This window comes from Dipodomys spectabilis, unplaced genomic scaffold (assembly GCF_019054845.1).
Source record: "Dipodomys spectabilis isolate Male_0828 unplaced genomic scaffold, ASM1905484v1 ptg000118l, whole genome shotgun sequence".
Classification (NCBI taxonomy): Eukaryota; Metazoa; Chordata; class Mammalia; order Rodentia; family Heteromyidae; genus Dipodomys; species Dipodomys spectabilis.
The window spans coordinates 5,400,203-5,539,372 of NW_024870795.1; the positions used below are offsets into that span (position 1 = coordinate 5,400,203).

At 49.7% G+C, this 139,170-nt stretch overlaps 6 protein-coding genes and 1 non-coding gene across 12 annotated transcripts; 3 read left to right on the forward strand and 4 right to left on the reverse strand.

The window, feature by feature from the left end:
* The first annotated feature begins 1,980 nt into the window (after nt 1-1,980).
* Cep85 (centrosomal protein 85) lies at nt 1,981-43,250 on the forward strand. 2 transcript variants are annotated; one of them, XM_042688513.1, is made up of 14 exons: nt 1,981-2,094; nt 9,725-9,797; nt 12,007-12,159; nt 17,425-18,116; nt 18,786-18,919; nt 20,217-20,334; nt 21,704-21,889; nt 30,618-30,770; nt 31,079-31,233; nt 32,491-32,584; nt 33,705-33,755; nt 39,051-39,158; nt 40,333-40,558; nt 41,666-43,250. In XM_042688513.1, the coding sequence occupies exons 2-14, from the start codon at nt 9,743-9,745 to the stop codon at nt 41,824-41,826; spliced, it is 2,286 nt and encodes a 761-aa protein (XP_042544447.1). In that variant the 5' UTR covers nt 1,981-2,094; nt 9,725-9,742; the 3' UTR covers nt 41,827-43,250. The 2 variants fall into 2 exon arrangements, with proteins under 2 accessions (XP_042544447.1, XP_042544448.1); XM_042688514.1 differs by lacking the exon at nt 12,007-12,159.
* Nucleotides 43,251-44,481: 1,231 nt separating this feature from the next.
* Nucleotides 44,482-45,798, forward strand: Sh3bgrl3 (SH3 domain binding glutamate rich protein like 3). The gene is made up of 3 exons (XM_042688521.1): nt 44,482-44,635; nt 45,074-45,241; nt 45,357-45,798. The coding sequence occupies exons 1-3, from the start codon at nt 44,588-44,590 to the stop codon at nt 45,420-45,422; spliced, it is 282 nt and encodes a 93-aa protein (XP_042544455.1). The 5' UTR covers nt 44,482-44,587; the 3' UTR covers nt 45,423-45,798.
* Nucleotides 45,799-46,438: 640 nt separating this feature from the next.
* Ubxn11 (UBX domain protein 11) lies at nt 46,439-72,161 on the reverse strand. Of its 5 annotated transcripts, none has more exons than XM_042688517.1 (15): nt 72,121-72,161; nt 65,731-65,830; nt 64,731-64,756; nt 64,112-64,210; nt 60,804-60,904; nt 60,290-60,344; nt 59,619-59,695; nt 56,388-56,514; nt 49,938-50,152; nt 49,624-49,701; nt 48,629-48,749; nt 48,384-48,487; nt 46,940-47,013; nt 46,726-46,866; nt 46,439-46,632 (listed from the first exon to the last, which is right to left on the reverse strand). In XM_042688517.1, exons 2-15 carry the CDS (start codon nt 65,799-65,801, stop codon nt 46,458-46,460), a joined length of 1,464 nt encoding a protein of 487 aa, XP_042544451.1. In that variant the 5' UTR covers nt 65,802-65,830; nt 72,121-72,161; the 3' UTR covers nt 46,439-46,457. The 5 variants fall into 5 exon arrangements, with proteins under 5 accessions (XP_042544451.1, XP_042544452.1, XP_042544453.1 ...); XM_042688518.1 differs by having other exon boundaries at nt 64,121-64,210; nt 64,731-64,759; XM_042688519.1 differs by having other exon boundaries at nt 46,940-46,983; nt 64,731-64,759.
* On the reverse strand, nt 68,137-68,243 carry LOC122115355. Its single transcript, XR_006148756.1, has one exon. It is a non-coding gene; the product is annotated as a U6 spliceosomal RNA (small nuclear RNA).
* An 8,352-nt stretch (nt 72,162-80,513) lies between the features above and the next one.
* Cd52 (CD52 molecule) lies at nt 80,514-82,415 on the forward strand. The gene is made up of 2 exons (XM_042688635.1): nt 80,514-80,663; nt 81,976-82,415. The coding sequence occupies exons 1-2, from the start codon at nt 80,610-80,612 to the stop codon at nt 82,183-82,185; spliced, it is 264 nt and encodes an 87-aa protein (XP_042544569.1). The 5' UTR covers nt 80,514-80,609; the 3' UTR covers nt 82,186-82,415.
* A 1,437-nt stretch (nt 82,416-83,852) lies between these two features.
* Nucleotides 83,853-112,025, reverse strand: Crybg2 (crystallin beta-gamma domain containing 2). Its single transcript, XM_042688408.1, has 20 exons — nt 111,631-112,025; nt 102,333-104,817; nt 101,582-101,629; nt 101,382-101,494; nt 101,079-101,202; nt 98,402-98,541; nt 96,550-96,676; nt 96,045-96,080; nt 95,567-95,703; nt 95,283-95,409; nt 94,958-95,097; nt 94,725-94,851; nt 94,373-94,405; nt 94,139-94,251; nt 91,484-91,613; nt 89,538-89,677; nt 88,827-88,950; nt 86,299-86,457; nt 84,066-84,225; nt 83,853-83,965 (listed from the first exon to the last, which is right to left on the reverse strand). The coding sequence occupies exons 1-20, from the start codon at nt 111,915-111,917 to the stop codon at nt 83,877-83,879; spliced, it is 4,839 nt and encodes a 1,612-aa protein (XP_042544342.1). The 5' UTR covers nt 111,918-112,025; the 3' UTR covers nt 83,853-83,876.
* A 7,527-nt stretch (nt 112,026-119,552) lies between these two features.
* Nucleotides 119,553-129,248, reverse strand: Znf683 (zinc finger protein 683). Its single transcript, XM_042688409.1, is given in 7 exon segments — nt 119,553-119,711; nt 119,714-119,855; nt 121,067-121,195; nt 124,570-125,261; nt 126,753-126,837; nt 128,205-128,342; nt 129,178-129,248. Coding segments are annotated over 6 exon segments (1,293 nt in total). The 5' UTR covers nt 128,292-128,342; nt 129,178-129,248; the 3' UTR covers nt 119,553.
* Between the last annotated feature and the right edge of the window lie 9,922 nt (nt 129,249-139,170).

Here is a 139,170-nt window from a genome sequence, read left to right on the forward strand (position 1 = left end):
AAGATAAAGGTCAGGCCAACAAGGACGCCAAGGCCAGGTATCTGTATACTGACAATCTGACAATAAAATTTTTTTTTGTGTTGGAATCAACTATGTTTTGATTGGTGGATTCCCAACTCCTTGGGATGCTTGCAGTGGATCTGATGGAAAAGATAGATAAATCTGGCATGAGCTGGGTGCCAGTGGCTCACGCCCGTAATCCTGGCTACTCAGGAGGCTGAGATCTGAGGATCATGGTTCAAAGACAGCCCGGCAGGAAAGTCGTTGAGACTCATCTACAATTAACCACCAGAAAACCGGAAGTAGCACTGTAGCTCAAGTTGTAGAGTGCTAGCCTTGAGCTGAAGAGCTGAGGGACAGTGCCTAGGCCCAGAGTTCAAGCCCCATGACCAACCCCCCCCCCCCTCAAAAAAAATCTGGCATGATGGTATAAGCCTGAAATACCAGTACCTTGGAGGGGGAGGCAGGAAGATTGTGAGTTTGAGGACAATCTGGGCTTCATAGTGAGTTACAGACCAGCCTAGGTTACAGAACCTATGTTATAATGTAGATTACATAACTTTCTCAAAAAAAAAAAAAAAAAGCCTAGTGCTGGTGGCCTATAAGCATAGCTACTCAGGAGGCTGAGATCTGAGGATCATAATTCACTGATCAAATCCAGCATGGGCCTCCGATTAACCACCAGAAAACTGGAAGTGGAGCTGTGGCTTGAAGTGGTAGAACACTGGATTTCAGCAAAAAAGCTCAGGGACAGCTCCCAGGCCTTGAGTTCAAGCTCCACAAAAGCAAAACAAAAGAAGCCTCTTAATTTGATTAGAGAATCAAAGGCTACCTTCAAGGCCTTCTAGAAAAGAGAAGTAATATCCCTAAAAATTTGACATAATAGAAAATATAATTTCTACCGTTAAGGTCCTGAGACTGAGATATTAAGGGACTTTAGGGTACTTAAAGCTGATATCTTCAGATCATGGTTTATAGCCAGCTGGGAAAGGAAGGTCTGTAAGACTCTTAACTCCATCTAACCAGCAAAAGGCCAGAAGTGGAACTGCGGCTCAAGTGGTAGAGCACCAACCTTCAATTAGAAAAGCTAAGCAAGGGGCTGGGAAGGTGGCTCAGTGGTAGAGTGCTTGCCTCGCATGCATGAGGCCCTGGGTTCAATTCCTCAGCACCACATAAACAGAAAAAGCTGGAAGTGGCGCCGTGGCTCAAGTGGTAGAGCGCCAGCCTTGAGCTGAAGAGCTGAGGGACAGCTCTTCAAAGTTGAGGCCCCACGACTGACAAAAAAAGCAAAAGCTAAGCAAGTGCTACCGACTCGAGTTCAAGCCCCAGTTCCGGTACAAAACAGTAACAAAAACAGTCTGAAAACTTATCAGACTTAAGGTTCATGTTAACAAAAGTCCTCTACCTATCATCTACCTATCATACCCAGGTTTATTATCCAGTAAATCAGGCCAAGACTCCAAACTAGCCAGTGACCCCGGCCACACCCGCCTCCTGTGTGGGTCATTTGACCCCTTTCTTCGGGGGCGGGAACCGACAGTTGGGTAGTGGAGTGGAAGGAAGGTGAGGCCGGTTGAGTGGATTCCCACAAGCCCAGGCCATCAGCTTCCTACTGACCCAGGCTCAGTAGGCCGCTCTAGGACTCGGTGAGCTCTACTCCACCTACTGGCCGAACTGAGTAAAAGCCAGAGGACACGACTCCGAGGCGCGGCACAACGCCGCAGATCTCGGCTGAGTCATGCGCAGTACGACCCACCGCCCCCGCCCGGCACCCCCGCCCTCGGGCCTCCTCCCCCTCCCCCCCCCTCGCGCGGAGGGCAGCGAGCACAGGGTGGGACATCGATGCAGCTCGACTCTCGATTGGTCTGGAGTGGGAACATAGGGGAGAGAAACTCACGCGGCTGGACGCCCTATTGGTTGGGATCCATAAAGGGGCGGAGCCTGAGGGCGCGCGCTCCGGGGCGTGCGGCCTGGCGGGCGTGTAACGGCCGTTATAGGAGCTGAGGGACGGACGGAGTTGCCGCTTGTGGTGAACGTGGTAGCCGCACTTGGTGTCCCCGAGTGAGGGACTTTGTCGCCCGCTTTCAGGCCTGTGTAAGTTCTCTCTGGGAGCTCCGGTCGGAGCGGCCGACCCTGCTCCTCCTCCTTCCGTAGCCTGCGGGTATACTTCGGATACACCTTCGTCGGTGTGGCGGGGGGGGGGGGGGGGGGGGGGGCGATGGGGGTGAAATCCTGGAACTGCGGAGCGCATGCGCTCCGTGACTAAGCCGTCACCTCAGCTCCCACCACCTTGAGTCTCACAGCCTCAGTCACATTACCCGCCCCCCCCCTTTGCCTGTTTCTCTTTGTCAGTCAATGCAGCGGGAGTGTGCCAAGGCTCGTGCCAGTGGTCAGGGAGAGAGCGGGCAGTGGACAAGGCTAGGTGAAACGAGTTTGAGTCCTCAGAAAGTGTAGGGTGGAGAACTTAGAAAGACCCAGAAACGCAAAGCGCTGATCTAGTTGGAGAGGTCAGGTAGCTGCTCCCTGGGAAAGGGAAGTTTGAAGACGCATAGAGAGATCACCCTGGGGTGGGATGGGGGGGGGCGGACAGAGAGCACTTGGACAGAGTCCCCTAGACCAGTGCTTGTGAGCTGGGGGCGATTTTGCTTTTGGGGATATCTGATAATGTCTGGAGACAGCCTTGGAGTCAAAACTGGGGGATTACTACTGGCATCTAATGTGAAGAAAGCAAGAGTGTGGGCAGCCTCCCGCCCCTCCCGCAACAGGTAAGGTGTCAGGAATGGCGAAGAAGTTAAGGAGCTCTATGACACCAGGAGGGGCTGGTGTTTTGGATGGACTGGAAGTTTAAGTCTGTTTGTTTGTCTAATAGCATATTCACCACTTCTTCCTCTGTTTTGTAACTGCATCTAGATAAGTAGTTCATCCTCACCTCGAATTCAGGATCTTATTTCAGCCTCCCAGGTGCTGGGGTTACAGGTGTGTACTACCGATGTTTTCCCCTTACTACACCAATATATTTTGAGAAGGTGGCACAGAATTAGGCAAGTTAGATGCTCACTAAATTTTGGTAGAATAGTTTACCAGGTGAGGAAGAGTGGTGATATACTGATCACGTGAGATACCTGGACCCTATTACTTTAGGGATTATCTTTTATTAGAATTTATATATTCTAATAAATATATAGGATATAAATAAACATTTATATAATTTATGTTTATATTTAACATATAAATACATACATATATATCATAAAACATACATTTATTAGAATATATCCTTTTTGTTTTGTTTTTGTTTTTTTGGGTCCGGTTGTGGGGCCTGAACTCTGGGCCTGGGCACTGTCCCTCAGCTTTTCAGCTCAAGGCTACCACTCTACCACTTGAGCCACAGCGCCACTTCCGGCTTTTTTTCTTTTTGCTTATGTGGTGCTGGGGAATCGAACTCAGGGCCTCATGCATGCAAGGCAAGTGCTCTACCACTGAGCCACCTTCCCAGCCCAATATATCCTTATATATATAATAGAACCAGGTGCTAGTGGCTCACACCTGTAATCCTAGTTACTCAGGAGGCTGAGATCTGAGGATTATGGTTCAAAGCTAGCCCTGGCAGGAAAGTCTCTGAGACTTCAGTAAACAACCAGAAAACCAGAAGTGGTGCTGTGGCTCAAGTGGTAGAGCTCTGGCTTTGAGCTGAGCTGAGGGACAGGGGCCAGACCCCTCAGAGTGCAAGCTCATGCGCACACACACACACACACACACACACACATCAGGACTTGTATGTTGGGAGAGGGGGTGGGGGCGGGGGCGGGTGGGGGTGCGCGTATGCACGTGTGCTCACATGCTGATCCTGTTGCTTAAACTTAGGCTCTAGGCACTGTCTCCTAGCTTTTTCACTCAAGGTTAGTGCCTTTGAAAGTGCTACTTGAGTCACAACTCCACTTCCTGCTTTTGTGTTTTTTTTTGGTAATTGTAGGTAAGAGTCTCATGGACTTTCCTGCCTGGACTGGCATTGAACAATGATCTTCAGATCTCAGGCTCTGAGTAGGATTATAGGCATGAGCTACTAGCACCTGACTGGAACTTATTAAATTTTAAATTAGCATATGTTGTTATACGAGGGGGGTTTTATTGTGATATTACCACATATATATACAATTTGTCTGGACCAGCATCACCGCTATCACTCTCTGTGCTACTTCCTCTTAATTCCAACAGGTTTCATTCTTTTTTCATATGTGCAAATAAACAATTTTCATCCTCATTCATTCTCTTCATTAGCGTTCCCCATTCCTGCTAATTCCCACTCAGGACTAGTTTTTTTTTTTTTTTCCTTGGTGCCAGTCCTGGGCTTGAACTCAGGCCTGCGCACTGTCCCTGAGCTTTCTACTCAAGGCTAATGCTTTGCCACTTAAGCACTACTTCTGGCTTTTTGTGGTTCATCGGAGATGAGAGTCCCATGGACTTTCCTGCTTAAGCTGGCTTCAAACCATGATCCTCAGATCTCAGCCTCCTGAGTAGCTAGGATTACAGGCATGAGCCACCAGTGCCTAGCTTCCTGAGCTTTTTGGCTCAAGTGCTCTACTACTTGAGCTGCAGCTCCACTTTTGGCCTTTTGTTGCTTAATAGGAAATAAGAATCTCACAGACTTTCTTACTCAGCCTGGCTTTGAACTGCAATCCTCAAGTCTCAGCCTCCTGAGTAGCTAGGATTATAGGCATGAGCCACCAACACCTGGCTTTATTTTTTGTTTTTGAGATGGGGTCTTTGTTGCCCAAACTGACTTTAACCTTGTGGGCTAAAATGACTCCTTCCACTTTGGCCTACAGGTGTACCACTATACATTTTCTATAGAGATTATTTAAATGCATGAGAGGATGTGCATAGATACTACGTGCAAACACTACATTATTCCATATTAGAGTCTTGAACATCTGTGGATTTTAGTATCCAGAGTTTCCTAAAACCACTCTCTTAAAGATACAGAAGGACCACTTAAGAATGGAATTGTGTAGTCTTAGGGGTAACACTGTTTAAGGGGGAGCTTTAATTGTTATTCTGAATTTGGAAGTCTGATCCACTGGGCCTACCATTATGCTATTTTAAATGAGTTTTTAATTTTGATTACTAACATTCAATAGTTGTGTCCTTTACTCTTCCTCTTTTTTTTTTTTTTTGGTCCAGTTGTGGGGCCTGAACTCTGGGCCTGGGCACTGTCCCTCAGCTTTTCAGCTCAAAGCTAGTGCTCTACCACTTGAGCCACAGCACCACTTCCAGCTTTTTTCTTTTTGCTTATGTGGTGCTGAGGAATCGAACCTAGGGCCTCAGACATGCAAGGCAAGAGCTCTACCACTGAGCCACCTTCCCAGCCCCTTTATTCTTCCTTTAAGACAATTTTTTTCCCCATTGTGGGGCTTGAACTCAGAGCACTATCCCTGAATTTTTGTGTTCAAGGCTAGTGCTCTATCACTTTGAGCCACAGCTCCACTTCTGATTTTTTGGTGGTTAAAATTGGAGATAAGAGTCTCACGCAGCCGGACATCGGTGGCTCACAACTGTAATCCTAGTTACTCAGGAGCCTGAGATCTGAGGATCACAGTTCAAAGGCAGCCTGGGCAGGAGGTGAAGAGGAGTTGGACAGCTCCTATGCCCAGCGTTCAATCCCTACAACTGACCAAAAAGTCTCTCATGGACCTTCCTGCCTGGGGCTGGCTTTGAACTGTGATCCTTAGATCTCAGCTTCCTGAGTAGCTAGGATTATAGCCATGAGCCACCAGTGCCTTGCATTCCTAAGACAATCTTAACAAGTTCACTATTCTATTTTCATACATACAATCTACTTTGAACATATTTATTTTTATTCACTTTCCATGTTAACTCAAATTCTTTGTTTTGTGTTTCTGAGAGTCTTGCTTTGTAACCCAGATTAAGCCTCACACTTGAAATCCTCTAGTTCTAGCCTCCACCTGTTCTAGTCCTGTGCTTGGATTATTTGCATGTGTCATCTCTCCTGACCTGGTTTTGTTATCCTTTAGGGAAAAGGATAATGGCCCTGTGTGTAGTGACACATGCCTGTAACCTTAGACTTGGGAGATTAAGGCAGAAAGATAAAAAATTTAGTGCCAAGTCAGAAGCTGGTGGCTCATGTCTAATCCTAGCTACTCAGATGGCTAAGATCTGGAGGAACACAGTTTAAGATCAAGTCCAAGAGACTCCATCTCCAAAGTAACCAGCATAAAGTTTGGCTGAAGACATGACTCAAGTGATAGAGCATCGGCTGAGCAAAGAAGCTGAGTAAGTGCAAGGCCCTTGGTTCAAACCCCAGCATCAACCAAAAAAAGGGGGAAGAGGTTCAGTGCCAGTCTGAATTTGCTATATATGGGAAGACCCTGGTTTGGTTTTTTGTTTTGTTTCTTGTTTTTAAAAGGTGGGCTCATGTCTGTAATCCTAGCTACTTAGGAGGTTGAGATCTGAGGATCATGGTTCAAAGCCACCCCCAAGCAGGAAACCCTATGAGACTCTTTTTTTTTTTTTTTGGTTGGTCATGGGGCTTGAACTCTGGGCCTGGGCGCTATCCCTCAGCTCTTCAGCTCAAGGCGAGCGCTCTACCACTTGAGCTACAGCGCCACTTCCGGTTTTCTGGTGGTTTATTGGAGATAGGAGTCTCACGGTCTCTCCTGCCCGGGCTGGCTTTGAACCGCGATTCTCAGATCTCAGCCTCCTGAGTAGCTAGGATTACAGGCGTGAGCCACCAGTGCCTGGCTCCCTATGAGACTCTTATTTCCAGTTAACCACCAAAATACCAGCGTGGAGCTGTGGCTCAAGTGGTAGAGTGCTAGCCTTGAGCAAAAAATGCTGAGGGACAGTGCTTAGGACTGAGAGACTAGCAGATGCACAAAAAATGTAGAGGTGCTTCAATGGAATTTTGATATTTTTATATTGATAGGTAATTTATTGCTAGTGACTAGTATCACCATAAATTCACTACCTATAAATTGAATAGCTGCCTATAAATTGGTACTACCCGTAAATGATACAGGCCATAGTTGAAGCGGGGTCATGGTCTCTGTGTAGCCCAGGCTTGCCTGTAATTCTTCATCCTTCCACTTCTGCCTTCTGAGTGCTGAAGTTGAAGGTTTACGTTTCATTACTGAGCCAAGCTTCTCTAACCCAGTATGTGAAGAGGTAAGATCTGGAGGGTGGTACCATTTGGTTTTATATGCAGTAAATTAGTGACCACTTCAGTTGTTACTCAAGAGAAAACTGTTGAGTTCAGTAAAGTATATTAGAGAATTGCTACCATTTCAAAATTGAATTTCATCTAAAAATTTTGTCCTATGAATTGTCTCAAGTTATTTTGGGGCTGTTATAAGTCCAAAGTTTCTAAATACATAATTTACCCTTCCTTTTTTTTTCCTTTAGAGTTTTGGTCTCAAATTCAGTCTTGCTGAGTGTTACAATTACATTTTTTGTGCCAACTACTGTACCTAGTTTATAATTTTTATATGAAGAAACGGAGGCACAGATATATTGGGAAATTTTCCCAAGGATAACACAGCTAATAAGTTGTTAACTTGAACTTGGTTTTGTTCAGGTTTATTTATTCAGGTCTCAAAGAGAAAAGCATTTTAAAATTTTATAGTAGGGCACTTATAATCCTAGCTACTCAGGAGGCTGACATCTAAGGATGTGAGTTCAAAGCCAGCCAGGCAGAAAATCCTTGAATCGCCAATTAATCAACAGAAAACTGGAAGTGGCACTGTTGATCAAAGTGATAGAACTCTAGCCTTGAGCAAAAGAGCTCAGGGACAGTGCCCAGGCCCCAAGTTCAAACCCCATAACTGACCCAAAACAAATAAATAATTGTAGTTCAAAGCCAGCCTGGGCAGAAAAGTTTTTGAGACTCTGACCTCCAGTTAACCACCAAAGAGCTGGAAGTGGAGCTATGGATCAAATGGTAAGAGTGCCAGCCTTCAATGAAATAAGCTAAGGGAGAGTATCCTGGCCCTCAGTTCAAGCTCCAGGACCAGCACCATTTTTTTTTCTTAACAATTAGTAGGATTCTAGGACCATATGGGATTCATAGTGGGAGTCTGTTTGCTTCTGTTTTCTGTACTTGCTTTGGGGCTGGTTTCGAGCTATGATCCTCAGATCCCAGCCTCCTGAACAGCTAAGATTACCAATGGCATGAGCCATTGGTACCCATCAGCTTACTTTTAGAGGAGAAATGGAGTATTTGTAGAGGATTGGGAGTTGGTTTGCTTGTATGTGTGTGTATGTGTGTGTGTGTGCAGTAGTACTTGCTAGTTCTGGGGCTTGAACTCAGGGCTTGGGCACTGTCTCTAAGATTTTTTGCTCAAGGCTAGCACACTCTGCCACTTGAACTTACAGCATTTTGGTGGTTAATTGAGGATAAGAGTCTCACAGACTTTCCTGTTCTGGCTGGCTTTGAACTCAGGTCTCAGCCTGCTGAGTAGCTAGGATTATAAGTGTGAGCCACTATTGCCAGGCTTATTTATTTATTTTTAACTTTATTCATGCCAGTACTAGCTTTGAACTCAGGGCCTCATGCCCTTGAATTTGCTGTGGGAATGTGGGCATCATCCTTTTGCTTGGCTTTTTTACTAAATGCTTATGTTCTACCACTTGAGACATACCTCCACCTCCACTTCAGGCATTGTTTTTGCTGATCAGTTGAAGAAAAGAGCCTCATGGTTGGGCTAGCTTCAAACTGGTATCCTATGGTCTCACCCTCTTGAGTTGCTAGGATTACAGGGTGAGCCACTAGTGCCTGACTTTTTTTTTTTTTTTAATCGATAAGTAGGGTGGTCTCTTGCTTTGTTGCCTAGCTCTTTCATAGTGGAACGTGATCTTCCCTGTCAGCCTCCTGTGTGGCTAGGACTACCTATGTGTGCCACTGTGCCCTGTAGTTTGTTTCCTTAAATGTTCTTTGAAGTCTCAACCCTCAAATCCTGCCTTGGTCTTGGTCTTGGTCTTGACCTCCTTCCTGGAAGGGGAGTAGCTGAATTTTAAGTTGGCCAGTATTTTATTGTTGCTGTTGTTATTGATTTTGTGGTAAGGGGACTTGAACTTAGAGCCTTGCACTTGCTAGGCAATTGCTCTACCACGTTGAGACATGTGCCTAGCTCATAACAGTGATACTACCAGAAATTGCTGGGATTTTTTTTCCCCATGTTAGGGGTTGATAAGTTGGCCAATGATTTAATTTGTTTTGCTTAAGTAATGCAGCATCCATACAAAAAAAAGACAGGATTGAAAAAAAAATACACACACACACACACACACATACACATACATATATATTTTTGGAAAGAGGCACACCCAAGAAGTACCTCTTTCCACATGCCTTGTCCTGAGCATCTCTTAATATGAATCCTTTCATAATAAACCAATACATGGGGCTGGGAAGGTGGCTCAGTGGTAGAGCGCTTGCCTTGCATGCATGAGGTCCTGGGTTCGATTCCTCAGCACCACATAAGCAAAAAGAAAAAAGCCAGAAGTGGTGCTGTGGCTCTGGTAGAGCACTAGCCTTGAGCACAAAGAGACTCAGGGACAGTGCCCAGGTCCTTAGTTCAAACCCTAGTACCAGCAAAAGAAAAAAAAAAGTACAGCATGAGGTCCTGAATTCAATTTCTAGTACTACAAAATAGAAAAAAACTACTGTACTGGAAAGATCTGACTGCTTATTTATTCCTTTATTCTACAGTTGTCTCAGATAACTATAATGGCCATGCAAGAAAAATACCCAAGTGAACGGTCCTCTCATCCCAGTTCACCAGGTGAGTAGTTTTCTGAGGTAAATCCTAACTTTTGCTGTTATTTCATATTCTTTAAGAGAAACACTGAGCCCACAAGCATTTACTAAAATGCTCATACTAAAAGAATAGCTAAGTGACTGCAGAAGAGAATGGTTCAGATCAAAGGACAAATACAAAGTGGAAAGGCTGATGCCCAGCTTTTATCCTCCTTTTAATTAATATTGGGCCCAACAGAAGCAACTTCTAGGTTATATATTAAAATTTCATAAAAGCTTATTGAATATTCCTTCCTTCTTTCTCCTTTTCTTTCTTTCTCTTATTTCTGTCTTCTCTTTTTCTTTCTTTTTCCCTCCCTCCTTTCTTTCCCCCCTTCCCTCCCTTCTTCCCTCCCTCCCTCCCTCCCCCCCCCCCCCCCCCTTTCATCACAGCAGAATCAAGATCTCATTCTCATCTAAGGGGAATAACCGAACCAGGTCACTGCTGTGCCTGCTTGTTGGATTCATAGTATCTTGTCTGATTTGCAAGATCTTTGTGAGCTGTAGGATATCTGGCTACTCTTGATTTTGCCTTTTACATCTTCTTAGTGCAGATTGTTCATTTGGGGAGTTACTCTGTGTGTGTGTGTGTGTGTGTGTGTGTGTGTGTGTGTGTGTGTGTGTGTGTGTGTGTGTGTGTGTGTGTGTGTGTGTATTTTTAACTTCAGTGTGTGTGTGTGTGTGTGTGTGTGTGTGTTTGTGTGCATGTACTTTTTTTTTAACCTCAGTCCTGTGGCTTGAACTTAGGGCCTGGGCTCTGTCCTTGAGCCTCTCTGTGCTCAAGGCTATCACTCTATCACTTGAGCCACAGTGCCACCTCCTGCCTTTTCTGTTTATGTGGTATTGAGGAATGGAATCCAGGGCTTCATGCACTCTAGGCAAGCACTCTATCACTAAGCCATCAGCCGCTCATATTTTTTGACTGACCTAAAAAGTTCTTACTGAATGTTCTATTTACCTACTCTGTTGCTCTTTTCTTTTCTTTTTTTTGGGTCCGGTCGTGGGGCTTGAACTCTGGGCCTGGGCACTGTCCCTCAGCTCTTCAGCTCAAGGCTAGCACTCTACCACTTGAGCCATAGCACCACTTCCGGCTTTTTTCTTTTTGCTTATGTGGTGCTGAGGAATCGAACCCAGGGCCTCATGTGTACAAGGCAAGCGCTCTACCACTTAGCTACCTTCCCAGCCCAATCTGTTGCTCTTTTCTTTATAGTTCTGAACCACATAGTACATCAACCTGAGTCACCAGACAGCCTAGTTTGGTTATAGATAGAGGCAGCCCATGCTGTTCTCAACAGTGTAGGCCCTCACTTTTCACTACCAGGGATCAGTCAGCAAAGGCCTTTATACTAGAGTGATTGAAGGTGGTCACCTTGATCTAGGGCATTCAAACAAAGGTGTTTCTCAAAAATAAAACAAAATAGGATTTGAATATGTCTTTTATTACTAAGTCATGTATTTGTTGAACACTTCCTACCTACTGACTGTCATACAGCAAGCTTTAAAGTCAATCTTAGTCTTTATTGTCTTAACCTATTTAGAAATTTTAATAATTTCTTTGCATTGCCATCAAAGTAAGTGATTTCTTTGCATTGCCATCAAGGTAAAACCTTAAAAATTCTTTGGATTGGTCTGGGAATGTGGCTCAGTGGTAGAGTTCTTGCATAGAGAGGTTAGAGTATATTTATAAAGTATTGTTGCTTCTAGGTTTCCGTAAGTAGTATTTGGTATTAAATATGATATTTGTGTATATGTGTTCCACTACTCAGGGTAGGCCTTATTTCTGTTCCTGGATATTCTTACACCTCATGATATTTTCACATAAAGTTAAGTGGCTCAGAGTTGCTGAAATGAACATAGGAAAGAGAAAAAGGTATGATGTTATATTCTCTCATAGTTTAAATGATCTTCTCAAAACAGTCTCATTAGCTATATACCAGTGGCTCCCACCTATAATCCTAGCTACTTGGCAGGCTGAGATCTGAGGATTATAGTAGCCAGACAAGTTAGAAAATTCCATGAGACTTTATCTGCAGTTAGCCAGAAAAAAGCTGAACTAGCAACATGGCCCAAGTGGTCGAGCACCTAGTCATGAGTGAAAAAGCTGAGCAAGAGCTCAAGCCCTGGTAACAGCATCAAAAAAAAAAAGATCTCATTGAACTGCATCATATACATGTAGATAATTCCTCTTGTTTCAGGTTCCAGTGTGATTCAGAAGGGCAGTTCTGTGGGGACTGAATGGCAGACCCCAGTTATCTCAGAAGCCTTTCGGAACCGCTTCAGCCGCTGTTCAAGTATAGCTGACAGTGGGGACACGGCCATTGGGACATCATGCTCAGATATTGCAGAAGGTAAGTTTGGATTAATGATTTGATTACCAATATATTTTTGTTTTTGCATTGAATTTTTTTTTTTTTTGGTCGGTTGTGGAGCCTGAACTCTGGGCCTGGACGCTGTCCCTCAGCTCTTCAGCTCAAGGCTAGCGCTCTACCACTTGAGCCACAGCGCCACTTCCAGATTTTTCTTCTTATGTGGTGCTGAGGAATCGAACCCAGGGCCTCATGCATGCAAGGCAAGCGCTCTACCACTGAGCCATCTTCCCAGCCCTTTTGGATTGAATTCTAAGTGTATTGTCATTTACAGAACATTCTTAAGGTCAGTCTCTTCACTCATGGAGTCTGATTCTTCTCACTGCATTCTTTTTCATTTCTGGTTCTTCTATTTATCCTACCTGAAATGGCTTTCTTTCTTTTTTTTTTTTGTCGGTTATGGGGCTTGAACTCTGGGCTTGGGCGCTCTCCCTGTACTCTACAGTTCAAGGAGAGCACTCTACTGCTTGAGCCACAGCTCCACTTCCAGTGGTTTATTGGAGATAAGAGTTTCACGGACTTCCCTGCCTGGGCTGGCTTTGAACTGTGATCCTCAGATCTCAGCCTCCTGAGTAGCTAGGATTACAAGTGTGAGCCCCCAGACCCCAGCTTTCTTTTCTTTTATTGTAAAGGTGAGATATAGAGGGATTATAGTTACATAAGTCAGGTAGTGGCTTTCTGATAGACTGCTTGGCCTAAAGTATTTCCTTCTACCAAATTAATCCTGCCTGTTCAATATCAGTTTTAGTCTTTTTTTTTTTGCCAGTCCTGGGGCTTGAACTCTGGGCCTAGGCTCTGTCTGTGAGCTTCTTTTGCTGAAGGCTAGCACTCTACCACTTGAGTCACAGTGCCACTTCTGGCTTTGTCTGTGTATATAGTACTGAGGAATTGAACCTTGGGCTTCATGCTAGGCAAGCACTCTACGACTAAACCACATTCCCAGCCCTTTCCTCTTGGAAGATAACTTTCAGAGGTTTCAGCTCCTTTTTTTTTTTTCGCCAGTCCTGGGACTTGAACTCTCCCTGAGCTTTTTTGCTCAAAGCTAGCACTCTACCATTTGAGCCTCAGCTCCATTCCTTTTTTTCTTGATGATTCGTTGGAGGTAAGAGTCTCATGGGTTTTCTTGCCCAGGTTTTGAATTGCAGTTCTCAGACCTCAACCTCCTGAATAGCTAGGATTACCCGTGTGAGCCACTTGCACCATGGTCTTCTACTTGTTTTTACACTTAAGTATTAAATGTCAGGTCATACTTCACCAGGATATTTTGTACTTAGAGAGCAGTGGATCTGATTATATTAGTTATTGCTTATTGTGTTCTTTGTTAAGTTTTTCTGTGTTACATCATTAACACTCTTAACTTCATGAAATATTATTTTCATGTTACAGTCACAAAAACGAGTCACTTTGGCACTTTTATCAGGTGTCATTTAAAAGCATATACTCCATAGCAATTAGAATGAGTGTAATTAAAAATAACAATTCATAGCTGGGAGCCGGTGGCTCACGCTTATAATCCTAGTTACACAGGTGGCTGAGATCTGAGGATCTTGGTACAAAGCCGCTGGCCCACACGACCTCCCCCCCACCCCCCCCACTGTCCCCCCATGCAGGAAAGTCCATTAGACTCTTATCTCCAATTAACCACCAGAAAACAAAGTAGCAGTGAGCAGAAGATCTCAGGGACAGTGTTCAAGCCCTGAGTTCAGGCCTCATGGTGGACAAAAAAAAATCTTGGTGAGAATTTAGAGACACTAGAACCTTTATATATATTTTAATAGGATATAAAATGTAGTTACTTTGGAAAAATTTGGCAGTTCCTGAAAAAGGTTAAATTGAAGATACTTTGTAAATCAATAATTATACTCTTTTTTTTTTTTGCCACTTTATGGGGCTTGAACTCTGAGCCTGGGCGCTGTCCCTGAGCTCTTCAGCTCAAGGCTTGCACTCTACCACTTGAGCTGTAGTGCCACTTCTGGTTCTGTGGTGGGTCATTGGAGATAAGAGTCTCATGGACTTTTCTGCTCAGGCTGGCTTTGAACCATGGTCCTCAGATCTCAGTCTCCTGAGTAGCTAGGATTATAGGTGTGAGCCACTGGTGCCCTGCTAATAATTTTATGGGTTTTTTTTTTTTTTGCATTAACATTTTTTTTATTGTGAAAATACCATACAGAGGGGTTACAATTACATGAGCAAGGTAATGAGTACATTTCTTATCGAGCATTGTTGCCTCCTCCTTTGTTTCCCTTTACTATTACTTCCCATCTCCACACCCTTCTTCCCCACCAATAATTATATTCCGAAAGAAGGATAAACATCACTGGGCGCCCAGGCCCAGAGTTTAAGCTCCATGACCAGGAAAAAAAAAGAGAGAGAGAAAGAAAAAAGAAAAGAAAAGAAAACGTCAACACAAATGATTGTACATGAATGTTCATAGCAGCCTTAGGTTGAAACAATCTAAATGTTTACAACTGATGCTTTGGCAGTAAAATAAGTCAGATATTAAAATATGCTTTCAATTGGATGAAAATTAAAAATATCTTAAAAAATCTTAAAAATATTGTGTTATGTAAAAAAGAAAAAGCCAGATAAAAGGATACATACTACATAGCTATTTACACTTCTAATATAACTAGAATGACAACTGCATGCCATTACACTCTGCTTTTTATTAGTTGAGATCAGAGTCTCATAAACCTTTTGTCCAGGCTGGCCTTGAACCTTGATCTTTCTGATCTCAGCATCTTGAGTGGTTAGAATTACAGACTTGAGTTACTATGCCCAGCTATCCGTGTTCTTAAGTAGCTGCTTAGTAAAAGGATGGTAAACACTCTATACTTATATAATTCCAGAAAAGGCTTCTGTTTTCATTGAGTGGGCTCTGTCTGAGGTGGTAGGGAGAAAAAAGATAAATTTGTAATACCCCTTCCTATGGTCAGTGTGCTTGATTTGGAAAAGTGCTAGGCATAATTGAAAAGAAAGGACTCAGGACATTTTGGGGGGGGGGGGGGCGGTCAATCATGGGGCTTCTACCTGGGCCTAGGTACTGTCCCTGAGCTCTTTTGCTCAAGGCTAGCACTTTACCACTTAGAGCCACAGTGCCACTTCTGGTTTTCTGGTGGTTAATTGGAGATCAGGGTCTTGGACTTTCCTCCCTGGGTTGGCTTTGAACCATGATTCTGAGATCTCAGTCTCCTGAGTTGCCTAGGATTACAGGTATGAGCCACAGGTGCCAGGCATACTTTTTTATTTTTTTTATTTTTTTTTTATTTTTTGCCTGTTAAAAATAATAGGTAGGCCAGGTGCTGGGGTTCACGCCTATAATCCTAGCTACTCAGGAGGCTGAAACCTGAGGATCATGGTTTGAAAACAGCCCAGGCAGAAAAGTCCCTGTGAGACTCTATCTTCAATTAACCACTTAAAAATCAGAAATGATGCTGTGGCTCAGATGGTAGTGCACTAGCCTTGAGCACAAAGAGGCTCAGTGACAGTGCCCAGGCCCTGATTTCAAGCCCTATAACCAACAACAATAACCAAAAATAGGAGTCAGGGAAGGGGTGACATTGTCCAAAAATGTACTCTATACCTGACTTATATAACTGTAACCCCTTTGTATATATTACCTTTGTAATAACAATAAGAAAACTAAAAATAAAAAATTAGGGGTTGGGAAAGTGGCTCAGTGATAGAGCATTTGCCTTGCATGCATGAGGCCCTGGGTTTGATTCCTCAGCACCATATAAGCAAAAAGAAAAAAGCCAGAAGTGGCGCTGTGACTCAAGTGGTAGAGCGCTAGCCTTGAGCTGAAGAGCTGAGGGACAGCGTCCAGGCCCAGAGTTCAGGCCCACAACTGGACAAAAAAAAAAAAAGCTAGCCAGGCACTGGTGGCTCATGCCTGTAATCTTAGCTACTCAGGAGGCTGAGATCTGAGGAAAGTCCCTGAGACTCTTACTTTTCAGTTAACCAGCAAAAAAGCCAGAAGTGAAGCCATAGCTTATGTGGTAGAGTGTTAGCCTTCAGCAAAAGAGCTAAGGGACAATTCCCAGGCTCTGAATTTAAGCCCTAAGACTGGCACAAAAAATTAAAAAAGGGGCTGGGAAGTTGGCTCAGTGGTAGAGTGCTTGCCTTGCATGCATGAGGCCCTGGGTTCGATTCCTCAGCACCACATAAGCAGAAAAAAAAAAAAAAACAGAAGTGGCACTGTGGCTCAAGTGGTAGAGCGCTGGCCTTGAGCTGAAGAGCTGAGGGACAGCCCAGGCCAACAGTTCAGGCCCCACAACCAGACCAAAAAAAAAATTAAAAAATTAAAAAAGATTTAAAACCCAGGTATGTGACCTGACATTTCCATCTTGCTTGCTAGTAGTCCACTTAAATGTCATATTAGTTCTGTGACCTTGTAATCCTCCTCCTAGTAGTATTTGAAAATTGGAAATAAAGATAGGGACCTTTGCAGCAAGGCTAATCAGAGAGTTGTTTCCAAGGCCACACAGGAGCCAAAGGAATATAAATCTAGTCTGAAAGAAAAGTTAAAATCACAGTTGTGCAAGGGGGAAATGAAAGGGAAAACATGGAATAGAAGTTTTAGTGTGCACCCACGTCAGCCTGCTCACTGTGTTGGAGTGAAACTTGAGAGTTACTAAGAATAACTTCCTATATCGAGGCAGTCAGGTCTAGGGTGTGGGAGAGAACAATCCTGACTCAGATGCTGTGCTCCCTGTCCTGGATACTGAGCAGGACTGACTAGCTCTCCTTGTTCTTCAGAGAGTGAGATTCTTAGCTCCTTTTCACTGGGTAGCTTTTGGAAGTCACAGGATTTGGCACCCCTTGGAAAGAATGTTTTTATTAGATTATGTTATAGTTTAGACTTGCCCAACTTCCAGAAGAGTAGGACCTAGTCTGTTTCCCTTAAAGTAAGTGATTTTTGTTTTTTAGGTTCCATTTTTTGTTGTTGTTATTGTTTGTTTGATTTTTCTAAAGTTCAGCTTTGCTTCTTGACTGGCAAGATGTTTCTTTTCAAATTGAAATACACAGGACATAGTATAAATTAAAGGTGAAGCCATTGTTGCCTTTTGTTGTTGTGACTTGTGACATTTGAGATCTTGGAAGACACATCTTTCAGGTTGCTATGTCCTGCCTGATACTTGTAATGTCAGCATCTTCTCTACCCAGTCTGAGACTGGGCAGAGAACAGTGTGTGGCACAACAACAATACTGTTCTACTTTGACTTATGGAAACTATTCTCTCCACAGATTTTTGCAGTTCAAGTGGCAGCACTTCTTTCCAGCCTATCAAGAGCCACATAACCATCCCAACAGCCCATGTGATGCCTTCTACTTTGGGAACCTCTCCTGCGAAGCCCAATTCTACACCTGCTGCACTGTCTTCTAAACTCCCTTTGTCAGGGTTGGCTGAAAGTGTGGGGATGACAAGAAATGGAGACTTTGGTGCAGTGAAACATTCTCCAGGCCTATCAAGAGATCTCATGTATCTCTGTGGTGCTACTGGAGAAAATGGCATTGAACAATCCTGGTTTCCAGCAGTTGGCCATGAAAGAGAGGAAGAGATGAGGAAGTTTGATATTCCTAACATGGAATCTACCCTCAATCAGTCAGCTGTGGTCGAATCACTTTATTCAGATCCTCACTATCGAGTCCACTTCCACAACTCAAGATCTGACACAAACAAAGAATTATACAAAGTATTGCCTGAGGCCAAGAAGGCACCAGGCAGCGGAGCAGTATTTGATCGACATGGACCACAGTCTAGCAGCAGTGGGATGCTCCCTTTGGGAATCCAGCCAGCTCCTGGGCTCTCCAAGCCTCTGTCCTCTCCAGTGTGGCAACCAAATCCTGATCCTTGGCATCCTCGAGAACAATCTTGTGAACTCAGTACTTGTCGACAACAGCTGGAATTGATACGTTTACAGATGGAGCAAATGCAGGTAGAGACCCTCATATAGCCTTTGTCTTAAAAGTTGGAATTTATAAAGAAAACACTTGTGAAGAAGAGATTTGTAGACAGGAAATGAAGATTTATGTACTTGTGGCTATTGAATCTACTGGTAGTTTAACACTGGTTGCCTGCACTATTATCCAGGCACTAGACTAGATAGTGTTACATGCAGAATTTAATTCTTAGCACCTGATAAGGTTAATAGAGTAACTTACCAAGTTCTTAGACTAAAATTTATGGAGTCACAAAGCTGGCAAGGCTAAGGTTTAAAATCATCTTTCAACTTCTTTTCACTACACCACTTTTGTTTTCTTTAAGTCCTTGTGCTGCTAAAGACTGGGAAGGAAGGGAGCAGGGCACATTCTCCTTCACTGATTGGTAAGGACATCTTAGCTCTTGATTTGCCCCTGTTGCAAGATAATAAATGATAACTGACCTTAGAAACTAGAGCCTTTCTGAGCAGAGTGTTTAGTTGGCAGAAATCTCCCTGCCCAAGTTCTTTCCAGTCATGCATCAGAGCTAAAATTACTTCATAAGCATTGGCTTTATCAGGCTGAACCAAAGTCAGCCTTGACGCTAGACCTAGCTGTATATTGCTCAGGTGTTTTTAGGTGCTTGTGGGTCAAGATCAAATCCCTCCTTCCTATTTGTTTTCTAGCTTCAGAATGGAGCCATCTGCCACCATCCTACTGCTTTTGCTCCTTTACTGCCCACTTTGGAGCCAGCACAATGGATTAGCATCTTGAATAGCAATGAGCACCTTCTAAAGGAAAAGGAACTCCTCATTGACAAGTAAGGTGGCTAGTGGGACTGCAAGGCCAGACTTCACTAAGGGCACTCAATGAATCTTCCAAAGGGCAGTCTAATAACCTCTCTCCTTGCTCCCCTCTGTCATTTAGGCCCATGCCTTGCTTTGTGGTAGGGTTAGGTTGATTTTGACTCTCTGCAAGGGTGGGGAACCTTTTTGCTCTCAAAAGTCATTTGGATATTTATAACATCATTTGTGGGCTATATACATTCTGAATATGGGAAAATGGGTTGAGGGCAGCTAACAAGAAGCTTGTCTTCCCATCATGAATCAAGTGATTTGAAGATTTTTATAGAGCCAGCAGGCAAATGCTCTTCCCCACTGAACAAGTGTTGATAAAGATAAGTATTGCTTCTCACTTACTTTCTTCCTTTTTATTTACTTATTTATTTTTCCAGTCCTGGGGCTTGAACTCAGGGCTTGGGCACTGTCCCTGAGTTTTTTTTTGTTGTTGTTTTTTTTTGGTCGGTCGTGGGGCTTGAACTCTGGGCTTGGGTGCTGTCCCTGCACTCTGCAGCTCAAGGCGAGTACTCTACCGCTTGAGCTACAGCACCACTTCCGTTTTTCTAGTGGTTTATTGGAGGAAAGAGTCTCATGGATTTTCCTGCCTGGGCTGGCTTTAAACTGCGATCCTCAGATCTCAGCCTCCTGAGTAGCTAGGATTACAGGCGTGAGCCACTGGTGCCTGGCTCCCTTTTGCTCAGGGCTAGTATTCTACCACTTGAGCCACAGTTCCACTTACAGCTTTTTCCATTTTTGTGGTACTGAGGAATCAAACTCCAGGTTTCATGCATGCTAGGCAAACACTCTACCACTAAGCTACATTCCCAGCTCCAGCTTCTCACTTTCTTTTGTTTTTGTTGCTGCTCCAGTCCTTGGGTTTGACCTCGGGGGCTGGATGCTGTCCTTGAGCTTTTTTGCTCAAGGCTAGCATTTTACCACTTGAGCCACAGCTCCACATCTGGATTTTTGGTGGCTAATTAGAGATGAGTCTCATAGACTTTCCTGCCCTGGCTTGGAACTAGGATCTCAGCTTGGAACTAGGATCTCAGCTTGCTGAGTAGCTAGGATTACAGGCATGAGCCACCAGTGCCCAGCTTGCTCCTGGTTTTTCCTCAGTTTTCTTATTTGTTCTTCCTCCTCCAGCAATACATGAAGTTCAAAATTAAGTTTTTTTTCTTTTATAGACAGGATTGTTACCCATCTGTCTAAGGAAAGGGGCTAATGTTGTGAAGGGGTTAGTGTCGGGACTTCAGTTCTGATTCTCACTGGCTTTTGCAGACAGAGGAAACATATCTCTCAGCTGGAACAGAAAGTACGAGAGAGTGAACTTCAAGTCCACAGTGCCCTTTTAGGCCGCCCTGCCCCCTTTGGAGATGTCTGTTTGCTGAGACTACAGGTAAACATTGGCAGCCAAGACAGCAACCTACTTGTCAAATCCCAGGGTTTCCTTGTCCACTGTTAAATATCCAAGCGACACAAAAGAAATTCAAGTGCCAGTGGCTCACACATGCAATCTTAGCTACTCAGGAGGCTGAGATCTGAGGATCACGATTCAAAGCCAGCCCAGGCAGGAAATTCTGTGAAACTCTTTTTTTTGTTTTTTGGCCCAGTTATGGGCCTGAACTCTGGGCCTGGGCGCTGTTCCTCAGCTCTTCAGCTCAAGGCTAGTGCTCTACCACTTGAGCCACAGTGCCACTTCCAGCTTTTTTTCTTTTTGCTTATGTGGTGCTGAAGAATTAAACCCAGGGCCTCATGCATGCAAGGCAAGCGCTTTACCACTGAGCCACCTTCCCAGCCCCCGTCTGTGAAACTCATCTCCAACAAACCACCAGAAAACTGAAAGTGGCGCTGTGGCTCAAGTGGTAGAGCACTAACCTTGAGCTGAAGAGTTGAGGGAGAGCGTCCAGGCCTAGAGTTCAAGCCCCTAACCGACCCCCCACCCAAAAAAAAAAAAAAAAATCCAGTGATTCCCTGAGAATAAATTCTTGCTAGACACAGGTGGCTTATATCTGTAATCCTAGATGTTCAGGAGGCTGAGATCTGAAGATCAGAGCTCAAATCTAACCAGGCAGGGTCTATGAGACTCTTGCCTCCAATTAATCACCAAAAAGTCAGAAGTATAGCTGTGGCTCAACTGGTAGAATGCTAGCCTTAAGCAAAAAGTCTTAGGTACAGTGAACAGGCCCTGAATTCAAGCCCCAGAACTGCCCCCTCCAAAAAAACAAAAACAAAAACTAAATATCTTCTTTATAAAAAACTCATTGCTGTGTCCTTGTGAGGGGGCTTGAGGGAAGAACCAGGCAAAAGTCCACATGCCTTAGTGTCAGGATATATTTTAAAAGAAAGGTAGATAGTAAGGTCCTAGTATTAGGTTTGTGTGTGTGTGCATGCACACACCAGCACTGGGGCTTGAACTTAGGTCCTAGTAAGGCTGGTGCTCTACCATTTGAGCCACAGTTTCATTTCCAACTTTCTGTTGGTTACTAGAAGATAAGGGTCTCACAAACTTTCCTGCCCAGGCTGGCTCCATCCCCGGAATTTCTGATTCAGTAGTCTTATACTAAGCTCCCAAAATTGGCATTTTCAAATTCTAGCAAAGAGTGATATTCATGCTAGTTGTCCTAGGACCCGTCTTGAGAAGTACTGCTTGAGGATATTACTAGAGAAAGATTTTACTTGATTATGAAGCATTCTGGGAAATATATAAAATGAATAGGACCATATGAGTAGGGAACAATTTTATTTATTAAGTATCTTTTTGGCAGGAATTGCAGCGAGAGAACACTTTCTTACGTGCACAATTTGCACAGAAGACAGAAGCCTTGAACAAAGAAAAGATGGAGCTTGAAAAGAAACTGTCTTCTTCAGAAGTTGAAATACAGCTCATCAGGGAGTCTCTTAAAGTGACACTGCAGAAGCATTCAGAGGAGGGGAAGAAACAGGAAGAAAGGGTGAGCTGTGGAGCTGATGGCTCTCTAAACCACAAAGGAGTTGGCAGTCAGCCCTCTCTGCCAACAACCTAGACTCTTTCTGGCCCTGTGTCTGGAACCAGGAGAAGCCAGTTCGGTGAGACCCTTCATTGACTTCTCACTCAGGATCTATCTACTAGAATGAGAATTGCTTTATCTCCACACAGCTACCAGTCAGAAAAGTTGTATAAGCCCTCAATTTCCCAGCTGACAGGTGGTAAACCAGCTTGGACAGTCATATCAGATGGCAGTGTTGTAAGATGTTTATGAATTTATTCCATTCAATCTGTTTTCTTCTCATTCTACCTGAAAAGTAAGAGATTCTATGCATACAACTAGTTAGAATTGTCTTAGGGCAAGATTGGTATTACTGGAAAAGCTAGTGAAAATCTTTTGGTTCTATTCCTCCAAGTTACAGTTATCTCTAAAAACGTGTTATCGTTGTCCTCCCCCCCTCCCCTGGTCATGGGTCTTGAACTCTGGGCCTGGGCACTATCCCTGATCTCTTCAGCTCAGGTTAGTGCTCTACCACATTGAGCCACAGTGCCACTTCTGGTTTTTTTGGTGGCTAATTGGAGACAAGAGTCTCATGGACTTAAATGCCAGGGCTGGCTTTGAACCGAGGTCCTCAGATCTTAGCCTCCTGAGTAGCTAGGAATACAGGCATGGGCCACCAGCACCTGGCATTAGAACACATCTTCTTAAAGAACTAGTTTAGTAATGTTTATTCCTTACATCCAAATCAACTAAAGCTTCTATTGTGCGCGTGCGGGCGTGTGTGCGCGCGCGCACATGGGTCTTGAGCTCAGGGCTTGAGTATTGTTCCTGAGCTTTTTTTACTCAAGACTAGCATTCTACCACTTGAGACACAGCTCTACTTCTGGCTTTTTGATGGTGAGTTGGAGATAAGAGTCTCATACGCTCTCCTGTCTAGTCTGGCTTTGAACCTTGAGCCTCAGATCTCAGACTTCTAAGTAGTAGCTAGGACTACAGGCGTGAGTCACTGGTGCCTTGCTAGAACTTTTTTTTTTAAGACAGGGTCTTGCTATATTACCCAGATTGGCTTCAAATTATTGGATTTAGTGGTTTTCCTGCCTCAGCCACTTGTGAAGCTGATAAGTACCAGTGTGCATGACTACACTTAATTACTTTTTTTTTTTTGCTGGTACTGGGGCTTAAACCAGGGCCTAGGCTATGTGCTTGAGCGTCTTTGTACTCAAGGCTAGCACTCTACCACTTGAGCCACAATGCCACTTCTAGCTTTTTCTAAGTAGTTTATTGGAGATACAAGTTTCATGGAGACTTTCCTACCCAGGCTGGCTTCAAACTACAACCCTCAGATCTCAGTCTCCTGAGTTACTAGAATTACAGGCGTTAGCCACTGGCGCCGGCTAATCAATTACTTTTAAGAATTTAGATCAAGCTTTAATAGTTCTAGGAGAAGGCAAGCACCTGAAAGATTGAATTCCTAACAATGTCCCAGGTGTTACTGGTATCATTGGCATAGCAAGGAGTTAATATCCTTTAAAAGGAAATTAAGGCCAGGTACCCATGGCTCATGCCTGAAATCCTAGATACTTAGAAGGCTGAGATCTGAGGATTATGATTTGAAGCTAGTCTGGGCATAAAAGTCTGTAAGACTCTTAACCTCCAATTAACTACTAAAAACCTGGAAGTAGGGCTGAAGTGGTGGATCACTAGCCTTGAGCACAAAAACTCAGGACAGTGCCAAGGCCCTGAGTTCAAGCGCTAGAACCAGCACCAAGGGGGGAAAAAAGCATTGTAATTAACTACCAACTTATTTATAATAAAACTATAATTCTGTGCCCCATCTCATTCCACATAGGTATCCTTCTTTAACTTTTTTCTGTTTTTTGTTTTGTTTTGTTTTGTCTTTGTCAGTCATGGGGCTCAAACTCTTGGCCTGGGTGCTATCTCTGAGCTTTTCAGCTCAAGGCTAGCAGCTCTAGCACTTGAGCCACAGTACCACTTCTGGTTTCCGGGTGGTTAATTGGAGATAAGAGTCTTATGGACTTTCCTGCCCAGGCTGGCTTTGAACCTGGATCCTCAGATCTTAGTCTCCTGAGTAGCTAGGGTTGTAAGCGTAAGCCACCAGTACCTGGCACCTCTGTATTTTTTAATGATGTGTCTCCTTATACTTTTTTTTTGATATGTGCATGTTGGTACCAGGGTTTGAACTCTATTGTTTAGCTTTCTTGCTCATGGCTGGTGCTCTCCCACTTGAACCACAGCACTAGTCTGGCTTTTTGCTGGGTAGTTGTAAATGGAGTCTCATAGTCTTCTACTCAGGCTGGTTTTTGAACCTTAACTCTCCAAATCTCAGCTTCCTAAATAGCTAGGATTACAGGCATTGGATACTGGTCGCCTGACTTTTTGCATTCTTATGCGTGTGTCTGTGTGTCTATATGTCTCTGTCCATGTCTGTCTGTTGGTCCTGGGGCTTGAACTTAGAGCCTAGGCACTGTCCCTGAGCTTTTGTACTCAAAGCTAGCACTCTACTATACTCAAGCCACAGTCCCACATCTGGCTTTTGTATAGTTACTTAGAGATAAGAATCTCAGACTTTTCTGCCCATACTAGGTTCAAACTGAGACACTCATATTTCAGCCTCCTGAGTAGATGGGATTATAAAGTGTGAGCCTTGGGTACCTGGCTTCCTTCCTCCCCCCTCCCCTCCCCCCCTTCCCCCCGCAGTGCTAGGGCTCGAACTTAGGGCTTGGCACTGTCCCTGAGTTTCTTTTTGCTCAAGGCTAGCATTCGACCACTTCAGCCACAGCACCACTTCCTGCTTTTTCTGTTTATTTGGTACTGAGGAATCGAACCCAGGGCTTCATGCATGCTAGGCAAGCAGTCTACCACTAGGCCACATTCCTAGCCTGGTTTTCTTATACTTAATAAATTATAGACATCCTTTGGTTTCATAGGTGTTCTTTGTGATGTCTGTATTTGCTTATACATATATACATTTATTCTTGTTTTGGTGTCCTTCATTTTTAGGCTTGGCAAACCTTGAATGAATGGCACTTATATTTTAAGGATGAAGCATTGAAAAGCTGGATGAAAGGCTGGGAAGGTGGCTCAGTGGTAAAGTGCTTGTCTTGTATGCATAAGGCCCTGGGTTTGATTCCTCAGTACCACATAAGCAGAAAAGGCTGGAAGTGGCACTGTGCCTCAAAAGGTAGAGTGCTAGCCTTGAGTTGAATTGCTGAGGGACAGTGCCCAATTCTAGAGTTCAAGCCCCACGACAGACAAAAGAAAAAAAGTAAAGCTGGATGAGCCAGGCATGGTGGCTCATACCTGTAATCCAAACTACTCGGGAGGTGGTGCAATCAAAGCCATTCTGAGAGAAAAGTTACATCTGCCAGCATCTGTTAGTCTAGCTATTTAGAAGTCAGAGACCAGGGGAATTGTGGTCTGAAGCCAGCCCCAGGCAAAATGTGTTAAGACTATCTAAAAAAAAAATGCTTAAAAGCTTTACAGGGTGGGAGTATAGCTCAAGTAGTAAGAGTGCTTACCTACTCAGAATATGCAGAACCCTAAGTTAAAAGCCCAGAACTACAAAAAAGAAAACAAAAAACAACAAAAGAAACAACTGGATGAAAGCTCTAGGTTCACTGGGACTCGCCTGGTGGACTTTACTACAAGATCATTAGACATAGACTGTTCTTTTCATGTGGGAACTCAATTGTCAGTTTCTGGATATCTTATTTCAGTCTCTCTAGAAGAGAGTGCATCTTCCTGCCTAGTGAGGAGGCTGCAAACAGAAAGCTATTTTTTTTTTTAACCAGTCCCGGGGCTTGAACTCAAAGCCAGGGAACTGTCCCTGAGCTTCTTTTTTCTTTTCTTTTCTTCTTTTTTTTTTTTGGGGGGGGGGGTCCAGTCGTGGGACCTGAACTCTGGGCCTGGGAGCTGTCCCTCAGCTCTTCAGCTCCAGGCTAGCGCTCTACCACTTGAGCCGCAGCGCCACTTCTGGCTTTTTTCTTTTTGCTTATGTGGTGCTGGGAATCGAACCCAAGGCCTCAGGCATGCAAGGCAAGCGCTCTACCACTGAGCCACCTTCCCAGCCCCTTTCTTTTCTTTTTTTTATTTCCTTTTTTTTTTTTTTTTTTGGGCCTGTCCCAGGGCTTGAACTCAGGGCCTGGGCACTACCCCTGAGCTTCTTTTGCTCAAGGCTAGCACTCTTATCATTTGAGCCACAGCGCCACTTCTGGGGGTACTAAGGAATTGAACCGGCTTCACGCATGCTAGGCATGTATTTTACCACTAAACCACATTCCCACACCTTTCTGAGCTTTGTATTTTGTTGTTGTTGTTGATTTATTATTTTTTGGGGGGGGAGGGTCGGGTCGTAGGGTCTGAACTCTGGGCCTGGGTACTGTCCCTCAGCTCTTCAGCTCAAGGCTAGCGCTCTACCACTTGAGCCACAGTTCCACTTCCGGTTTTTTCTGCTTATGTGGTGCTGAGGAATCGAACCCAGGGCCTTATGCATGTGAGGCAAGCACTCTACCACTGAGCCAACTTCCCAGTCCCTGTTGATTTATTCTTTATTTGTTTTTTACTCAAGTCTAGCACTCTACCACTTGAGCCACAATACCACTTCTGCACCACTTCTGGCTTTTTCTATTTATGTGGTTCTGAGGAATGGAACCCACTGCTTCATGCATACTAGGCAAGCACTCAACCACTAAGCCACATTCCCAGCCAGACAGGAAGTTTTGTTGTTGGTGGTGGTGGTGGTAGTCATGGGGCTTGAACTTTGGGCCTGGACACTGTCCCTCTGCTCTTTAGCTCAAGGTGAGTCCTCTACCACTTGAGCCACAACACCACTTTCGGTTTTCTGGTGGTTAATTGGAGATAAGAGTCTCACGGACTTTCCTGCCTGGACTGCCTTTGAACTGTGATCCTCAGATCTCAGCTTCCTGAGTAGCTAGGATTACAGGTGTGAGTCACCAGCACTCGGCTTAGACAAGAAGTTTTTATCCTTTGGATCCTTAGTACTGAGAGGAGATTGGGTTTAGGGAATCCCACCCAGAATTTTTTTTTTTGTCCCATCCTGGGGCTTGAACTCAGGGCCTGGGCACTGTCTCTGAGCTTCTTTTGCTTAAGGCTAGCTCTCTACCACTTGAGCCATAGCACCATTTCCAGCTATTTCTGTGTATGTGGTACTGAGGAATCGAACCCAGGACTTCATGCATGCTAGGTAAGCACTCTACTACTAAGCCACATTTCCAGCTCTCCCATCCAGAATTCTAAGCATAGATTGTATTTTTTTTTTTGAGCTAGGGTATTTTGGTATAGTCAAGGCTGGCTTCCAGCTCATGATCCCCTTTCTCAGCAATTCCCAAGTGCTCTAATAGGCACTTTGCCTGGCTATACATGGACCTTTACTTGTTTTCTGCTCAATACTTTTACCATCTTTCTCTGCTGTGACTCATATCCCTGAGTCTGGAATCTCAGTTGATTTCTCAGTTTATATAATCAATACCCCTGTTAGGCTAGTCCAGGGTAAAGGTGCTAGTCAGTTAACATGTAAATTTCCAATGAATTCCAGTTTTTGTTTTTGTTTTTGTTTTGTCGGTCGTGGGGCTTGAACTCTGGGCTTTGGGCGCTGTCCTGGCTCTCTTCAGCTCAAGGAGCGCTCTACCACTTGAGCCACAGCACCACTTCCAGTTTTCTAGTGGTTTATTGGAGATAAGAGTCTCACAGGCGTGAGCCACCAGCGCCCAGCTTGAATTCCAGTTTTTTTAGAGGAATACTTGAGACCTACCTCCAGAGGTACCTGGAACTCAAAGTACAGAGGTTGTAGGAGTTGTGAGGGGCCTGTTGTTCCCCATTGTTGTTTGTAACTCCCCAATGCCAACTATGTCTCCTCCAATTATTTATGCCTCTCTGTCAACTTTCATCTTTTGTAAATAGGTTAAAATTCCACATTTATCATCCTGTTATTTTTGTTTGTTTGTTTGTTGGTCCTGGGGCTTGAACTCCAGTCCTAGGCACTGTCCCTGAGCTCTTTGGCTCAAGGCTAGCTCTCTACCACTTTGAGCCACAGCCACTTCTGGTTTTGTAATGATTAATGAAGGTAAGAGTCTCACAGATTTTCCTGCTGGGGCTTTGAACTATGATCCTCAAATCTCATCCTCCTGAGTAGCTAGGATTATAGATGTGAGCCACCAGCACTGGCTCTTACTGTTCTTTAGGATGATAGTTAATTCCTTTCATCATTTTTTTAGATGTTTCAGAAGGGAATTAAACATCTGTGGTCAGTTTATTTTTTTGTTTTTTAATCTAAAATTAATCTATCAGCATTTTCAGTAATCTTCCAGGGAATTCTGATGCAAAGTGAAATGTAAGAATTACAGATTTAAAGTTTGGTGGTTATAGATTAGATCTGAGATGGTAAAGCTGCTGGCTGATTTTCAGAGATGGTTTTAGTACTATAAGTGGCCTATGTCTCATCTGTGATATCAGTTATCTGCCTTATATTTTTTTGTTTTCTCTTGTTCTCTCAGCTTCCTTATCCATAAGCCAAAGAAGAAGTCTCCAGTATTTTTATTATGTTGATTGCCTGCTCTGTGCCAAGCACTGTGTTGGACTTTAGTGAAATGATATGTAGCAAAATGGACATAGTCTTTTCTCAAAGAATTTATAGTCTCATTAGCCCTTTCAGATGATTGCACATGAATGTATTGTGGGTGGTGTTTGGGGAAGGAGGGAATTACCTTTCTTACCAGCCCAGACTTAATGATTGTGTCTGCAGGGAAGTTATGAATACTACTGCAATTCAGTTCTGAGGCATACCACCTGGAATTAACATCAGTCTCCACAGGTTTAAAGCTGGTGTCCCCAACAAAATATACTTGCTTTAGATGCCTGCTTCAAGTTCTAGGGTACCCAGACCACCCATACTTCCATCCAACTGGCTGATGACTTCCTCAAGTTCAGTAACTCTCTAGAATGACTCCCAAAAGTCCAGAAAACAACTGTAGGATATTTTTCTTTCCTTTTTTTCCTTTTCATCCCTTTCCTCTCTCTTCATTCCCAGGCCACCCATTCAACTGGCCACAAATCCATAGGTTCCAGTGATTACTTCAGTTTCAATCTCTAGAATGACTCCCAGGTGTCTAGAAAGCACTATATCTTCCCAGCCCTCAGTCTCTACTTCTTATAGAAAGTTAGATCTATTTCTGAGTCATCTATTAGTTAGCATAAATTCATTCTTGGTGGACTCTTTACCCTCTGTATAACAGACAGTCCTATACTAAGAAAAAGTTTTATTATAGAAATTCTTTATTTATAGTGTAAATTCTTAATTATAGTACAGAAGTGCTATAAGTTTATAAAAACTGCCTCAGGGCTGAGGATGTGAGTCAAGTAGTAGAGTGCCTACCTTCAAATGTCAAGGCCTTGGGGCTGGGAAGGTGGCTCAGTGGTAGAGCTCTTGCCTTGCATGCCTGAGGCCCTGGATTCAATTCCTCAGCACCACATAAGCAAAAAGAAAAAAGCCGGAAGTGGCGCTGTGCCTCAAGTGGTAGAGTGCTAGCCTTGGGCTGAAGAGCTGAGGGACAGCGCCCAGGCCCAGAGTTCAGGCCCCATGACTGGACCCAAAAAAAAAAAAAAAAAAGTCAAGGCCTCAGGAGCTCTTCATCTTTACCCTTTAGAAAGTTCAGACTACAATTTATATCCCAGTCCCATACAGCAAAAAAAAATTTTGTTCTAATATTGAGGCTTGAACTCAGGGCTTGGGCACTGTCCCTGAGCTTTATTGCTCAAAGCTAGCACTCTATCACTTGAGCCACAGTTCCACTTCCAGTTTTTTGGTGGTTAATTAGAGATAAGAGTCTTGTGGATTTCCTGCCCGGGCTGGCTTTGAACTGCAATCCTCAGAAATCAGCCTCCTAAGTAGCTAGGATTATAGGCATAAGCCACCAGTTACCACCTTTCAAAAGACAAAATTTGATTAGTTTCCTATTTTTATTTGCAGAATAGTATACATAGTCCTGAGGGGGAGAAAGTTTGAAAAAAAGTTCAGTTTGAAAAAAATTTAGCCAGGCACCGTTGGCTCACGCCTGTAATCCTTGCTACTCAGGAGGCTGAGATCTGAGGATCGCAGTTCAAAGCCAGCCCAGGCAGGAAAGTACATGAGACTTTTTTTTTTTTTTGGTCGGTCGTGGGGCTTGAACTCTGGGCCTGGGCGCTGTCCCTCAGCTCTTCAGCTCAAGGCGAGCGCTCTACCACTTGAGCTACAGCGCCACTTCCAGTTTTCTGGTGGTTTTATTGGAGATAGGAGTCTCGCGGTCTCTCCTGCCCAGGCTGGCTTTGAACCGCAATCCTCAGATCTCAGCCTCCTGAGTAGCTAGGATTACAGGCGTGAGCCACCAGCGCCGGCTACATGAGACTCTTATCTCCAATAAACCACTAGAAAACTGGAAGTAGCTCTGTGGCTCAAGTGGTATAGCATTTGTCTTGAGCTGAAGAGCTGAGGTTCAGCGTGCAGGCCCAGAGTTCAAGCCCCAGGATAAACAAAAAAAGAAAGAAAGAAAGAAAAAAGTGTGAATAATGACAGATTCTTTTTTTTTTTCTTTTTTGGAACTGGCGATCGAACCCAGGACATTGCACTTGCTATGTAAGTGCCTTGCCACTGAACTACATCCCAGCCCTAGAGATAGACTCTTGATATTTCTGTTCATAGGTCAAAGGTCGTGACAAACATATCAATAATTTGAAAAAAAAGTGTCAGAAGGAATCGGAGCAGAACCGTGAGAAACAGCAGCGTATTGAGACCTTGGAACGCTACCTGGCTGACTTGCCTACGCTGGAAGACCATCAGAAGCAGAGCCAGCAGGTAGAAGCAATCTTTTGGTCATATCTGGAACAGTCAGGGAGTGAACAGGCAGGGGAAACTTCCTAAGGCTTCCTGGGAAAAAAAAAACCCTAAAGGAATTAATGTCTGGATTTATATTTGGCAAACTTACAACTGGATTGCAAATTTTTTCTTCTCATGTGGGGACAGTATCAGTGTTGAATTCAGGGCCCTTGTTAGTCAAGCCCTCTATCCTAAGCCATACCTCTATCCCAAGACTGAAGATTTTCTCAGGTGTCCATTCAGTATTCCTTGACTTACTGACCTAAGCATGGGATCCTGTCTTACAGCTTAAGGATGCTGAGTTGAAGAACACAGAGCTGCAAGAGAGAGTGATTGAGCTAGAAAGTTTACTGAAGGAGACCCAGGGAAACTGTCGAGAGAAGGAGGTTCAGCTGGAAAACCTGAGGCAGAGGGAAGCAGCACATTCTTCTACTAGACATAGGTAAATACTCCTGTGAGACTGAGGAACAGAGGAGAGAGATGGATTTTGGTACTGCCTACCTCCCTTGCTTACCTGTGTAACCTTGGGTGAATATGCAGCCCCCTTCACTTCATATGATGAGGGGGTGGAGGGGATAGGGTGTATGCTTATTGTATTTTTTTTTTTCTAAGACTGGGTCTGGAACTAACTGAATAATGAAAATACTATAAACTAGGAAATGAGGTATTTGTTTATTTTCAAGTGGATCCTGGTGCCAGTAGCCTGCATTTTTAACCTTGTAAGCAAAAGGCTGCCAGGAGCATATGTTTTCTCCTCAAGCCTAGGAGTTGCTCTGTATTGCCAGAACGGGATCTAAGAACAAAACAAGGTATCATAATAATATATTCTCAAGGTGACTTGGGAGCTCCTCCACCTTAATAGCAGTTTCTAAAATTGGTGGCTGTTTCAGCAGCCTCTTGGGAATAAATCCAGTTTCTCATGGGTTGATTGGATCTCTCCTGTATTCAATCACAGCAACCCTGCAGATGGGTCATGCTGGAAATGATTGTGAGGGCCCCATTTGAGGAGGCCATTGATTGGAGTCAGAACTAGAGTTAGGGGACAAAGTTGGTTGTGCCCTAGTCTCCAGACCAAGGAAAAAGGAGTTGTTATATTTTCCAAAATTTCTTTTTCTTTTTCTTTTCTTTTTTTCTTTTTCTTTTTTTTTTTTTTTTGTCAGTCATGGGGCTTGAACTCTGGGCCTGGATGCTGTCCCTGAACTCTTCAGCTCAAGACCAGCACTCTACCACTTGAGCCACAGTGCCACTTCTGGTTTTCTGGTGATTAATTGGATTTAAGACTTTCCTGCCAGGGCTGGCTTTGAACCTCTATCCTCTGATCTCAGCCTTCTGAGGAGCTAGGATTATAGGCAGCCACCGGTGCCCGGCCATATTTTTCAATAGTATTACATATATCACATTTATAGCATAAATACATATGATAAAAGTTAGTTTTTCAAATTCTACAGCAAAAGACAAGGACCTTTGGCAAGTAGAGAAATGATGGCACACAGCATAGATTCTGCCTCCTAGGGAAGAAAAGTGACATATATTGAGCATCTTCTGTGTGGGACTTCTATATTATAATAGACAAGACATCATCCTCATCTATGGCTAAATAGGTGTCTTTCTTCAAAAATAGAAAAAAAATGGCTGAACCAGGAGTCAAAACCAATCATTTCTGACTTCAGAGTTCTAGGAGAAGATAACTGTCTTTCAGCCTGCAAGATAAGCAGTTTGTGGAGGAATGCAAAGGAGAAGATTCACGAGTGGAATTGGAATCTTGGCAGAAGGAATGTGATTCTCTCCAAAAGGTGACTGAGGGTGTCCAAGTTATAGGGAGGGGTAGGCTGGGAGGAAGAAGAAAACAGAAGGCCCTGAATTCAAGCCTCAGTACCTGCAGAAATGGATGGAGGTATGGCTTAGCAGTAAAGTGCAAACCCCAGTACTACCAAAACTAAAAGAACCACAAGTGATTCAGAGAGTACTTGAGATCCTGAAAAACAAAAGCTGAGACTGTTCAGTGTTTCTCTTTGGATAGTCCATGAGACCAGAACTCTAACCAACAAACAGTTAGAGCCCTGGATATGATAAACTTTTTTGCTAAACTTTTAGCTGTGTCCTTTTCCAAGAACCATAATGTGGCCAGGTGTCAGTGGCTCATGCCTGTAATCCTAACTATTCAGATTTAAGGATTGCGATTTGAAGCCAACCAAGTTTTTAAGACTTTTATCTCCAGTTAACCACCAAGAAAAGCCAGAAATGGAGCTATGGCTCAAGTGGTAAAGTGCTAACCTGGGGCACAAAGCACAGGGACAATGCTCAGGCTCTTGAGTTCAAGACCCAGGACCACAACATGTAATGGCTATGTCTAAAGTTGGTTCCACTGTCCTGTGGTCATTAGGGTGAGGGTCCCCATTCCTCTGGTCATGCATTTATACTACATTCTTTTTTTTTTTTTTGGTCGGCCGTGGGGCTTGAACTCTGGGCCTGGGCGCTGTCCCTCAGCTCTTCAGCTCAAGGCGAGCGCTCTACCACTCGAGCTACAGCGCCACTTCCGGTTTTCTGGTGGTTTATTGGAGATAGGAGTCTCATGGTCTCTTCTGCCCGGGCTGGCTTTGAACCGCGATCCTCAGATCTCAGCCTCCTGAGTAGCTAGGATTACAGGCGTGAGCCACCAGTGCCCAGCTATACTACATTCTTATGTAAACCTCTGTGTGTGATTGGAACATAGGAGTCACAAAAATGTGAAACTATGTAGCTAGCATCAGGAGTCTGGGTTAGATTTCTGTAGGTAGAGCTAACTGGTCTTTGTCTTGGTCTCATAATTAAGGGTCTGTAGCTAGTGGGACTGATCACTAGATCACAGCTCCTGATGCAGCCCCTTGTCCTCTGACCTCACTGTCAGCCTTCCTTAATAACTTTGCCTTTCAGATTGTGGAGAAGCAACAGCAAAAGATGGATCAGTTGCACTTACAAGTACAGGTAAGCAGGAGTACTTGGGACATAGTGGTTGAACTTAATGATAGAAACTCACAGAATTCAGCTAAACTTTTGTTCTTTTCTCTGCCATGTGATCTTGGAGTTAGGAACACAGAAGAAAAGCCTAGTCACTGCCTCTGAACCTACCATTTTTTGTGGCAGAACATATACAATAGGAGTTCAGCACAGTGCTGTAAGAGTCATACCTCACCCTGGGTGATTGAGCACAGAAGAGTAAGGACAAGGTTCTGGAATTCCTGAGCCTTAAAATTAGAATTAATAGGCAAAAAGGTAGCTAGGAGCTCAGACCCAGTGATTGATTCCTATAATCCTAGCTACTCAGAAGGCTGAGATCTGAGATTGCAGTTCAAAGAATCTGAGCAGAAAAGCCCATGTGAGATTTTGTTGTTGTTGTTGTTGTTGTGGGGCCTGAACTCTGGGCTTGGATGCTGTCCCTCAGCTCTTCAGCTCAAGGCTAGCACTCTACCACTTGAGCCACAGCGCCACATCTGGCTTTTTCTGTTTATGTAGTGCTGAGGAATTGAACCCAGGGACTCATGCATGCAAGGCAAGCACTCTACCAGTGAGCCACCTTCCCAGCCCCCATGTGAGATTCTTATCTCTAATTAGCCAGCAAAAAACCTGAAGTGGAGATATGGCTCAATTGGCAGATCATGAGCCTTCAGTGAAAAATCTAAGAGCACAAGGCCCTGAGTTTAAGGCTCAGTACCAGGACAAAAACAAAAAACAAAAACCTAGGAGGAGGTTAGTACTAGATTCTGATAGGAGGGATATAGATACATGAAACAGCATAGTTTAAACATGGGCCTTTAAATAGTTTTATATTATTGAAGTACAGTCTTATACCACTAAACAATGGGGGTATTTTGAGAAATGTATTAAGGCAATTTCATCTATGTGCAAACATTATAGAGTATACTTACACAAACTCTAAAATACTCTGTCTCTAGACTTTACCTATGGGTTTTGTTTTTGTTTTGGTTGGCCATGAGGCCTGAACTCAGGGCCTGGGCCATGTACTTTTGCTCAAAGCTAGTGCTCTACCACTTTGGTTGGCCATGAGGCCTGAACTCAGGGCCTGGGCCATGTACTTTTGCTCAAAGCTAGTGCTCTACCACTTTGAGTCATAGTAACACTTCATTTTCTCATGGTTAATTAGAGATAAGAGTCTCATGGACTTTCCTACCCCAGCTGGCTGTGAGCCATGATCCTCAGATCTTAGCCTCCTGAGTAGCTAGGACTACAGGTATGAGCTAGCAGCACCTGGCTACTAAACTATATCTTATGGGACCACTACCAACCATATAGGTAGTTATACAGTCCTTTATTGATCAAAATGTCCTTACTTGCTAAATTCATTTTAAGGCAGTGAGTGAGAATCTTGTCTATCCAACTATGATAGCTTCTACTCTTTACAATGTGATGGAAACCTATTAGATAGAACATTCAGTTTAAAGTATGATGTGGTCAGGTTTGCAACTCAGGTTTAATTGTGAAAGTGGCAGCCTGGAAAGGGGCAGAACCAGGGGATTGTCGGGGAGATTCTCATGAGGTGATGAGGAGTGTTGTAAGCAAGGAAGGGATGTGAGAGGACAGATTGGTGTGTCTTTTAAGAGGAATCAGTGATTGATGGGATATAGGGTGCCAAAGACTGGGGAAGAACTAAAGGAGACTCCTGGTTTCTATTTTGGGCCAGAGTGGGAGTGTTCTTACTCAGGAAATCATGAGTGAGCAAGTTTGCTTAGGTTCTCTTTGGACTCAAAACGATTTTCACACCAAACCCATGAAATGCATTCTGAGGAATAGCTAAAGGCTACAGTTCTGCCTTTGTCCATGGTGTAAGTTGGTCTATATGGGTAGTCACACTTGATGAGCTCATTAAAAAGTGCCCAATTTTTAGTAGTTTCCCTTCCTATCTCTATATTCATCTATTTGCAGTGCTAGAAATTGAACTTGGCTGATACATGCTTGGCAAGTACTCTACTACTTGAGACATATTCCCAGCTCTTCTGTTTTTATTTTGTTTTGGGGATGAAGACTAACTACTTGTTTTATTGGTCATGGGGCTTGAATTCAGGGCCGAGGCACTGTCCCTGAACTTCTTTTGCCCAACACTAGCACTCTACCCCTTGAGCCACAGCATCACTTTCAGCTTTTCCTGTTTATGTGGTAGTGAGGTATTGAACCCAGGGCTTCATGCATGTTAGGCAAGCACTCTATCACTAAGCCACATTCCTAGCCCAGAGATAAGAGTCTCATGGGAACTGTTCTGCCTGGGCTGGCTTGGAAATTTGATCCTCAGATCTCAGCCTCCTAAGTAGGATTACAGGTTTGAGCTACTGGTGCCTAGCTCAGTCTAAGAGGGTTTTTTTGTTTATTTGTTTGTTTGTCAGTTGTGGGGTTTAAACTCTGGGCCTGGGTGCTGTCCTTGACAGCTCTTCAGCTCAAGGAGAACACTACCATTTGAGCCAAAGTGCCCACTTCCGGTTTTCTGGTGGTTACTTGGAAGGAAGAGTCTTATGGACTTTCCTGCCTGGGCTGGCTTTGAACTGTGATCCTCAGATCTCAGCCTCCTGAGTAGCTAGGATTACAGGTATGAGCCACCAGCCCCTGGCAGGCTAAGAGTTTTTAATAAATCTCAAAGTAGATGTCTGGGCTGGGAAAGTAGTAGGGCTGGGAAGGTGGCTCAGTGGTAGAGCACTTGCCTTGCATGAATGTGGCCCTGGGTTCGATTCCTCAGCACCACATAAGCAAAAAGAAAAAAGCCAGAAGTGGCGCTGTGCCTCAAGTGGTAGACCGCTAGCCTTGAGCTGAAGAGCTGAGGGACAGCACCCAGGCCCAGAGTTCAGGCCCCAGGACCGGACCCCCCCCCCAAAAAAAAAAAGTAGATGTCCTAGAGCCTTTAAGTTCCACAAAAGCAGAAAAGACCTAACATTTTGTTTTATTAATTTGTAAAATGTATGCTCAGAATTGAGCTCAGGACTTCATGCATAAAGTACATGCTCTACCACTGACCTAAACCTGCAGCCCTAAGCCAAACATTTAAAATTAGGGCTAGGAATGTGGCTTAGTGGTAGAATTCTTGCCTAACATACATGAAACCCTAGGTTCGATTCCTCAGTACCACATAAGCAGAAAAGGCTGGAAGTGGTGCTATGGCTTAAGGGGTAGAATGCTAGCCTTGAGCAAAAGAAGCTCAGGGACAGCGCCAGACCCTGAGTTCAAGCCCCATAACCAACAAAACAAAACATGCATGCACACACACACACAAAACTATGATGAGCCTATTCAAGTAAATTAAAATATCAGGTCAATTTTATAGAATAAGGTAGATTCATTATGGTTACCTTGGATTTTCCATGGCTTTGACAATTTTTCAGTCTGTATTGCTGTGTAGCAAACCCAAGATCTCTACATGTTAGGCATCAGACATTTCTACAACTGAGCTATATATCTATTATATACATACATAGTTATATTTGCTTTTATATATTTAAAAACATAGAGAATAGGAAGTTGGTTGTGGGTCTTGAACTCTGGGCCTGGGCACTGTCCTTCAGCTCTTCAGCTCAAGGCGAGCACTCTACTACTTTGAGCCACAGTGCCACTTTCAGTTTTCTGAGTGGTTTATTGAAGATAAGAGTCTCATGGCCTTTCCTGCCCAGGCTGGCGTTGAACCATGATCCTCAGATCTCAGACTCCTGTGTAGCTAGGATTACAGGCATGAGCCAACTGCACCCGGCTAGTATTTTAACTGTGTTTTATTTGTTAAAGTCAGCTTAAAAATTAAAGAGGGTTATTAGTCTGGCGACAGTGGCTCACGCCTGTAATCCTAGCTACACAGGAGTCTGAGATCTGAGGATCGTGACTCAATGCCAGCCTGGGCAGGAAAGGCCATGAGACTTATTATTTCCACTTAACCACCAGAAAGCCAGAAGTGGCGCTGTGACTCAAGTGGTGGAGCACGGGCCTTGTGCTGAAGAGCTGAGGGACAGCACCTGGCCAAGGCCCAGGCCCAGAGTTCAAGTCCCACAACCGACATACATGCATACATAAATTTGAAGATGCTGGTATAAATAGAATTAGCCCAATAAAATCTCTTTAAGTATCAGGCCAAAGATGCTGCTTAAATAGTAGAGTACCTGCTAGTGATCACCTGCCTAGCAAGTGTAGAGCCCTGAGTTCAAACTCTAATATTGCAAAAATAATAATTTTTAAAAATTAGTGGGCTGGGCACTGGATGTGCTTGCCTGTAATTCTAGCTAGTTAGGAGGCTGAGATCTGAGGATTGCAGTTCAAAGCCAACTCAGGAAGGACTGTTCATGAGATGCTTATCTCCAGTTAAACAGCAAAAAGCCAAAAACAGAGGTGTGGCTCAAGTGGCAGAACACTATCCTTGAGCAGAAAAGCTCAGGGACAGCACCCAGGCCCTGAGTGTAAGCCCCAATACCTGCGTGTGCGTGCGCGCGCACACACACACACACACACACACACACACACACACACACACATACACATATATAGGTATCTGTCTCTCTCCACTATGCACATACTTTCCAGATTTGGTGCCTGTGAGGGTGCTTTCCTCCTTCCATTTCTGCCAAAAGAAACATTCTATATACAGAATTGATAGACATTTGACTGTTAGCTCTTCAGAATTGGGGACTGTTTGTTTGGTGTATTCATTATTAGTACCTGTCATGCTAAGCGCTAAATAAACATTGAACTCAACATTTTGTCTATTTAAAAGGTTATGTTCAAATGGAAGATTTGTGTGTGTAGCCTACAGACTAGTAAGCAAGATGGAGGCTTAAATGACAGGGTGGGATTAAGATTAATTGGGATCTGATGTTGGATTGAAGAAGGCTCAGATGGGCCTTAGAATCTTGTAGAGTGATGGACAAGAGTTTAAGAGCAATCTGAACAAAAGGCAAAAGGAGTGAGAAAAAGGCCTAGAGCTGGAGTTTGTCAATTAGATCATTCAGCGTGGCTGGAATGGAGGCTCTTGGGAGTGAAGAGATAGATGGAAGTGAATAGAAGTTGAATGGCCTGGGATGTCCTGCTTTAAGAAGTCAGCCTCCACTTGGTGTGTGGGTAGAAGCTATCCAAAGGTTTAAATGGGAAGTCACTGAGCTGGGTTCTTCTAAAACAGCCTCTTCACAGCAGTGTACTTTGGGGATAGGACTTAATTGTGTCGTTAGGCCAGAGATGGTGGTATCTGAACCAGGCTTGTTATCCCTATTGTGTTCCCTTCAACGCCTTGCCACGCGGTTCAAGAGCCTGGAGCAAGAAGTGATTCAAGAAGAAGAGACAAGCCAGGCCCTGAGAGAGGAAGCCCACCGGAGAGAGACTGCCCTGCAACAGCTGCGCACAGCAGTGAAGGAGGTAAGCAGCCTCCCAAACCTGATTTCTCAGTATGCCCTCCCCATCCTTGTGCCGAGAGTCCAGTGTGGGAGGAGTCCTTACTGAGCTTATTGAGCAACGCCATGGCAAGGTACTTTGCTTCATCCTTTATGTTAAAGGTTCTAGGTCACAACTGCCAGGAATGTTTTTCATATTTGGGAAATCACTCTTTCTCCTTTTGTCTTCCCATAGGCACAAGTTTGTGGAATTAGGGAGGGAGGATTGTATAAGACTGAAGGAGCTAGGTATGGTGGTCCAGTACTTAGGAGGCTAAAGCAAGAGGCACTCCTCTTGCTTTAGTTGTAACAGTTTAAACCACATAGCCAGCCCCTGTCTCAGTCTCTTATCTCTTCCCCCAATAAATTTGGTAATCCTCATGCAGTAAACAGAACTGTCAGCAGGGGGCCACCAAGTTAACTGGCCACCTGCCAGGATTGTGGCCCTGTGTAGGTGGAAGACTGGGAACTCTGCTCAGTTTTTAAAATGGAACAAGTGGGAAGAGAGTGAATTTAAGTTTTCAGGAAGATGAAAGGAAGGAGACAGATGTGAATAGCTTGTCAGCATAGTAAAGCCTAAGTTCACTAAGGTGAGAAGAGCAGGATCCTTTTCAGCTTTAGATTCTGTGGTCTCTTACTTTCTTTTGCCCCATTCCCAGGAACCACTAGTTGCATTGTTTTCCTTGCCTCCATATTCCTCTGACAGCCTGTGATCAGGCTGGCTAGTGGCCACTTTGTCAGGGTGGCAGGGAGAGATTGAAACCAATGTCTCCTCAGATTTCACTGTTCACGTTAAGCCATCTCTAATAGCCTGGCTAACAGAGTTGGCTGAGGGACTGGCTTCAGATAGAGTTCCTATAGTTAGGAGTATATTCTCTGGTTCCTAAACAGAAACCTGGAGGCTGATGAGTCAGTGTGCTAGAGAATAGCTTCCTCTCCCATGCTGGATCCCTTTGGGCCCAGCCTACCCCCAGAGGAACTGGGTCTGATATGGGGGTGTGCAGGAAGGGTGCTAAGCCTGTTGGTAAGGGCAGGGGTGGGGAGGAGGGACATTGCCTATGACTCATACCCTCCCCTCCACTCATGTCCACACCCATATGCACAGATAATTTGCCTCTCCCTGGGCCTGGGTTAACATACTTAGCCACATGTCTGTTCAGCTCTCAGTTCAGAACCAGGACTTGATTGAGAAGAACCTAACGCTGCAGGAGCACTTGCGCCAGGCCCAGCCAGGGTGCCCACCTTCGCCAGACACATCCCAGATGGCCTTTGAGTTACACCAAGAATTGGCCAGTTGTCTTCAAGATCTGCAGGCGGTCTGTAGCATTGTGACACAGAGGGTCCAGGGCCATGACCCGAATCTTTCTCTGCTCCTGGGCATTCACTGTGAGTTCTTAGGCCAATCTGGAACCTGTGAAAGAAATGTCTTCATCCTTTCATTACCATCTAACTTTCCTATCAGTAATTTGTGAATAGGGCAAATAGGCCTTGGTGCTGCCCTCTGGGAGTTGTTTTTGTTTTTTGCCAGTCCCAGGGCTTGAACTCAGGGCTTCCACATTGTCCCTGAGCTGCTTTTGCTCAAGTTCAGCACTCTTCCACTTGTACCACAGCACCACTTCCGGCTTTTTCTGTTATGTGGTATGAGGAATTGAACCCAGGCCTTCATGCATGCTAGGCAAGTACTCTACTGCCACATTCCCAGCACCCTCTGGGATTTTTTTTTTTTTTTGTCCAGTCCTGGGGCCTGAACTCTGGGCCTGGGCGCTGTCCCTCAGCTCTTCAGCTCAAGGCTAACACTCTACCACTTGAGCCACAGCGCCACTTCTGGCTTTTTTCTTTTTGCTTATGTGGTGCTGAGGAATCGAACCCAGGGCCTCATGCATGCAAGGCAAGTGCTCTACCACTGAGCTACCTTCCCAGCTCCCCCTCTGAGAGTTTTTATGTTTCACAAAGTAGATGTTCAGTGTTTTGTAAACAGGAATCTTTTTAAAAATTTTATTTTGTTTTTCTAATTTATTGTTCTTTTAGAGTTGATTACCTTTATAAATGCCAGGTATGTACGAAGTACAAAAAGCGGGCCTTAGCAAGTCACCAGCCTGCTATCCCCAGCTCCTGTTTTGTAATGTTCTGGGACTAGGATGTAAAATCACAGAGTACTTGGTTAGCGTGACTGAGGCTGTAGGTTTATTCCTTCCTTCCTCCCTGGAAATGTGGCTTAGTGGTAGAGTGCTTGCCTAGCATGCAGAATCTCTGGGTTTGATTCCTCAGTACCACATAAACAGAAAAAGCCAGAAGTGGCACTGTGGCCCAAGTGGTAGAGTGCTAGCCTTGAGCAAAAGAAGCTCAGGGACAGTGCCTAGGCCCTGGGTTCTAGGCCCAGGACTGGCAAAAAAATAATAACAATAGTATGTCTCAAGATCATGGGCCTCTCTATACTGTCCCCCCTAGGAAATGTCTCCCAACTGTCTCTGACACTCTAAATGTTCTCTGCAGCCACACAGTACCAAGGGACTCCTCTGGATTTGCAGAAGCCAGATGTGATCAGGAGGAAACTTGAAGAGGTTCAGCAGCTACACCGGGACATCGAAGACTTAAGGACCAATTTGTCAGACAGATATGCCCAGGACATGGGAGAAAACTGTGCCACACAGTGAGGACTGCTGAGGGTGGGGCATACCATATCCCTCAGGGAGGACCTGGGCTTCTGAGCCTAGCTAGCAGATTCCTGCTGCTGTCTCAGAGCAGTCAGAGGGGAGGGAGGAGGGGCCCCCTTGCACTGACTTTGCCTTATTGGGTTGTGTTAGTTCTGTTATCTTAATTCACCTTTTGAGAGAGAGAGTTACTAATTAACTTTTGCAGGTTCAACTGATAAGTCCTCAGAAATTGTTCCCAGCCCTTGGCTGATATCAGGTCAACCTGCTGTTCGCCTCCCCCTCTCTGTCCTCTAGGATGGATCTTCGTTCATTCCCACTCTATTACTTGAACCTGCTGCTGATGCCCCTAACTTATTTAGGGGAGACTGAAAAGGCCCAGTAGGGGTACCAACCTTTTGAGAATTCTCAAGCCCCAGGTGCCAGCCTTTCTGGGAGTTGAACTGGCTCTTTGGGTTTTCTCAGGCACAGTCCTTCTGCTTCCTCCTCAGGGCTCTTGTTCTTGCAGAAGCCTCAGGGTGATCTGTTCATTAGCAAAGTACCCAGTAGGACTGGGGGCTCTGATGCCAGGGCTCCTTTGCCTGCCTGCCATGCCATCTGTGTAGGAGTCCTCACTCTTCAGCAGCCCTACACAGCCTCTTCCCCCTTTGTTCTCAGGCCTTCCAGGTAGATCCTTTCTTGGGCTTTGAGTACAAACCTTTCTCTGTGGTTCTGGTCTTGGGCAGAATTTTCCCCCAGAGGGCCACAGGGCACTTGTCAAGCTGCTTACTCCTTCTGCCAGGGCTGTGTCAGCCCTGTGATTTGTGCCTCATGTTGGGGGAACCCTTTCCCTTTCCTGTTCTGGTCTCCTAAGGAATCACCTCTGAGAGTTAACTCTCAGTGTTTCCTGGAGGTTTGTTTCTCTGGGGCATTTGCTTTTGTTTTGTTTTTTGTTTTTCTTGCCTGGTTTAGAAGGCATCCCACAATTGTTAATGTCTGGTTGTTGGCCAGTCCCAGGCCTCCTCTAGATCTGGCACAAAGGCCACACAGGGGCCATGTGTGTGTATGGGGAGCAAATCTGTTCTGGAGACCAGAAGCAGCCATGCCAAGACTTTTGACAAACTTTGGGCTGTTGGCAGCATCTTGGACCTCACTCCAGGACTGAATGAGCCTCCTTCTTAAGTGTTTTTACAAGTTTGTGTTTTATTTATGGAGTGACTTATCCCTTCCATTCAGAGCGGCCCCACCCAGCTGGCTATCCCCCTCAGCCTCTGGGCTCCTGCCTCCTAAAAGCAGAGCTGCCTGGTTGGTCTCCACCCTGGGTTGGGAGGCCTGCCACCATGCTCACGGGTATTTTTCCTTGTGAAGTTTATAAGCAGTTATTTATATGCATCTTCGTTATGTCAACTGATTTGTATTGCCTATTTTGATTACAGAATAAAAAAATTTAACAGACATTTCTGTTTCCCATAGCCTTCCATCATTCCCATACCCCTGGCTCCACCCCTTGCTTTTGGCTTGAGAGTCAGAGATTAAGTTTTCAGTCAAGTTCCAAACAGCAGCAAGAAGGAACTTTTTGGCAAATGCAATGGGGTGTTCTTATAACTCTGCCTTTTTCTTTTTTGTCAGTCCTGGGGCCTGAACTCGGCCTGGGCACTGTCCCTCAGTTCTTCAGCTCAAGGCTAGTGCTCTACCACTTGAGCCACAGGGCCACTTCTGGCTTTTTCTGCTTATGTGGTGCTGAGGAATCGAACCAAGGGCCTCGTGCATGCGAGGCAAGCACTCTACCACTGAGCCACCTTCCCAGCTCACACTCTGCCTTTTTCTGAGGACAAATGAAGACACTCATCCACACTTTGTCCTGGGCTAAGCTACCCTGAGTCACAGAGCAGGCTGACACCGGAAAGTTTCAGCAGGCCTCTCAGAGAGGAAGTCTGAGACCTCCGGGTTTCTGTGGCTTCTGAGGCACTGTTTGCTCAGAAGGCTCGGGTGGTTCCTGGACTGTTAGCGGTCTGGGGAAGGGGAGATATCTGAGGCTTTATGTACAACCCAGCAGGAAGCTAAGGCTCCGAAGTTGGGCAGGTTGCTGAAGTTCCCTTTGAATCTCCTGGTTCTTGCTGAGATGGTAGCCTTAATGTGCCAACTGAAGCATGGAGGGGGCCATCCCAAAGCCAGCTGTGGATCTTGCCTTTGCCTCCTCGCTTCTCAGAGCTATCCAACTGGCCTCTTGCCTTGGTCTCCGTCTGGCTTCTGGAGGGCGTGGCCCCGCTTCCTGCCACCACCCTTGTCTTATCCTGCCCGAGCTGACTGGAGCTTTAGGGGTTTCCTTGCCCGCTGCCTCTGCTCCGGTGTGCCTCCTTTCCAGAACCCCAAGCTAGGCTAGGTGATGGGACCTCTTCCTGCAGAGCAAGTGACAGATGCACTGGAGCCGGTGAGCCCGGGAAGCCTTTGCTGAACGTTCCTCCCGCGCCTCTCCTGCCTTCTGGCCCCTCCCCACCTCCCCCGGGCCCCAGATCACCCAGGGCTGCGAGGGCGGCGGCGCGCGGCCACGACTGGGGTCCACGGCGCTAGACAAGTCCCGAGAGCGTGGGGGGGGGGGTCTGGTGCGCGGGGCGGGGCCGCGGAGGCCCCGCCTCCCCGCCTGCGCAGCTCATTGGTCCTGAGGGCGGTGACTCGCGGGCGGAGCAGGAAGGAAACCGCTCCCGAGCGCAGCGGCGTCGTCTGGGCCGTGCAGCTGCCGCTCCCACCGTCTCCGGGTTTATCTGCACGTCCGCCCGCCTGCAGCATGAGCGGCTTGCGCGTCTACAGCACCTCGGTCACCGGCTCCCGTGAGGTGAGTGTGCGCCCGGGCCCGCGCCGGCGGAGAACGTGGGCCAGCTCCCGGTGCTCCAAACCCGGAGCCCGGACCCGCCCCCGCGGCGGAGGCGAGGTGTGGACAGACCCGGATCCGGGGTCGAGGCCCCCTCCGGAGCCCGCTCCCTGGGCGTCCTGGGTCCTCAGCAGCCCCGGCCCGAGCTCGGCGCCCATCCCCCACCGGGGGGCCGGGCCCGCCCTCAGCACGCCCCCCTCTACTGTGGGCCGAGCGCCAGGCGAACTTTCGCTGACTCCTCTCACACCCCGCCCCTGGTGGCCGTCTCTCTCGTCCAGGGCTACCCCAAGCCTGATCTGTCCCACTCCCTCCCTTCGTGGCGAAAGCTTTGTACATCTGCCCAGGGTTCCCTCCAGAAACCATCCAAACTGCCCACTAACCCTACCCACCCTCTGCCCCTAGATCAAGTCCCAGCAGAGTGAGGTGACCCGCATCCTGGATGGGAAGCGAATCCAGTACCAGCTAGTAGACATCTCTCAAGACAACGCCCTGCGGGATGAGATGCGAGCCTTGGCAGGCAACCCCAAGGCCACCCCACCCCAGATTGTCAACGGGGACCAGTATTGCGGGGTAGGGTCCAGGGGCTGGAGGTGGGAGTGTCGGGGTGGGGGGAGCGTTGTCAGAGGACTGGACAGAGTACGACCCCCCCACCCCCGCGCTCAAATGATCACCATCCCTCCCCCAGGACTATGAGCTCTTCGTGGAGGCTGTGGAACAGAACACGCTGCAAGAGTTCCTGAAGCTGGCCTGAGTCTCCACCAGACCACACCGTCTTCTCCCCACAGACCGCACCCGGTCTGAAAGGACCTTGTGACCAACTCCCTGTCATTCCTAACCTGACCTTGGCATCCCTCCCCCAACCTAACCCAAGCCTTCCTCCCTGCTCTTTATAGCGCCCTCCCTTCCATTCCAAAGAAACATTCCTTATCCACTAGTCTCAGAAATTGTCTTAAACCACAGCCCCAGTGCTGGCTGGCTGTCCCCAGCCAGGCCTTGGGGCTGCCTCCCTGCCTGGCACTGGCGATGGACACTTCTGTTGGTTCCATTAGTCAGAGCTCTGCCAAAGGCCCCGCAGTCCCCCCTTCTGGGAGCATCCTAGAGACAATTAAATGCCCATTCCACTGGCACTGTCTGTCTGGTTGTGGCCTGGGCGTGCTGGGTCCCTGCCCTGGGTGAGGCTGCTGGTTGAAACTGTCACCTGTGTGCTGCATGCGTTTGGATCGGTGTGACACCACATGCCTGTGTGAACTAGTGGTATCTGGAGGCAGTGGCTGGGCCACCCTCTGACTCCTGTGCATGTAGTGGGTGTCCATTTGCATGCCTGGCAGTGATTGTGGTTGTCTTCTGTGTTGGAGCAGACTGGCTTCGAGTGGGTGTGTCATGGGAGTGGGTGCTCAGCTGTGATTCTGGCAGTTTTGAGGGCATGGGTGTAGTGACAGCAGGTTTGTTTGTGCTATGGAGGAAGTAGCCCCATGAGCCTGCGGGCCTATGCCTGTCTGTGCGCAGGTATCTGCTGGCCCTGGCTGCTTAAACCTAGCTGGGGAGGACCACGCCCTCAGGAGCCTTCCTTCTCCCAAACCCTCCTCCCGGAATCCATTTAGCCCTGCTTAGGAGAAAGAGGAACCCAGAAGACAAAGACGCAGCAGCCAAGCCCGCCAGCTGGGGCTCCAGTTACAGAGGGACGGGGGACACGTGCTCCTACCGCCCCCTCCCTACCCAGCTGGGCCTCAGCCTTCCTCTGGAGACAGCCCTGCCAAGAGAGCCTTGTAGAGCTCATGGTGGCACTTTATTTGGGGCCAGAGCCTGAAACAAAGTTGGGGTTGGCCAGCTGGGTTCTGGGTGTCCGCAACAGCAATGTGGAGTTGGGCACCAGGCCTGCAGCCTGCAGTGTGAGTGCATCATCGCTGTAGACCATGGGCGGGAACGTGCTGAAGATCTCAAAGGCGGCAGCATCCATGTTCCTAGAGGGTCCAGAGGAGTGGGTCAGGCTAGGCCACGGAGGCACGGTCTTCTGTGGCCCCCCCAGCCCTGCCCCCCCCCCCCACCGTGCCCACCTGGCCTGGGCTAGCAGGGCTCGCACATCTCCCACAGTGTCCTCGGGCCGCATCATCAGGAGGAAGGCCTGCTCCCCGTTCTCAGACCTGATGCGCAGTGTGGTGAGTGGGGGCGCGGGCATGCTGGGGGATTCCAGGCTCCTGCAGGCCAAGAACTCGTCAGGACTCCAGTGGCCAAACTCCCTAGAGAGGAACCTCTGTGCCCTGCCCTCACCTCTGCCGCTCAGCAGCCAAAGCAGGTGTCTCCACTATGACCTCCTGGATCCGGGTAGGCAATGGACAGAAGTTCTGAAAGGTATCAGCAGAGAGCGGACAGATCCCTGGGCCCCACCTGAGTTGGCCCCTTACCCTTGGAGGGGACCCAACTTATCCTTGAGCAAGGATGGGTAAGTCTGATGAGCCAGAGGGACGGGCTGTTCTGTGTAAACAGGCCCAAAGAGAGGAAGTACAAGAGGAGGAGTGCCCAGGGAGGCAATGCCATCAATCCAGAGAAGCCTTCCCCCCCAGTCCAATCCAAGGAGCAGAAAAGGGGAGAGAAGCCCACACAGACGATGGGCAAGCTGGTGCTGACCCAGCCTTGGGTCAGGGAGGGCTTCCCTAGGGATGACACCTGAGCTGAGGCTGAAGAGCAGTCAGAGTCCTTAGAAACAGGATGGGGGCAGGGAAGGTGCCTACAGCAGGGACAAAGATCCTGAGGTCAAGAACATCCGAGAGGATGAGAAACATTTGGGAAATGGACGGCAATTCATCGTGGGAACCAAGTTGGACTGGATGAAAAAAAGTGAGGGGAGCGGGGGCATGGCCAGTGATGCAGAATGGGGATGCAGAATGGGAACTTAGGGAATCTTTCTCTTTGGGCGATTTTTTTCTTTGTGTGTGTGTGTGTGTGTGTGTGTGTGTGTGTGTGTGTGTGTGTGTGTGACACACACAAACCAATACTGAAGCTTAAATGCAGGGGGCCTGGGCACTGTTCCTGAGCTTTTTCTTTCAAGACTGGCATTTTACCACTTGAGCCACAGTTCCACTTCTGCTTTTTGGTGATTAATTAGAGATAGTAGCGTCATGGACTTTACTGCCTGGGCTGGCTTTGAACTGTAATCCACAGATCTCATCCTCCTGAGTAGCTAGGATTATAAACATTAGCCTCTGGTGTCCAGCCTCAGCCATTTCAGCACGAAAGGCTACTAGGGAAGCAGGGCTAGCAGGGGCAGGAATGGAGGAGGGAGGTTCAGACTGGGGGCAGGGGGGGGAGGGGAAGGTGGCATGGAGAGGATGAGTGAGAGGAGGTCTGCAGAGGGCCAGACTGGACAGCATTTAGCAAGCAACATAGTGAAGGAAGCAGGGAAGTCTGCAGAGCTGTTTGGCACCTTTCTCAGGTAGCATAATGGGTAGGTCTAAGAACTGGGAGAAATCAAGGGGCCTTTTGGGGACTCAGAGCTGCACCTCAAGGGCATGAGCTGAGGCTGGGGCTCACAGCCCCCCAGTTGGACTCAAGACTTTATCCCACTTGCAGTCACCCCATGTGCTCACCTGGGCCTCCACAGATAGCGTGGCTCTGAGAAGTCTCACCTGGGCCTCTGGACCAGGTGCTTCAGGCTGGGCCAGGATTGGTAATAAAGTCCTCCCCAGAGAAGACAGGGAGATGAAGGCTGCCTCACCTGTAAGGTGTCCCTGATGGGGCCCCGGATGTCAACCACCTCGCCTTGTCGGATCACACACTTGGGGAGCCTGCTCAGAAATTTCTCAGCAGTCAGCCTGGAGCCTGCAGGGAGGGCATTGGGAACCTTGGCCTAGGGATGGACTGTGAGGGATGGAGGCCACCTGAAGCTTGTTCTGCCCAGACCTCCGCCCCCGCCCCCCACTTCCGCCTAGCCACAGGCTCAGCCTTTGGGGCTTAGCTTACCTGGGTGCTCCTCCATCCTGTCTAGGGTCTTGGGCATCCTCTGCCAGCCCACTACACGTTCCTCACCTGGGAATGGACCCAGCCCATCCTCCGGGTAGACCTGATCACGCAGGTCGCTTACCTGAAAGGAAGGAAGAGCAACAGCGGCAAGCCAGCTCTTCAGCCCTGGACCCTACCCACGCTCCTGCTTGCCCACAGGCCCAAAGGACGGTCTGATGTAATCCCTACTTCGCAGAGAAGGCAACTGCGGCACTGGGGAAGCAGGAGAGCCACCAGCCGTTACCTATTTGGACCCTGCTACTGCAAGCACCCCTTTTCTGAGCCAGCTGAAGCCACAGCACTGAAACCTTCCTCAGAGACTCCCCTCTCCGAAGCTCACAGTGAAAGGGTACGAGTGTCAGGAGAAAGCCGCCTCACCAGCCTCACCAAGACACAACGCCAAGGCCCGTTTTGGTATAAACACATCCAACATCTGCAGCCATGACTCACACTGTGTTTCCTCCTGTGGAAATAACTCGCCACCCTCTGCAGCCCTGAGCTGTACCCTTGGTCTCACACACCCCTGCCACAGACTGGCTCATCTCATAGCCTTGAAGCCCAGCCAGCACTGGCCCACTCTGGTGGTTGTGATTCGTGGCACTGCCTTCCACCCCAACCAGATGGCTTCGGGAACCTCTGCAAAGCCAGGCCACTTGTGTTTAGATTCCTCAGGGACCTCAGAGGCTGTCAAGCTGTCCTGAATGCTGAGTAGGACAGGAAGGGCATGGTCCTGATGCCAAGGCTGAGTCTCCAGGGTGCCAGCAGAGGGCGCTGCTGGCTGCTTGGCCTCAGGACCTCGTGGCCAGCCAACCTCAGGTTCACCTTCGTCCTGGCAGCTATCAGACTGGGTCTCCTGAGATGAGGCACTGGCTAACTAACCCTCAGTAAGCCTGGGGAAAGTGTCTATCCCCACTTTCTACACGGGAAAGGTGTAGGTTGAGGAACAAGCCCATCACCTTGAAGGGGACCCCATCGGGGTACAGCCGCCGGAGTTCTGAGGGGAAGAAGCCATCCATTATGTCCCGGAGGTAGCGCTGCAGGAGGGAAGAGGAAGGGTAAAGACTCAGGGCCAAGTAGCATCTGGATGGCAGGCCCTGGGCTAGCCAGAGCTTCCCGCTCTGGAAATACGGCACCCTAAGACTTGGGTAGGGGATGAATGCCTCATGGAGGACACGCTAGGCCTGGATGAGTGGTTCTACCATCTCCAAGCAATAGTGGGCAGGTGGAAGACACCCTCTCCCCGCCCCCCCAGCCCCACTCCAGTTCCTACCTGTGTGGAGGGATCGTGGAAAGGCCGGAAGGGCCCATCGAACATCATCATGCCATTGCGGTAGAGCTTCAGTGGGATGGGCTCCAGGACTTTGAGCCGAGCCCCACCGGGCACGGGTAGCACCTGGGGCTCCCCCTCCATTACCAGCTCACTGAGTTCCTGAAGGCTGGCCAGCAGCCTGTCAAAGTCCACCTCAGGGGGCACCAGTGAATCCCCTGGTAAAGAGGATAGATGCCCATGAGCCTCTTCGTGGCTTCTGTGAGCCCCTCTCAAGCTGGGGAGTAGCCTCAGAGTCTCCTTAAGTGGCCACCTGAGGGAAAGGAAGGATAGCTAACACTAGATAATAAGATCTATCTTTTCTTGAGCACTTAACTTTGAGCCAGAGGGTTAATACCCATCATCGTTGACCCGATGCTATACATTAAAAGCTACAGTCAGCTCCGGTTTTTTTTTTTTTTTCAGGAGAAAACAGGATTGGGGAGTGACGTGATCTACTTAGCCACACAACACAGTAGGACACAGAGGCAGGGTTTGATCCCAGCTTTGTGTCGGGCACTGCGCTGGCAGCTGACAACCATGGAGCAGAGCTCCCAGCTCTGGATCAAGGCTTGCTTGCTTCCAGTGCCAGCTCTTCCACTTCTACCTGTGTGACCTGAGAGGAGTCATTTAATGCTCTGTGTCACAGCATTCTCTTCTAGAGTAGGACACCAAATGTCGGCCTCCCAGGGTAGCTGGAAGGTTCCAAGGTGGCCACGAAAGAGCTCAGAACAAGGTGAACTCTACTGGATTGTTACCTGCGCTACCTTGCACACATGGTCCTCATGTCAGTCCTGAGGCTGTGAGGCGGAGGATACTTATCTCCATGTATGCGTGAGGAAACAGACCCAGAGACACCAAAATGACTCGCCCTAGGCCACCTGGCAAGTTAGCAGGGAAAGAACTGGAACTGGGTGGACTTCCACATCTTGTTTGTTTCCCAGGCATCTGTATCATGAGGAGAGGAGGTCAGAGGTGGGGACACATGGCTGCTGGGAGGATGTTGGGACAGCTGCTGGACGGAACAGATGTGGGGGCAGTCCTCAGGTTGTACAAATAGTTCAAGCGCTGGTATCCAACTCTCAAAACAGATGCACATCCAGCTGTGCCCTGACTTCAGGGGGTGCTGGTGGGGTGCTGGAAACAGCCATGGCTGATGCAGAGCAGAAAGGGTACAGGACAGGAGGGATGCTGCCGCTGGGCTGGCCGAGGCCTGTTCGGCAGTCTGAAGGGCCCTGGCCCCCAAATGAGTTGCTCACTGGGGTAAAAGCTTCCATTACGAGTGACATGGTGGGCTTGCTTGGAAGCTGTTGTCATGACAACAGCCAGGCTGCAGCAGGATGTGGGCCAGGGCTCTGGGGACCCAACTCCCTTTCCCCACAATGGTGTAGCAGCTAGCTGTACCAGGCAAGAGATGCGGGTGGCTGTTTCCTGTTGCCTTTACAGTTGCCAAAACGGTAGGCCTCAGGCAGCCTTCCCCTTTCTTCTTTCCCCCCACATCTCCACTATCACGGGGGCTAGGCCTGCCCTCCTCCTCTGCCCCAGTCTCTGTGATTCCAAGAAAAACAGAACGTTCTGGGCATCTCTGATATGATTCACAATGATAATTAAGACATTATTTCCCTTTAATAAGTAACTACATTAAGCACAAATTGGTAAACCTATAACACAGCAGCAAAGAAAAGAGCATTTCATGCAAGACCAGCCCCATCCCTCTTCCTATAGCAGGGGAAAAGTGAGGTCAGGAAAGGTCAGGTGGCATTGGCCCAAGCAGACCACCCACAGCAGACCTAGGAGTGGCACCCAACACAGTGCTTCTGGGGCCTGGTGGACACAGGGTGGTCAGAGGGAAGGCGACAGGAGGAAGCCCAGGGGAGAATGCCAGCAAGCAGCTATAGAGAAAAGTTTGCCAAGGGAATGCTTCAGGAGCTGGAGAAGCAGCTCAGTGGGAGAATACTCACCTAGAGAAAAGACCAGACTGATGTGGTGGTCTGCCCAGCGCAAATGGCTGAGGCTTGGGAAAATGAGAGCAGGGTAGTAAGGGCAGCTACTGGGAATGATGGCCAGGAATGGGGACAAGAAGCCCACGAAAGAATCACAGCTCTGGTCAAATCAGGGCAGAGGGAAGAAGACAGGTATGGCTTCAGTGAGCCACCAGCCAGTCCCACGAGCGACCAACAGAGTTCTAACCCTGTGTCATAAAAGAGGCACAGTGGGGCTGAGAATGTGGCTCGGTGGTAGAGTGCTTGCCTAACAGGCACGAGGCCCTGGGTTCAATTCCTCAGTACCACATAAACAGAAAAAGCCAGAAGTAGCGCTGTGGCTCAAGAGATAGCATATTAGTCGTGAACAAAAGAAGCTTAGAGATAGTGCCCAGGCCCTGAGTTTCCAAGCCCCAGGACTGACACGAGAGATGCAGTGGGGGCCACCTGGAGTGATGGAGGCCAGAAAGTGAGTCCCATCCCGCCCCAGGCTGGCGGCAGGGTGAGGGCTGGGAGACATTTCCTCTGAGCTGCAGGCTTTCTGTGAATGAACCCTAACCTAACCCCAAGATCCCATAGAGGAGCCTGTCATTATGCCTAGAGGCAGGACTGTCCATTCCCACTGATAGATGAGGAAACAGCCTTGTGAGGTGCCCTGCCCCAGATCGTGGGTATGCAGGGCCCAATGCAGACCCTGCACTGGCTTTGGGGATGCCATGCATGGGGGTTCCTCGCTAGGCAGGGGTGCAGTGCTGGAACCCAGATCATGGAGGCCTCATCTCACCCTGAGAGCCCGTGGGCCTTAGCCTCCTCTTTTGCCAGATGAGGGCACTAAGGGCATCACAGGATGCTGTGGGACATAGAGGAGGTACCTGGCAGATGGTGGCCGCTGCTGTCGCTTAACACTGGCCCAGGCTGCACGTACCCACTCCTCCAACCACCTTCCAGGAGCCCCTCCCCTCACCCCCCGCTGGGTTCCTGGAACACCTGCCCAGTCACAAGGCCCTTCAACCACCCAAGACCCATCCTACACACAGGCAGGCCCGGCCCAGGCAGAGGTTCCACAGCACGTGCTGATCTGAACAAATAGTGCTGATTAGCAAATGCTAAGTGTCAATGCGGAGGTCACACAGCCTGGAGCAGGGCCAGATCCTGCCACTGTTGGGTGAGCAGAGACCCTGTAGGTTCTCTGGAAGGGGGAGCAGATACTGTGGTACCCAAGGTGCTATACCCGTCTCAGGCAACACCTCACACAGACTCTTACAACAGTAAACAGACTGGTCCCACACCCCAGCAGGCCACATCCACTCTGGAGAGTTCATCTACCATTCCCTCCACTCCCCAAGGAAGTAGGCAGAAAAAAAGAGACTGAGTCTGGTGGGTGATGGCGCACACTGGCCTGTGACCAAGACAGGCCTGCAAGATCCCACCTGCAGCTCTCTCTCCTGCCCCTGGCACTGAGCTCAGTGCTGCCCTGTCTCTACCTAAGCCCTACATTGTCTCTGTGCTCTGTGGTCTAAGCTTGGAGCACTGGGCCCCACAGCCAACCTGGTACAGGAATATATGCCCGGGCCTATGTGCCAAGCACTGTGCTAGGTATTCTGGCACACAAGACTGGTGAAGTAACACAGGTTGATGGTCAGGTTTGTGGCCACATCCGCCCACACAGAAGGAAATGGATTCAGAGGCTTGCAGTCTCTCCCCGCTCCCAGTCTGAGCCCCTCCCACCAGGCTGTCATGGCAGCTCACGGCCTGGCACAGCACAGGTGTCAGCTGGGATTCACTGGAGGAGTGCGCCTCTGAGCCAAGCGCCAAAGAGTGCAAGAGAAGGAAGCAAGGTCTTCCAGGGGACACAGTATATGCAAGGGTTCGAGACAGGGGTAAGGGTGGAGAGCAGCCAGGCTTGCCAGGGTGTGAGCTGGCTGGAAAACCCAAAAGGTGGCCTAGGGACCAGTGAAGGAGGCTGGTCAAGCCGGGCGCCAGTGGCTCACGCCTGTAATCCTAGCTACTCAGGAGGCTGAGATCTGGGGATCACAGTTCAAAGCCAGCCCAAGCAGGAAAGTCCGTGAGACTCTCATCTCCAATAAACCACTAGAAAACCAGAAGTGGCGCTATGGCTCAAATGGTAGAGCGTTTGCCTTGAGCTGAAGAGCTGAGGGACAGTGCCCAGGCCCAGAGTTCAAGCCCCAAAACTGACAAAAAAAAAAGGCTGGTCAGTGCAGCCTTACTTGGTATTAGAAAGATGTACCGACACAGACTGAGACACTTGGTCTTGGGTGGTGGGGGGGGCTGGGGGGGAGTAGAGGGAAGGGAGGAACTCAAAGCAAGAGAGGGTTGATCAGAGTTGCCTGACAGTCTCAGCCTTGTGGCCCAATGCCTGGTCCATGCGGTGACCAGAGCAGGACTGTCTGTTTCGCATCCCCACGCTTCCCCCGCCTCCTTCCCCCCGAAGCACCTGGCACAGCAACTCACTGGATGAGCAGTATCTTGGTGAAAGGTTGGGGAGGGAAAGCCAGGCCTTTGGCAAGGCTTTCTCTCTGCCAGGTCCCTCTATGGGGGACTCTCCTAAGACGAGAGTTCCAGGCTCTAGAACATTCTCATCAACCCCTCTGGCCCAGTACAGATGCTTTGGCTCATCCACCCATGGGCCTCTGTTCCTGAGCCCATGGGGATGGACATCCAGCAGGAGGGAAAGCAAGGAAACAGGTGGAGCATCAGGCCGGTGAGAGGCCGGTGCTGGGCCCCATGGCCTGGAGACAGGAGCCGGCGGCGCCTGAGGAGCAGGAGGCCCAGGAGGAAAAGCGGCTAGGGATGAAGAACATGTTTTCATCCGGCAGGAAGAGCTCAGTCAAGGCCCTTCCTATGTTAAAAAGCAAAAGAAGGGCCAGGGTGTACTCTGAACTGGGCCCTGGCACAGCAGTGGAGGACTGCCCACGCCACCCGACCCTGGGTTCCAGTATTCCATGTTTGAGCTGCATGTCTGGCTCCCCTCAGCACCACACTGTTCCACAGCCATGCTCCCTGGGCCACCTGGACGCTCCTCCTGCTCCTGCTGCTGCTGCTCCTGCTGCTGCTGCTGCTGCTGCTGCTACTACTGCTACTCCTCCTTCTCCTCCTCCTCCTCACACACAGTCACCAAGGCCACCGACTCTGCCTCTCCTATCTTTCTGCTCTGCCTACTCCTGCCAGCTCATTGGTACCAGTTCATGCCAGGCATTATTTCTCCTGTTGAATAACTGCAGCCACCCTTCAGTGCACTCAGCTTTAAGTCTGACCCCTGTGCTTGACAGGGGGATGCAGACTCAAGCCTCAGTTGGCTCATTTGTAAAATGGATTAGTTAGGACCAGCACACACACACACACACACACACACACACACACACACACACACACACACACACACACACACACACACACACACACACACACACAAAAAGTGGATTAACCTCCTGCCCATGCCAAAGACTTTATGAAAATGCTTTGAGCTGGAGGTATGGCTCAAGTGGTAGAGCACCGCCAAGCAAGCAAGTTGAGCAAGTACAAGGCCCTGAGTTCAAAACCCCAGTACAAGGGAAATAAAAAAACAAAAATTGAAAATACCTTGAGAGCTACAAACAACACACAAATAGTGGTATTTTGGTTTGGTGGGTTTTGGTTTTGTTTTGTTTTGTTTTTTGGGGGGGGGTGAGTGTATGTGTGCTGGTCCTGGGGATTGAACTCAGGATCTGTTCCTAAGTTTCTGTTGCTCAAGGCTAGTGCTCTACTACCTGAGCCACAACTCCACTTCTGGCTTTTTTAGTAGTAGTTTAATGGAGATAAAGAGTCTCATGGACTAAGCCTGGTTTAGGATTATTTTTTTTCTTTTTGGCAACAACTTTTGCTTCAGCAAGACTGACATTTTGTAAACCATGGAGCCTGAGGCAAATGTTACATTTTGGGTTTTTGTTGTTGTTTGATTTTTGGTCAGTCATGGGGCTTGAACTCTGGGCCTGGGTGCTGTCCCTGAGCTCTTCAGCTCAAGGGTAGTGTTCTACCACTTGAGCCACAGCGCCACTTCCGGTTTTCTGGTGGTTTATTGGAGATAAGAGTCTCACAACTTTCCTGCCTGGGCTGGCTTTGAACTGGGATCCTTAGATCTCAGCCTCCTGATTAGTTAGGATGGCAGATGTGAATTACAGGCCCCCTCAAATGTGACATTTTGTAACTGAGTCTCTGGGACTGTGAACAGATGAGCAAGTAGAGTCTGGGGTGAGACCAGGGAAGGCCCTGGCCAGCAACTTGGAGAGAGGCCTTGGCCTTTTCTTCCCTGGTTTAGGGGCGAGGCCCCCATAGGGGCCACTCACGCTGGGAAGGTGAGGTTTAGATGAGGGGCTCTGGAGAATGGCAAACCAAGAAGCTGCTAGAAGCAGGCCGGGCAGACCTCCTACTCTACCTGGCTTCCAGAATTTCTTGGCTGTCATCCAGGCCTGCCCATCATCCTCTGGGGCTGTCCTGTTCTCAGAGTCCTCCTGGTCCATGGGCTCTCCCACCCACTGCAGGCCATAGTCATTGAGGAAGCGCTGTGGAGAAGGAAGGGGCAGACATGGAGTGCCAACAGCCAGCCCCCACCCAAGGAAAATAGCAGCAGCCCAGCCCCGCTCCTCAGCCCGAGCCAGTGGGCCAAAGCGTGTGCTGAGGGTGCTGGTCACGTTCTGCCTGTGACCTTGAAGGTGAGCGCACCCTCTCCCCCGGGCCGGAGATGACAGCACCTTCTCCACAAGTGCCAGAAAGCCTCAGCAAGAAGCTTCGCGCCGTAAGGGCCACACGGGGCTGGCCTGAGCACGAGGAGAGGCAGGGATATCCGGGGGGATATGGCCACCCAAAGACCAGCCTGGGTCACAGGGAAACTTCTGGACTGTATGCACTTGGAGTTTCTGTCTGCTTGTCTCCCCTCCTTTCTGCCACCCACTCCAGCTCCTCATCCGCCCTGCTTGTGGGGCAGCCGCCAGCATCCTGCCCATTGCCAAAGCAGCGGGCACGGTTCTGTCTTCCTCTTTCAACACCTACTTCTTTTGGCCAAGGCCGCCCCTCAGCAACTTCCTTTGCTGGTTCCCCATTTCTACCGCGCTTGGGCCTGTGAGGGTCCCCGGCCCCAGCCCTGTCTATATGCTCTTCTTTATCATTCTTTTTTTTTTTTTTTTTTTTTTGTCGGTCGTGGGGCTTGAACTCTGGGCCTGGGCGCTGTCCCTGCGCTCTTCAGCTCAAGGCGAGCGCTCTACCACTTGAGCCACAGCGCCACTTCTGGTTTTCTAGTGGTTTATTGGAGGTAAAGAGTCTCAGGGACTTTCTTGCCCGGGCTGGCTTTGAACCGAGATTCTCAGATCTCAGCCTCCTGAGTAGCTAGGATTACAGGCGTGAGCCACCGGCGCCCGGCTCTTCTTTATCATTCTTGTCCATTACCAAATATACATGGACAAAACCCAAATTCATATCCAGTGCACATCCCGCCTCTGAGCTCCAGACTTACTTATATCCATCCAGACAAAGACGCCCAAAGGGCACTCTAAAGTCCACTCTTCCCATCTACCTACCTGTGGCCACCTCCCAGGCCCCTCCCCTTCCGGTTCCATCTCAGGAAGCAGCATCCCCCACCCCGCCCAAACCTTGCCTCCAGCCCAGGCTGCCACTGGCTCTCCCCTCCCCTCCCACCTGCACAGCAGGTGTCTTTCACTCAGGGCCCCTTCTACTGACACCTTCCAGTCCATTCCAGTGGTCCCAAATATAATCTATCACCACACCAAGGCCAAGCCACAACCACATGGCTCTTTGGCCTGGCCTATCTCTGGTGTTTCCTCATTCCCATGACCACCAGCCACAGCCCAATTCCCAGGGCCAAGGTGAGGTCTTTTGGTCTATTTTCCTCACCCTCCCTCTCATGGCCACAGTCACCTCCACAGTGGCCTGTCCCCAACTTAGGCCAGCCCTGTAATTATCTCCTGTGCTCTCTGTACTTGTGTCCGCTCGGGACCCTGCAGAACATCAACCCCATGAGGGTCAGGACTGGGTCTGTGTGCAGATGGAGCACACTCGGTGCCTGGTAGCACATCCCAACGCACAGGAGCTCCTTTGAGTCTGTTAAATTATGAAGCAATAAACATGGGAAGCACCTGGAACTGTAGCTACTCATGAGACACAGATCTAGAGGCTCACAGCTTGAGGACAGACTGGGCAAAAAGTTCTCCATATCTCTTCTTAACCATTGAGAAACTGGGTATAGGGCTGGGGATGTAACTCAGTGGTAGAGTGAGAACTTAGGTTCACTTTCTAGCACTAAAGAGGAGGAGGAGAGACAGACAGAGGAAGGAATGAAGAAGGAAGGAACGAACAAACGAACTGGGTATGGTAGCACATGCCTGTGCTACACAGAAAACAAATATGAGAGGACTGCAGTCCAGAGCAACTCAGGCATAAAGACCCTGTTCACAAAACAGCCAAAGCAAAAAGGGCTGGTAAGGGCTGGGAAGGTGACTCAGTGGTAGAGCGCTTGCCTTGCATGCCTGAGGCCCTGGGTTCGATTCCTCAGCACCACATAAGCAAAAAGAAAAAAGCCGGAAGTGGCGCTGTGGCTCAAGTGGTAGAGCGCTAGCCTTGAGCTGAGGGACAGCGCCCAAGCCCAGAGTTCAGGCCCCATAACCGGACCCCTCCCCCCCCCCCAAAAAAAAAGGCTGGTGAATTGCTCAGGTGCTAAGGTGTTTGCCTGGAGAGCACACACCCTGAATTCAAACCTTAGTATCATCAAAACCTAAAAAGAAACAAGCAAGAGAAGTGAAGGTCGTAGGGGTGCATGAGCCCCTGGTGCCCTCGTCCCCAGGGGCCGCTGCTCAGAGGGGTCCTGTGGGGTGCCCCATTCCCTGCAGGCAGCTTGGGCACAATGGCCCCCACAGCCCAGGTGGGCAGGGCCCATCACTGCAGCTGAGCTGGAGGTCCGCCCCTGTCACTGGAAACACACTTTGCAAGGGGAAGGAGCAGCAGATCCCAGGAGAGCTTCAGGCAGAGTGGAGGGACAGGCCTGCTCCACCCTTCCCTGCTTCCAGTGCTGAAAGTTCAAGCCTTGCTGCATGGCTGGGTGAAAGGTCCTGGGTGAGACACAGAATGGCTCAGTGCTAGGTCCTAGGTGATCCAGTCTTACCTCAAGGAGTTCATAGCCCCACAGGGGAAGAGAAATGAGGTACCATGAGATCAAAGGACAGGGAACCTGCCCAGGCCAGACATCAGAAAGACCCTTGAGGAAATGACTGAGGATGAGTAAACACTTGCTGGAGGGGAGGGAAGAACAGTTCAAGAGACAGCATGGGCAAAGGTCCTGGGGTAGGAAAGGGTAGCTGTGCTCACAGAACCAGAGGAAGGCCCTGTAGCTGGAGGGGAGTACAGGAGCCACAGTAAGGACTTCGGAACTGAGCCTAATCAGGACACATTCAGAGGTGGATTGGGGCTGAAAGGAGAGGTGCCCTGGAACTGAACACTTTCCTGGGTCTTTAAACTCTGTGAGCCCAGGGCCCTGAGTGTGGTGTCGCTAAGGACAGGTTGAGAGAAGGGAGGTTTTGACCTGGTCCTACAGGGCAGTCCAGGGCCAGGGCCAGGGCTAGCTGGCTTCAAATACACACACCCAGGCTCTGCTGCTCACCTCCATCTCCCTAACCTGCCGCTGCAGCTGCATACAGGTGGCTTCCAGCTCCTCCTGCTGCTGTCTGGACAGCCCGCCTGAGGGGAAGATGGGGTGAGACTCCGCCAGGTGTTCTGGTCCTCTGGGATCCCCTGACAACTGATGCTGTCAGACTCCTCCCCTTATTCAGGAGCAGGGAGGTACCTGCACTCTCAAAAGGCCACCAAACCCAGTGCCAGTGGCTCACGCCAGTAACCCTAGCTACTTAGGAGGCTGAGATCCACGGGTTACGGTTCAAGGCCAGTCTGGGCAGGAAACTCTTTGAGATTCTTATCTCCAATAAACTGCTCAAAAAAAGTCGGAAGTGGTGCTGCAGCTCAGGTGGTAGAGCAAAAGAAGCTCAGGGAGAGCTTTCAAGAGTTCAAGCCCCAGGATCAGAAAAAAAAAAGTCCAAATGCCATTGGAGAGTAGCTCCTCCCTCTTTTGGGTGGTGCCTGTGCAGCAGGGGGCGCAGATCCAAGCAGGTGGGCATGGACACTCTGGCGCTCTCCTATAGGTTGCTGTCCTTCTCTGGGCCCAGCTGTCCAACAGGGGTCAGCTTGATACTCTTGGAGCCCTGATACCCAGAAGTCACCGTCTAAGCTCCCAGGAGCCCCAGGGCCCAGGAGAGGGGCCTGACCTGGGCCTCTTACCCTGGTGCTGTTGGAGGTTCTGCACCAAGTTCTCCAGGGCCAGGATCTTCTGGTCCTGCAGCAGTGAGACACGAGGGAGTGCCAAGCCAGGGAGGTCCAACAGCCCCAGGGGTGGAAACGGGGCAACCTTTATTCCTTTCAACAGGAGGATTCCCTAACTTTGGACTGCGCGGGGAGTGTAAAGCTCCCTTCCCCAATAACTTTTGGCATGGTCACTGTCTCTTTGCCTCAGATAACCTTGTGGTCTCCTGAAGGAAAGGTATAGGGCCCAGCCGGAGGCCCAGTTTGGGGGGAAGGGCAGGGTGCCAGCTGTGTTTAGTAGCCTGCTGTGCCACCCGTCCCAGGGTTTTATTTTGGCCTGCTTGGTAGTGCCAATGCCCTCCAGCCATTCCTTATGTCATAGATCCAGATTAGATCCAGGCAAATCAGGAAGTTCAGTGGAGGGTGGAGGGCTTGAACCTACCCACCTGCTCCACCCGGAGCTCCCCTGGCCTCCTCCCACCTGGAGTCCTACCTTGGACAGTATCTCATCATTCTGGTCCTTCACCTGCTGCTCCAGGCTCTGCAGCTTCATCGCCATGGATGTCATCAGCTCCGAGTCATGGAAGGAAGACCCTGCCGAGTGAACAATCTCTAGAGCCAGGCCTGGTGCCAAGGGTGAGGAACGGAGGCCAAGGAGGAGCTTCCAACAGCAGGAAACAAGGCACTGAAAGCAGCTGACTTACACGACACTCGTTACATAGCCTGTCAGCTCATATAGATCCAGTTTATATGATCTTACAGTCCCATTATGTCAGGAGTTGTTTCAGGAAACTGGGGTGCACTGAAGAGCTTGTCATCCACAAGCTAATCGAACCTCAAAACCTAGGCTGAGTATAGCATTAGCAGTAGAGAATCTGTCTAGCCAAAGGCCCTAAATTCAACCCCTAGTACTTCAAAACCTAAGCTCTAGAGCCAGGTATTGGTGACTCATGCCTGTTACTCATCCCAGTTACTCACAAATCTGAGCATCATGGTTCAAAGCAAGCCTGGGTACCAAAGTCTGTGAGACTTGGATCTTTAGTTAACCAGTAAAAAGCTGGAAGTGGAGCTGCAGTTCAGATGGCAGAGCACTAGCACTGAGTGAAAAAGCTAAGGGACAGCACCCAGGCCCTGAGTTCAAGCACCAGTAGTGGCACACACTCACACACACACACACACACATACACACATACCACACCCACACACAGCCTACACTCCAGTTCTCAGACAAATTAGAGTGGGGAGGGGAATTCTGTAAAACTAGTGGCTGGGACTCTGTCACTGATTTGAAAGGCAAAGAGACCATTTTAAAGAGGTATAACGGGGGGGGGGGGGGGGGGGGAGGGAAGGGAGGATGGGAAGGGATGGGAAGAGTAAACAAAGGAGGAGGCTACAATGTTTGATAAGAAATGTACTCACTATCTTGCCCATGTAATTGTAACCCCTCTGTACAGTATTTTCACAATAAAAAAAATAAAAAACAATAAAAAAATAAAGAGGTATAACAATTGCATATAATGTGACTCTGCATTTCCTTATTCATGCAAGGCAAGCGCTCTACCACTGAGCCACCTTCCCAGCCCTGCATTTCCTTATTCTTAGGAGATGAGTATTGAAATAGAGATGACATGTCATGGTCTCTGCAGTTCACTTCGATATTGTTCATCCACAAAGTACTCTTGCATTTGTGTACTTGTGGAGATGGAGAGTGTGTGGGTAAATGAGGAGAAACAACACCAATTGTTAATGAGGTGGAAGACATATTTAAAAGTTAGGGTATGGGGCTAGGAAGGTGGCTCAATGGTAGAGCGCTTGCCTTGCATGCATGAGGCCCTGGGTTCGATTCCTCAGCACCACATAAGCAAAAAGAAAAAAGCCGGAAGTGGCGCTGTGGCTCAAGTGGTAGAGCACTAGCCTTGAGCTGAAGAGCTGAGGGACAGCGCCCAGGCTCAGAGTTCAGGCCCCACGACCAGACCCCCCCCCCAAAAAAAAAAAAAAAGTTAGGGTAAAAGCCAGGTGCTTGTGGCTCATACCTGTAATCCTACCTATTCAAGAGGCTGAGATTTGAGGATTGCAGTTTGAAGTTAGTCTAGGCAGGAAAGTCTGTGAGACTCTTAAAAAGCCAGAATTGGGGAAGTGGCGCTGTGGCTCAAGTGGTAGAGCACTTGCCTTGAGCTGAAGAGCTGAAGAACAGCGCCCAGGCCCAGAGTTCAAGCCCCACGACCAGAAAAAAAAAAAAAAAAGCCAGAATTGGTACTGTGACTGAAATGATAGAGAGCTAGCCTTGAACAAAAAGAAGCTCAGGGACAGAGCTCAAGCCCTAAGTGCAAGGCCCAGGACTGGAGTGAGTGCACACACACACACACACACACACACACACACACACACTCGTTTGGGTAAAGAAAGAGAGGAGAGGTGGGAAGAAACAGGCTTTGTTCCTCTTATGGCTACCATCCTTACTACATGGGAAGCAGGAACTGCAGCAGGGAGACCACACAGGATGGTGAGGAAATCTGCACATTATCTTGAGTCGCTAACTCATCAGCCTTGATGCTGCTGTCTCAGGGCTGGAGGGCTGGAGGGTGCCAGATCTCCTCTGCCCACGCTGTCTGCATGAGGGCCCCTTTGACTTGGAGTCAAAAGATCTTACATGACAGGTCCATTTTGGAGCTGTTGGCACACACTGCAGGGATGGAGGAATGCACACAGAGGCCAGGTAGAGAGAGGCAAGAGTTCAGGCAGCTGAGGGCTTGGGAGGGGGAGGAGGAGGAAAAGGGAGGGAGAAGGGGGAAAGAGGACCTGGCAAGGAAGGCTAGGGGGAAAGACCTGGGGGCAGCAGGCAGCTGGAGGCCAGCCACAGGGCAGCCAGAGCCAAAGGTGCTGTTGAGCGGACGGGCCTAGGGCAGGTGGGTGCTGCTGTGCACATCCTGCTGTGAAGCAGGGCAAGCGGGTCCTACGGGAGAACTTAGTGGGGACAGACCTGGGCTAGGAGCCGGACAGGAGAGAACAAAAGGGGAGAAGCAGAGAGAGGACTGAGAGCTCTGTTAAGGGAAGAAGGCAACTGCTATGGTTACCACTCAGTATTCATTCCAGCTGTGCATCAGAGATCCTGGTATTGGGACGGAGTGGGAACAGGCCTGTTCCATTGCTTCTGCCTCAATTCCCCAACTGTCAAATGCTTTCGGATGCCCAGCACTGGCTGGGGAGTCTTCTGTCAAAACAGTATGGCACCAGATGCTCCTGACACCACAGCCTGGGCACTCCCCAACTCCTCTTCATAGAGGAAGAAATGGAGGCAGGGGCACCACAGCAGGTGGAAAGTTCTAGCCTACCCCCCCAGCTTCCCCAGACTTCCAGCTCAGGCCTAATTCACACAGCTCATCCCTGTCTCATCCTAGCCTCCCTCTGTCCCCCACACCTTGTTAAATCCTCCCTCCTTTATGAAGCCACCCTGATTGGCCCCTCCACAAGTTCAGTGTGGCCACAGCCTTGGGTGGATGAAGTGGGTCACCTTGGGGACCCTGAGCGAGAGACCCTAAGACAAGGAAGTGGGCAGCCAGAGGCCCAGCTCTCCCCTCAGACCCTGCTGTCATTACGTTTGATGGGAACTGCAAAAGCTCCAGCCACAGCCTGGCTTGGGGCTTGGCCAGCCTCCTGGAATAAAGGGGGAGGTTATGTAGCTTTAGCTAAGCCCTGTCCTGGACAGGCCTTGGGGGACAGGCACATGCCACAGCTGACCAGGAGGTATGAGTAGGCGCCGTGGGTCTTAGGGCCTTGTTCCTTTCAGGTCTCTGTTCTCACCATGCCTACCCTCGGGACTTCCGATGCCACCATAGCAGGAAGGGACACAGATCTTTTCTTGGGAGTCGTTTCCATCATTCAGCATGTCTACTTCATCTTCTGCAGACAGAAACATCCAAGTCACTGCTCTGAGCCCAAGCTAGAGGGAGCTCAGGCCCTGGCCAGAGTGAAGCAGCTTATATACTACCCCACAAAAAGCATACAGAAGTCAGGGCAGCAGTATAAGGCTAGGGCTCCACAGAGGAAGGCTCAAAGGGGCTGGAGGAAGCTGGATGTGAGGGATGGGGTCTATGCTTCTGGGCTAGGTTATTTCTTGGCCTCTGCATAGCTTCTAGGCATCTATAGATATCCCATGGCGGGTAAAGGGGCTTAAATGTTAGTGGGGACATCTCTGCCAAGGGGACAGGGCCTCTTAATCTTCAAACCTAGGTTCCCAGAGAGGGCGAGGAGCTGTACAGCCTGGGTAGCAGGCTCAGACCCCAACTGGTGGATCTTATCACACCTTCTCTCCCCAGCTTCTCAGCCATGCCGAGGTCCAGACAGGTGGGTGGGGAGAAGGACACAAGGGCAAATGGCAGAGGGCAGAGGACAAAGAGCGGATGGCAGATGGCAGACTTACCACCTCCGTAGATTCGTATCCCTCGCCTCCTGCGATCCCAGGCAGGAAGAAGGAAGAAACACAAAGTAAGAGCCTTGGATTGCCACCAAGGGAATGTTCCAGGCCCCAGGTCCCAGCCAAGGCTGGAAGAGATGGAAGTTAGGCCTCTGGCTCCCGAGGACTTCCAGCCCGTCCCCTCCCTAGCCAGGGTGAGCCAAGGGACATGCTGGGGAATGCAGACTCCTCCACGTGGAGGACATGAGCACTGTGAGACACTCCTGGGAAGAGGCCAAGATCCCAGAGCCTGCACGCTGGGCCCCCAGGCCTGCCCCTCTAGATTGCCTTGGCCTGAGAATGACACCAGCTATGTTCAGAAGGAAATTAAAGCTTTTTAAAAAGCTTTTGCAAAGACTACCAGATAGAAGAGATTTCCTTTACTGAGCTCCAAGCCCAGGACCTGGCTCAGGACTGGCAGCACATGAGTATTCACAGAACCAATAAGTAAATAGTGAATGACAGGTGCTGGGCCACTTCCACAAGGCCCAAAGCCTTACAAAAAGAAACAATCTAGCCAGGTGCCTGTGGCACATACCTGTAATCTGAGTTACTCAGGAGACTGACATCTGAGGATCCCCAATTCCAAGCCAGCCTGGGCAGAAAAGTCCATGGGACATTTATCTAACTAACCAATGAAAAACCAGTTCTGGCTCAAGTGATAGAGCACCAGCCCTGACCAAAAAGCTAAGGGACAGCACAGGTCCTGAGTTCAGGCCCCAGCATGGGCACACACACATGTGCGGGCACACACACAGACACACACGCACTCGACACAATCTAGTCTATGGTTAGCAAAAATCAGAGCTCCCCAGAAGGTGGAAGAAGAGAAAGAAATTGGTCAGGGAAAACTGTATAACTACCTTGCCTTCCCCAAGACATACGAGTCATTCTTCTCTGACCAGAGAAAGGTTAAAGAGGAGACAGGGCAAGGGACATAAGGACCCCCAGGAGGCCAGATCCTTACCCAAGATTCACAGGCTCTGACTGCAGAGGCACTTTCCGAGTCTTGCTAAGAGAGGCCAGAGGTGAGCTCATAGTTCTAAAGTCCAGCCCTCAGGAACTCCCTGAGAGGAAAGAGGGGAGTCAGCCCTCGGGCCCCAGGAGCTTCTGTCTGAAGCTTTTCCTTTCCTGCCTACTCTTCCTACGGGAGCATGGCCAGAGACAGCAGCCCTCACTGCTCCAACGCCAGGCAGAGGTTTCTGATATCAGGCTACTCCTCTGGTACCCAACTCTGTTATAAGCATGGAGACCTTTGGCCAAGGAGCTTAGGAAAGGGCTATGTGAGGGCATGGGCTGGAGGTTGTAGAGGTGGGTCAGAGGTCTGAAGCTTCCCCAAGCTTAAGGCCTGAGCACAAGACTACCAGGAAACCTGTTCATCCACTTGTGAGCTGACTGACACAAAGCCCAGCTTCCTGCCAGAACCTAGGTGCCACATCCCAACATCTCAGAGGCAGAAGGGGCAACACACAGGGAGGGTTCAATAGAGTCAGAGCCCAATGCTGGGCACTGGTGGCTCGTGACTATAAACCTAGCTACTCAGGAGGCTGAGATCTAAGAATCAAAGTTCAAAGCCAGCCCATGCAGACTTTTTCTTTTTTCTTTTTTGCCAGTCCTGGGGCTTTAACTCAGGGCCTGGGCACTGTGCCTGAGCTTCTTTGCTCAAGGCTAGCACTCTACCACTTGAGCCACAGTTCCACTTCCGGCTTTTTCTGTGTATGTACTGAGGAATGGAACCCAGGGCTTTATGCATGTTAGGCAAGCATTTTACAAATAAGCCATCTTCCCAATCCCACGAGACTCTTATCTCCAACTAACCAGCAAAAAGCTGGAAGTAGAGCTGTGGCTCAACTGGTAGAGCGCCAAGCCTTGAGAAAAAAAGCTAAAGGACAGCATCCAAGCCCTAACTCTAGTACACACACATACACACACACACACACACACACACACACACACAAATAAATAGAAAAAGAAAAAAGGAGCCCAGGTGATGTGGAGGACAAGCCCCAGAGTCCTGCACAGGTTCCGTGGCCTATAGCATAAGCAGTGCTTCAGGTCCTTGGGTATAAAATGTGGACAAAAACAGTACCAGCCAGACAAGGTACTGAGAGATTCAAGGATCCCAAACATCCAGCCCTGGTTGGAGGCATAACTCAGATGGTAGAATGTCAGCCAATGAACAGAAGCATCCAATATCAAGTTCAAGTCCCAGTTTTGGACAAAAAATAAATAAATGAAGAGGGGATTTGGAATGTGGCTGAGTGGTAGAGTGTTTGCCTAGCATGCATGGGTTCCATTCCTCACTACCACATACACAGAAAAAGATGGAAGTGGCGCTGTGGCTCAAGTGGTACAGTGCTAGTCTTGAGCAAAAGCAGCTCAGGGACAGTGCCCAGGCCTTGAGTTCAAGCTCCAGGACTGGCAAAAATAAATAAAGAGAATCAAACATCCAGCCTAGAGCTAAGCTCATAGGAAGCCTCTGAACATGGAAGCTTGGCTGTTGCTGGCACACAAGTCTGAATAGTTGTAAGTGTTACTCTCCCTTCCTTCCTTCTTTCCTCCAAGAAAAAGGAACATGACTCTGACCACTGCTCTCCTTAACACACACTATAGCGAGTGATTAAGATCTAGAAGTCCTGGAACCAAAGGCAAGGCCTCCATCAGGGAGGTGTGGAGCCAGACCTTTTTAGAATAAGCCCAAAGAAATTCCTCTTTGGAAATGTATAATACTGGCATCCATCAGAGCCCTGAAACTACCCAGCTAGGGCAGGAGGCAATCTCCTGCACCCTCATTCTAGAGTCTGGGATTCATGTCATGCCCTTTCCTGAGCAGTCTCCCTCAAAAACCTAGGCCCGCCCCTACCATCTGGCCTCCCACCCTGCCCCTGCCCCACTGTGCTGTCTGAGCATCTTCATGGCTTATGAGGCCAAGGAGGATAGTCACTCAATCTCACAAGCTACTGGAGGATCTTCTTAAAACAAAGCTAAGCCGTGCGCCAGTGGCTCACGCCTGTAATCCTAGCTGCTCAGGAGTCTGAGATCTGAGGATCACGGTTCAAAGCCAGCCCGCACAGAAAAGTCCCTGAGACTCTTTTTTTTTTTTTTTATTGTGAAAATACTGTACAGAGGGGTTACAATTACATGAGCAAGATAATGAGTACATTGTAGCCTCCTCTTTTGTTTCCCCTTCCCATCCCTTCCCATCCTCCCTCCGCCCTCCCACCCAATCCTCCCTGTGCAGGGGGGGGGGGAGACCGCACCTGTAAAGTTCGTTTTCGACATAACGACTGTACATCTCATTGTTGCAATGGGTCCACCTGTATCCCTATTTAAACGATTTTTTTCCCCTTCCCCTCCACAAATTATACCAACAAAAAATATGGAACGCTTCACGAATTTGCGTATCATCCTTGCCCAGGGGCCATGCTAATCTTCTCTGTATCGTTCCAATTTTAGTATATGTGTTGCCGAAGCGAACACGTCCCTGAGACTCTTACCCTCAATAAATCACTCAGAAAGCCAGAAGTGGCACTGTAGCTCAAGTCATAGAGTACCAGCCTTGAGCTGAAGAGCTGAGGGACAGCACCCAGGCCCAGAGTTCAAGTCCCACAACCAACCAAAAACAAAACAAAACAACAACAAAACAAAGCTAATGTATCACAGGCCTGCAAAAGAATTATAAATTCTAGCTGGGTATGGTGGCCCATGGCTGTAATCAGGCTATTTGGGAGGTGGAGATCAGGACTGCAGTTCAATGCCAGCACAAGCAACAACAGTGTGATTCCCCACATCAATCATAAGCTAGATATCCTAGCAGGACTGCACAGGGGCAGGCACCAGGGGCTCACACCTGTAATCATAGCTACTAGGGAGGCTGAGAGCTAAGTACTGCAGTTCAGTGCTTAGCCTAGGCAGGAAAATCCATTGGACTCCTGTTTCCAATTAAGAATCAAAAAGCCAGAAATGGAGCTGTGGCTCAAGTACCAAGCACCAGCCTTGAGTAAAAAGCTAAAGGACAACACTCAGACCCTGAGTTCAAGTACCAGTACCCTAAGACCTTATCTGAAAATATAACTAAAGCCTAAAGGGCTAACTAGAGTGGTAGAGTACCTACCAAATGAAAAGCACCTGGATGCTGAAAATAGCTTGTAGGCAGGGTGGAGTTCAGGTCTGGGCGAAGGGTGTTCTGCTGACAGGCTGGGAGCTAGAGACGTGCTGACCGCCTAGGATGAAGACTGTCAGCCCAAAACGGAGGGGAACATACTAATACCAACTTAGTGGACAGCCTTTGAGTCCAAACCCCATAAAGAAAGAAAAAAAGAATCCCAAATTCCTTAATGTAGTGATCTGGTCCCTGACTATGTCCTGTGCACTGAGCCAGCTGTGCTGCTGGAGTGCCTTACAAATACATGTGGGTCCCCTCCCTCCTCTCCCTTTCTGGAATGGTCTCTCTTCCTGACCCAAACCCAGGCTAACTCTTGATTTTTTTTCCTTATGTTTGCTTGTTTCGGTCATATTTTAGCTTTTTATTTGAAATTAATTATAGACTCAGAGGAAATTAGGGCAATAGTACAGATGTCACACTGATTTCTCACCCAGGTTTCCTCCATAGTTTCATTTTATATAATTAAGGTGCAATATCAAGTTCAGAAAACTGCTTGTGTAGAGTTTGTGTGTACAGGCCTATACCATTTGATCACATGGGTAGATAGAGTTTAGCCACCATAGCAGTCAAGATGCAGACCTCTTCTTGTCCCTGATGAGTTTTTCTTCTGCTGCCTCTTTAAAATTTTACTAATCATACACATCTTCCTTCCCTCTGTAGGCCTTATTCCCTCTAGAATTTTCCTCCCTGCCTCTCTGTCTTGTATTTGTTCTGTTGCCTTTTGTTTGTTTGTTTGTTTTGTCCATCCTGGTATTTGAACTTAGGGCTTGGATACTGTCTCTAAGCTTTTTCACTCAAGGCTAGCATTCTACCACTTAGAGCCACAGCACCACTTCCTAATTGGAGATAAGAGGCTCATGCACCTTCCTGCCCTGGTTGGCTTCCAACTGCAATCCTCAGATCTCAGCCTCCTCCGTAGCTAGGATTACAGGGTGAGCCACTGGCACCAGCTTTGTTCTATTTGTTTTTCTGAAACAGGGTCTCACTGTGTGACCTCAAACACAAGGTCTTCCTATCCCAGCCCCCCTGAGTGTTGGAGTTACAGGCCTGTGACACCACGCCTAGCTTCTGCAATTTCCTTACTTCAATAAAAGTATACAAATGGAAGCCAGGCGCCCGTGGCTCACGCCTATAATCCTAGCTACTCAGGGGGCTGAGATCTGAAAGCCAGCCCAGGCAGAGAAAATCCACGAGACTCTTATCTCCAATTAACAACTAGAAAACCAGAAGTGGTGCTGTGGCTCAAGTGGTAGAGTGCTAGGCTAGAGCTCAAGAGTTCAGGGACAGTGCCCAGGCCCAAAGTTCAAGCCCCATGACTGGGGGAAAAAATTATACAAATAGAATCATATATGATCTGTTTCCTAATAAACTTTGAGATGTAATTAACACACTTTTAAACTATAAAGTTTTCAGCATATTCACAGACTTCAGTAGCCATTATCACAATTTCAGAGCATTTCCATCAGCCTAAAATGTCCCTGTAACCTTTCAGCTAGCCATAGCAGGCACAATCTACTTTCTCTCTCTATAGATTTGCCCATTATGGATATTTCATACAAATGGCACATAATCTAAAAGTGACTGAAATTTACACTTTAAAGGGGTAACATATATAAGAAAGCCTTCATAGGAAAAAAGAAAAACCTTCCACCCTCACCAACCAAACCCAGCATCTTTCTGCTAATTCTTTTTTTTTTTTTTTTTTTTGCCGGTCATGGGGCCTGAGCTCTGGGCCTGGGCACCATCCCTCAGCTCTTCAGCTCAAGGCTAGAGCTCTACCACTGGAGCCACAGCGCCACTTCCGGCCTTTTTTTTTTCTTTTTGCTTATGTGGTGCTGAGGAATCGAACCCAGGGCCTCATGCTTGCAAGGCATGCACTCTACCGCTGAGCTACCTTCCCAGCCCATCTGCTAATTTTTATGTGTGTGGTAGTGCTGGGTCTTGAACTTAGGGACTGGATGATGTCCCTTAACTTTTTCCATGCAAGGTCGACAGTTTACCATTTGAGCCACAGTTCCAAGTCCAGCTTTTTGGTGGTTAGTTGGAGATAAGATCTGACAGAAGCTGGGCACCGGTGGCTCACGCCTGTAATCCTAGCGACTCAGGAGGCTGAGATCTGAGGATTGCGGTTCAAAGCAAGCCCGGGCAGGTAAGTCCATGAGACTCTTCTCCAATAACCCCCCCCCCCCCCAACTAGAAAACCGGAAGTGGCGCTGTGGCTCAAGCGGTAGAGCACTAGCCTTGAGCTGAAGAGCTCAAGGACAGCACCCAGGCCCAGAGTTCAAGCCTCACGACCGACCAAAAAAAAAAAGTCTGACAGAGTCTTTCCAGCTGTGCTGGCTTCAAACTGGGAACCTCAGATCTCAGTCTCTTTATTAGCTAAGATTACAGGTGTGAGCCACCCACGCCCAGCTACAAGTTCTCTTAGTGGGACCACGTGGTTCAACTACAAAACTCTCACATCCTTCTCCCTTACCGCCATCAGTTTCCAAACCTGGAAGGTTAAACGCTGCCATGTTCTCTCACAGTGGCACCTTATTTCCACGGCCACTGCTGGCTACCCTAGGGAGACACTCTTTGGGGTTACCACTCCGTTTTCACTCCATCCATTTCGACCCCCGACCCTGTCTCCAGACAGAACCTCCCGCGGGTTATAGGAGATCTCAGAGGCAAAGCTGGGTTTCCTCATCAGTCTGGGGGCTCGGGTGCGTCTCCCCCCGCAGGTTAGGGCCCCTGACGACAGAATCACGTTTAAACCCTCCACTACTGAGGGTCCTTAAAAGTCGGCCTCGCCCTTCATACTGGTGCTGAGGGTTCGAGCCCGTCCTACGCCTTTGCGTCGTGGGCCCCAAGCCCTGTAGGGTACAGTGTGTGACTGGCATCCTTCGCCACGCCCCCTGGGCCTAGCCGCGCTCCCGCCCGCCAGGCCCGGCGGCTGCACGCCGCCTCCGCAGCCGCTGCGGGCCGCGCTCGCGCCCAGCTTTCGCAGCGGCCGAACCCCGCCTCCAGAGCCGCCTCGCCCCACGCGGGGTCGACGTGAGCGGCGTCCCAAACCCCGCTTCCGGGCGAGGGGCCAGCCCAAGAAAGCTAGGCCTGCAGAGACAGACAGGCTCGGGGACCGCGGACCCCAGCCGGCGTGGGGACTTCAGGGACTGAAAAGCATGGGAGGAGCTATATATCTACATGACTCACCACCCCGGAGGGTCGAGCCAGCCCGCGCCGCCGCCATCTTGTTGTCACTCTGTTCCCTGGGCAACCACGACACGTGACTTTAACATTGGCCAATCAGAGCAATCAGCGGCCAGGGGAGGCGGGCTTAGTGTACTACACTCAAATACTATTGGCTGACGGAGTCCCGCCTCTGCGGGATACTGCATATCCCAGAATTCATTACTCTCAGTGGACTACTGGTCCCTGGTGAGAGAGGGTTTGTTCATTCCAAAACAACGTGGACCCACAGAAGAAAACTCCTGGGGTTAGGTTCAGGGGACTGCTGGAAGCCTCTGGGCCTGAGGGTTTGTGACACAGATCTGGGTGAAATTTTACTTATCCTGCTGTTTTGCCATCTGATAGTAATGTATTCAGGAGGACTGTTTTGAGGATGAATTGAAATGACACAGATAATAAATGATTCTTAAGGGCTGGGAATGTGGCTCAGTGGCAGAGTGCTTGTCTAGCATGCATGAAGCCCTGGGTTCCATTCCTCAGGACCACATAAACAGAAAAAGCCAGAAGTGGCGCTGTGACTCAAGTGGTCGTGCTAGCCTTGAGCAAAAGAAGCTCAGGACAGTGCCCAGGCCCTGAGTTCAAGCCCCAGGACTCGAACTTGAATCCCCCGAGCGACCTCCAGAGAACACGACCAATGCAAACAGCGAAAGAGTCGTTTATTTGCAAGCTCGACACAGCTGGTCAGAGTTGTGAGCCCCGACCCCTTGTCCAGCAGGGTTTTTATTGAGTATGTAGCAAGGGGAAGGATGTCAAGCTCATTGGTTAGGGGTATGATCATGGCCAGTAAGGGCAGGGACTTTCTAGTTTAGTGGTTACAGGATAGATTAAATCATACATCATTGGTTGGATAAGTGGGGCTAACCACAGGAATGCTGAATTTTGTCTTGTCCTAAATGTTTTCTCGACAGAGTTGCGGGGAGACTGCCCAAATTCCTGGACTTTTCAGGGCAGCCTGATCCCTTAATAATTCTTACTGTTATCTTGCCTTGGTGCAGGATCTAACACTTTCCAGTAACAGATGACAAATATTTAGTTTTGTCTGAAATTACTGCTAAACTTATTTTTGGTCTCTCAAAATGATCCTCCTCTTCCTCCTCCTCCTCCTCCTCCTCCTCCTCCCCCTCCCCTCCCCTCCCCCTCCCCTCCCCCTGCCCCTCCCCCTCCCCCTCCCCCCTCCCCCTCCTCCTCCGGTCATGGATGGGGCTTGAACTCTGGGCCTGGGCACTGTCCCTCAGCTCTTCAGCTCAAGGCTACCACTTTACCACTTGAGCCACTGCACCACTTCAGGTTTTCTGAGTGGCTTATTGGAGATGAGAGTCTCACAGGCCTTCCTGCTCAAACTGGCTTTGAACTGAGATCCTCAGATCTCAGCTTCCTGAGTAGCTAAGATTACAGGTGTGAGCCACCCAAGTGCCTGACAAATAAATGATTCTTAAATCTGAGTTTCCCCATGGAAACAGCCACAACATCCTACAATAGTCTAGTAGATCCAAAAAAGTGTGGTTCCTATACAACTAGGTACCACTATAATGTCAGCTACTCAGCAGGCCACAGGTAGAAGAATCTCATTCAAAGGCTGGTCCGGGGGAAAAACATAAGATTCCCCCTGAAGAATAACTAAAGCTAAAAAGGCTGGAAACCTAGTGGTAGAGTACCAGGCCCTGAGTTCAAATCCCTGTACTACCGAATAAAATAAAATTCTTAGCTGGGAGCATGGCTCAAGTGGTAAAGCACCTGCATAAACCAATTTAAAAAAAAGAGAAAATAGGTTGGGCACTGGTGGCTCATGCCTGTAATCAGCTACCCAGGAGGCTGAGATCTGAGGAGCATGGTTCAAAGCCAGCTCAGGCAGGAAAGACCAAGAGATTCTTTTTTTTTTTTTATTTTCCAAGAGACTCTTATCTCCAATTAACCACCAGGAAACTGGAAGTGGAGATGTGGCTCAAAACAATAGAGTGCTAGCCTTGGGCTGAAAAGCTCAGAGACAGTGCCCAGGTCCTGAGTTCAAACCCCATGACACAGAGAGAGAGACAGAAAGAGACAAAGAAAGATAAAGAGAGTGTGAGAGAATATAACTCAAGGCCCTTGGCTATTTTACTCAAAGCTGGTGCTCTACCACTTTAGTCACATTTTCACTTCCTGTTTTTTACTGATTAATTAGAGATAAGAGTCTCACATACTTTTCTACCCAGCATCAGTTTCTATTCTTGAGAGTGAACAGAGTCCACATTTTATTTAAGTCATTTCCTGAAAGATACCTCCTATCAATTGTGACCTCCTTTGGGTTTAAAGAGTTTATTAGGTCCTCAAGTCAGCCAAAGACAAATGCTGGAGGGGATGCGGAGAAAGAGGAACCCTATTACACTGCTGGTGGGCATGTACAACCACTTTGGAAAGCAGTCTGGAGGGTCCTCAGAAAGCTAAATATTGACCTCCCTTATGACCCAGTCATACCATTTCTAGGCATCTATCCTGAACAACAGGAACCAGTATACAAGGACACATGCACCTCCATGTTTATTGCAGCACTGTTCACAATAGCCAGGATATGAAAACAACCCAGATGTCCCACCACAGATGAATGGATCCAAAAATTGTGGTAGCTATACACATTCTGCAGCCATTAGAAAGAACAAAATAATGGCATTTGCAGGGAAATGGATGGAGCTAGAAGAAATACGTTGAGCTAGGTAAGCCAAGTACAAAGAGACAAACGGTACATGGTCTCCCTAATAAGTGGATATTAAATCCAAAATGTTAGGTGATACAACAAAATTAACAGGACTTAAGAAACAAAGGACTTCCACTCATCTGGTCGAATCACTACTAAATAACCCTATGCTGCTGATCACATGTATGGTATATATGTGCACACGGGGAGGGAAACCAGGAGGACGACACAGAACTAGAGGGAATTAGGGAAAAACATACAACAGTGGGACCCATCAGGTGCCCTGGACATTGACCAAAATGAAGTAAGCAACTCAATGGCAGCGATGGGAGGGAGGGAACAAGTGGGAAAGAGGGAACAGCTGATGCTATGCAAAACAAATGTACATATCACCCAATGTGGAAGAAATAACTGTATTGCCAAGCTCATAGGACTCATAAATGTTATAGACCGTGATAGACAATTTGCTCCAGGAAAGTTAGAATGTGCTTGTGACTTTAACTGAGCATCACTATCCCACAATACTGTGAAATTTGGGAAACCACTTAATCACAATAAAAAAAATTTTGAAAAAAGAGTTTATTAGGTCCCACTATCTCAGGAAGAAAAGGCAGCTGATAAAGGAGAGAGGTCCTTGAGCCTTAGCTCCCCCTTTTCCACATTGCTACCACCTTTGCCCTCTGCCGCTTAGCAGGATATCTTGCACCTTTATCTTCTGCCCTCCACCTTTCCCTGGAAACTAGCATACTTTTTCCCAAGCTTTGGCTTCTTCCAGTGGGAACATTCTCCTTTGCCTTTTCCACTTGGGAAAAATTCCACTCAGTTCTTCAAAAACAAGCTCAAGCCGGGCACTGGTGGCTCATGCCTGTAATCCTAGCTACTCAGGAGGCTGAGAGCTGAGGATTGGGGTTCAAAGCCAGCCCAGGCAAGAGAGTTCTTGAGACTCTTATCTCCAGTAAACCACCAGAAAACCGGAGCAGTGCTATGGCTCACATGGTACAGTGCTTGCCTTGAGCTAAAGAGAACAGGGAAAGCGCCCAAGCCCAGAGTTCAAGCCCCACGACCAACGTCCCCCCCCCAAAAAAAAATCAAGCTCAAGGGCTGGAAATGGTGTGGCTCAAGGATTAAACTGTCTAGCAAGTACAAGGCCCTGAGATCCAGCTTTGGGGGGGGGGGTATCAAACCAACTCTAGCTCTAGCTTGCCTTCCATTCTTCCCAAGCAGAATTACTTTCTGTACCCAAAAGCCCTGCTGCCATAATGGCATGGTTTCACTCAGTTTCATGTTATTACAATGCAAGTCTCTCTCCACTATGAGCTCCTTAAAGGAAGGGACCCTCACTCATTTATCTTGGTAGACAAACAGCCAGTGTTAATAAATAGACCAATTAGTGAAAAGATGGATGGATAGCTGGATGGATGGATGGATGGATGGATGGATGGATGGATGGATGGATGGATGGATGGACAGATGGATGGGTGGGTGGGTGGGTGGGTGGATAGATGGATGGTAGGTGGGTAGATAGATGAATGGATGGGTGGTTGGGTAGAGAGATGGGTGGTGGGTGGGTAGATGGATGGATGGGTGGGTAGGTAGATCGATGGATGGATGGATAGATGGAATGATAGGTAGGTGGATGTGTGGACACACAGATGCATGGATGGATAGATAAGATTTATCCTGAATGCTATATGGTGCTACTTGGTGCTTTTCACCCCGGCTGAGAAAGGGTGAAAAGTTCAGGACAGATCACACTGTAATATGTGCTACAATGCCCTTCTCCTCTCTCCACCCCTGCTATATTCCACTCTGTCACTGAACAAGTACACACTGAGTACTTACCCCCCTGAGACTGCTAGGCCCTGGGGACAGTCACTAAAGAACATTGTGAAACTGGTATGGCTTAGCAATCTCCATGCTTTTCCTACCTAGACTCCTCCATTCAATGTCACCCCTGCTTGTGAGCGGCCTGTCCTGACCAGTTGCCTAGAATACGTCCCCCACTCCTCATCTCTTTCTTCTCACACTATCCTCTTGGTTTCCTCATAGCATTGATTTACTCAGCACTGAGTTTGAATGTCAGCTCCGTAAAGCAGGGACTATGTCCTTTTGCCCACAGCTGAGTACCAAGAGTTTAAACCAGACACAGAACAGGCACTTACTATATTATGCTATAATGCGTATTTCCTTCTGATCTAGCCTTCATTTCACTAATTCTCTCTTCAGCTGTCCCTGATTTGGGATTAAACTCCACACTGAATTCTTCATTTCTATTCATGTACCTCTCAGTTCTGGAATTTACAACTGGTTCTTTTTTCTTTTTTTTATCAGTCATGGGGCCTGAACTCTGTCCCTCAGCTCTTCAGCTCAACTACAGCGCCACTTCCAGTTTTCTGGTGGTTAATTGGATATAAGAGTCTCATGGACTTTCCTACTCGGGCTGGCTTTGAACCGCAATCCTCAGATCTCAGCCTCCTAAGTAGCTAGGATTACAGGTGTGAGCCCCCGGTGTCTAGCCTAACTGGTTCTTTACGATAATTTCCAGCTCTCTATTTTTTTAAAAAAAATATCTTTGAACACATGAGGCATAGTTATTTGAAAGTTTTATTGATAATTTTACTGCTTGGATCTTCTACGTAACTTTATTACCCGTTCCTTCTCTTATTTTTTGCTTATTACCAAGGGTCAGGCTGCAATTTCTTGTTCATTCTGATTTCTCAAGTGTAATTTCTCATGCTCCAAACTCTAAGCCAAATTGGGAAGTTTGTCAAGGCCTTCTTTTTTTTATGGGGTCCTGAATTATTTTTTCTCCTTTTTGCCCCATAAATATATAGAGAGCTCAGCTCAAGTGTGTGTGTGTGTGTGTGTGTGTGTGTGTGTGTGTGTGTGTGTGTGTGTGTGTTGGTATTAGGGCTTAAGCTCGGGGCCTGGGTGATGTCTCTTAGCTTTGGGGCTGAAGGTTAACACTCTACCACTTGAGCTTCACTTCAGCTTTTTACTGGTTAATTGAAGATAAGAGTTCTCATGGAGAAAACTGCGCAGGCTGACTTTGAACTATGATCTTCCAAATTCAGCCTCCTGAGTAGCTCGGATTATAGGCATGCGCCATGGGTACCCAGCCTTCACCTCAGTTCTTCAGCTGTCTCTTCTGGAAGTGACAAAATACTTGCAGGAAAAAGGTAGACAAATGGCAGCGCGCTTCTGTACCAGCTCGCAATTCTTCTCACTGGCAACTCAGCACAGAGCTTGCTGCTGCCCCGAATAACTGAAGCCATGACATGCAGGTGGGTGTGGTAGCAGAGTGGATGCTTTACCTTCACTTGTGCTCTTGGCACGGCCGACACCTATCTGTACTATCTTTGAGGCTGTGTAGGCTTGGAAGGGTAACAGGCAAGTCATATATCAGACCATCACCTTAGAGTCATGGTCAACTAAGGGGACCCTTGGGACTTGGAATGAATGAATGAATGAAAGAATCCATGAAAATCAATAGAAAGTTATGGCCAGTATTTAACTGTCTTTTCCACACAGCTGGCCCTCGGGCTCAGTTCTTTCCAATAATAGGAAAGAGATTGCCTAGTGCTGGGTCATTTTCAACAGACCAATCTTGGGTTTCAGCATGGGCCTCGTGAACTGGGCAGGGTGCTCCCTGCACCTGCTGCTCCTCCAGCTCCCAGGCAGCCTCAGGATGGCCTCTCCCAGGTACACCAAGGCAGCGGAGAACCTGGGCGCCACATGGTAAAGGACCAGGGGAGGGGAGATAGTGGATGGGTGGGGCCTCCTCTCACTTCCCTTCCTACCCACTTGCCTCCCCTCTACTTCCTGTTGCTCTCTCGTCTTGACTTTCACTTCTTTATTCTTTGAGTTGGTCTCAACCTTGGTGGAGAGAAAGCCCTTTGAAGCCACTCCAGTTCCACCTAGGCTTCTGACCCAAGGCACTGATCTATAGAAGGAAAGTATGGGGCAGTCCCCTTACCATCTGGTATGTAAATAAAACAGCCCATGGACTCATGGGGAAGAGAAGGCCAAGTAGGAGTTGGGCTGCAGAGTCAACTCCCGGGCCCAAGGAAGCAGGACAGAAATTGGGACATAATCAATGAATTCTAGACAGGCTCTACACACATGAGCCGGGTGCTGGTTGCTCACACCTGTAATCCTAACTACTCAGGATGCTAAGATCGGAGGTTCGAGGTTCAAAGCCAGCCGGGGCAGGAAAGTCCATGAAACTCTTATGTCCAGAAAACCAAAGTGCCCCTGTAGCTCAATTGGTAGAGTGCTAGCCTTTAGCTGAAGAGCTGAGGGACAATGTCCAGGCCCAGAGTTCAAGCCCCATGACCAACGGGGGGGGGGGGGGGGATTACATACATGGCTGTGGCTTTGGCTGTGGCTTCACAGAGACATGGGGTCAAGTTCTGAGCAGAGTGGACCCACCATTATTTATGACCCTGAACAAAGCACTTTTTCAATCAAACAGAGACAATGATTAAAAAAATAATAAATAATATTTTTAAAAAGCTCCTGCCTGCATCCCTGGGTAGAACAGAGCACCATCCAATATCTATGGGGTTCATCCCCTCACCCCACCCCTCCCTGGGACTTCCCAGCTGCTTCCCACCCAAATCCTGTCCCCTGTACATTGCTTGTCCCTCTACCTAGCTCCCTACACACAACCGACTACCTATATCTTCACCCTAAGCACAAAACACTAGCTGTTAAGAAATTTCAGAAAGAGGGCTGGGAAGGTGGCTCAGTGGTAGAGTGTTTTCCTTTCATGCACGAGGCCCTGGGTTTGATTCCTCAACACCACATAAGCAGAAAAAAAAGCTGGAAGTGGCGCTGTGGCTCAAGTGGTAGAGCGCTAGCCTTGATCTGAAGAGCTGAGGGACAGCGCCCAGGCCCAGAATTCAGGCCCCATGACTGACGAAAGAAAGAGAGAAAGAAAGAATCCCTTTCTGTCTTCTCACTTGAAATGAGGAACCTGAGGCTGAGAGAGCAGGGCCTGACTCAAAGCCAGCCCAGGGCTCCCTTAGTTGCACAGAAACCTGTTGCCCCTTCCTGAATCTAAGCACGCCCAGAACCTTCACTTGGAATCTGCAACTTTATCTTGAAACCTACATTCCTTCTGCTCTTACCTTCAGTTCCTACCTTTTGCCTCAGTCTTACACACACACACACACACACACATACACACACACAGACACACACACACGCACACACACCATTTATATAATATTTACTATTGTTACTTTTTTGCACTGGGTTATTATTAGTAGAGCATGGTGGTGTGTGCCTAAAATCTCAGCATTAAGAAGGCTAAAGCAGGATGACTGTGAGTTCAAAGCCAGCCATGGCCATGTTGTAAGAGCAAAAGAAATCAAATAGAATGTCTATCACTGCATTTGATCCTTCTGGACATGGCTCAGCGATAGCATTTTGGACCTGGAGTCCCAGAGTTTGTCATGTGGTCAAACCGTGATTTCATATCCAAGGCTCAACTCTCCCGAGCTGCCCCTTTGGCTTTACTGATCACTTATGTGCTGGCACTTAACCTGGTCCTTAGCCAAAGAACTCATCTACTGGGTCTTGGCACCTTGAGTCTGGTTTTATCCACCCCCAGTTCTGCAGGAAGGAAGCCGCTGCCCTCCCCACCCTTAAGGCCCTCCTTCCTTCCCCTGCCCCTCCCGCCTCCTAGTTCAAAAGCAGCTAAGCCGAGAGACGCTGCAGACAACCCTCAGTTCCTCTCCTGAAGCTGCTACCGAAAGCCTGGCAAGATCCTTCCAGGATGAAGGGCTTCCTCTTTCTCCTACTGGCCATCATCTTCCTGCTCACCATTCAGGTAGGAGCAGCCCCGCAGAGCCCCTGGAGCCACTGCAGGACTCTCCCGACCATTCTCCTGGCATGGGCAGGGGAGCATGCAGGCTCCTGGGGACCCAGCCTTCTGCCATGGGGACAGATGCAGTCAGGCTCCAGCAGGGACCAGGGCTATGGAGGTCTGCGTGTCTGGGCTCCCAGCCTAGCTGTGGTCAGTGTACAAAGGCTGAGCACCAGTGGCTCATGCCTGTAATCCTAGCTACTCAGGAAATCTGAGGATCACGGTTCAAAGCCAGCCCGGGCAGAAAAAGTCCCCATGAGACTCTTTTCTCCAATTCACCACTCAAAAGCTGGACGTGGTGCTGTGGCTCAAGTGGTAGAGGGCTGGCCTTGAGCACAAAGTGATCAGGGACAGCCCCTGGGCCCTGAGTTCAGCAACAACAAAAGCTGCCTGAGTAGAAGCCTTATTCCCCTGTGGGGATCCTCCTAGGGCGCCAGGCACGCAGGGGTTCACAAGGAGCTGTGCATTACTAGGGAATGGAGGAAAGCGAGGACTCAGCCTGGTGAGGATAGTCCCCTCTACTGGGGGGAGGGGCTATAGAAACGAATGTCCCCAACAGAGGCTGCTCTGTTGTTGGAAGTGGCAGAGGGTCCCCACCCCTGCCTGAGAGAAGCCTGGGGATGCAGTAATGCAACACAGCTCGATACGTCCCCTTCAGTCTCAGAATCAATGCCGTTCCAGACAGCGGCTTCCACAGTTTCCATGTGGCCAGAGAGGGCTTTCTTAGTCAATATAGCAGATAGGTGTCATCAAGTTCTTGATCAAGAACAATTTGTTCAAGCAGCAAAGATAGCTCGATAACCACCCAAAATAGTTGCTTTTCCACCCAGAGTAGCTTCAGTTGCAGCTCGATCAAGCATTAAGGACAGCTTGTCACCCTCTGGCCCATCCATCCCCTACCCCCCTCCTTCGCCAAGGTCTTTTCACCCAGCCCTGCTCCCCGTGACTGACTGCTGGACTCCCCTCATTTGGAAGATGAGAAAATGAGGGTTAGGGAGCCCTTGGCAAGGTCGAGAGGTCCAGGCTTGGGGCTCCTTTGTCTCCCTCTGCGCCCGAGAGGCTAATGGTCTGGGCAGGTAAAAAGAAGTTTCTAGAACAGGCTGGGCAGGGACCACCCTCGGTCCCTGCCCGTGTCAAGACAGGAATCAGCTAAACATCCTGACGGGACTTTGGGTTGGTAACGGCCAAGAGTTAGGGGAAATTGTGTGTGTGTTTGGAGGAGCTGTGTCCTCAACATACACAAACACATCTGAGCACCCCCACTCTCCTCTTGCAGATACAAACTGGAGTCTTGGGGAATCAGACCACCCCTGCTGGCGCCGGCCCTGCCACTGCCACCACCACCAGCCGCAGCAGCAACAAAGGCTCTACCAAACCCACTGCCAAACCAGCCAAGAGCGGCGTCCTAGCTCTTGGTGACATGGGTCGTGGCAGTTTCTTCTTCTTCTTGACCAGCACCCTCATTCACCTCTTCTACCACAACTGAGGTGACAGCCTCACCACCCCCAGCACTATGCCCCCTTCAAAAAGCTGCCACCATTGCTAGCCTGAGTCATCCTCCTGCAGTCCTTGGGAAGGGCTGATCCCGGAGGTCCCAGGTGGGAGAAATTGACAAGTGGGGTGGTGGGGGCAATGATCAAAGATGGGGAGGTAATGATGTGGAAGGAAAGAACCACCAGCTGGGGGGGGGGTCAATAAAGTTGTCCTTGGACTGGAGGGAGTCCCGTGTGTGGTCATCGGTCATCCCTAGGCCCCAAGAGTCTTTAGCAAGCCGTGCTCCAGTGGCTCACGTCCGTAATCCTAGCTACTCAGGAGGCTGAGATCTGAGGATCGTGGCAGGAAAGTCTATGAGACTCTTAGCTCCAATTAAAGACACGTCCTTCCCCCTCCCTCCCAAAAAAACCGGAAGTAGATCTGTGGCTCAAAGAGGTAGAGCACTAGCCTTCAGTGCAAAAACTCGGACAGTGTCCAAGCCCTGAGTTCAAGCCCCATGACCAATTAAAAACAAAAAAAAGTCATCAGCACAGAGGAGCTCCATGACACCACCAGCAGGGCCCCAATTATTCCGCACACACCCCCAGCTTCCCAGCTCTCCTATGCCCAAGGTCCTTGCAGAGATGAGACCCAGATGCTGTCCCCTTCCCCTCACCCTTACTTATGTCCCTAAGTGTTTGGAGGTGAAGGTCTCAGAGATCCTATTCCAACCTGATAGACCTTGGGTAATCCCAAACTCAAGACTCTCCACCACCACCCCATAACTCAGAGTGAGATCAGGGGTCTCCCCGATCCTGGGAACAGCTACTTGGGCTTACATCTCTCCCATGGGGCTGGAGTTGAAGCAGGAGGCAGCTGCTCACTCCTCCACCAGGGGTTGTGGGGAAGGGGGGGAGGTCGGGCAGCGGGGTGTCAGGGAAGACCAACAACCACTCTACAGATAGCCTCACGCCTTCAGGGTTTGGGCGGTTGGTGTCTGGAGCCATAGGGGCACCTTTCTCTGGAAGAAATGGCCACACTATAGGTCTGGGGTAGGGGGTGCTGTGTCCCACCAGGTTAGTGACATGGGCTCTGTCTGCTTTGGGTGCTTTGAGATCAAACCGTCGGTCTTTGAGGTCAGAGTAGGGGTGGTGGAGAGGAGCCTGGTGATATCATCTGTCTCCCTGTGCCTACGCCGGTTCCACTTCAAAGTTTTCTGCATCCTGGGAGCCATCGGGCCTGGCATGGTAGCTGAGGAGAGTCCTGCTCCGCTCCCTGTCCTCCTTCCTGTCACTGGGTGTTCCCCCGGCCCGCTGGAGTCCTACTCTGGACCGCGCGTGCCGTACGTGGGCTCAGAGCTGGCTCGAGAACAGAGGTTGGTCCAATCCCAGGGTTCCCCCTGGTGGCACAAGGTGGCATTACATCTGAGCTCCAACAACACCCCCACTACCCAAGCCACTCTCCTCTAAAAGATAAAAGAGAAAGAAAAAAAACCCACATCTGCCTGGAAGAAAGCAGAGCAAGAAGGCCCGTGATCCTCTTCCCCAACTCTCAACATCGAGATGACAACAGCTGGCAGCATAATAATTAGAAAATAGCTTATGTTACAACAAAAACCTAAAAAACATTTCATCCCAGCAAAGCCTTGGCAGGGCGGGGCGCGGGGGGGGGGGGGGGGGGGGCATTGGGGAGGAGGAGGACGAGTCAAAGTACGTGGATGGTCCAGATCTGGGATGCTCTGTCTTTGTCCAGCTCCCACAGCACCACGTGATCCCGATCATAGCCTCGGCCACCTGGGGGGGGGCGGGTATTCAGAGGTGGTCAGAGAGATCTGGGGGCAAGGTTGGCCTTGGCACCCCAGGTGCCCAGCCCCCTGCACACAGGGCACATTACCCTTCACATCCAGGATCTGGCCTTCAAACATCTGGCTGCAGATGTGGCCCAATTCGTCGATGCTCCATGTCTGGCGTGGCAGGCGGCTCTCTGCCCACAGCACCACCTTGGAGCCCGGGCTGGGAGGTCCAATCACCTGCAGACTCATGGTGGGGGCCACCTGAGGCCCCAGAGGGTGGTTAGGCACTGTTTTCCTTACAGGGACTCTGGGTTAAATCCTGACAGGGCTGAGACCCTAGGCAAGCCTCTCTGTCCTCTAGGTTGTTTGTTTATTTTGAGTTTTTTTGCCCGTCCTGGGGCCTGAACTCTGGGCCTGAGCACTGTCCCTCAACTCTTCAGCTCAAGGTTAGCGCTCTACCACTTGATCCACAGCGCCACTTCTGGCTTTTTCTGCTTATGTGGTACCATTGAGCCCTTTTTTGTTTATTTGTTTGAAGGGCTGGGAAAATATTAGTTCCTGCAGGAAGTCTTCTTTGATCAGTTTCTCAAAGTGTAGGATTTAATACCAGAAAAAAAAACTCAGGGCTGGGAAGGTGGCTCAGTGGTAGAGCGCTTGCCTTGCATGCATGAGGCCCTGGGTTTGATTCCTCAGCACTACATAAGCAAAAAGAAGCCGGAAATGGCGCTGTGGCTCAAGTGGTAGAGCACTAGCCTTGAGCTGAAGAGCTGAGGGACAGCGCCCAGGCCCAGAGTTCAGGCCCACAACCGGACCCAAAAAAAAAAAAAGTTGAGAGAAAAACTCCACACTTGTGTGGAGCTGTGTGACTTTCAGCAAATTACTGACCTCTCTGGGCTCTGATGTCCTTACCTACACACTGAAGAGTATACTAGGACCTGCCCATAGGGCCAAGCATACATTTGTGTGGAGGGCTTTGTATAATACTGGAACACAGCAAGTATGCTCACTCCCGTAAAACAATGGCCTACAAAGCACTGCACTCCCATTATCTCTGGCTATTTTTTTCCTCTTTTGGCACTGCTAGTCCTAGAAAATTTCTGGCATGAAGATACCTCAGGGCCTTTGTACTTGCTGTTCCCTCCATCACCCTCCCTCATTTTCTTTCCTCCTCCTATCTTCCATTCCTTTTTGTTGTTGTTTTGTCAGTCTTGGGGGACTCAGGGCCTGGGCACTGTCCTTGAGTTTTTTCACTCAAGACTAGTGCTTTATCACTTGAGCCACACCTCCACTTTCAGCTTTTTGCTAGTTGGTTGTAGATAAGAGTCTCATGGGCTTTCCTGCCCTGGCTGGCTTCCAACCATGATCTTCTAATCTCAGCCTCTTGAGTAGCTAGGATTACAGGCATGAGCCACCAGTGCCTAGCCTACCTTCCTCCTCCTCCTCTTCCTCCTCCTCCTTCTTCTTTTTGCCAGTCCTGGGGCTTGAACTCAGGGCCTGGACGCTGTCCCTGAACTTCTTTTGCTCAAGGCTAGCGTTCTACCACTTGAGCCACAGCACCACTTCCAGCTTTGTTGTTGTTGTTTATATGGTACTGAGGAATTGAACCCAGGGCCTCATGCTAGGCAAACACAATCACTAAGCCACATTCACAGCCTCTGATCTTGATTTATCTTTTCTCCATTGCACTTTCCCATCACCTAACATAGTAAAATATTTCTCATGTAAGTTGTTTCTGTCTTCCTCTTCCCATGGGACAGAAGCCCAGGAGGGTAGGAGTCTCTTCTACCTTTGGCTGATATAGTCTAGCACTTGGCACAAGAAAGAAGTGCTTAGAAAAATACAGAGTAGCCAGGCACCAGTGGCTCACACCTATAATCCTAGCTACTCAGAAGGCTGAGATTTGAGGATCACGGTTCAAAGCCAGCCCAGCCAGGAAAGTCTGTGAGTCCAGTAAACCACTAGAAAACCAGAAGTGCAGCTGTGCTCAAGCGGTAGAGCGCTAGCCTTGAGCTGAAGAGCTGAGGGACAGCGCCCAGGCCCAGAGTTCAACCCCCATGACTGGCAAAAAAAAAAGTCAAGTGAGAGCGTGAGACCCTGAGTTCCAGCCCCAGTACTGGCAAGAAACAAAAAGTCTGGGTCACTGTCTATGTGGCACACTGAGGCCCTGAGAAGAGAATGACTTGCTGGTGTGTGTGTGGGGGGGGGGGGTCCTACCCCTGCATTCTCTAATCCCCCAAGGCATCATGGGACCCGTTCCTGACTGGGCTGGGCTCCCTAAGATAGGCTTGCAAATAACTGGGGCTCAGCTGTCCTGGGCCATCTCCTAAATCATACCTGGTTCTTCAGCAGCCCGTCCTCATAGAACCAGATGCAGCTGCCCCTGGCTTGGGGCCCGGACACAACCACACGGCCTGCCTTCATGTCCTCCACACGGTCTGGCACTGCCAGGAATCCCCCCAGGGCTGAATTCCACAGACGGAAGTAGGCTCGGCGCTGGGGGAATGAAGAGGCAGAGAGTCAGGAGACCAAAGACAGGCATGGCCTCCCAGCCTCAGCTCCGCATCCTCCTAAGACCAGGCCCCCACACCCTGCTCCCAAGTCTCCCCTTCTTATGCACACATACTGTGGACACATGCATAAAGCACACACACACACACACACACACACACACACACACACACACAGTTCTATGTGTGTGGGAATGCCTCTGGCACAGAGGAGTCATGGCACAGAAGTTCACAGAGGGCAAAGACACACTTAGATGCAGCCACCAGACTCACACAGCCTAGAAAACAGCCAGGCCTCACCCCAGCCTACTTCCTGCCAGATCAATTCGGAGATGTATGGAGGGATTCAGATGCACACATGCATGTGTGCATACATGTACACGCATACACACACACATAGAAATGCTTTCACATGCTCATGCCAAAGAGAGGCCATGATGCAGTGAGTACCACACCACCAATCAGTGAGGCTCTCCATGTGGGGTAATAACAGCAGTAGTAATAATAATTACAGCTCTCAAGCCAGGCCCCAGTGGCTCCTTTCTGTAATCCCAGCTACTCAGGAGGCTGAGATCTGAGAATCACAGTTTGAAGCCAGTTCCACCCCTCTGCCCCCTGCAAAAAAAAAAAAAAGAAGTGGATCGATGACTCAAGTGGTAGAGAGCACAAAAGCTCAGGAACAGTGCCCAGGCCCTGGGTTTGAGCTCCAAGATGGCACCAAAAAAACAAAAGGAAAAGAAAAGAAAATTAAATCACAGCTAGAGTTGAGAGCTGGTGGCTCATACCTGTCATCCTAACTACTCAGAAGGCTGAGATCTGAGGATCACAGTTCAAAACCAGTGTTGTCAGGAAAGTCCATGAGATTCTTTTTTTTTTTTTTTTTTTTTTTTGGGTCCGGTCATGGGGCCTGAACTCTGGGCCTGGGCGCTGTCCCTCAGCTCTTCAGCTCAAGGCTAGCGCTCTACCACTTGAGCCACAGCACCACTTCCGGCTTTTTTTTCTTTTTGCTTATGTAGTGCTGGGGGAATCGAACCCAGGGCCTCATGCATGCAAGGCAAGCGCTCTACCACTGAGCCACCTTCCCAGCCCCAGTCCATGAGATTCTTATCTCCAATAAACTACTTGGAACAAGCCAGAAGTGGTGCTGTGGCTCAAGTGGTAGAGTGCTAGCCTTGAGTAAAAGAAGCCCAGAGTTCAAGCCTCAGGACCAGATAAAAGAAAATCAAAGCTAATGTGGGCTGAGTGCTTCCCATTCAAGCCCTGGTCCAAAGATTCCACCACATTCCTAGTCTCCAGGCCTCAGATAAACCCATGAATCTATATGCTCTCCCCATTTTAAAGATCAGGAAATGGAGGTCTGTGGAGGGACAATACTTGCCCGAGATTGCAGAGCAAATCCTTGTCCACTTGTCTGGGCCTCTATTTCCCCATTTGTAAAATGTGAGGGTTGGAGCTAACTCCAGGGTTCCTTCCAGCTATACAAGAATCTGTGAATGGGGACTGTACAAACAGCCTCACATGCAAACCCCCACACAAGAGGGGCCCCGACGTGTGTACAAGCACTCACAAAGACAATGCATACCCACAGATGGGCACACCCATGTACAGGTACACATACACAGATCCCACAGACTTGCCACCCCAAAATTGCATGCATGTGGTAACTAGACCCACGCGTGGCCAAGCCTGGATGTTCTTGCAAGCTTTCGTGTACAGAGCCCAGAAAAGTCAGCTATGCTTCCTACCAGACACGGGAGAAAATTCTCAGTCCTGTGTGGAAAAACCTACATACATAGGCAACAAACTCATGGGTTAAAGAATATTATTCCTTAAGACAAAGTACGAAGTAAAGCTAGGCACTGGTGTCTCACACCTATAATCCTTACCACTCGGAGGCTAAGATCTGAAGATCGAGGTTCAAAGCTAGTCCAGGCAGACAAATTCAAGAGACTCTTATCTCTAATTAACCATCCAAAAGCTGGAAGTGGAGCGGTGGCTCAAGTGGTAGAGCATTAGCCTTGAACAAATAAGCTCAAGAACAATGCTCAGACCCTGAATTCAAGCCTCAAGACCCTGAGTTCAAGTCTCAAGGCTGGCATGCACGCGCGTGCGCGCACACACACACACACACACACACACACACACACACACAGAGCAAGTTGATTTAGAGAAAACTGTGTATAGCCATATCACTGGTTGCACTGAGTCTTGTCTGGTCTTACAAGCTAGGCAGGATCAGGCCTGATTAGACAATGAATCCCACTTTTGTGGCAAAAGCACCCAAACACTCCCTCCCAGACAGGCACACCCAGGGACAGGCGCAGCCAGGCATGGCCACCCCGATGCGCCACCCACCTGCTTGATGGGGTAGAGGGAGCCCACCCTTTGTGTGCCACTGTAGGTCAGCCAGTTGGTGATCTCACAGCTGCCCACCAGCCACTGGCGGCCCCGGAAGTCACTGTGCTCACACAGTACCCAGCTGCACTTGGCAGGTGCCAGGGACACAGAGAAGACGACAGACAGACAGACAGAAGAGAAGGAGACACAAATGTCAGAATAATATTCTCAGCTGGGCCTGGGGGCTCACGCCTGTAATCCTAGCTACTCAGGAGGCTGAGATCTGAGAATCACGATTCAAAGCCAGCCCAGGCAAGAAAGTCCGTGAGATTCTTATCTCCAATGAACCATCAGAAAACTGGAAGTGGCGCTGTGGCTCAAGTGGTAGAGCGCTAGCCTTGAGCAAAAGAGGTGAGGGATAGTGCCCAGGCCCTGAGTTCAGGCCCCACGACCGACCTTCCCCTGCCCCCCCCAAATAATCTCCACCTCCTCTCTCATGCTGGGCCCAGGGTCCCAGGGACACAGGGTTGGAGTGGGGTGGGAGGCGAGGAGGAGGCTGGAAAATAGATATGGGGTTTGCAGGGCAAAGTGGGGACTCAGAAACCCATGGGGCTGAAGTCCAGGCCCCAAGAGGAAGAGCCTCTGCCCAGTCTGCATGTACCCCTCTCTCCCCACCCGCAGCCCCTGCCTCCCTCATGCTCCCACCCCCACCCCCGAAGCCCTACTCACACGCCCCCCTTGATCCGCACGGAAAGCACGTGGTTGTTGAAGCCCTCAGCCTGCAGACTCCGCACTTCCCCTCGGAGCTCGATCTCCTTCCCTTCAAAGCACTCCAGGCCATACAGGAAAATGGCAGGCTCTGAAAAGTGCTAGGGCAGGGTAGAGGAGGGGTGAGGCTAGGAGAGCCCCAGGCCCAACACGTGGACTCCCATGTGTGTCCTGAGGACCTACATGGCTCCTGAGACTGTTCACTGCCAGTGCACCATCCCCAGATTCTCCATCCAGTCCAAGCTGGGGACAGACTGGGCCCCAACTTTCCCACAAACATCTTCTCTGGTAAATGGCATTTCCAAGCATTAATGGCCCGTGGCTCACACCTGTAACCCTACTTACTCAGGAGGCTGAAATCTTGAGGATCAGGGTTCAAAGCCAGCCCAGGCAAGAAAGTCTGTGGAGACTCATCGCCAATTACCCAGCAAAAAGCTGGAAGTAGTGCTGTGGTTCAAGTGCTAGAGTGACAGCCTTGAGTGAAAAGCTAAGGGATAGCACTCAGGACCAGAGTTCAAGCCCCAGTACAGGCATAAAAACAAAAATAAATATGAATGACCAGGCCAGAACCTTTCAGTTCTTTCTGTATTTCCTCCCCCGCCCCTTCCATCCTTACAATGTATAATAACAGATAACAGCAGTGATGCTCATTTCCCGGGCTCACTGCATGTCAGATCCTGGGCCAAGTGCTCTACCTGCCCTCATTATAAGTCAACAACTCTGTAAGGTGGATGCTATCATGACTCCCCCTCTCCCCCCATCTTTTTTTGGTTGTTGTTGCTGTTGGTGGCAGTCAAGGGACTTGAACTCAGGGCCTAGGCACTGTCCCTGAGCTCTTTTTGCTCCAGGCTAGTCACAGCTCCACTTCCAGTTTTCGGATGGTTAATTGGAGGCAAGAGTCTCAGGGACTTTCTTATCTGAGCTGGCTTCAAACTGTGAATCCCCAGATCTCAGCCTCCTAAGTAGCTAGGATTACAGTTGTGAGCCACCAGTGCCCTGCTATGACCCCCTTTCAACAAAGGGGAAATGAACGGAGAAGATGAACCTGTTTATTCAAAGACCCAAAGCTGAGCTTCAGACCCTCATCTGTCTGTCCTTAAGTTTCAGACCTTCATCTGTCTGTACTTAGAACCCAGCCCGCGGCAGTAGGGGACACAGACTGCAGAGCCAGTTCTGTTTCCAGTGGTATAACTTGGAGCAAGTTATGGGGTGGGGGGAGGGGGAGCAGCTGTGTGCCTCAGTTTCCACATCTAGCCATGGTAGCACATTTGCAGGGGTGTGGTAAGAGTGTAAGGCCTTGGTACTTGGGGGGCCTATGCTTGCTTTCTCTGTGCTTAACCCAACATCAGCTGTTCTGACTGCTGATCCCCCCTTAGTTACCCAGTCCTCCAGTAGGGCTGGGGTCACTTTTGTCTAACTCTTTCCTGGTCCCAGACTTCACTGCTCCTTCTCCATCACTGAGGCAGCCTTCCCGCCACCTGCCTTGCCGTTCCCTCCCAATCCACGCCTGCTGTGGGGCCATCTTCCTAGTAGATCCTGATCCTGATGCCTCTTCTTGCACACAACATCCCCTAGGTACTGCTGGTGGTGGGCACACCCTGAGTGTCAGCTTGCCCTGTCCCCATAGTACCTCTCATCTGCACACCCCAGTCTGCACTGTAACTTTGAGGTCCGTGCGGACCCTGGATTTCTTGATGGCAGAGCTGTGTCCCCAGACCTATCTCAGCGGATCCTCCATAAACCTAAAAGCTGAACTGTCCAGTACGCCACAAAGTCAAGGACATCCAGGGAATCTGAGAAAGACTGTGTTTAGCCCCTGCCAGGCCCCTTAGGGAAGACAAGACTTTGTGCCCAGGACTCCCCCAGCAGGATCTGCCTCTGGGATTGCATTGGATTGGGGGACTCACCAAAGGGACTTTCCGGAGAGAGCCCAGAACTGTGGAGGCCAGGCAGCCCATGGCGGTGAGAGTGGGGAACTCGCCCTCAGAGACAATGTGCTGGTCTCCCTCGAAATTCGGCTCATCAAACAGGATCCAGCTTCAGAGGGGAAGAGTGGAGGAAGGTGGGCGGTCACCCTAGCATGCTGCACACCCTGACAGCCAGGAGGGGAGGCCCAGAATGAGCAGCAGCAGGAATGGGTTAGACTTACAAAAGGACTGGAAGAAATCCTATTGCTCCAGTGGGAGAATTCAGCAATATTAAGCAACACACTGCGTAGCTACTCAGCATAGCTAGGAGTCTATCTCAAAGACATCCTTCAAAAACCAGGTCATAAATTGACCTGGAGGGCAAGGATGGGCTGGGGAAAGATGGGGGAGAACACTGGAAGGGGTGACACTGACTAAGATGCATTGGACTCATAATCTGACTTCTGAAATTGAAACCCCTTTGTACAACTAATTCATAAAAATAAAGATTGCCCATCCTCAGTAGCACATAAACAGAAAAAGCCAGAAGTGGTGCTGTGGTTCAAGTGGTAGAGTGCTAGCCTTGAGCACAAAGAGGCTCAGGAACAGTGCCCAAGCCCTGAGTTCAAGCTCTAGGACTAGCAAAAAAAAAAGAAATTAATCAATCAATCTAATTGTATTCCAAGTTGGTGATAGCCATATAAAAATAAAGATGATTTCAAATGTCTGTACATACTACATTTTTTGGGGGGTGGGGGGTGGGGGAGTCGGTTGTGGGGCCTGAGCTCTGGGCCTGGGAGCTGTCCCTGAACTCTTCAACTCAAGGCTAGCACTCTAACACTTGAGCCACAGCACCACTTCTGGCTTTTTCTGCTTATGTGGTGCTAAGGAATCGAACCCAGAGCCTCATGCATGCAAGGCAAGCACTCTGCCACTGAGCCACCATCCCAGCCCCATACATACATATGAATAATGCATATGTAATGAGATGTAAGTGAATACCTTAAAGACAGAAAGAACCACAAAGAAACCTCAAAGAGCTTTCAATGGTTTCTATTGTTCATACAAATACTGCTATTATAACTAGCATATAGACTTTTTTTTTGGCGGGGGGGGGGGGGGTTGTGGGGCTTGAACTCTGGGCTTGGGCGCTGTCCCTGCGCTCTTCAGCTCAAGGCAAGCACTCTATTGCTTGAGCCACAGCGCCACTTCCGGTTTTCTAGTGGTCTATTGGAGATAAGAGTCTCACAGACTTTCCTGCCCAGGCTGGCTTTGAACCGTGATCCTCAGATCTCAGCCTCCTGAGTATCTAGGATTACAGGCATGAATCACCGGTGCCCGGCTGCATACAGACTTTTATCTTCACATACTACTTCCACTGGAAAGAACCAGAGTTCCTTAGGAAGCGGCTCATTGGGGCAAGAAATATACAAAGTAGTCCATGGGTAGAAAAACAAGGAAATTCCCAACACTTTTGGGGTCAGATCAAAAGGACCCCATAACAACCTGAGGGTGTTCCCATTAAGCCAAAGGTGGATCATTTGAGCATATGAAAGAACAGGGCTGGGAAGGTGGCTCAGTGAGTGCTTGCCTTGCATGCATGAGGCCCTGGGTTCAATTCCTCAGCAGCATATAAGCAGAAAAAGCCAGAGGTGGTGCTGTGGCTCAAGTGGTAGCGTGCTAGCCTTGAGTTGAAGAGCTCAGGGACAGTGCCCAGGCCTAGAGTTCAGGCCTCAAGATTGACCAAAAAAAAAAGAACAGTAACAGGCTGGGATGTAGCTCAGCGAGAATGTGCTTGGCTAGCAAGTGCAATGACATGTGTTCCCTCCCCAATACAAAAGGAAAAATAAAAGCTAGGTGTTGGAGGCTCATGCATGCCTGCAATCCTAACTACTCAGGAAGCTGAGATTGAAGGATCACAGTTTGAACCCAGCCAGGCAGAAAAGTCCATGAGAATCTTATCTCCAATAAACTACTCAGAAAAAGCTAGAAATGGTTCTGTGGCTCAAGTGGTAGAACACTAGCTTGAGCACAAAGAGGCTCAGGGACAGCACCCAGGCCCTGAGTTCAAGTCCTAGGATCAGCAAAAAGAAAAAGAAAAAGAAAACAGCAACAAGATTGGGAGCTGGTAGGTCATGCCTGTAATCCTTCCTACTCAGGAGGCTGAAATCTGAGCATCACAGCTCAAAGCCAGCCTGAGCAAGAAAGTGTAGGAGACTTTTGTCTCCAATTAACTGTCAAAAAATTGGAAGTGGGGCTGTGGCTCAAGTGGTAGAGTGCTAACCTTGAGCAATAAAGCTCAGGAACAGCACCCAGGCTCTGAGATCAAGCCTCAGGGTAGGCACACACATAAACACACAAAAGTTGTTTAAAAAGTAGGGGAATGGGGGTACAGACTACTAGAGGGGGAGGCTGGGATTTAGCTCATGCAGGCTCAGCACTTGAATGCAAAGCTCTGAGTTCGGTCTTCAGCTACACACACGAAAGGACTTCAGGGTGTAAATTTTATCGAAGTACATTATGTGAATATATGGAAAAAATAAAGTTAAATAAAATGGAATGACTAGGGACAGAACACTCTCAAGCATCCACAAGGTGCCCCCCACCTCCACCCTCACCCCCAAGCACACCCTGAGCCCCACCTCCTCTCCTCACCTGGCACCATGCACACGACAGGACTGGGGCTGGAAGGAGGGAGGCAGAGAAGCCTGGTCATCCTCGAAGGAGATGTGATCGCCCAAGAAGTCGGGCCCGGAGAAAAGTTGAATCTGGCGGGAGGGAAGGGGGGGCCATGGGACAGGGCAGAGGGAGTGGAGGAGGGAGGAGGAGCTTTTAAGGGAGGGAAGAGGATGTGGGCGCCACCAGCCCCTTGTGGGGTCGCTTCCTTACCTTTGAGACAAAGTGCAGGTCATGCTCCCCAACCTGAAGAGAAAGGACCCGGTTCAAGACTCAAGGAGAGTCAGGATGACGCGATTCATCGATAAGGTTTCAAAACCACACAGTTCTCGGATTGTGCAGGCAGATGCTAGCCACGCCCCCTCTGGGCCCGCCCCTTCCAAGAGCCCCGCCCCCACGAGCTCGTGGCCCGTCTGCCACGCCCCCTCCGCGAAATACTGTCCCTCCTCAGTGAGACCCGCCCCTCTTGCGGCCCTGCCCTCGACAGCCTCGTCCAATGAGTCCTGGGTGCCGGCCCCTCCCGCCCCGCCCTCCCACCCGACTCCGCCCACAAGCCTGTGTGCACCTGCAAGACTGGCTGCAGCGAGGCGAGGGCGCTGTTGCCCGAGCCCCAGTCATCACAGTTGCGGTACACGCCCTTCTCCAGCACGTACTGCTCCCCGGAGAAGCCCACCTGCTCGTAGGCCACCCACCTGCAGGAAGGGCGGGACTCGGGTCGGCGGGGGCGGAGCCAGGGCCGGTCCCGGCACCGACCCAACTCCTGCCAGGCCCACGCAGTGCCCCAGCCCCGTCACTCACACGCCGCTGAGCACGTGGATGGCCTGTGTGCGTGGCCCGTGCCCTACGAGCTCCACGTCGGGCAGTGAGGAGCTCACCTCCACGCCGCGCCCCTCGAAGTCCATGGCCTCAAACAGCACCACGGCCGGGTCCCCGAAGTCCTGGGCCCCAGGGACAGTTAGATGGAAACCACCAGGAGTATCCAGATTCCAGAGAACCCACCGGGGAGGGGGAGAGACCAGCCCTCAGAGAGCAAGCACTTCCTGGGAGAACTGGAAAAGGGGTACACATTCTTCCCACAGACTGGGGAGGTCCAGAGGCAGTCAGTCCATCTGCCCTTGCTTACCGTCCGGATGACCCGCAGGGAGGTCAGCAGCTCATCATAGCCACCCCACTGTGACCAGTCGGCATATTCACCCTCCTCCAGCAGGTACTGGTGGCCCCGGAAGCCCTCCTTCTCGTACCCCACCCAGCTGGAGGCAAAGGGAGGATGGACAGACAGACAGATGAAGTCACAGGAAGCCTATGGTTAAAACAACTGCTCTGACCCCAGACAGTCTAGCTTACTCTCCACCCTAAGGGTAAAGCAGCAGGGACAATGAGGTAAAAGGAATCATGCTAAATCCTCACCAGCCCCCAAGAATTCGTAGGGACCCCACAGAGGCCAGATTGGGGCTCTGGCTGTCCTCTGGCTGTTGAAGGTTGTAGATGTCTCTGCTTACTTCCCAGCTCCGGCCCTGAAAACCTGGGGCTTCATACACCACAGCCTGGGGAAAAGATATCAGATCGATGGGGATGTCATCTGGACCCAAAAACACCTAACCAGCCCAAAAGTCAGTCTACCTAGCATGAGCCAGGAGCTCCCCCAAGAATCCCCATCCTCTCACAGAGCTCCCTCCCTGTGCCTAATTCCTGTCTCCACTTCTGGCCTGGTTCTTACACACCAAAAGCTATTTTCTAGTAAGGTTTTTAGGTCTACCCTCCTAGACCCAGCTTCTGGGCCCCTCCTCGTGCCTGCTCCTTGCCTTCCACCCCAGGGTACCATACCGCCACCCCAACCACCACAACACACAAAGACACTCTCCGATCCTGAAGCCCAGGCCCTTACCTTGGGCTCCCCAGGCTTCTCCACACTTGGACAACCCTGCAGAAGAGAGATTTTTTTTTTTTTTTGGTCCAGTTGTGGGGCCTGAACTCTGGGCCTCGGCGCTGTCCCTCAGCTCTTCAGCTCAAGGCTAGCGTGCTACCACTTGAGCCATAGCACCACTTCCGCCTTTTTTTTTCCTGCTGATGTGGTGCAGAGGAATCGAACCCAGGGCCTCATGCATGCAAGGAGAGCGCTCTACCACTGAGCCACCTTCCCAGCCCAAGGAGAGATTTTTGAGACACCAGTCCAGAAGTGAGGAAGACAGATAGAACTTCTTGACCCTGAGACCACTAAAAATGGGTGACCTATATTCTCCCTCTCCTCCAGCCCCATTCCCAGTAGAAGTTCCCAGGGGATACCAAAGCATTCCATTCTACACTTATTTTTCCTCTCCTGCATACAAATGTAGGGCCACGTCCCCTGGGACCCAGGGCAGAGAGGCCTGTAGGTATGTCCTACTCCTTACCAATTTCATAGGCTTTAGGGAGCCCACCCTGGAGTCCGATGTGCCCCAGGCTTCCAAGGTGGGGTACTCTCCAGGCTCCAGGATGTAGGGAGCATCTTCAAAGAATGGTTTAGGGTATAGCAGCCACCTAGGGGAAGTAGAAAGGCCACTGTACCTCAGACTCCAAGGTAGAACAGTAGAGTAGGTTTGGAGGATCCCGGGAGGTTTGGGAGAGAACTTGCCCAAAGACACTCAAGAGGATATTTCAGCCCTATGTCCTCTCATAATAGACATTCCTTTCCTCCAGTTTCACACAGCTGCTGGAGAGTTCTTCCCCATACACATAACCACTTACAAACCCCCTGTTGGACCAGGCACCGGTGGCTCACGCCTGTAATCCTAGCTACTCAGGAAGCTGAGAACTGAGGATCGAATTTCTAAGTCAGCCTAGGCAGGAAACTCTGAGACTCTTCCCTCTAATTAGCCAGCAAAAGGCCTGAGGTGGAGGTATGGCTCAAGTGCTCAAGTACTAGCCTTAAGCAGAAAAGCTAAGTCATGGGCTGGGAAGGTGGCTCAGTGGTAGAGTGCTTGCCTAGCATGCATGAAGCCCTGGGTTTGATTCCTCAGTAACACATAAACAGAAAAAGCTGGAAGTGGCGCTGTGGCTCAAGTGGTAGAATGCTAGCCTTGAGCAAAAGAAGCTCAGAGACAGTGCTCAGGCCCTGAGTTCAAGACCAAGACCAGGAAGAAGAAGAGGAGGAAGAGGAACAGGAGGAGGAGGAGGAGAGGAGGAGGAGGCCCTGACTTCAAGCCTCATTACCAATACACACACACACTCACACAATCTAGTTGACTCTTAATCTCACAATGAAGAATGGCTACACAGAGGCCCAGGATCTCCCTTCCTCTTGGACTCATAGCTACTTACTTGCTGCTTATGTTAGCAAAGCTAGACTTTTTATTTTTGGTGCTAGGGACTAAGTCCAGGGCCTTATATCTGCTAAGTATATACCCTACCCCCGAACAACATCACCAACTTCCAGACTGAACTTCTGAAGATTACATCTCTCATGGGCCTTTGCATATGCAGTTACCTTTGCTGGATACACTCTTTCCTCATAGTCAATAAACAAATATTTAGGAGCATCTCCTTTGGGCCAGACTGCTCTGGACATCAGGGATATGGTTCTGAACAAAACATAAATTCCTGTCCTCATAGACCTTAAATTTCTTTCCTTCTGTCTTGGTGCCAGCACCATAGCTTGAACTCAGGACTTCATGTTGTCACTCAGTTTTCTTGGCCATGGCTGAAAGCCTACAAGTTGAGCCATGCCTCTCCTCCAACACTGGGCTAGCTCCAAACTGTGCTTCTCCAAGTCTCAGCCTCTTGAGTACTTTGAATACCAGTGTGAGCCACCAGTGCCCTGCTATGGAGCTTATACTCTCAGACAACTCATTGCAGCTGAGGTATCTCTTCCTCCAGGAAGGCCTCTTTGACCACCCTTCCTGCTCCATACCTTCTTCTGGTGCTTTTCTGTGTTCCACAGTCCTGCACTCTCCTATCCCAGAACTCTGGTTGTAATTATCTGTTCACTTGCTTGTTCACTTTTGTTTTGTTTTGTTTTTGTTTTTATTTTGAGATAGGGTCTTGCTACATAGCCCAGAGTGCTATGTAGCCTACGGTGGCCTCAATGGTCTCAAACTTGAGATCTTCCTGCCTCAGCCTCCAGCGTGTTGGGACTACAGGCAGGAACCACCACCATGCTCCAGGCAGACTGAGCACGTGCAAGGTCAGGAACCAGGTCCTGTTACTTCTTTGTCTCCCAGTACAATGAATGTTAAGTGAAAGACTTCCAGAATAGCCTAGACTCACAGTCCAGCGGAGACAATGGCAGAGGTCACCTTCAGGGGGTTCTCCAGGCCCTGTGAGTCCTTCAAGGCTTCCGTGAATTTCACTTGCTCCCCAGTGAGGCCCACCTCAGAGAACAAGCTGATCTCTGGGGTGCAGTAGTCCTGCAAGAGGAGAAGCAGGGACCTGTAAACCAGTACTTCTTGGTGACTACCCTGCCCCAGCCAGGGCTTTCCAGTTGTCTCCACAGAGACCGAGGAGGGTGGCTGGGGGTTTTCAAAGCTCTTCACAGTCCCTACTAGACCTGCGAGACCTGAGACCACAAGTTCAAAGGAGTACCTGGCAAAACATCATGCCCTTCCCTTGCCTATGTGTGGCCTGGCTTCCTGCCCGGTGGAGGGGTGGGAAGACCGACAGCCATATGTACAAGGACCGCCTCTGTTCAGAATGGCATTTGGGGATTTTTCTGTTTATTTGCTTTAGTGCTGTGTGGATGGAGCCCAGGGCCTCGTGGATGTTAGCCACACCCCAGGCTCTAGACTGCCTTCGACTGGTTCACGAAGTTTCTGCATTCTGGGTGTTTCTTCCTCATTAGGACTATTTCATTCACTCACTAGTTCGTCAAATGATTATGAAGCATCTACTGAGTTCTAAGGTCATGGGCTATCCCAGTGGGTGTTAGCAGTACATTTACAAATGTGGAAGTTTTGGCTCAGAGAGTCACACAGGTTCTAAGTAGCAGAGCCAAAAATAAAGCAATGGAGTTTTTGTTCAGTGTTGCAACCCAGCACCTCCTACATGACTGGCAATAGTAGGTGCTCACTCAGTGCTGACTGAATCAAATGCTTCTAGAACTGTCTAACCTCAGAGGTCTTGTTTTTCTCTTGTACATCATCACCTTATATGAGGATGAACTTACTCTTTCACCCTAATAAACTGTCCACAAACATTTGTGTGGTTTCTGGAGAGCCTTTGCTAATGGCCCTCCCCTCCTCCTGAGCCCTCATCCTACCTGAGCCTCACCGTTTTAGCAGGGAGATTGCAACAGCCTCAGACTCAGTTACACATCCTCTCATTGAAAATACCAACAAGGGCTGGGAAGGCCACTCAGTGGTAGAGTGCTTGCCTCGCATGCATGAGGCCCTAGGTTCCATTCCTCAGCACCACATAAACAGAAAAAGTTGAAAGTGGCCCTGTGGCTCAAGTGGTAGAGTGCTAGTCTTGAACTGAAGAGCTGAGGGACAGTGCCTAGGCCAAGTTCAAGCCCCAATACCGACAAAAAAAAAAAAAAGCTGGGTGCCAGTGGCTCATTTCTAACAATTGTAGCTGCTCAGGAGGCTGAGATCTGAGAATTGCAGTTAGAAGCTAGCCCAGGCAGAAAAGATCTTGAGACTTATCCTCAATTAACCAGCAAAAAAGCTGGAAGTAGAGCTATGGCTCATGTGGTAGAGTGCTAGCCTTGAGCAAAAAAGCTAACAGACACCAGGCATTCCCAGTAACAGCACACACACACACACACACACACACACACACACAATCAAAATTTAAAAACAAAAATAAAGGTACTGATGAGTCATGCCTGTAACCTTAGCTACTCAGGTCACTAAGGATCTCGTTTCAAAGCCAGCCTGGGCAAGAAAGCCCATGAGACTTTTATCTCCAATTAATCACCAAAAAAGCCAGAAGTAGCACTGTGGCTCAAGTGGTAGAACGTTAACTTTGAGCAAAAATGCTCAGAAACAGCTCCTAGGCCCTGAATTCATGCCCCAGGACCAGCACCAAAATTAATTAATTAATTAAAATGCTGTGACTTGGGAGGTAGAAGCAACTTTCAAGGCCTGCCTGGACTACATAGCAAGAGCCTGCTTCAAACCAAGAAACAAAAATCAATGTTGTTGTGCTGGGAAGGTGGCTTAATGGTAGAGTGCTTACCTAGCATGCATGAAACCCAGAGTTCCATTCCTCAGTACCACATAAACAAAAAAGCCAGAGTGGCTCTGTGGCTCAAATGGTAGAGTACTAGCCTTGAACAAAAGAATCTCAGGGACAGTGCCCAGGTTCTGAGTTCAAGTCCCAGGACTGGCAAAAAAAAAAAAAAAAAAAAATCAAGAAGCAAAAATCAATGCTGTTTGTCTGGGAATGTGGCTTAGTGATAGAGTGTGTGCCTAGTGTGCAGGAAGTCCTGGGTTTGATTCCTCAGTACCATATACACAGAAAAAGCCAGAAGTGGCTGTGGCTCAAGTGGTAGAGTGCTAGCCTTGAGCAGAAGCAGCTCAGGGACAGTGCTCAGGCCCTGAGTTCAAGCCCCAGGACTGGCAAACAAACAAAAAAAATGCTGTTGTTTTTCACTTTCTACATAAGAAATTTAAGAACTAGAGGTGTCACTGGCCTGGGACACCCACCCTTCTTGGTTTCCCTTCTCCAGGCAGCCAGAGAGAGGCTCATAGATTCTCAGCTGGTGGTGTGTCCCGCAGGGCCAAGTAGACTTGAGTAGCTGTCTATGAACAAGTACATGAAGGAGCTCCATGGCAGCTGGGTGCTGTGTGACCCTCCCTGTCTACAATGCCAGTCCATAATAACCACATTCTGACCCCGCCTGAACCCATGAGCTTCTCACTAGAGGGATGTAAGGTTGTTCCCCTCCTAAGGCCCAAGTCTCAGGGCAGATGGGGTAACATCTGCTCCCACCACAGCCACTCACCTGGACGATCCGCCTCAGGGAGCCGATGCCTTGGCTGGCCCAGACTGGGGCTCTGAGCTCCACATCACCTTCAGGCAGGACCAGCTTCCGGCCCCGGAACTCTGGTTGTTCGTACAGCATCCAGCTGGGAGCATGGAGACCGCAGGTCATATGAGGAGGCTGAACCCGTGGTCTCCAGGTAGCTAATATGGTTTGCACCACACTCACTGCCCTCTGTACCCCCAGGGTTACACACACACACACACACACACACACACACACACACACACACACACACACACACACGGGGCACTCCCCACTCACCAGCCTCGAACCACCCTTATGGAAGCAATGTGGGCCCAGGCTGAGGCATCAGCCGAGTCTCCCCAGATCTCCCTGCTGTGGCCCTGGCACCCGGGCTCGGAGAAGAGGATCAGCTGAGAAAGTACAACAGATATCCTCACCCCCTGTCCCCAGAATCCCCCCTCCTCTGGAATTCCTACCACTTGCCCTCATGTTCCTACCTTTCCGGGCCTGGTGTTCAGCTTGCCCTGGATCTTCAAGGCTGGGCTCTAGAACAGAGGGGGTGATGATAAGGAGTCTTATGGGGGTCACCTCCTCACTGCCTCTCCACTCCTGCCAATGCAAGGACCTCCCATCCCTCCTAATGGTCTTCATCCCCAATAGCCAGCTCTTTTTTTTTTTTTTGTCAGTCATGGGGCTTGAACTCAGGGCCTGGGCACTGTCCCTGAGCTCTGCAGCTCAAGGCTAATAATGCTCTACCACTTGAGCCACAGCGTCACTTCCAGCTTTCCGGTGCTTCATGGGAAATAAGAGTCTCACAGACTTTCCTGCCCAGGCTGGCTTTGAACCTCAATCCTCAGATCTCAGCCTCCTGAGTAGCTAGGATTACAGGTGTGAGTCACCGGCGCCCAGCTAGGAGTCAGCTCTTAAAGGACAGATGCTGCCCTTGTTTCAGGGCCCCCCTCCCCCAGGGCCTTACCATCTTGTCCTAGGAGCTAGACCCTTGTGAGTCCCTTTCCCCAGCTTCTAGGATATGGGAGCCAGCCACCAAGCCCTTTGAAATACTCAGTGAAAACCTCCTGCAGTACAAACGGGGAAACAGACGCAGAAAGATAGGGACTGCACCCGAGCTAGACCTCAGACCCAAACCTCCTACCTCCAGAGACTTGGACTCACAGGATCATTCTGTCACCATCCTACCTTGGAACCAAGCAAAACCAAGCATTCCCCCTTGCCTAAGTCTTCACTCACCCATCGCTCTGGGGGCTGGGTCTGGGCTGGCTTCTCTGGTGGTGGCCTTCTACTACAAAGCAGGGACAAGTGTCCTGGCCCCTTCCTAAGCCCCGGTGCCCCATGAGGTGGCAGAGCAGATAATTTGGCACCCAGTGGTTCAAGGGTAGGGGCCTCCTTGGTGGCTGGCATCATATTGCCAAAGAGAAGGCTGCCTCCCAGACGGGAGGAAGGACGGTTGTTGGCTTGTAGTTCCAGCCCTGGCTCTGCTTGGGGGCCCTTGGTGCCGGCTACATGCTTTTTCATCATGTCCAGAGGTGAGCAAGAGATCTGGGCAGGTTTGGCAGGACGGGGGTCCCTGGAAGCGCTGGCATCTGCTTTCTCCTGCCTACGCTGGAGTTTCTCATCATCACTCAGGTAGGGGTTTTCCAGTTCCTCTTCCTCCTCCTCCTCCTCCTCTTCCAGCAAGGGCACCTCCTGGGGACCCTGTCCCAGTACCCACGGCCCAGGCTGGTCCTCTTCGATGGCAGGCAATGTAGCGTACATGGCCAGGTAGGAGGAGCGGGGGGGTCGGGGCAGCCGGTGCGTGCGGAGGATCTCAGGGGGTTCCATGCTCCTCAGGGTATCCAGAAAAATCTCCAGGTCAGCAGCCAGGGCCACTTCATCCTCCTCCCTCGATGGCTCTGGGAGCACCTGATCTTCACTTGGGCTGGGGACAAGCTGCGACTCCAGGCTGACCTCTGCTCCCATTGGTGCTGGGACAGGCAGGTCATCTGGGCTAGGGGACACCTCCTCCATGGAGGAAGATGGGGCGAATGGAACGGCATGGCTCTGGACCCCCTCTTCTGGGGTGGAAGAAGAGGAAGGGCTCCCTTCAGAACCCTGGACAGCTTCATTCTGTTTGGGGGACAGGGGAACAGGGACAGCTGGGCTTTGCCCAGTCTCTTCCTGGGGAAGGGAAGGGACAGGGCTGTCTTCAGGGACGTGGATGACCTCAGCTGGCTTGGAGCACGGGGCAGCAGGAGCATCAGGGCCCTGCAAAACCTCTTCCTGGGTAAGGAGAGGTGCAGCAGGAACAGGGCCCTGAAGTGCCTCTTTCTGAGGAAGGCCAGCAACAGGCCCATGTTCCGAGTCCTGGACAGATTTGCTCATGGAGGAGCTGGGAACAGAAAGGGCTCCTGGGCTAGGCACAGTGTTTTTCTTTAGAGAAGATGGCGCAGGAGCTTGTACAGACTCTGTCAGTACCTGGCTCACCCTGGGCAGGGTGGGGGCAGCAGGGCTATTGCCCAATCCGTCTCTTTTTACCTCAGGCAGGGCATGGGGGGTGGGCTGGGTCCTGGGGTGGGTGGGTAGCACAGGCTGCTCTGGGGGATGGGCCGGGTCCAAGGAGGGCACATGAGTCTTGGGATTGGGTGGAGAGGGTGCTGATGTTTGGGTCTGGAGAGAAGGCAGGGTGGGTTTGAAGGCTCCCTGTCTCCTTGGGGGCTCATTGACCCTGGCATCCAGGTCATTGTCATGGTCTGGGCCCGCTGAAGGGATGTCCTGGTTTGGAGATGGGTGAGCACCCCCTGGGATACTGGCAGGGGCCAGGGCTGAGCTGTCCTTTGGCTCTGCTGTCCTGGCCTCAGGCAGCTGCCCCGGGCCTGTGCCCACAGTGCCACCCAGGCTGGAGCTCCGTGGCCCTCCACTGGTGGGCCTGGGGAGGCGGCTGGCAGGGGGGTTGCGCTCAGCAGGCACAAGGCTGCTGAGCAGCTCCAGGGCCTGGCGGCGGCTGGGTGAGCCCTCTGTCCCAGGGCTCACCACCACTGCCCGAACCGTGCGGGTCACATTGCGGCCTCTTGACAGGGCCTCACCGGGCAGCGTGGGCCCCACGGTCACAGAGCTGCGATGATCCACATGACCTCCTATGATGGTGGTGGTCCGCACTGTGCGTGTCACTCGCCATTCCTCGTGGTTTCGGGGGCTCCCACTTGTGACTCCTACGCCTGGGTGAGGGCTGGGCTCCCGGGGCCCAGGCAGAGGCACCAACAGCTCCGTCCTAGCCATGGCTCCTGGGCCTAGTGACTCATTCCTGGGAGCCTGGGGGCTGCTATTGCTCCAGTCCCTGGCTTCCTTCAACCTCCCCACTGGCCTTTTGTCCTTGGGGGGCAGTGTGTACTTCTTGGAAAAGATAGGCCCGTGACTCTGGAAGTGCAAAGAGCCAGCCTCGTCCCGAGGGCCCTGGTAATTCACCGTCTCTTCCTCTTGAGTAGCAAAGCCATTGATCTCTTCTCGCCGGAAGCTGTGTTCCAACACCTCCTGAGAAGCTTCTGTCTGGGAGCCTGACACCAGGGACACCTTGTGAAAACGATGTCTGGTCTCTTCCTGGGCTGGAGGCCGCTGCCGCCAAGTCAATGTGGCACTGACCACTCGGGCCTCAGCCCGGGCAGGGGGCCCAGCTGTTTCCTCCATATTGGGCCCCGACAACCTGCCCTGTAGAGTCCTTGTCTCACTGTGATCCAACTCCCTGGAGGGGAGAAGAGAGCATCAGAGGGTGAGGTGATAAAGGCTCAGAGTAATAGAAAGATCAAGCGCCCTGCCACAGCCGGGCAGGGGAAGCTCGGGCAAATTGCTTGACCTGCAGGCTTTTATGTCCTGACCTGCAACATGGGCTTGAGATTCAAAACTCTGATTTCAATCAGAGCCCCTTGCCCACCCCTCTCCCACCCGCAAGGTGACTCCCTCGAGTCTTTGAAAGAGTGGAGCTGAGGTTGGACGCTGGAAGGACAGAAATGGTGAGAGTACTAAGAAAGTTATATTGGTTCACTGGCTTTGGAAGGCTCTGGGCCCCTACCCATGTGTCCTGGGTCCAGTGCTCTAGAGCCAAAAGCTTGAAAACTAAGTACCTTGTACAGGAGACAAAGAAACAGACGATTGTAGGCTGGGAAGGTGGCTTGGTGGTAGAGTGCTTGTCTCGCATGCATGAGGCCCTGAGTTCAACTCCTCAGCCCCACATAAACAGAAAAAGCCAGAAGTGGCACTGTGGCTCAAGTGGTAGAGCAGTAGCCTTGAGATGAAGAGCTGAGGGACAGCGCCCAGGCCCAGAGCTCAAGCCCTATGACAGAAAGAAAGAAAAAAGAAAGAAAGAAAGAAAGAAAGAAAGAAAGAAAGAAAGAAAGAAAGAAAGAAAGAAAGAAAGAAAGAAAGAAAGGAAGGAAGGAAGGAAGGAAGGAAGGAAGGAAGGAAGGAAGGAAGGAAGGAAGAGACAATTGTAGTTGAAGGCCAGCTATGGTTAAAAAAAAGAAAGTGAGACTCCAGCTAAACAAAACAAGTCAGGTGAACTTCCCAGGTCGCCTTAGGGATTTGTGAGCAGATGCGAGGAAGTATGTACACATCTGCACATGCAGGAGGAGCTGGTGACAATGCCAGAGCAGAGAGTACGTTCATGTGCCTCTGTGGGTCTCATTGGAACCCTGGACACAGCATGGTGGGCCTTATGATGCACTTCTGTTTAACTTTCCTCTGAAATCATTACTTCCCATGCATTGAACAGAGGAAGAAATTGAGCTTCAGAGAAGGGGAATGGCTGGTTCAGGGTGATGCAGCCACTAAGTTGCCATGCTGAGGTTTAACCTTGCATCATCTGTGTGTTTGTTGGCAGGTCCTGAGACTTGAACACAGTCACCGGTACTGTCCCTTCACTTTTCACTCAAGGCTGGTGCTCTACCGCTTGAACCACTACTCCACTTCCAGCTTTTGCTGCTTAATTGGAGATAAAAGTCTCATGGACTTTCCTGCCTGGGTTAGTTTTGAACTGTGATCCTCAGGTCTCAGCTTCCTGAGTAGGTAGGATTACATGAAGTTCCATCTTCTGAATCCAGACATGGACATCTCATCTCCTACAAGTTAGGTGGGGGTTCAGGCCACATCTTGTTGCTCCCATGATCCTCTTTGGCCCAGCATTTCTTCCCTTCCTTCCTCCAGGGGTGTGGCCCTGTCTTATTTCTTTTCTGACCTCTTGGGTGTCGATAACCTCTTTTACTAAGTGGGGGAAACAAACAACTCCTACCTAACCAGCCTTCCACACACTCAAGGAACTCTGTTGAAATTCTGTGTTTTAAATAGTAACTATGGAAGCAAGAGGCCAATGCTGAGCTCTTACAACACTTTGCTAAGTGCTTTAATTCATTGTTCTGTTGAACTCTTAGAAGAATCCCATGATTCCTGAGACTTCATAAATATGTTGTTGCTGTTGCTAGCCAGGCACCAGCGACTGATGCCTAGCTATTCAAGAGGCTGAGATCTGAGGATCCCAGTTTAAAGCTAGCCTGGGCAGAAAACTATAGGAAACTTTTTTTTTTTTGCCAGTCCTGGAGCTTGTACTCAGTGACTCAGGGCCTAGGTACTGTCCCTGTGCTTCTTTTGCTCTACCACTTGAGCCACAGCATCACTTCTGGCTTTTTCTGTGTATGTGGTACTGAGGAATCAAACCCAGAGCTTCATGCATGCTAGGTAAACACTCTACCACTAAGCCACATTCCCAGCTCTATAGGAAACTTTTATCTCCAATTAACCACCAAAAATGCCAGAAGTTGAGGTGTGACTCCAGTGGTAGGGTACCAGCCTTGATGAAAGAAAGAGAGAGAGAGAGAGAGAGGGAGGGAGGGAGGAAGGAAGAGGGAGGGAGGAAGGAAGGAAGGAAGGAAGGAAGGAAGGAAGGAAGGAAGGAAGGAAGGAAGGAAGGAAGGAAGGAAGGAAGGAAGGAAGGAAGGAAGAAAAGCTAAGAGAAGCTGGGTACCAGTGGCTCATGCCTGTAATCCTAGCTACTCAGGAGGCTGAGATCTTAGGATCACAGTTTGAAGCCAGCCCAAGCAGAAAAGTCACTTTGAGACTCTTATCTACAATTAACCACTCAAAACTGGAAGTATGGCCTGGGAATGTGGCTTAGTGGTAGAGTGCTTGCTTAGCATGAATGAAGCCCTGGATTCAATTCCTCAGTACCACATACACAGAAAAAGCCAAAAGTGGCGCTGTGGCTCAAGTGGTAGAGCTCTAGCCTTGAGCAAAAGAAACTCAGGGACAGTGCCCAGGCCCTGAGTTCAAGCCCCACAACCATTAAAAAAAAAAAAAAAAAGTTAAGGGAGAGCTCAAGACCCTATATTCAAGTCCTAGTACCATCACACACGCATGCACACACACAGGCACAGGCACACACACACAATCTAGTTGTTGCTAAGCAAATGTTCCTATTCTGCCAATGAGATTTGAAAAGGCTCAGAAAGGAGAGGGAATTTGTTCAGACACAGTAACCATGTTAGAGCACTAGCCTTCACCAAAAGACCTCAGGGTCAGCGCCCAGTCCTGAGTTCAAGCCCCACCACTGACAAAAAAAAAAAAAAAAAAAAAAGACTTAAACCCCAAGTGCTTAACCAGCATTCTAAACTACCTGATAGATTCATCTAGTAGACTGAGTGTCTCCTCTGGGGGTTACTCTTAAAGGAGACTCCTGCACAGAGGTGCCTCCCACCCTCACTTTTTGATCTCCAGGCAATCCTAACCACGGCAAGCCTGTTTCCAGACCCTTGGATCCCAGAAGTGGTCCTCTTTGTCCCTTGCCAGTGTAGGGGCTGGCCTGCTTCAGGCCTGCAGCTCCTTTCTATGAAGCCGCCCTCAGAGCCATACCTAGAGCAGAAAAGGACCCATTGCTCCAACTCACCTCTCATCTCTCCGCCTTCCTGCCCCCCGGAAAAGCCGGTGGAACCCAGAACTTTGGCCCTGTCCTGTGGCCTCAGCAGTGACTCAGGTTTTATGAGGGGCAGAGATGAAAGGGACTGAGGCCCAGAGAAGCCTGGCTGGACTCCACAACCACTGGTAACTATGAAGACACCTGGGTTAGGGCCTCAGACGGACGGCCTGTATATGGAGAAGGAGAGACTGAGAGCCCTCCCGCTCCCCCAGGACAGGGCATGCTGGGAATGGATGTACTCAGACACCCCTCACTGTGACCCATCTCTCCTCCCTAAGGAGTCACCTTCTTCCATGTCATCCTCAGTGGGTCTCCCTTACCTGGAGCTTTGCTCCTCCCTGTCCTCCCACTGAGGCCCCTCTCTAGTCCTGAGTAATCACAGCAATCGCTACCTGTATTCATGGGGATTCCCTGTTCCTGACAGTGTTGATGGTAACCGGCAATGCCTGGACTCTAACCTGCTCATTCACCCACTCATCCAGCGCTTACAGTGCCAAGCATTGTGCTGGGCCCTGGTGAGACTCACCCCAAGCCAGCCGTCTCCCATCGAAGGCATCCTAGGAGTTGAAGGATAGAGAAGCAGCCAGGCAAAGCAGCCTCAAAGGAAGCTGTGGGTGATCAGTTCCGAAGAAACAGCTCAACTCCTGGCAATCAATTCTATGCCCTGCTCAGCCCAGCCTGGCCCAGCCCATCTGGGGCCAACACCCCTGACGGTCACTCATTCCACAGGCGTGTGCTCACCGCTTCTGCTTGCATACTTCTAGGGACAAGGAGGTCACCACTTGTCAGTTCACCCATCCCATCCCTGGACAGTTGTGACTACTAGAATGTGTTGCAGCTAGGCTGAACCCTGCCTGCCTACAGCTCCCTGCTTTTGCCCTTGCTTTGGAGACACACCCCAGTAACCCAGCTGCCAATCCCCACCACGTAGAAGCCTTCCTTCTCTTGGGCCCCAGACCAGAAGTAGATTTGCAGGCATGGTGACCTATGACCTCTAAATAAGGTGTGTAAGGCTGAGACTGGAAGGGCGGGGCTGGGGGAGGCGGGGAAAGGGGGAGGAAGTGTGGGAAAAGTCTTGTCTAACTCAACAAGTCCTGCATTCTCTCCGTTTACCTGTGAGTCACCCCCAAACTAGGCCAAACCAGTCCACAAGCTTACATGCTAGCAAGTCCATGCTGCGTTACACAGGCTCACTCAAGCCCCAGACCCACAGTCACCCAGCACAAAAACACACAGACAAACCCAGCCAGAAGCACACACAGACAACAAGAGACAAACATACAGAGATACAACAGACAGACAGAAACACCCAAAGGCACATGTGCGCACACATTCCCAGTGCAGCCATGAGCTCTCATTCCTATGACAACATGAGCACAGAGGAGGCCTTACACAACCCTACGTGTAGCTCCAGCTGGGCTCTGCGCCTTCTTGTCAACTCTGGCCTAGAGACCCCAACCATAGGCAGTCAGGAAAAAGTAGGCAGGAAAGCTGGGTGCCAGTGGCACATACCTATAATCCTAGGTACCTAAGAGGCTGAGATCTGAGGATCATGGTTCAAAGCCAGTTGAGGCAGATACATTGAAGAAACTCTTATCTCCAACTATTCAGCAAAAAGTCAGAAGTAGAGCTGTGGCTCAACTGGTAGGGTACTAGCCTTGAGTCAAAAAAAACAAAAACAAAAACAAAAGACAGGGCTGGGAATGTGGCTTAGTGGTAGAGTGCTTGCCTAGCATGCACGTAGCCCTGAATTTGATTCCTCAGTACCTCATAAACAGAAAAAGCTAGAAGTGGCACTGTGGCTTAAGTGGTAGAATGTTAGCCTTGAGCAAAAGAAGCTCAGGGAGCTGGGCACTGGTGGCTCACGCCTGTAATCCTAGCTACTCAGGAGGCTGAGATCTGAGGATTGTGGTTCAAAGCCAGCCCGGGCAGGAAAGTCTAATAAACCACCAGAAAACCTGAAGTGGCACTGTGGCTCAAGAGGTAGAGCGCTCGCCTTGAGCTGAAGAGCTGAGGGTCAGCTCCCAGGCCCAGAGTTCAAGTCCCATGACCCACAAAAAAAAAGGGACAGTGCCCAGACCCTGAGGTCAAGCCCCAGTAGCCCCTCCCCTCCCCCTACACATAGCCAAGGAGTGGCACTGGGTGCCCTGTATCGTTCTAGCTCAGACTGCTGCTCTTTCCCTGCACCCTCTCCAAGGCTAGGCCCTCCTGCTCTGCACCTCCCCTGTCTCATGCAGGTCTAGGGACAGTCCAGGCCCTATATCTCCCCCTTCCTTGGCACAGGACTAGGCACACTGACTTTTGCCCAGAGTGCCAGGGCATCCCTGCCCCTGTCTCAGTTAACAGTGCTCCAACCCCATGCCACAGTGTTCCAAACCCTGCGGGCCCCACGCAGCAACCATCCGCAGTGCCCCACTCTCTGCACAGGGCCAAAGAGGAGTTCTTGTGAAAAGGACCAAAAGAGGGTGAGAGAACAGGTTCTGGAGTTGTAGAAATCTGGGTTCAAATTCTAACTCTTTCATGGTTGACTCTCGGGTAAGTGACAGGACTTTAGTTTTCCCTCTATAATCAGATGATGGGACTATTTGAAGGATTCAATCTCATTATGTATAGTAAACAAAGCACAGAGAACAGCCACCAGCAACACCATTAGAAACTCCTCAGAGCCCCACCTGAGGCCCGGTGGATTTTGGGTGCTCCCATGTGAACCCTCTTCACTGAGTTTCGAGGGATCCATACTTCCTCATGAGGTAGATGTAGAAGAGTCATTTCAACATAGGCTTAAACTAGACACCAGTGGCTCACACCTGTAATCCTAGCTACGCAGGAGGCTGAGGGCTGAGGACTATGGTTCGAAGCCAGTCAGGGCCAGGAAAGTTTGTAAGACTCTTATCTCCAATTAATCACCAAAAGCTGGAAGTGGAGCTGTGAATCAAGTGTAAGAGCGCTAGCCTTGAGCAAAAAAGCTCAGGGACAGCACCCAGCCCTGAGTTGAAGTCCAGGTCTGAACAAAACAAACAAACAAACAAAAACAACCAGGCTTGGGAATCTTAGCACCTCTTCCCGTAGCCACCAGCACAGAGCCAGGTAGGATAATTACTGCTGCCACCAAGGTGTAATTAATAAGCATCCCTGCTATTTTGGCAGCTCAACTCTCTGGAGTTCAAAGCATGTTCTTTTAACTACCTCCTTCTTCCTCATCTCCAGCTACCAAATCCACTCAACAACTCAGGGCTCAGAGAAGTTAAGTAACTTGCCCCAGGACACCCAGCACCTTGGCTAGGTGCCTGTTCCCAGGCTGAAACAGATCTGGGGAGTGGTGGGTTGTGGCTGAAGAAAAGGTGACCTCCCTGTCCCCCATCTGTCCACCCTGGGATGAGATTTTTCCCTTCTAGGGCAGGCAGGGGAGGAGGGTACCAGCGGGTTCTAGGAGATGGTTTGCGGATAGAGAGAGGAAGAGGAAGCGAAGCAGGAGGAGTAGCAGAGCCAGCTTACACTCAAGGTGCCAAATGAATGGCTGGACAGACCCGAGAGGGGGTGACCACACCAGGGTCCCCTCCCACCATCACAGCCCCTGGGCTAACCACTACTCACCCACTACGGGTGGCCTTAGCTCTCCAGCCTGCCTGGAGCTCCTGCCGCTGGGCCTCACTCTCCTGAAACCGTGGGGCTCTCAGCCGGGGATCCCGGGCTGGGTTGGCTGGGCAGACAGGGATGGGGCGGGGCCCTTGGGGAGCTTCTTGCCAGCCCCTGGATTCCTCAGGGCTGCAGAGGTGGGGAGCTGGTCGGGCCGGTTCTCGGCCCTCCTCCCCCGGCGGCTGCTCACACCCCTGCAGGGTGACAGTGAGGTGGTAGCGGACCCTCCTGGCAGAGGAACGCATGTGTAGGGTCCGGGCTGGCTCTGAGGGCGCTGGCCCTGGGGTGTCAGGCTCGCCCTTTGCTCCTTCTGCCCTGGGGAAGGATGGCGGGCAGGGTGGCAGGGGCGCGTCTTCCAGGTGGCCTGGTAGCCCGGGACTCTGAGGGACTTCCGGTGCTGTAGGGAGGGTCCTCTGACCGGTGGGACTCGGGGGTCCCTGTTCCAAACGCTGAGGAGCAAGTTCTGGGCAGGAGAGGTGAGCAGGCTGGTCTGGGGCCACGGGCGGAGTCAGGCTGCAGGGCCCCAGGGAGGCATGGTAGGCCAGGTCCCAGGCACTGCCCACCGCTGGCCTCTGTAGGCGCCCCAAGGGCTGAGTAGGTCTTGGTGAGCTGTGTCCTCGATTCTGAATCCCGAGCCGAAGATCCCATTCTGACTGGCTCTGGGTTTGGACCTGGTAAGAGCAGAGGCAGAAACATGGTGCTGATGTAGCTCCCTCAAACCCTCTAGAAAACTCTGGATGCCCATGGCTGGCTCCTTACTGCAAGGAGAACTGAGGACTCTGGCCCTTCAGCCTTCCCCACCCCCTCCCCTCCTGCACAAGAGGAAAGTGAGGCCCAGAGACCACAGGGGGATGACCACCCGGCAGGACAGTGACAGCCCCCACCTCCCAGGCACCGTCCGGCCTCCAGGGCCTGGCTGTGTCTTTCCAGCCTGCCATCAGCCTTCCTGGAAGGCCCATTGCTGCTTTCATAGCACCCTTTAGCATCATTTGCTCTGAGAATCAGGGGCTACAGGGACCTGCCTGGTTCAAGTGTCTGTGCTCTGCCTCTCCAAGCCACCAGAGGGCCTGCATCCTGTCTTGCATCTTCCCTGCCTAAAATTCTCAAGATACAGCTGGAAGGAGGCACCTGAGCATAGACATAAAATCTGGAGACATGCATGACAGACGCAGGGACTAGGGGGCACCTGAAATTAGGACATCTGAAATGCACCTGCTCTCTTCCCTGGGGTCCAGCCTAGCTGTGGGCATGAGGGAGTGGCTCAAGATGCCACACCAAATAACATTGGTTCCCCAAACTACTTTTCAGGGATGGGCTTCTGTCCTTGGCATGAGTAGCCAAATGTGGGGACAAAATTCCCTTTGGCCAGGAAGGGCCTTGAATCCCAATCACTCTGTGTGTGTGTGTGTGCGTGTGTGTGTGTGTGTGTGTGTGTGTGCGCGCACATGATGGTACTGGGACCTGAATTCAGGGCCTTTTCCATTCAAGCCTAGCACTCTACCACTTGAACCATACCTCCACCTCCATCTCTGGCTTTTTTTTTCCTGGTTAATTGGATAAAAAATGTGGGCTGGGAAGGTGGCTCAGTGGTAGATTGCTTGCCTTGCATGCATGAGGCCCTGGGTTCAATTCCTCAGTACCACATAAGCAGAAAAAGACAGAAGTGGCGCTGTGACTCAAGTGGCAGAGCGCTAGCCTTGAGCTGAAGAATTCAGGGGCAGCACCCAGGCCCAGAGTTCAGGCCTCATGACCGGCAAAGAAAAAAAAAGGGGGGGTGGCTGGGAAGGTGGCTCAGTGGACAAAAAATGTATCATGAATTTGTCTGCTGAGCTGCCTTCAAACCATGATTTTCAGATCTCAGCCTCATGAATAGTGAGGATTACAAGTATGGACCCCTGGTGCCCAGCTCCCAATTACTTTCATTGACTCATCTATGAAACATCCAGTGTCTCATTCTCCAGGGGTCAGACGTCTGGTGAGACAGAGACGCTGAATGGTCCACATGAAGACCAAGATGGAGACAAGCCGAGCCCCAATTCCAGTTCTGCTAGCAGCAGCAGCAGTAATAGCAATGTCACATGTATCTCAGCCTTCCTGTGAGTGTTCCCTGGAGTACTGTGCAAACTTCAAGAGATATTCCATGCCCACAATGAGTGATCAATTGTGGTGTTCGGGACCAAAGGGAGCCACCTTGAGCCTGCTTGAGCCTCTTCTAGAGGATGTCACCATTTGACTCATGGCAGAGGGGGAAATCTGTGACCAGTTTAAGACACAGGCCCAGCATCCACTTCTGAGGGATCATGTCAGGAAAGACAGAGATCAAGGAGGTGGTGAAAAGGGGAAGCCAGGAGCAAGGAAAACTAGCATTAATTACAAAGTACACATTTGCTGACTACCCAGGCCTCATGCTGGATGTTTTGCAGCCATTACTTCATTTCTCCCCACGGTCCCCAGGGGCATTTTTGTGCCCCTTCTGCAGATGGGAATATTAAGATCACCAAGGGAATCTGTGACAGAGGGAAGATCAGTCCATCATCTGACTTGAAAGTCAGGATTCCAAAGTCCTACCCAGCCCTCCGGAGCTTTTGCCCTCACTCCCTCTAGGTTCCATCATACCTGGAGGTTGACATTGCTGGTGTTGTCATGGCTCTGGGCAAGGTCAGGGCAGCTCTGGCCGCCCCAGGGCCTGAGAAAGAAGCAAAGAGAAAGAATGAGCAGCTTCCAGTCCCCACGGCCATCATCCTAGACGCTAGCCCTCTCCCCACCGCTTCCAGTAATAGTTGCAATAGTTGTAATAGTTGGGAAGTGTCAGCCTCTACTGCTCTTTCCCTGGGCTGGTTGCCTCCTTCCTGGAGGCAGAGAAAGAGACAGGTGAGCTAGAATCAAATTTAGAAGGGATAGACATTGATCAAGATGCACTGTGCTGGGGGGAGGCAAGGGACAGTGGGATGACAAGCGAAGGGGTAACAGTGATCGACAAGTAATGTCTCATTGCCTTACTCATGTAACTGTAACCCCCTCTGTACAGCACCTTAACAATAAAATAAAAAATTTTAAATGCACTGTCCTCATAAATTCACATGATGAGTCAAAACTCCTTTGTACAACTATTTAAAATAATAACAAAAATGTAAATAAACAACATTTTTTAAAATAATGGGGCCTGGGCCTGTGTCAGGGTCAAAGTGCAGGGACACAGGTTTGAATGACTTTATAGCACCATGTCTGCTGAAAGCCTCCTGGATGTCAGACTTAGCACCATACTCTCTCCTCTCCACCCCACCCCCATCATGGGGCTTGAACTTTGGGCCTAGGCGCTGTCCCTCATCTCTTCAGCTCAAGGCTAGCACTCTACCACTTGAGCCACAGCGCCACTTCTGGCCTTTTCTGTTTATGTGGTATTGAGGAATCAAACCCAGGGCCTCATGCATGTGATACAAGCACTCTACCACTAAGCCACCTTCCCAGCCCAGCACCATACTTTGTACCTACCTGTATTTTTGTGTGTATGAGTGTGTGTGTGTGTGTGTGTGTGTGTGTGTGTGTGTGTGTTTGCTAATGTGCCAGTACTGGGACTTGAACTCATGGCCTGAGCACTATTCCTTAGTTTTTTCACTCAATGTTGGCATTCTACCACTTGAGCCACAGCTCTATTTCTGTCTTCTTGGTGATTAATTGGAGATAAGAATCTCATGAACTAGCCAGGCGCTGGTGGCTCACGCCTGTAATCCTAGCTACTTAGGAGGCTGAGATCTGAGGATCGCGGTTCAAAGCCAGCCCGGGCAGGAGAGACCGTGAGACTCCTATCTCCAATAAACCACCAGAAAACCGGAAGTGGCGCTGTAGCTCAAGTGGTAGAGCGCTCGCCTTGAGCTGAAGAGCTGAGGGACAGTGCCCAGGCCCAGAGTTCAAGCCCCATGACCGACAAAAAAAAAAAAAAAAGAATCTCATGAACTGAGCTGGGCACCATTGGCTCATGACTGTAATACTAGCAGCTCAGGAGGCTGAGATCTGAGGATCTCGGTTCAAAGCCAGCCGAGGCAGCAACATCCACGAGACTCTTATCTCCAATTAACCACCAGAAAACCGTAAGTGGCGCTGTGGCTCAAGTGGTAGAACACTTACCTTGAGCTGAAGAGCTCAAGGACAGTGCCAGGCCCAGAGTTCAAGCCCCACGACTGACCGAAAAAAAAAAAAAGAATCTCATGGACTTTTCTACCTGGACTGGCTTTGAACCACAATCCTCAGATCTCAGCTTCCTAAATAGAGAGGATTATAGGTGTGAGTCACTGGTTCCTGGCATCTACCTGGATTTTAAGATTCATAACAATCATAGCAGATGGATATAGTGTCCCCAATTTTCCAGATAAGAAAACTGAGTCCCAGAAAAGCAAAGTGACTTGCTCAGAGTCACATAGCTAGTGTTAGGATCGACTGTCACATTCCAATGATTGGTTGGGCACCACTGCACTAGTAGGGACAACACAAAGGCAGTGAGTGCCTTGCCTCAGGTCCCCTCCCTGGGCACAGCAGGAATCAGAGGCTTGTGCCTTGGTTAGGGGTCCCATTCCCACAGCTGGTAAGTGTCATCACGCAGGCCCTGCAGCCTCTCCCCTGTTCTGCTTACTCCTGCCTCACCTGTACCCCAAGCCCGGGGCTCTCTGAGTTGAGAGAGGGAGAAGGGCAGCTGGGCCTATAGGGCAGGTTGCTGCCAGACAGGGTAAAGGCAGAGGGTGTGTCTATCAGATGATGGTGGGCAGGGCCCTGGCAGGGAGTGGGCACCCTAGGGCATGGAGTGGCTAGGCCCTCCCCTTTTTAGGGTGAGAGAGTAGTATAAAGCCCTCCCCTCATTCCCCTACCACACCCTCATCTCTCCTGGGGGCAGCAGGCTGAGGACAGCTGTGTCATGATAAGATCAGAACAAATTGCCTGGTAACAGTGTAGACATACAAACACCCCACACTTGACAGTACACCCACATTCGTTGCCTGTATAGGGACTGAGAGCTACTGGGGCCCTCTCAGATTCTTACTATCCCACTCCTGGCCATTGGGCTCAGACATCCACAGAGAAGTTTCTTTCCTTCCAATCAGATATCAGCTACCCCGGATAAACTCAGACGGGTGAAGCAACTTGCTGAAGGTCACCCAGAGAGGAGAACCTGGGGTTAGAAGCCTGAGCCTTCCAGCTTGAAGTCTGGCCATTTTCCAAACAACAGTTTCAGGATGTGAGCTGTGGAGTAAAACTGTGGAAATGTGTACCCCAGCTCCACCACCTCCAACTGTGTGACTCCAGGCAGGTGACTTCACCTCTCGGAACCTCCATTTCCGGATGTGAATCATTGGAAATACATGCTCCATCGGGCTGCCATGAAGATTACATGAAATAATCCAGGTAACCACGAAGCAAGTGGCAAATAAAGCTTTATTGTTATTGCAGTCTACAGCTTTTCTGTAGGTGCAGATGACAGGGAGGCATCTCAGCACGGCTTCTAAGAGCAAAGACAGCACAATCCAAGACAAGTCCGGAACCTGTCACTCATGACAAACGGATGTGAAGACCAAAGGGACATTGACCTGTGATGTCAGAATCAAAGTCCACAGCCAAAGGAGGAACTACCCCATCTGCCTTTAAACTGGCTCTGGGGAGGACACTGTCCACAGGCTGCTGGCATGACTTAGGAAATTATTATTATTTTTTTTAATTAAGGTCTTAAAAGAGCATAGGGAGTTTCCACAGTTCACAGATCTCACACTGAACCACATGTGTTGTTGCTCAGAGGTACCCATACACGCTGATTTAAACACATTATATTCTAACACACACACACACACACACACACACACCTACACTCTGGGCAGCCCACCGGCCTTTCTCATTCCCCCCTCACCTATCCCGGGATCTGGCCACCTCTGAGGTCTCCATTCCCCTGCGCTCCTTCCGGACCCCAAGTCCAGCCAGGAGTCGGGCCAGGCGGGCCCCCAGGCCCCTGCGCCGCTTAGTCATGGCGAGGCGAGACCCAGGCCTGGGGCTCGGACTGAGGGACACTTGTTGGCGACGGGCCACCCGGATCCGCTGCCCAGGTGGAGAAGCACCTCCTCCGGCCCGCCCTCCCCAGTGCAAACAGCCGCCCGCCCGCGGCTGTGGGCGGGGTCAAGGCCCCGCGGCACACGGTGTCTCCCCTGGGGTCCGCCCCCACCCTGGACATCTGGCCCAGGACTCTCGGTCAGAGTCAGGCGCCCAGCTCCCCGCTTGATCCCCTTTGCTCTCTGTCTGGTCCGCACAGCTTCCTCAAGCCTCGGAAACGAGCCAGAGGCTGACGGGTGAGCGCCACCTCGAAGCTGCCCAGAGTTTGGATTTGGGGGTGTGGCTGGGAGGCGGGGCTGAGCGGAGGGAGCCCGAGCGCAAGGGGCGGGGCCTTCGCTACGGGGGCGGGGACGTGGTGGTGGGCGTGGTCTCGATGGCTGGGCGGGGCCGACCTGTTAGGTTCACAGCCCGAGCGCGGTAACGCGGTGACCAGGGTGGGCTCGGAAGCCGGCCCTCGTTGCTGGTGGGACCCAAGCCCACCTGTCATTGCCCGACCGTGCTGGGCTCAGTGCGAGGGTTCTATGTCCTGGAGCCACTTTAAACAGAGCGGGAATGTCGTTCCGCGCCGAGATGGAGGGGCCGCTCCGAAACCCGCAGAGGCGCGGCGGGCGCCCCCTGCCGGAAGGCGGCCTCACGCACCCAGCCCAGCCGCTCTGCTGAAAATCATCCTGGCCTCCTGCCTCCCAGGCAGAGCCCTTCCCACTGAGGCTGGGAGCACTGCATGCCTTGAGCATTTGAGGGCATCTCCTGGGATGCAGGGACGCAGCCATCAGAGGTGGAGCTGTTGCTCCAGCCTTTACCAGAAGTAGCTGAGGGACAAGGCCCTGAGAGCAAGCCGCAGTACCAGAGCAGTACCAGCAGGAAGGAAAGGGGAGGGGAGGGGAGAGGTAGGGGAAGGGGAAGGGACTCAGTGGTAGAGTGCTTACTTTGCATGCATGAGGCCCTGGGTTCGATTCCTCAGCACCATGTAAGCAGAAAAAGCCAGAAGTGAAGTGGCGCTGTGGCTCAAGTGGTTGAGCACTAGCCTTGAGCTGAAGAGCTAGGGGAAGAGTGCCCAGGCCCCGAGTTCAGGCCCCACAACAGACAAAAAGAAAAGAAAGAGAAAGGGCTGGGAATGTGGCTTAGTGGTAGAGTGCTTGCCTAGTATTCATGAAGCCCCAGGTTCAATTCCTCAGTACCACATAAAGAGAAAAAGCCAGAAGTTGCGCTGTGGCTCAAGTGGTAGAGTGCTAGCCTGGAGCAAAAACAAGCTCAGGGATAGTGTCTAGGCCTTGAGTTCAATCCCCAGGACTGGAAAAAAAAAAAAAAAAAACAGAAAACAAAGAGAGGGAAGGAAAGGAAAGGAGGGAGGAAGGGAGGAAGGAGGGAGGGAAGCAGAGAGGTAGGGAGGGAGGGGGGAGGGAGGAAGGAAGGAAGATGGGGCACAGAGGGAGAAGGAAAGAGGAAAGGGGAGAGGAGGGGAATGGACCAAGTGTCTTGTCCTGGGCAGCACAGTCTGCACATGGCAGAGTCCTGGAAGGACTGTCCACTGGGGAGACCAGATGGACAGCTCTGTCCCAGATAGGTCATATACAGAAGAAGAACCCAAATCCAGCCTGGGATAGATGACTGCAGGCTCCCATCTGACACACAGACTCTTCCAGGCCTTTTCCCCAGACCTGCATCCAGGTGAGGTGTAAGGATCATCAATTGCCCAGAGACTCAGAACATCCCAACTCAGCAGTGGGGAAAACCTTTACTTTCTCTTCACCCCTTCTCCCCAAGGGAGTCCTGAGAAGACACTGACTCGAGTGCTCAGGCTAGCTGTTTTCCCTGAGACACAGAGGACATCTGGACCTTGTCCACATGCCAGCCCAGCTGCTGCTCTGATGGTGCTACCACAAGATCTAGTGCTCCCTGGTCCCACTGGGCGAGAGACTCCAGGGACAGGTGGGTTTGTGCTAGCCGCGCTAGGCATGCGGCTGATGGTGCACCATCAGCTGATTATGCTGGGTAAAGCGACGTGGGCAGAAGCTGCCCTGGAAACGCTGGGTCCTCGAGTGCAGGCACAGGTGGGTCTTGAGGTTGCTGGAGCTGCTGAATCGCTTGTGGCACATCTGATTAGAATGGACACTCGTATCAACTCTACCCTCTGGGCTGGCTCAGCATCTCTCACTCCCTCTGTGTCTTGAACACATTCCTCTATACAATTCCCTGTCAAATGCATGCCTGGAAGCTCTTCCTAGTAATTTCTGCCTGGGATCACAGTATGTGGCCCATAGGAGCCAAGCAGATTCAGGTTAATGTCCTTCATTTACTCTGTGTATCCTTATAGAAATCACTTCTCAGGGCTGGGGAATGTGGCTTAGAGGTAGAGTGTTTGCCTAGCATGCATGAAGCCCTGAGTTTCATTTCTCAGTACCACATCCATAGAAAAAACTGGAAGTAGCACTGTAGCTCAAGTGGTAGAGTGCCATCCTTGAGCAAAAGAAGCTCAGAGTCAGTGCCCAAGCCCTGAGTTTCAGCCCCAAGACTGACCAAAACAAGTCACTTCTCTCTGAGCCTTACTGAAAACATATGACTGTTAACTCCTAGCCTCATGGTTAGGAAAGACTGAATGGGATCATCATACAGAACCTTTACTTCTGAAGCTGCAGCATCAGTGGGTGTAATCAGCATTTTCTGGGGGTGGGGACCACATAGTCTTCCCCACGAGGTCTTGGGGCAGTATGACTTGGTATCAGAACAATTTCTATATTATGGAGAAAAAGCTGAGGCCAGAGGGTAATGCTACTAGTCAAAGGTCACACACCAAGTTGGAGGAGAGGCTGGGATTTGCACACAAGTCTTCTGATTCTGTAGCCTACACAGAACCACTACACTGCTCTAATTTCTGCCCCTGTAAATAGAGAGAATCCCTGCTCTCTGACCTCCTGAGAAATGAGGTCAAGCTCCAAGAAGGAGGTCTCTACTGATCTAATGGTTTTCCTACTTAGGTTCTTTGCATATGCTGCATTCTTAACTCCTGTGAGAACCCTGAAAAGCCAGTCAGTAATGGGTATATATTCCTTGGGATCCTCAAGTTCATTCTTTTCTGTTCATAGTCACGAATCTATTCCTTCCTCCAGTATCATTCATCCCAAAATGGAAGGGAAGGTCATTCCCCCGCCCCCGCCTCTCTCACACACACACTTTCCCCTACTATTCTCTATCCTCTGTGTCCATCTCTACTTGCTCAAGAGGATTGGACTGGAGGCTCAGGTGGTATAACTCCAGGGAACTAGAAGTCCTCAGGCTGCAGGTGTGCAGGGAATGGGGGAGGTCTCACCAGGCATTGGTGGGGCCGCTCCCCAGTGTGCACCAAGTGGTGCTTCTGCAAGTGAGCCAGCTGGGTGAAGCTCTTCTGACACAGGGCACACTGGAATGGACGCTCCCCGCTGTGCACGCGCAGGTGGACCTGAGCCAGGGGAGAGACATGCTGCCAGCTGCCCAGAGCCCCTGGCAGGGCCTAGGGTTTTCTCCAAATCTCTGCTGAAATCTAAGCCCCTTAGTCTCCTGGCCTCTCTCCTAACACCTCCCTCGAGGCCCAACTATCACCCCCAGAATGCTCACACTCTTTCTGCTAGAAGCTAGGAGGGGCAAGGAGGTCAGGCAAGGGGTACTCCAGGGCTGGGAAGGTGGCTCAGTGGTAAAGTGCTTGCCTTGCAATTCCTCAGCACCACATAAGCAAAAAGAAAAAAGCCGGAAGTAGTGCTGTGGCTCAAGTGGTAGAGTGCTAGCCTTGAGCTGAAGAGCTGAGGGACAGCACCCAGGCCCAGAGTTCAAGCCCCACGACCGGACCCAAAAAAAAAAGGGGGTACCCCAGTATAGTATGACCCATAGTCAGCAGCATTGGTATCGGTGTAGGAGCATGTTAGAAATGGAGCAGCCAGCTGAGCACCAGTGGCTCATGACTGTAATCCTAGCTACTCAAGAGGCTGAGATCTGAGGATTGTGGTTCAAAGCCAGTCCAGAAAGTCCTGAGACTCTTTTTTTTTTTGGTCGGTCACAGGGCCTGAATTCGGGGTCTGGGCACAGTCCCTCAGCTCTTCAGCTCAAGGCTAGCACTCTACCACTTAAGCCATAGCTCCACTTTTTGCTTTTTCTGCTTATGTGGTGCTGAGGAATCAAACCCAGGGCTTCATGCATGCAAGGCAAACACTCTACCATTGAGCCACCTTCCCAGCCCTCCTGAGACTCTTACCTCCAATTAACCACCAGAAAACCAGAAGTGGAGCTGTGGCTCAAAGTGGTATAGTGCTAGCCTTGAGGACAAGAGCTGAGGGACAGCGCCCAGGCCCAGAGTTCAAACCCCACAACTAACAAGAAAAAAAATGCAGAGGCCTCACTCTAGGACTCCCCCAAGTCACAATTCAAGGGCTGGAGCCTGGGAATTTGCAGCTTATTGACTGTCAGGTGGTGTAACATCTGTTAAAGTTCAAGAACTCCTGCACATCAGTAACTATAACTTGTTCTCACCTTTAGCAAGTAGCGCCTAACTTCTGAGCCTTGCTAATACCAAGTGGCACGGCCATGAGCTCCCCCTGCTGGATGATACCAACAATACTACCTTACTTCTGGGCTGATTTGCGGGACCCCACTTGACAAAGGTTGGTTTTCAGTCTGTGTCTAGTACTCACCAAAATATAACTAGCTCACAATCTGCCCTTCAAAAACAGTAAAAAGCCAGGCACCAATGGCTTATGCCTGTAATCCTAACTACTCAGGAAGCTGAGATCTGAGGATCATGGTTAAAAGCCAGCCTGGGCAGGAAAATCTGTGAGACTCTTATCTCCAATTAATAACCAGAAAAGCAGAAATGGCATTGTGACTCAAAATGGTAGAATGCTACTCTTGAGCAAAAAAGCTCAGGGACACAGCCTAGCCCTTGAGTTCAAGCCCCATGAAGAAGAGGAAGGAGGAGGAGGAAGAAGGGAGGGGAGGGGGAAGGGGAAGGAGAAGAAGGAAAGGAAGAGGAGGTAGTATTTGGCTGGGAATCCAGAAAGGAAGGTGCCCAGAAAAGGGGCCTTAGCAGGGCGCCAGTGACTTATGCCTGTAATCATAGCTACTTAGGAGGCTGAGATCTGAGGATCAAGATTCAAAGCTAGCCTGAGCAGAAAAGTCCATGAGACTCTTTTTCTTTTTGTCAGTCGTGGGGCTTGAATTCTGGGCTTCGGTGCTATCCCTGCACTCTTGAGCTCAAGGCGAGCGCTCTACCACTTGAGCCACAGGGCCACTTCGGGTTTTCTAGTGGTTTATTGGCGATAAGAGTCTCATGGACTTTCCTGCCCAACTGGCTTTGAACCTCAATCCTCAAATCTCAGACTCCTGACTAGCTAGGATTACAGGCGTGAGCCACCGGCGCCCAACTTCCATGAGACTCTTATCTCCAATAAACCACCAGAAAACCTGAAGTGACACTGTGGCTCAAGTGGTAGAGCACTCGCCTTGAGCTGAAGAGCTGAGAGACAGCACCCAGGCCCAGAGTTCAAGCCCCACGACCAAAAAAAAAAGAAAAGAAAAGAGAAGGGCTTTGTGCTAAACATTTAGTGATGGTTAAGTCACAACCACCTTGTAAAAACCCTGGCCAGGGCTGGGAAGGTGGCTCAGTGGCAGAGCGCTTGCCTTGCATGCATGAGGCCCTGGGTTCGATTCCTCAGCACCATATAAGAAAAAAGAAAAAAGCTGGAAGTGGCGCTGTGGCTTAAGTGGTAGAGCGCTAGCCTTGAGCTGAAGAGCTGAGGGACAGCGCCCAGGCCCAGAGTTCAGGGCCCACGACCGGACCCAAAAAAAAACAAAAACAAAACCTGGCCATTAAGAGCCTCTGTTTCCCCATTGTTAACTTAAATGAGATGATTTCCTCATAGACAGCATTCTAGGACAGACAGAATTTTAGTGGCCAGCTTTTTTCCTCTTCTATTTATTTATTCATTTAGTGCATGTTTTAGGGCTTGGGGGCCTACCACTGGAGCCACAGCTCTCCTACTGACTCTGTGTGTGTGTGTGTGTGTGTGTGTGTGTGTGATTTTGCACCATAATCCTCAGATCTCTGTTTCTCTTTTTTTTTTTTTTTACTTTTTTATTTTTTTAATTTTTGCTTATGTGGTGCTGGGGAATCGAACCCAGGGCCTCATGCATGCAAGGCAAGCGCTCTACCACTGAGCCACCTTCCCAGCCCCCAGATCTCTGTTTCCTGAGAAGCTAGGATTACAGACGTGAGCCATCCACACTCACTTAGCTATTTATTTATTTTTATTTTTATTTTTTTTGTCGGTCGTGGGGCTTGAACTCTGGGCCTGGGCGCTGTCCCTCAGCTCTTCAGCTCAAGGCGAGCGCTCTACCACTTGAGCTATAGCGCCACTTCCGGTTTTCTGGTGGTTTATTGGAGATAGGAGTCTCACGGTCTCTCCTGCCCGGGCTGGCTTTGAACCACAATCCTCAGATCTCAGCCTCCTGAGTAGCTAGGATTACAGGCGTGAGCCACCAGCGCCCGGCTTAGCTATTTATTTTTGAGATGAAGGATTTACTCTGTTACCCAGACTGACCTCCATCTCTTGAACATATGCTATCCTGCTGCCTTAGCCTTCTGAATGCTGGGACAATGGGTGTAAGCCCTCCCACTGGGCCCAGGACCATTTTATCCTGCATCTTTACCCAGCTGAACTTCAAGGTCGCTTGGCCCTAGAGGCTGCCCGGGAATGACTTCAAGCATTCCGGACTTGATTCTAGACACAAGGTAAGCGTTAAGAGGAACCACGGGAGGGCTAAGGGGGACAGCAGAGAGGCAGGTACCTTGAGGTTGGAGAGCTGTCCGAAGCTCTTGCTACACACATTGCACTCGTACAGGATTTTGCCATTCTTTTTCTTCAGTGGGTAAGGAAGGGCTGTGGTGCCGGCCCGGGCAGGTGGTGGGGCTTGCTTTCCTGCAGCCACCAGGCCAGCTTGTGCCAGCCCTGGGTTGGTAGGGAAAGCTCTGAAGCCTAGATACCCAGCCTGTGAGGGCGGGGCCTGGCCAGAGGCTTGGAAGGCCCCTGGGTAGAGAAGCAGAGTTTCCCCCAGGGCACTGTGATGCCCCAGCTCATTGGTTGTCATCAGCAAGCTGAGTGCAGCTGTGGTGGGGTAGGGGGTGTCTTGGGGCACCAGGAAGATGTAGGGATGTTGGACAGCAGATAGAGGCCCGCGGATGGGCAGGTATGGTGGGGACAAGAGAAGTGGGTACTCGGGATAGAAATGATGGAGGTAAAATGGGAGCTCCTTGGGGATAGGGGTTGGAGGGGGGCAGGAACAGAAAGCCAAAGGGCTAGGGGCCCCTCTTTTCAGCCTGGGGGCTGGGGAGCGGTTGTTGTGAGGAGGGAAGGAGGGGCAGGGGGCTCCGTGGCTTGCTTTTTCCTCCTGGCTCTCCATCTTGTCCCTGCTCGGAGAGTGCTTGGCTGTGCGTTTGTCATTATCGCTGGGGCTGGCATGCCGCGCTGGCAGCTGGTACACTGAGCAGGAAAAGGAAAACAGTTTGGCCGCCACAGCCTGAGGTGAAAGTCCATCTCCCCTACAAAATTGCCCCACTGAGCCTTAAGGCACTAGTGGCTCAGAAGGCTGAGATCTGAGCATTGCCCTCTGAAGCCAGCCAGGGCAGAAAAGTCCATGAGACTCCAAATAATCAGCGAAAAAGCCAGAAGAAGAGCTGTGACTCAAGTGGTAGAGCACTAACCTTGAGCAAAACAGCTCAGAGACAACACCTAGAACATGAGTTCAAGCTTCAGCACTGGCACACACGCACGTGTGCGCGCGCGCACACACACACACACACGTGTGCGCGCGCACACACACACACACACACACACACACACACCAAAGATTTTTTTTTTTTTGGCCAGTCCTGGAGCTTGAACTCAGGGCCTGGGCTCTGTCCCTGAGCTTCTTTTGCTCAAGGCTAGCACTCTACAACTTGATTCATAGCACCACTTCTGGCTTTTTCTGTTTATATGGTACTAAGGAATTGAACGTAGGGCTTCATGCATGCTAGGCAAGCACTCAACCACTAAGCCACATTCCCAGCCCTGGTATTTTTCTTTTTAGTATTTTTTTTTTCTTCTCTTGTTTTTGCATTGCTGGGGATTAAACTCATCATCTAGCTCATTCTTTTTTTTTTTTTTTTGCCAGTGCTGGGGCTTGAACTCAGGGCCTGAGCATTGTCCCTGAGCTTATTTTGCTCAAGGCTAGCACTCTACCGCTTGAGCCACATCACTACTTCCAGCTTTTTGCTATGATTAATTGAAGATAAGAGTCTCACAGACTTTCACGCCTGGGCTCCCTTTGAACCACAATCCTCAGATCTCAGCTTCCTAAATAGTTAGGATTACAAGCACCCAGCTTTTTTAAAAATAGTATTTGAATTTGAACTCAGGGCCCCATGATTGCTTAGGGAAATAAGTGCCTTCCCACTTCAGCCATGTCCCCAGCCCTTTTTGCTCTTAGTTTGGCTTTTAGACTGGATTCTGAGCTTTTGCCAGGACCAGCCTTGGGATCTCTTGCCTTTGCCTCCCGAGTAACTGGGATATTAGGCATGCACCATTATGCATGTTCCACAAGCACACATTGCCGATGAAGGAACAGGCCTCGGGGATGTGCCCCAAACCATTAAACAGAGAGGACAGAACCATGACTCTAAGTCCAGTTCCCTGACTCTCAGTCCATTGCTCTTAGATTCTTCCAGCCCAAACATTCTAGCCAAAGCTTATCTCCATCTTGAATGACTGGCTATATTTGCTCTGGTTCCCATTTGCCAGAAAGCCACTATCACCCCCTTGAAAGGCCCCAGCATCCTCAAGCCAGAACTTAAAGTCAAAGCAGAAATAAGGTGAGCCTTGAACTCTGTCCTCACTAGAGATACTGAGTCACTTCCTCCACTCTGGAACCTTAACTGTGCCCTTCCAACCCTCTGCCCATTGAACACATCCAGCCCCATGCCCTGGGCTTACTCATGCCTGAGGCATCCTCTGGAAGATCCTTCTGGGTTGCACCCAGTGGTGCTGGCTTCAGAGAGCACAGGATTGGATCCAGGACCTGGGGATATAGGTCAGCAGGTCAGACCTGGCACAGGATGGGCCATGAGCATCCACTGTGTCTGGAAGTGGTCTACAGGCAGAGAAGACCTGGAGAGCAGGTCAAAGTGCTTAGGAACTGGAACATGTGGGTCTCTTAAATGGTCCCACCCCTAGTTTGGTTTCCAAAGGGGAGAAGCTAAGACATGACCACACACTCTGTCACTATGTCTGTCACTCACATGGCTTCCCTTCCCTCATCCAAGGTTTATTTTGTTCTCCCTCACTCTGGGGCTGCATTCCCCCAACACACACACACACACACACACACACACACACACACACACACACACACACACACACTAGAACTTACCTTGTTTCTTCTCTCAGCCCCACGCCTGATCACCCTGGTCTACTCCTGATCCTGGTCCTCAGCATATATCTCAGACCACCTACTGGGTGGTTGTGTGTGTGTGTGTGTGTGTGTGTGTGTGTGTGTGTGTGTGTGTGTACATGTGCCAATACTGAGGCTTGAACTCAGGGCCTTTCCCTTATCTTTTTCACTCAAGCCTGGTGTTCTACCACTTAAGTCGCAACTCCCCTTCCTACTTTTTGGTGCTTAGATGGAAATAAGAGTCTTATAGATTTTACTGCTCAGGCTGGCTTTGAACCTTGATCCTCAGCAGGATCTTATCCTGAGCAGATAGGATTATAGGCATGAGCCACCAGTGCCTGGCTTAGTGTGTTGTATTTTGAACAGATATAAAGTAAACTTGGGGGGAATCTACACCCAAGTCTGTCAACCCCACAGGATGCCAGCTTCTCACTTAAAGCCTAATGCTGTGATCATACCAGCCAAGTCTTCTGCATGACCAATACTGGGTCTTAAATTTGGGCCCTCAAGTTCTCACTTGGCTTTTTCTGCTCAAAGCTGACACTCTACTACTTGAGCCACAGCTCTACTTCTGGCTCTTTGGTGATGAATTGGAGATAAGAGTTTCCTACTTTTCTTGCCTGAATGGCCTTGAACTAGGATCCTCATATCTCAGCCCCCTGAATAGCTAGGATTACAAGCATGAGTCTCTGATGCTCTGTAACCTCTCTCTCTGGAGTTTACAAGAGAGTCTGCCCCTGGGGCACAGAGACAGCATCTTTCAAGGCATATCCCCATGATGTACCTGTGGTAGGCAACGTTCTGAGCCACAGAGATGGGGGCCTAGCTTACTCCTCCTAACACCACCTCCTTCCATGTGCAGACTACTCTCAAAGAGAAGGCTGGACCCCACCCTACCTGGTCCCCCATAGAGCTGGAAGTCTAGGCTGGGGAACAGGAATCCCTCATGGCAACAACCCAGTTGAATAGGTGGTTTTCCCTTTATTCCCCATTACTTGCTGAGAAGATGTATGCGTCAAGGTGAGCTGTGAAGATCCTCCAGGGAAGAGCTGGGGTTCTTGGACTTGCTTTCCTACTAACATGCTGTGTGGCCACGAGCAGGTCACTTTCCCGGTTGGCCTCAGTTTCCCTATCTGAAAAACATAGGGTTGGTTACTGTGAAAGGACAATGATCTAGTCCTGCCAGATTCAGGAAGGGGACTAAGTGGAGACTGACCAATCAGAGGTAAGTAGGAGGAGAGGTGGCCTAAGAGCACCAGAAGGTCCTCATGGAAGCTCTGAGAAACATTCCAGATTCTTCAGGGCTATAAAGAATTGAGAAGCCATCCTTTCCATGAGGAGGATCCACACCATCTAAGCTCACCCAGATGGCTTTTTTGGGTAGCTAAAGAAACTTCAGGCCAGGCATCAGTGGCACCCACCTGTAATCCTCGCTACCCAGGAGGCTACAATCTGAGGATCACAGTTGGAAGCCAGCCTAGGCAGAAAATTCCCTATGAGCCTCTTATCTCCAATTAACCACTGAAAAACCAGAAGTGGTACTGTGGCTCAAAGTAGTAGAGCCCTAGCCTTGAGCAAAAGAGCTCAGACACAGCATCCAGGCTCTGAGTTCAAGCCTTTCAACTGACAAAAAAGAAAAAGAAAAGAAGAAAGAAACTTCAGGGCCAAACCCAGACGGACCCAGGTTCCATTCTCACCAGTAAGGAAGCCTGGGAAGGAGCGAGAGCTGAGAGTCCCCTGAACAGCCTGACAGGAAGACGCTCTGCCCCAGTGCTCAGCTGGTCAGCACCCTGCATCTCTGCCATCTTCATCTGAGGCCACCCAGCACGGGAACCATCTCAAGTGGTCAAATGCCCCAAATCACCATCCCCTTCTTCTTCTGTTTTTACCACCCCATTGACCCCCAGATATCCTAAAACCTTCACTTCATGGGCTCAGTCCACCAAAACCCTCACTCCCCAACCCTACCTTGGTCTGAAGGTGGCCTGTGCTGAGCTCTTCCCTGGCTGCACAGCAGCCTTCTCTAGCTGAGGGAGGAAGGAAAGTGGGCAGACAGGCAGGTGTGTGGAGCTGAGGCCCCAGTCAGTGTGAAAGATAACAAGAAGGTGTTACATTTGAAAGTTCCCTTAAATAGGAAGGGGGGCAGGCAGGCCTGGGGGGCTTGTGAGATCCGATTGGGGGAGCCCTCCCCCAGCCATTCCCTCCCCCGTAACTCCATGGGACAATTGCTGGTTTGGGAACTAGCATTTCAGGGTGTGTGCATGTGTGTCGGGGAGGGGGGGGGGGTAATGTTGGTTCTCTGAGCAGGAAAGGGACAGAGTAGGGTTCCAAGGCTGAAGTTGAGGGGTCTTTGTGGGGATGAGTGATAACGGAGACAGAAGCAGGAAATAACAGCAGTGATGGTGACAGGCAAGAGCAACATGGTGACAGAAGAGGCAGAGAGGGTTGTCAGCAGGAATAAGAACAGGCAGAGGGCTGGGAATGTGGTTCAGTGGTAGAGTGCTTGCCTAGCATGCATGAAGCCCTGAGTTTGATTCCTCAGTACCACATAAATAGAAAACGCTGGAGGGACTGGGAAGGTGGCTCAGTGGTAGAGTGCTTGCCTTGCATGCATGAGGCCCTGGGTTCAATTCCTCAGTACCATATAACCAGACAAAGCCAGAAGTGGCGCTGTGGCTTAAGGGGTAGAGAGCTCGCCTTGAGCTGAAGAGCTGAGGGACAGTGCCCAGGCCCAGAGTTTAGGCCCCACTGTGGTACTGTGGCTCAAGTGGTAGAGTGTTAGCTTTGAGCAAAAGCTCAGCAATAGTGCCCAGGCCCTGAGGACTGGCCAAAAAAAAAGAACAAGCAGAGTCAGGCACCTATAGTTTATGCCTTTGATCCTTGCTACTCAGGAGACTGGGATCTGAGGATTATGGTTTGAAGCCAACTGGGGGAAGGAAGGTCTGAGACTTTCCAGGAGAAATGGCTTAAATAGTAGAGCACTAACCTTGAGCAAAAAAGCTAAGGGAAGCTGGGTGATGGGGGCTCACGCCTATAATCCCACCTACTCAGGAAGCTGAGATCTGAGGATCACAGTTCGAAGCCAGCCAGGGCAGGAAAGCCAGTGAGACTGTTTTTCTCCAATTAAACAACAGAAAAGGCTGTGGCTCTAGTGGGAGAGTGCTAGCCTTTAGCAAACGGAGCTCTAGGAGGGCATCCAGGCTCTGAGTTCAAGTGCTAGGGCTGGCAAAAAAAAAAAAGCTAAGGGACCCAGGCCCTGAGTTCAAGCCCTACTACTAGCACACACACACACACACACACACACACACACACACACAGGCAAAGACAAGAAGCAGCAGTATAGAAGGATATGGGATAAAACAAAATAGAGCAGGAAACTAGCCTCAGGACACAGAGGCCCAGACACAGCCACACATCTTTCTCCTCCTTGTCTTCTCTCAGGTGTCCTGATGTTAAGAAATTCTCTCCCAGAATTCATCTAAAAAGCTGAGTCCTCCAGAGGGCAAGAGATCAAAGACATAGGAGGAAGGGTATAAGATTGCACAAGGTGGGGCTGGGAAGGTGGCTCAGTGGTAGAGCACTTGCCTTGCATGCCCGAGGCCCTCAGTTCAATTCCTCAGCACCACATAAGCAGAAAAAAAAGCCGGAAGTGGTGCTATGGCTCAAGTGGTAGAGTGCTAGTCTTGAGCTGAAGAGCTGAGGGACAGCGCCCAGGCCCAGAGTTCACACCCCATGCCCGGACCCAAAAAAAAAAAAAAAAAAGATTGTACAAGATATGAAAAAGGGGTCTCATAGGCCAAAATATCGTTTTTTTTGCCAGGCACTGGTGGCTCATGCCTAAACTCCTAGCTACTCAGGATGCTGAGATCTGAGAACTGGGTTGAAAGCCAACCCAAGCAGAAAAGTCTTATGGAGCTGTGCTTCAAGTGGTAGAGACCCAACCTTGAGCAAACAAGCCAAGCAAGATCACAAGGGTCCCAGTTCAAGCCCCAGTACAGCACACACACACACACACACACACACACACACACACACACACAGATAGTGGCTCTTTTTGGAAAGGATTTGAACTCTAGGCCTTGTTTTTGCTAGTAAAGCATTCTGCCATTTGAGTCATGTTTTCAGCCCTTTTTGTTTTATATTATTTTCTAGATAAGGTCTCATGTTTTGGGGGTTTGTTGTTGTTGTTTACAGGACTACCATTCTTCTACTTATGGTCTCCCAAGTAGCTGGGACCACATGTGCGTACCAAACACACAGCTTGTTGGATGAGATGGGGTCTTGACAAGTTTTTGCCCAGGCTGACTTTGAACTGCAAGCTCACTGATCTCTACTTTGGAATAGCTGAATAGCTGAGCCACCATATTAGGCCTTTTTTTTTTTGTCAGTTACGGGGCTTGAATTCTGGGCCTGGACGCTGTCCCTCAGCTCTTCAGCTCAAGGCAAGCGCTCTACCACAGTGACACTTCCAGTTTTCTGGAAGTTCATTGAAGGTAAGAGTCTCACAGACTTTCCTGCCTGGGCTGGCTTCAAACTGCAGTTCTCAGATCTCAGCCTCCTGAGCTAGGATTATAGGTGTGGCTCTAGAAGTGGCTTTGTCAATGGAGCAATTTCATTATTTCCATGAGCACGAGGTAGTGTGTCACTCCGGGGTCTCACGCAAGTTCTTGAGAGTCTGAGCCACATGTTTAAGTCTGGCCCAAAGGGACACAGTGTCAATTAGTCATCAGCCTCCACCCAGCCATACTGCCCAGGTGACATCTCAGACTAGCTGCCATGGTTACAGGGCATGCCTTGGTGTTTCCCTGCCAGCTCAGGCCTGAGGCTGGTACTCACTGCCACCGTAGCCTCCATCACTTCCTGTGATGACCATTTACCACTTAGCTGATGGCTACCCGTCTGTGAGCCTGTCAGGTACAGGGAGCGCTATATACTCACTTTAGTTTCCTGAGTCAAGAAGGTTTTCTGGATGGAGAGAAAGGACCTCCCACTATAAATCCTAATGGTCAGGACCTAATTCCAACCTCCCTCCTCCAACACAGTGTACGGCAGGCAGGAACCAGGCCAGGTGGACGCCCCGCCCCCACTGTGGATTCCAAGCCACTGGCCCTGCCAAGGTAGGTCCCTGGAGTCACCACTCAGTGAATGGGGAGGTTCCATATCTGGCTTCTGAATTTCAAACCAGGTTAATAGAGGAAAGAAAAGCATTTAGGGTGGGCGCTGATAGCTACTTAGGAGCCTGAGATCTGAGGATCACAGTTCAAAGCTGGCCCAGGCAGGAAAGGCCATGAGTCTTTTATTTTCAATTAATCAAGTAACAGAAAAAGAAGAAGACAGGGGGTTAGGGGAAGCTGTCAAAGTCTCTTCTCAGCTGGTTTTGGAGAATGCTTTTTAGAAGTGGTCCTAGCTGAACCCAGTATGTCCACCTCCCCCTATCTCTCTGTTTGTCTGTGTGTCTTTCAGTCCCTCTCTCTCTCTCTCAGTATTGGATTTGGATTTGAATTTAGGACCTCATACTTTCTCGTACCGCCAGACCTTTTTGATTTATTTACTCTTCAAATGATAACTATTTCGTTTTATACCTTGAGCCAGCCTGCGCTGCAATCCTCCTGTTTATTCTTCCCACAAAGCTGGGATCAAAGATATAAGTCACCATGCCCAGTTCTTTTGTGTGTGCATGTGCTGGTCCTGGGGCTTGAACTCAGGGTCTGGGCTCTGTCAGTGAGCTGCTTTTGCTCAAGGCTAACACTCTACCACTTGAGCCACAGTGCCTCTTCCAGCTTTTTGGGTAGTTTAGTGGTACTAAGAGTCTCACAAACTTTCCTGCCCCAGGCTGGCTTCACAATCCTCAGATCTCAGCTATCTGAGTAGCGAAGATTACAGACCTGAGCCAACAACCTTCAGCTCTCAGGACCAATTTTTTATTGGTTGAGATGCATTTGTTCTTTTTGCCCAGGATAACTTCCAACCGTAGTCCTCTAGAACTCTGCTTCCTGCGTAGCTAGGATTCTAGGCATGAGCCATCATACCCAGTCCCAGCCTCTGTTGTCCATTCTCCATGCCTGGCACTCTAGCCTTCTCATTCCTCATTCCTACCACATTGGTTTTTTTTCCCCCACCAGTGCTGGGGCTTGAACTCACAGCCTGGGCACTGTCCCTGAGCTTCATTTGCTCAAGGCTAGCATTCTACCACTTAATTCCTAGCACCACTTCTGGCTTTTCTATTTATGTGGCATTGAGGAATTGAACCCAGGGCTTCATGCCTACTAGGCAAGCGCTCTACCACTATGCCACATTCCCAACTCGCCTTCTAACATCTTTTTTTTTTTTTTTTGTCTGTCATGGGTCTTGAACTCTGGACCTGGGTGCTGTCCCTCAGCTCTTCAGCTCATGGCGAGCTCTCTACCTCTTGAGCCACGGCGGCACTTACAGTTTTCTGGTGGTTTATTGGAGATAAGAGTCTCACAGACCTTCCTGCCTGAGCTGGCTTTGAACTGCGATCCTCAGATCTCAGCATCCTGAGTAGATAGGGTTACAGGCATGAGCTACCAGCGCCTAGCTCCTTCTACACTTGTAGATAAATTCCTTTTGTGCTTCAGTTCTTCAGTAGCTTCAATAACTTATAACCAAGTATTTCTTGTTTTCCATGGCCAGAGTGGACAATGAAGGAACAGGTCACAGACTGGAAGATCCCACAGATCATAGCTTCCCTTACAAGCAGCTTGCTATGCATCAGACGCGCTGTGCTATGGGCTTCAAGATTAAATGAGCTGCATCTCATTGATCTTCACAGCCAGCCTGTGAGATCACAGCCAGCATGAGAGACAGGGGCCAGAGAGAAGAAACAGCTCACCTGGAGCTACACAGCAAGCAGCTCTTCAGTACCAAACCCTCTCCTGGCAATGTTAGCTCCCCCTCTGACCCCAGCTCCCCACCCCCCCCTTCTGTTTCTCACTCTTTCAAAGTGTCATCCACAGTGTCCAGACAAGCCTTTCCTGCCTTACCCACACCCATCCCCACCAGCCTCTCAGTGCTTTCACCTCCTGCAGATGCTCCTTGGACATACTCCTCTCGATCTACTTCCCAAAAGCTAGAGCCCTCCCAGGTGCCCAGGCCACAGCCTGCTTCCCTTGCAGCCTTGCTGGAGATCACAGGGGAATGGGGGACACTAGCGCTGAGGAAGACTTCCCCTTACATGTCCACAGAGCCCCCACAACTCAAAGGGGGATAACCGCCCCCACAGTTCCACAGGGCCCCCCACACCTCTGGTTTCCATCTGGCAACTCTAAGCCCTTCCTGATGTCACACTCTGCCCCCAACTCTCAGAAAAGTTGCCACAACCTCTTGGTTAGAGACAGAAAGGGAAAGGCCCTGGATACTCGAGGTCTCTAAGCCTCAGCGGCTAGGAAATGCCAGAGGCAGAGGCAGAGGCCACAATGCCTCCAGCTCTTACTCAAAGCCAAGCTCTTCCTTGTTCCCATCTCCGGGGGCCCATCAGATCCTCTGTCTTGCTCTGTGATGTTAAGCCCCTCCCACTCCCCCACCCCCCCCAAGAAGCCCAGGAGTAGGACGGCCACCTTCTAATGGGGACAAGAGCAGATGCTTTGCTCCGGATGGGATGTCCTAACCACACACCTCAGTGCTATTTGTCACTCACAGAACCAAGCAGAGTCAAGCTTCCCCCAGAACAACTAGTGGGCAGCTTCTGAAGACAAGGGACGTGTGGAGCACAGGACAAGATTATAGAGTGTTGGGTCTCCGGATCCTGGTACCTACTCCTCCCTTTCTTCCTCTTCTTCTTCGTTTTCTTCCCCCTACTCCTGGATAGGGTCTCATTAAGTAGCACAAGCTGGCCTTGAACTCACCATGCTCTCTCTTTCTTCTCTCTCTCTCTTTCTCTTTCTCTCTCTTTCTTTCTTTCTCTCTTTCTCTCTTTCTTTCTCTGTTTCTTTCTTTCTTTCTTTCTTCTTTCTTTCGTCATTCCTGGGGCTTGAACTGAGGACCTGGGTACTGTCCCTGAGCTTCATTTTTGTCAAGGCTAGCACTCTACCACTTGAGCCACAGCACCACTCCTGGGTTTTTCTGTTTATGTGGTACTGAGGAATAGAACCCAGGGTTTCATGCATGCTAAGCAAGCACTCTACCACTGAGCCACATTCCCGCATTCCCAGCCAGTTGCTATTTCTTTTTTTTTTTTTTTTTGGAGGGGGGATCCTGTCGTGGGGCTTGAACTCTGGGCCTGGGCGCTGTCCCAGAGCTCTTCAACTCAAGGCTAGCGCTCTACCACTTGAGCCACAGCGCCACTTCCGGCTTTTTTCTTTTTGCTTATGTGGTGCTGAGGAATCAAACCCAGGGTCTCAGGCATGCAAGGCAAGCGCTCTACCACTGAGCCACCTTCCCAGCCCCCAAGCTGCTATTTCTTATCCTGCAATCTACTGTGGCAATTATTTCATGCCATGTATAGATACATCTGTCTCCTGCCTTTTCCTTACTATATAGTGTTCCATTGCAGAGCCTGCCATATTGATTGTCAACTGTGTATCAGGCAGTAGACTCATTTCTTTTTTCTTTCTTCTTTTTTTTTGCCAGCCCTCAGGCTTGTACTCAGGGCCTGGGCACTGTCCCATAATACCCCGTCTGGCTTTTTCTGTGTATGTGGTACTGAGGAATCAAACCCAGGGCTTCATGCATACTAGGCAAGCACTGCCACTAGGCCACATTCCCAGCCCAGTAGACTCATTTCTAGGAACATTGCTCAAAGGCATGTGACCAAACCTTGGCACTTGCAGTTCAGCTATGGGAAAATTTGCTGAATGTTGCAGAAATGAGACGTTGGAAAGAAATGAAGAAAAATTTACAAATATCAGGGCTTGTAGCTATTAGGTTAGGTGTTTGAGGGTGAAAGCAGATCTAGGGAGTTAATGTGGCTTGAGAAGAAAGTAGGGAGGTAATGAGACCACAGCTTATGCCCCACTTCCTTCCTGTAAGCTCAAAACTTTTTTTATTCCATTACCACTGCCTCCTCCAACCTGGAGGCCAGCCAACTGAGTCCCAGCAGGCTGAGCACATAGGGTCCTACTGCCTTTTTTTGGGGGGGGAGGGTCAGTTATGGGATTTGAACTCTAGACCTCAGCATCACTGTACCTGAGCGTTTTTGCTCAAGACTAGTGCTCTTCCAGTTTGAGCCACAACTCCACTTTCCATTTTCTGGTGGTTAATTGGAGATAAGAGCCTCAGGACTTTCCTGCCCAGGCTGGTTTTGTACTGTGATCCCTCAGATCTCAGCTTCATGAGCAACAAGGATTACAGGCATGAGCCACCAACACCCAGCTCCTACTGCCCTTTTGAAAGGCATCAAATAAGGGACACCAGGTTGGAAAGGAGTCTGGGGCCATGGCTGGCTCTGAGGGAGGAGCAGCTGCATAGGATGCAGGACTGAGGCTAGGGGTGCTCCCCATTGCTCCACTCTGCGGTTGACACCTCCCTCCCTCTGCCTGACACCCTCTTGCTTATCTCCCCATCAGCCCAGCTGTTAGTCTGTCAGCTGCATTGAGTGGACCCCCAGCTTCACACCCCAGGGTGGTGAAGAGATCTGGAGATAGGCCCATCCTGCTGTCACATTTGCACAAGGACCTGAAGAATCTCTTATCTTCCTCCACACCCGCTGTGGTCTTGCAGTACCTATTGTGGGCAAAAGTCCAGCTAAGTCTTCAGGTGACAAGCAGGGCACCAGTAGCTCATGCCTGTAACCCTAGCTACACAGAGATCTGAGGAGCTCAGTTGGAAGCCAGCCTGGGCAGAAAGTTCCATGAGATTCTTATCTCCAATGAGCCACCAAAAAGTGAGAAGTAGAGCTGTGGCTCAAGTGATAGAGTGCTAGCCTTGAGGAGAAAAAAAAAAAAAAGCTCAGGGACAGCGCCCAGGCCCTAGGTTCAAGTCCCAGGACCAGCACATTAAAAAAAAATATATATGAAATTTTTGGGGAAAATAAAAGGCCAGAGGTCACAGGTGTGGGGTGCTGTGTTTGTGCTAAAGATGGGGCCTGGCCCACTCACTCCAAAGTCAAGGGTCCTGGGTACTGAGAAGGCCAACATTAGAATCCAGAGCTCTTTACTTTGGCTTTATCACACAGCATACAGAGGCTTGGCAGGTGTCTATCACAGGGAGGAGGCAAAAGGAACCTGAACACCTTGACCACAGGCTCCACCAGGCAAGGGACTGAACAGGGACAGGTGCACAGAAATTATGCCGATTGCACTAGAAGTCCCCATAAACCCTCTCCAATATTCTTCCTGTGGCACTTGGGCATTTCTGGTAATAAAGGCCCCAAAGTCATCCACACTGGATTTGAATGTCATGTCACCTAGAGGCCTGCCTTGACCCAGACCTCCCTATTTACCAGATAGGGAGGCCTACACTATGGCAGCCTGGGGATAGAAGGGGTGAGTCCTGGAGGGTCTCACAGGCTGGGAAGATAAGGGCCAGATGAATCATGTTAGGATTGCTCCCTGGGAGCTTCGGGGATGGCCTTGTGGCTCCAAACCTGCTCCTGAGGGATGCCTTCCGCTGCCTCCTGGGGAAGCCAAGGATGCTTGGTCTTAGGCCAGCATAAGCCAAGCAGGGCCTGCCTGCCACAGCTAAGCCATGTTCTCTCAGTGGTGCACAGAGGGTTGCACTGGGACCCCAGCATGTTCTGCTTTGTCAGCAGAAGTGGGAGAGGCAGAAATGGTGTCTCTTGTTCTCCAGGAGTGAGAGTTCCTCTCCAAGACAGCAGCTTGACCAAATTTCTGATCAACAACACTCCAGGCTCTTGCTCAGCACAGTGGCCATTTCATTCTCCCTTGGACTGCTCTAAACACACACACACACACACACACACACACACACACTCATATGCAGGAGTTTCAGGAACCAAGCCAGCTCTTAGTGTCTGAAACTCATTTAATTCAGTCTCCTGTTAGCTACCCCAAATCTCCCAACCAGGCTCTGGTGACTTATACCTGTAATCCTAAACTACTCAAGAGGCTGAAATCATGAGGACTGGAAGAAGAAAAAAAAAAAACCACGTGACTGCATCTCCAAAACAGCCAGCCAAAAGCCAGGCTTTGGTTTCTAGCCCTGAGTTCAAGTCCTAGTATAGCCAAAAGCAAAGCAAAACAAAATCTCTCTCTCTCTCTCTCACACACACACACACACACACACACACCCCAAACCTCTGTTGAGGCCTAATGATCAAGAGACTGCTGCAGAGACTGAGATAGTGTTGATTACTTCACCGAGACTGTGACACAGAACCCATCACATTCAGTGCTCCAAAGGCTTCAGTGGCTCCCAGATCCCCTGGCCTCACCTAAGGGGCCTGCTCTGATGGACCACCTGTTCATCCCACTTCTAAAATGGGAGCAAGAGTTACTATGTGTCAGGCATTGGTGGCTCACACCTGAAATCCTAGCTACTCAGGAGGTTGAGATCCTGAGGGTCATGGTTCAAAGCCAGCCCAGGCAGAAAAGTCTGTGAGACTCTTCTTTCCAATTATCCACCAAACCTAAAGTGGCGCTGTGGCTCAAAGTGGTAGAGCACTAGCCTTGAGCAAAAAGAACTTAAGACCAGCACCCAAGCCCCAAGTTCAAGCCCCCAAAACTGACACACACACACACACAAAAAGAGGCTAGGTGCTGGGGGCTCACTGAGGAGGCTAAGCTCTGAAGATCGCAGTGTGAAGCCAGACTGGACAGAAAGGTCCTGGTGAAACTCTGATCTCCAATTAACTACTCACAAACCAGAAGTGACACAGTGGCTCAAAGCACAGGGGGAGTGCCCTGGCACTGAGCTCAAGCCCCACAACCGGAAAAAAAAAATGGGGAGGAAGGAAGTGAGGGAGGGAGACAAGAAAGAAAGAAAGAAAGAAAGAAAGAAAGAAAGAAAGAAAGAAAGAAAGAAAGAAAGAAAGAAAGAAAGAAA

Bases quoted from the DNA above. Each gene is read 5' to 3' on its own strand.
- Cep85 (XM_042688513.1), top strand. From the start codon at position 9,743: ATGGCCATGCAAGAAAAATACCCAAGTGAACGGTCCTCTCATCCCAGT. The intron at 12,160-17,424 runs GTAAGTTTGGAT...TTCTCTCCACAG, and splicing joins ATGCTCAGATATTGCAGAAG to ATTTTTGCAGTTCAAGTGGC. The intron at 18,117-18,785 runs GTAGAGACCCTC...TTTGTTTTCTAG, and splicing joins TACAGATGGAGCAAATGCAG to CTTCAGAATGGAGCCATCTG.
- Sh3bgrl3 (XM_042688521.1), top strand. From the start codon at position 44,588: ATGAGCGGCTTGCGCGTCTACAGCACCTCGGTCACCGGCTCCCGTGAG. The intron at 44,636-45,073 runs GTGAGTGTGCGC...CTCTGCCCCTAG, and splicing joins CGGTCACCGGCTCCCGTGAG to ATCAAGTCCCAGCAGAGTGA. The intron at 45,242-45,356 runs GTAGGGTCCAGG...TCCCTCCCCCAG, and splicing joins ACGGGGACCAGTATTGCGGG to GACTATGAGCTCTTCGTGGA.
- Ubxn11 (XM_042688516.1), bottom strand. From the start codon at position 65,801: ATGAGCTCACCTCTGGCCTCTCTTAGCAAGACTCGGAAAGTGCCTCTG. The intron at 60,905-64,111 runs GTGAGAACAGAG...TTCACTCGGCAG, and splicing joins AAGTCCCGAGGGTAGGCATG to GGTCTTCCTTCCATGACTCG. The intron at 49,702-49,937 runs GTAGGAACTGGA...TCCCTCCTGCAG, and splicing joins TCCACGATCCCTCCACACAG to CGCTACCTCCGGGACATAAT.
- Cd52 (XM_042688635.1), top strand. From the start codon at position 80,610: ATGAAGGGCTTCCTCTTTCTCCTACTGGCCATCATCTTCCTGCTCACC. The intron at 80,664-81,975 runs GTAGGAGCAGCC...CTCCTCTTGCAG, and splicing joins TCTTCCTGCTCACCATTCAG to ATACAAACTGGAGTCTTGGG.
- Crybg2 (XM_042688408.1), bottom strand. From the start codon at position 111,917: ATGCGTTCCTCTGCCAGGAGGGTCCGCTACCACCTCACTGTCACCCTG. The intron at 96,081-96,549 runs GTAAGGAGTAGG...TCTCTTCTGCAG, and splicing joins CCCTAAAGCCTATGAAATTG to GGTTGTCCAAGTGTGGAGAA. The intron at 95,410-95,566 runs GTGAGGATTTAG...CTTTGCCTCCAG, and splicing joins CTACGAATTCTTGGGGGCTG to CTGGGTGGGGTACGAGAAGG.